At 46.9% G+C, this 117,803-nt stretch overlaps 4 protein-coding genes across 4 annotated transcripts; all 4 read left to right on the top strand.

Moving 5' to 3' along the window:
- Positions 1-7,376: 7,376 nt before the first annotated feature.
- On the top strand, positions 7,377-14,000 carry LOC140106325 (membrane-spanning 4-domains subfamily A member 4A-like). The gene is made up of 6 exons (XM_072130724.1): positions 7,377-7,711; positions 8,529-8,639; positions 10,374-10,430; positions 11,482-11,604; positions 12,367-12,489; positions 13,778-14,000. The coding sequence occupies exons 1-6, from the start codon at positions 7,391-7,393 to the stop codon at positions 13,871-13,873; spliced, it is 831 nt and encodes a 276-aa protein (XP_071986825.1). The 5' UTR covers positions 7,377-7,390; the 3' UTR covers positions 13,874-14,000.
- Positions 14,001-22,226: 8,226 nt separating this feature from the next.
- LOC140106327 (membrane-spanning 4-domains subfamily A member 4D-like) lies at positions 22,227-37,483 on the top strand. Its single transcript, XM_072130725.1, has 6 exons — positions 22,227-22,546; positions 27,271-27,381; positions 29,341-29,397; positions 31,874-31,996; positions 34,641-34,763; positions 35,697-37,483. Exons 1-6 carry the CDS (start codon positions 22,289-22,291, stop codon positions 35,850-35,852), a joined length of 828 nt encoding a protein of 275 aa, XP_071986826.1. The 5' UTR covers positions 22,227-22,288; the 3' UTR covers positions 35,853-37,483.
- Positions 37,484-39,845: 2,362 nt separating this feature from the next.
- Positions 39,846-80,196, top strand: LOC140106336 (membrane-spanning 4-domains subfamily A member 4A-like). The gene is made up of 6 exons (XM_072130736.1): positions 39,846-40,056; positions 43,054-43,167; positions 54,410-54,466; positions 55,059-55,181; positions 57,434-57,556; positions 79,952-80,196. The coding sequence occupies exons 1-6, from the start codon at positions 39,898-39,900 to the stop codon at positions 80,057-80,059; spliced, it is 684 nt and encodes a 227-aa protein (XP_071986837.1). The 5' UTR covers positions 39,846-39,897; the 3' UTR covers positions 80,060-80,196.
- Positions 80,197-85,851: 5,655 nt separating this feature from the next.
- On the top strand, positions 85,852-101,266 carry LOC140106315 (uncharacterized). Its single transcript, XM_072130703.1, has 6 exons — positions 85,852-86,165; positions 88,569-88,682; positions 93,382-93,438; positions 96,567-96,680; positions 98,563-98,685; positions 99,910-101,266. The coding sequence occupies exons 1-6, from the start codon at positions 85,935-85,937 to the stop codon at positions 100,375-100,377; spliced, it is 1,107 nt and encodes a 368-aa protein (XP_071986804.1). The 5' UTR covers positions 85,852-85,934; the 3' UTR covers positions 100,378-101,266.
- Positions 101,267-117,803: the final 16,537 nt, after the last annotated feature.

The raw sequence follows: 117,803 nt of genomic DNA, 5'->3' as shown, positions 1-117,803 counted from the left end.
ACCCGAGGCTCTCAGGAAGGACCCGATGCTCTCAGGAAGGACCCGATGCTCTCAGGAAGGACCCGAGGCTCTCAGGAAGGACCCGAGGCTCTCAGGAAGGACCCGATGCTCTCAGGAAGGACCCGATGCTCTCAGGAAGGACCCGAGGCTCTCAGGAAGGACCCGAGGCTCTCAGGAAGGACCCGAGGCTCTCAGGAAGGACCCGAGGCTCACAGGAAGCACCCGAGGCTCTCAGGAAGGACCCGAGGCTCTCAGGAAGGACCCGAGGCTCTCAGGAAGGACCCGAGGCTCACAGGAAGCACCCGAGGCTCTCAGGAAGGACCCGAGGCTCTCAGGAAGGACCCGAGGCTCTCAGGAAGGACCCGAGGCTCACAGGAAGGACCCGAGGCTCACAGGAAGGACCCGAGGCTCTCAGGAAGGACCCGAGGCTCTCTGGAAGGACCCGAGGCTCACAGGAAGGACCCGAGGCTCTCAGGAAGGACCCGAGGCTCACAGGAAGGACCCGAGGCTCACAGGAAGGACCCGAGGCTCACAGGAAGCACCCGAGGCTCACAGGAAGCACCCGAGGCTCTCAGGAAGGACCCGAGGCTCTCAGGAAGGACCCGAGGCTCACAGGAAGGACCCGAGGCTCACAGGAAGGACCCGAGGCTCTCTGGAAGGACCCGAGGCTCTCTGGAAGGACCCGAGGCTCACAGGAAGGACCCGAGGCTCACAGGAAGGACCCGAGGCTCACAGGAAGCACCCGAGGCTCACAGGAAGCACCCGAGGCTCTCAGGAAGGACCCGAGGCTCTCAGGAAGGACCCGAGGCTCACAGGAAGGACCCGAGGCTCACAGGAAGGACCCGAGGCTCTCTGGAAGGACCCGAGGCTCACAGGAAGGACCCGAGGCTCTCAGGAAGGACCCGAGGCTCTCAGGAAGGACCCGAGGCTCACAGGAAGCACCCGAGGCTCACAGGAAGCACCCGAGGCTCTCAGGAAGGACCCGTCACCATGAACTTTGCTCGTCACACTGCCTGCACTTACAATCTTATCTTATATGTCATGCAGTAAACATATATATTCCATTATGTAAGAAGGAAATCATATACTCAGCATAATGACCATCCCATGGAAAATCCCGAGATTATATTTGGAAACGTCCTGGAAAACAAGGACAATTTTCATATCTGTTAAAAAAAAGTTGCAAAATCTCAAAAAAGTAAAAAAAAAAAAAATCTACCCCAACTCTATAGCATTAAAGGGATTGTACCAAGTGACACCGGCCCCTTCACATGACCCTATTGGGAGCCGTAATCTGGGAAGCATGGGGAGGTGACCCCTTGATAGAACACGTCGCACAGATGCAGGATGGATTCTCAGCTGTGATTGTAAGGGATCACATGGCACGCACCCAAGAAACCCAAAAAATGATTTATGACAGAGGAGCCCCATAACCAGACTGTGGCTGACACTGCCAACCCCCTGGTGCGGCCGACCCCATCATAATTCAGTGACTTTAAGTGTTTCTCCCAAGTATAATTTTTTCTGTCGCTCTCATTAGAATTCCCTTTCCTTTGTCTCTTCCTTTTATATAATTGTTACGGGTGACAGAAAGATGGATACAAATAAAATATCTTTTGTGAACCCAGTCTATTATGTTTTAGAGAAGTTATTCTCTATCCCGGGCCACGCCGGGGGCTACAGCTTGTATCATCTCTATGGGATGTGGACACATGTATATCCATCACTGTGTAATAACAAATCCCTGGTGTCATCACTGCTTCTGAGGTTTCCTATGATATAACTCTGTACGCAGGAGATGATGTCATTACCTGGAGCCGCTATATATATATATATGTACAGTATATTGTTCTGCTCGACAATGATCACAATGCAATGGAAACGTTGCGTTTGGTTGGAATAAAGCGGATTATTGATCCCATCCGTCCCTGTGCGGTGCTGGGGGCTTCTTCGCTATTATTGGATCCATGAGGACCCCGGACTGGGGCTGCTGGAATGCGGCACCTTCTGGACTGTTTTGGACCTTGGGTATGTAACCCACTATTCCTGTATGATAACTTATAGACTCCGTGTTCTGATACTTCCCCGGGTGACAGCCAATCATTATCCTGAGAAGCTGCAGGAAGAGATAATATAATACAGCATGTGTAACCTCTGTGCTGAACTCCTCCTGTGTCCGCAGAATACGACTTTAGGGGTGTATTCTTTGGGGGGTCAGTTTAGGGCTCACTGTCCCCCCTGTGCCCCCCTCACAGTAACATTCAAATATTGCACATGTAATTTCCTATTTCAGCCACTTGGTGGTAGTGTGGTACTAAGAGGCAGTTTAAGGCTGCTGCCGCACTTCTTGGACCGTTCTTATACCATGCGTTCTTAACTGGATGGGGGTCATTTACTAAGGGCCCGATTCGCGTTTTCCCGACGTGTTACCCGAATATTTCCGATTTGCGCCGATTGTACCTGAATTGCCCCGTGATTGTGGCGCACGCAATCGGATTGTGGCGCATCGGCGCCGGCATGCGCGCGACGGAAATCGGGGGGCGTGGCCGAACGAAAACCCGACGTATTCGGAAAAACCGCCGCATTTAAAAACCGAAAAAGTGTCGCTTGGGGAGCGCTTACCTTCACCTGGTCCGAGGTGGTGCATTCCGGCGCGATGAGATGACTTTCAGCGCAGCAGCGCCACCTGGTGGACGGCGGAGGAACTACATTCATAAATCCCGGCCGGACCCGAATCCAGAGCAGAGAACGCGCCGCTGGATCGCGACTGGACCGGGTAAGTAAATGTGCCCCGATGTGTTTTTGTATGTTTACCATGTGTTTGGCTGGTTTTAATCTGTTTCTCAGCTGCCTAAACTAGGAAGATAAACAGGTTCAAAGCAGCCAAACGCACGGTAAACCTTCCAATACGCATGCGTTATTAAACGGACTGAAAACGCAGGCTTTAAAACGGTCCAAGAAGGTGACGTGTGGCAAAACCCTTACCAGGCGATAATGTATGGAATTTATTGTAGAATTAATAGGATCCTGAGTGTGGATGAGGCCCTTAAATAAGTGGCTTTACCTTGAGTTGGAGTCTAATGGGGTGATAAAGAGTCATAATGGCCCCACTCCAGGACCCAAGTCATTGGGGGACATTTACTAAGAATGAAGGAAACTGCAGTAACAGCTCTGGCCGTGTATAACGCTCCGTGCACCAGAGATCATGAATCTGTTGCTTCCCTGCACTGGCCGGACAGAGTTCACCATCTTTGTTGTAGTGCACCCTTAACATAAGGCGTGCAACAGATTTGTATGTTAAATATGGCGCATGGTCCAACTGTGCACCGGAACGCCTCCTAATCTGTGTCACATGGAAGTCACCGCAGCCGCACCACAAGAGGGTCGTGTGTAACACAATCTCAGCGCAGACGCTTCTTATACCTGTGCAAGGGGTTTCCACTAGAAAAAAGGTGCAAAGTCCGACAGAAAACTGGCGCAAGCCCTTAGTAAATGAGCCCCAGTGTTCATTGCTCCACCACGAGAAAGAGATTAAACAGAAATGTCCTGCAGGGAGGAGCGAGATGAAAACTCACATCTTGATGATCTCCAAGACTTTTGGGAGAAGACTCTGTGGACAAACTGCCAAGAACACAGAACTTCACACCCAGGGAGAATCCAAAGTCTCTGCCGCCCAAGCGCAGCTATAGAATGGCGCCCCCTCCATACATACCAAGTATCAGTATATCAAGTTAGGTTTTGTAGTAAGTGGGTTGCTTCATGCGATTCCTTACATGAAGGTGTCAGATCCTGCTTTATAGCAGGTGACTGTGACCCTCATGCTGCCCCCTATCTTGGTGCAGTTGGTGCTGCCTGAGGCAAGAGGCTCAACTTGTCTCCTGGATGGTGAACCCCTGATCATGATGGTTGTGGCGTGATGGTCTGGGGCAGGACCTGTGGACTTGCTGATAAATGAAACCATGAATTCTGCTTTCTACCAACAAATCCTGAAGCAGAATATCCGACCATCTGTTCATGAACTAAAGTTGAAGACAATGATCCTGGAGCCACCAGCAGGTCCACCTATGGGTGGCATAAAAAAATCCAAATAAAGACTTTGTAGTGTCCTAGTCAAAGCCCTGACCTTATACAATGGAGATACTTTGGCCTGGACTTATTGAGGTTTTGAAACCTCCACAATTCTGAAAGATGATTGGGCCAAGAATTCTCGGGTGCACATGAGGGTTTGTCTGGGAAGTTTCTAAAGGGACTTACATGCCATGGGCACTGTCACTGGGTCACTCATATCTTATTCTCCTCCCTTAACTGCTGCCTGCCCCCCCCTTCTCCCATTAAACACATGACACAAAAAATTGGATACATTTGGCCACAGCTGACATTTAGTTTACAAAACAACATATAACAACATTTGCATAACAATATACTTTCCCCCTGTCAATATCCCTCTCTCCCCCCCAGAAGAAGGTCCTTGGCGCTCCAAATAATCCCCAATCTCTCCCCCACTTCTCAATTACCCCCAACCGCTACCCCGAGTTTGAGGACACCCAGCTCCCCAGCAGGCGGCTTCTGAAAACCCCTTCCGATCCCTGGGACACCACCCAGCAGGAGCCCAAAACTGCCAGATGGCAGCAACAAACTTCTATCCCTGCTTTCTCCTCCATCTCTCCAACTCCACCAACTCCAAGGACCTTTCTCCTCTCCCTACTGCAAGTTGCCAAACTAACCCAATAAACCCCTCTTCTAAGGGTGGGCGGGACTCTCAGATTTGTCCACCTAAAATGGCGATTAGGCTACTTCTTCCGAGCCCCCCTGTACCCTCCCCTCAGTAACTCCCGCCACCTAGCCCCCCCCCCCCTTGCTGACCGCTCCCTTATTCCAGGCCCTTTCATGCCGGCCTCCCCCTACTCTACGTGGGTTGTTACCTATATATATATATACTGTATATACACTTATTATCAAGCCGTATCTTCCTAACCAGTCATATGCTCCAGGGAATACAAGTCTCGTGACATTTATTGTGGTCCAAAGGTTGGATCCTGCTCTCTCTCACAGATGGACACTCCTAATATTATCATCATATGAGACGGCTGTAAAACTAGAAATCAAAGATCAAACAGCAGAAGAACCTCGGAGCGAGAAGACATCCAGAAGAAGACTCTCCGGTAAGTAAACCGTGCGGCTGCCCATACACGTCCTCCCTTTCCAGTATTTGTAATTGATGGGGGGGCAGCAATGCCTGGTACTACGTGTAACTATGTCATGGACGCCATTTATGTGGCTGATGGGGTTAATTATTGCCCAGTGATACGGAACGGGAATAAAATCGTCCTGTGCACCTCTCACGGCAGCCACGTATTCCTTTCCACCTGATAAAACACATGCATGCGCTGTTTGGAGCTTCATGTGTTTTCATTTATTCCTATTAAAAGCCATAAATGTTTTAGGTTTTCCATGCACGGCCATTGTGGCTCCAGGTAATAATCAAAAGAATTTAGGCTGGCGGCACACGTGGGATTTTGAACACGTTTTTGGGCTGTTTTTAAGCAGTTAGTTTAAAAACGCATCTATTTTTTGAAAATTCAGCCGTTTTTTGACCGTTTTTGACTGTTTTTCAATCATCCTCATTAAGATAATTGGAAAAAACTGTCAAAAACAGATGCGTTTTTTAACTGACTGTTTAAAAACAGCCCAAAAACTGGGTCAAAACACCACGTGTGCCGCCGGCCTTACTGGGGGAAAAAAAACAGTGCCGTTTTGAAATTTTGTATCTGCTGCTTCATTTTACCTTCATCCCCAGTTGTCCCTTCCCCACGAACCATCAGCAGAGGCCAATGGCCAATAGTCCCCGGAATGTGGAGGGTTCAGCCAATGGTTCTATATCGTTACTTCTATGTCTATCATTTTGATTATTTCACAAAGTCACTTCCCTGTCAAAGGTAAATTCAAGGTGAGGGGTGAAGATCCTGGATTCAGCGCTGGTTCCGACACCATCCAGGAATTTATCATTGGTCTCTTGTCCATGTTATGTGCTATGTGGTTGCTGATATATTGAAGCGTTCCGAAGTTATAACCACTTAAAGTGACACAAGCCGGATTCTTATAATAGGATAATCAGAAAGATGAAAACTGGTGTCGGAGGCAAGGGGTTAATATTTGTTTTTGAGCTTCCCAGTTCATTACATGGAATATAAGAGGAGTTGGCCGGTGTCAGGATCAGGGGCAGTGGATCCTCTTTACCACCACGGATGATGACGGTTCTCACCAGAGACCGGCGCAAAGCGGGTTGGACTTGCTGCGGCTTTGTGCCACCAGGTCGCTCCCCAGGCACGACTTGCTCACGGTGGTGGCCAAGGCGACGTACAGAATCGTAAGGCAAACTCGTGGTCGGGGACAGGGGTGTAGCGGTAGCCCAGGACAGGCAGCAGCAGAGTCAATAACAGAACCGGGGTCACAACAGGAAATCACAGAGGAAACACAGGGCATCAAGGTCAAGCTTTCTCTTACGGCACAAAGATCCGGCGGGGTGCAGGGAGAGGCTGGCTTATGGGGAATCCCTGGAATAGCCAGCAACAATCAATGGTGCGCTGGGCCTTTAAACTCCGGAAGCTGGTGTGCACGTGCCCTAGGAGGCGGGGATGCGCAGCCTGATCGCTGGACCAGGAACGTGGACAGGTGAGTTGGAGCTGCGGGGCACAGGGGGACAGAGAGGGGCATGGGTCGCAGGAGCACCAGTGACAGACACTTTTCAACAATGGCTCTGCATGTATATGTACCTGTGTCTTTGCCTCCTTTGAGAGCTTCAGCCTTTCCCTGTTTTTACCTCGCTGCCCTCTATATATACACAACTTCCTGTTTCTCTCCTCAGTCCGTCCTAATGGCGTCTCCCACTGAGTCTTTCTCTCACAGTCCGTCTCACTGACAGATACAGGAATGGGGAGGGAACAGGATTAGTCATAACTCTCCTCCCACAGCTCCTCCTATTCATCAGAGCTCAGACACGTAAACAAAGATACACGGAGAGTTTGCAGACAGCACTAAAGTAATTATCAGGACTGGTGAATCACTTCATCAACATTCAGGGATTATTATTAAGGCAATGAAGGCACATGGGCAACTTATGTATAAGAGTGGCCAACCCCTTTAAGTGGTGTTACTGGGAAGTAGAATTTGTCATGCAGATAACAAGACCTCACATGGTTTATTAAATGGAAACATATAAATATATGGCTTTTAGAATGCAATAAATGAAAGAACAGACAACAAAAAGTGAAAATGCTGCGGCCCTAGAACAATGTGGATTCCTGGAATACATCTTCTCCACTTAGTTTTGATTGTGATTTCCTTTTGTATTGTGGTTTATACTCTGTTTTTTTTTCAGAACCTTTCTATAATGTCTAAACCAGAGAAGGAACCGCCTCTGCCAGTCAATGTCTTTCCTGCTCCCCCCGCTGCTCCTCCTCCGACGTATATCCCCCCCCAGTATCAGTGGAACGTGGTACCTGGACCCACCGGTGCCAATGTGTTTGCAGCTCCCCCTCCATGGAACGTCACACAAGTTGCTCCCCAGAATTATCCGCCAGCTCCAGGGTCCCCATGGAATATCCAGCCGGCTGTGCCGGGGCAGAATGTCCCCAATGATTTCCTGCCCCACCTGTCAGGCGTCACAGCTTGTCATCAGACGTTTGTGAAAGGGAAACCGAAAGCTCTAGGGGTAAGGATTCATTACTGAAGAAGTAAGATTGTTCTGTAGATTGTCCTACTGTGTATGATCCTGCTGATGCTGGAGCTAATAGTAAGTTTCTGTCTCACCCCAACTGCTTTATGGACATTATGCTCTATATGATCCTGCTGAGTTATATAGCAGGTCTACCACTAGTTCTTCTTATCAGCCCGACTCCAGCCAGGGGCGTAACTACAGTGGTATCAGCCATAGCAGCTGCTACAGGGCCCGCAGTGTCAGAGGGCCCCGGCATCCAAACTGAAGAATGGAGGATGTGCACCATTATATCCATATTATGCTGCACATCTATTATTTATTAGTATGTATACAGTATAACAGCGCACATCTTCCACAACATGAATCGGTAGATCAGATATAAAAAGGTTGGGGATTGGGAGGGGCAGAGGGGCGGCAGGTCTAGGGACCTCTCATCTCATTCCTGCCTTGTACTTTCCCATGTGTTCAGCAAGTACTGGGACAGATCTGTGTAATTGTATAAATGTGTGAGTATACAGATATGTATATAATCTGAGGGGGCCCCATTCAGACGTCTGCTATGGGGCCCGGCCGCTCCTGGTTAGTGATCATCGTGTAGACACAGAGGTGGTAATTTGGGCAGAGATTGCAGCGGGGCAGACATACAAAGTCCAGGACTTGCTTTGTCTGCAGTATTGCCCTGGTGGGATAGTGGAGGCTGAGTTGTACCCCCCATGATCAGACACTGAAGGTAAATGCTTTCCCTCTCCTCCTCCAGCAATATTTGGGGACTATAATATCTGACATAATATTTTCCTCTCCTTTTTTTCAGATAGTGCTGATCGTCTCATCCATCTTGCAGATTCTGTTTGCCATTTCTCTGCCATTTCTTGCCTTCACTGTTACTTTTATCAGTGGGATCCAGATGTGGGGACCAGTTTTCGTAAGTAGGGTCCAATCTACAGGCAGCATGTTATAGAGCAGGAGGAGCAGATTATACATAGTGTCCTATCTGCAGGCAGCATGTTATAGAGCAGGAGGAGCTGAGCAGATTGTACATAGTGTCCTATCTGCAGGCAGCATGATATAGAGCAGGAGGAGTAGATTATACATAGTGTCCTATCTGCAGGCAGCATGTTATAGAGCGGGAGGAGCTGAGCAGATTGTACATAGTGTCCTCTCTGCAGGCAGCATGATATAGAGCAGGAGGAGCAGATTATACATAGTGTCCAATCTACAGGCAGCATGTTATAGAGCAGGAGGAGCTGAGCACATTGTACATAGTGTCCTATCTGCAGGCTGCATGTTATAGAGCAGGAGGAGCTGAGGAGATTGTACATAGTGTCCTATCTGCAGGCAGCATGTTATAGAGCAGGAGGAGCTGAGGAGATTGTACATAGTGTCCTATCTGCAGGCAGCATGTTATAGAGCAGGAGGAGCTGAGCAGTGTGTACATAGTGTCCTATCTGCAGGCAGCATGTTATAGAGCAGGAGGGGCTGGGCACAATGTGCATAGTGTCCTATCTGCAGGCAGCATGTTATAGAGCAGGAGGAGCTGAGCACATTGTACATAGTGTCCTATCTGCAGGCTGCATGTTATAGAGCAGGAGGAGCTGAGCACATTGTACATAGTGTCCTATCTGCAGGCAGCATGTTATAGAGCAGGAGGAGCTGAGCACATTGTACATAGTGTCCTATCTGCAGGCTGCATGTTATAGAGCAGGAGGAGCTGAGCACATTGTACATAGTGTCCTATCTGCAGGCAGCATGTTATAGAGCAGGAGGAGCTGAGGAGATTGTACATAGTGTCCTATCTGCAGGCAGCATGTTATAGAGCAGGAGGAGCTGAGCAGTGTGTACATAGTGTCCTATCTGCAGGCAGCATGTTATAGAGCAGGAGGGGCTGGGCACAATGTGCATAGTGTCCTATCTGCAGGCAGCATGTTATAGAGCAGGAGGAGCTGAGCACATTGTACATAGTGTCCTATCTGCAGGCTGCATGTTATAGAGCAGGAGGAGCTGAGCACATTGTACATAGTGTCCTATCTGCAGGCAGCATGTTATAGAGCAGGCGGAGCTGAGCAGATTATACATTGTGTCCTATCTGCAGGCAGCCTGTTATAGAGCAGGAGGGGCTGAGCAGATTGTACATAGTGTCCTATCTGCAGGCAGCATGTTATAGAGCAGGAGGAGCTGAGCAGATTGTACATAGTGTCCTATCTGCAGGCAGCCTGTTATAGAGCAGGAGGGGCTAAGTGGATTGTACATAGTGTCCTATCTGCAGGCAGCATGTTATAGAGCAGGAGGGGCTGAGCAGATTGTACATAGTGTCCTATCTGCAGGCAGCCTGTTATAGAGCAGGAGGGGCTGAGTGGATTGTACATAGTGTCCTATCTGCAGGCAGCATGTTATAGAGCAGGAGGAGCTTAGAAGATAGAACCAACAGGAAGCATTGTAGGTTATTTATGTGCCATAGATCCTTAGTCTATTGTTACTTTCACATCAGATATTTGCAACCTCTAGTATTAGAATTATGTGCACCGTTACTAAACATCAGCTTTGCCACGCAGTATGACATGTTCTATATTTTTTTTATCAGTTTGAAATAATTTAAACACATTTTGTGCTTCACATTTCCCAATATGGCCAAACATTTTGTGTTTTACCTATATTTTAGTACATTATTGCTGGATCTTTTTCGATCAGAGCCCAGAAAATACAGAGTATCCGTCTGGTAAGTATTTCCTGACTCCTGATTGGTAGTGTGAGAGAGCAGACACAGGCTGCAGCTGCCCCTTCCCTTGGGAGTCAGCACACGCTGCAGGCAGGGAGCCAGGTAATGTGAAAAAAAACTTATATAAAGTACTGAAATGATTCAGAATTCTGACAAAGGTATTTTTTAAATCAGCACAACATAGGCTGCAGGAGAACCTGTCACCAGTTATAAATTTAACATTCCTGGTGACGGGTTCACTTTGTGGTCTCATACATTCCTCATGATTATTTTCATGACACAGCCCCAAACCTTTTAGTAACTCTTTGCCTGAAATGACATTTGTATTCTCTTTGTGATACCTGCCACAGAAACTAGTAATACACAGACCACATTGGAAGCAAACAGTTTTGCAATAAATATTTATGTTAAATATATATTGCAGAATAAATATTTGGAAATTCAGAGCATTACAATAGGCTTCCTGTTCTGTAGAGATCACCTTGTTTTTATCATATGCTGGATTGCAGACTTCTACATAAGCAGATAACGCAGGAATAGATGCTGATCTTTTCTGATCTGATGGGGGACATATAAAGTAAAAAAAAAAAAACATTTATAAATATTTATAAAAGTACAAAGACATTTCCCCATATAATAAAGCATCACTACACTACAAAAAGCATCGCCATAGCCGCCCCGTCTGCCCGAGACGCTACATATTATATATCACAACGACCGAAGCAAAATAAGGAATTCATTAATAATGGTTAATTTGAACATTTTGTACTATAAATCACAAAAAAAGCCTTTTTTCCACTTTTAACCCCAAATAAAAATAAAAGTTTAAAAAAAGTTTAAACTTTTATACCTTTTTTTATCTAGTTCTGTGTGTCCCGAAAAAAAAAACACTGCAAAAAATTTTAAGGCAGCAAAAAAAAAAGTTATGGGCCTTAAACCGGCGCTTGAGAAAATTCGCTAAAAATGCGCAGTCACTAGAGCCTTTTCAGGCCACGTCAGTAAGGGGTTAATAATGCTTCTATTTTATTAATATTTTTATTGTCCGTTTTAGGTGAAATCCTCTTATGGCTTGAGCATCGTGTCCTCCATATTCAGTTTTACCGCAATTATTCTCAATATCGTGGACTTTTCGGTGATAGATTGTGACTATTATTATAATTGTCACGATGAAGGGGTAAGAATCCTTGTGTCTTTGTTATCTGTATATTGTGGACCAGGAACTGATCTGTATACATAATATAAGTGTATATACAGGCCGTCCCCGGTGTACATACAAGAAGGGTTCCGGAGGTTTGTTCTTAAGTTGAATTTGTATGTAAGTCGAAACTGTATATTTTATAATTGTAGATCCAGACAAAAAAATTTTTGTCCCAGTGACAATCGGAGTTTAAAATTTTTTTGCTGTAACGGGACCAAGGATTATCCATGAAGCTTCATTACAGACACCTTACAGCTGATCATTGCAGCCTGGGACTATAGTAACATCCAGAGAGGTCACCAGAGGTCACAAGGGCAGAGGGGGCCGTCTGTAACTGGGGGTCGTCTGTAAGTCAGGTGTCCTTAAGTAGGGGAGTGCCTGTATATATATGTATATTTGCATATGTACAGGCGGTCCCCTACTTCAGAACACCCGACTTACAGACGACCCCTAGTTACAAACGGACCTCTAGATGTTGGTAATTTACAAAGGTGTCTGTAATGAGGCTTTATTGTTAATCCTGGTTCTGATAACAATCCGACAGTTTTAAAATCCAATTGTCACAGAGACCAAAACAAAATTTTGTCTAGGGTTACAATTATAAAGTATACGGTTCTGACTTACATACAGATTCAACTTAAGAACAAACCTCCAGAATCCTGTACGTGACCCGGGGACTGCCTGTATATATGTATGTACATGGAGCGCTGAGTTACGCATGTGCTTCCTCCTCCCCAGTCCGGCGCATACACAATCGTCTCCATCCTCCTGCTCCTGAATTTGCTGGTGTTCTGTGTGACCGTCTCCATCTCTGTATTTGGCGGCCGCGCTCTGGAACATGTCCCATCAATAGTCCCTCCGGTAAGTCCTCCGCATGTCCCCTCTCAGCATCATGCTCTAACCTTTACGGTCCCTCTTCTAACTGGACCCATACAGCAGGGCTGGGATTCGGCTGGTTCTGCCCAAATCTGCTGACCCGGTTGTCATGGGGAGAACATTCCCGATCTTGCTGGACGCTGTTCACCATGTTTCCATATGAGAGAAGAACATTAGAGCATTTCTTTCTCTTCCCGTTATGGGGCTCAGGACCGGGCAGCTGCCAGGAGTATGGTGGAGACAAGGGTGCACCAGCCATGAGGCAAGTTGAGCCTCTCACCTCAGGCAGCATCAGGGGCACAGTCACCTTCTACAGAGCACCTACATAGTCACCTGCTACAGGAAAAAGTAGTCTCTTCCCACCTCATGCCTTTAGATGGGGCAGACGTGGGGTCGTGAGAGTTTAGGTGCAGCCCCCAGTGGAGAGTATTTCGGAGTCTACGCTGGAGTTTCTTCTTTCCTCTCCATCTTATTGTCATTCTGTAAAAAAATTCCCCTTTGCTACTTTTGCTTTATATTTGGTCCATGAAGCAGATATTTAAGAGTTAAATTAATCGCCCCAGACTGTGGTCCACAATGTGCCCCCTGTGGTGCCTTGTCCATAATCTAAGCCAATCATGGCGGCCGGTGTCCTCAGCTCGGATTCATCCATCATGTTGCCATTTTACATTGTTTCTATGTTTTAAGTTAGGAACCTGATGTTAAATTCTTCACTGGGCGCTGTGTAAGTACAGCTACACCCCAGGGCACAAGTGATTTTATAGCATTTCATCTAGTTTTAAAGGAAATCATAATCCATCCTGATAAACCAGGGACATAACTCATAGATCCAGGGACCAGGACTGTGATATCTGCTTATATTTCTTATCCATGGTCTCCGTCCTTCTAAAATCAACTTGTACAATTATGCTAATGATCCAGAAGGGCTCCTGGGAGTGTTTCTAAAGCCCCTTAGTGCTGAAGCTTCACGGGCTGTTACAATGAGTAGAGCAGGTCTCTCCTCCTCCAGGCAGAGGGAGGATAGGGAGCCGGGGGTTGGGTGAGACATGTTCTACTCACTGTAAACCCTGTGAGTCTTCAGCACTGAGGGGCTCTGGTAACATTCCCAGAACCGTTCAGGCTCATTAGCATAATTTTACAAGTTGATATTATTAGGTCACAGTCCCGGTGCCTGGATCTAGGAGTCAGTGTCCCTGGTTTATCATGAGGGATTGTGATGGGAAAGCAGGGTTTTCTTAGGAAATGTTGATGATGATCACTTCTCTTACTACAGGTGTTTGTGATCCAGAACATGGTCCCAATGCCTCCGTCTGGCTACCCTCCAAATCCATTAGAAGCCCCCGCTGTACCTCCTCCCTATAATTCCTAAGATGAAGAATATGTCAAAAACTAAGGACCCTAAGGACTGAGGATAAATAAGATTGTACGAGGAATAAAGAATCATAAGAAGTCAAATCAGAAATGGAATAAAACCATCTGATACACCAAATGGTTTGGGCTCTAATACTGTACCTGTCGGTTTAATAATTATAATGTTTATGTATATAGCGCACACAGATACCGCAGCACTGCACAGAACTTGCCACATCGGTCCCTGTCCCCAATGGGGCTCACAATCTAAGCAACCTAACAGTATGTTTTGGAGTGTGGGAGGAAACCAGAGGACCCGGAGGAAATCCACAGAAACACAGAGAAAACATACAAACTCTTTGCAGATGTTGTCCCTGGGACTTGAACCCTGTGTTGCAAGGCTGTAGTGCTGACCACTGAGCCACCGTGCTGCAAGGCTGTAGTGCTAACCACTGAGCCACCGTGTTGCACGGCTGTAGTGCTGACCACTGAGCCACCGTGTTGCACGGCTGTAGTGCTAACCACTGAGCCACCATGCTGCCCTACTGTTGGTTTGATATGCTGTATTATATGAATATTGCAGCTAAGGGCCGGGACTCATAGTGATCACATTCTTGTAGCTGCTGATGGTGTTTAGAGCTCTAGAAGAATACACTGGACAAGTAGTTATGAGTCTGGTGTATTCATGAGAGAAGTATTTCTCCTACTTTTCCCCAGTCATTGGCTTGGAGTGCATTCACATATACATACACACAACCAGGAGGGGAGGAGGGCACTGATACACTAGACTCATAAATACACTAGACTCATAAATACACTAGACTCATAAATACACTAGACTCATAAATACACTAGACTCATAAATACACTAGACTCATAACCTCTGCGTCTGATTTATGATTTAATTGCTCCTATTGGCCAATAGGCAAGGGAAACTATGAAATGGGTTATCCAGAAAATTAATGCAAAATATGAATGTAAACTCCTCATTACAAGCAAACGACTTCTATATTGTGCAGTTTATTACAGTACACGGTTATGTGATGCAGGGAGCCGCATCATTGGAACCTACACATATCACATCCAGAGATACAAGTGCAATCATATTATGGGGAGCAGAAGCTTTTATTGTCAGGTGGGAGGAGTTACTGCAGCCAGTCAGTATCTGCAGGACCTCTCCTTCTTCTTCAGGACCTCTGCAATTCTCCCTGGCAGCTCTCACTCACCTCCTGCACCAGATCCTGACTGATCGCCGTCCATTCCTGCACAATCACTGCTGCATTCTGTCACAATGGGGGGAATATTTCCGATTTGCGCCGATTTTCCCTGAATTGCCCCGGGATTTTGTCGCACGCGATCGGATTGTGGCGCATCGGTGCTGGCATGCACGCGACGGAAATCAGGGGCGCGGCCGAACGAAAACCCGACGGATTCGGAGAAACCGCCACATTTTAAAAAAAAGTGTTGCGGAACTCGCGCTTACCTTCACCAGGTATAGGCCGGTGAACTTCAGTGCAGCAGCTCCACTTGGACGTCGGAGGAACTACCTTAGTGAATCCCGTCCGGACCCGAATCCACCGCAGAGAACGCGCCGCTGAATCGCGAATGGACCGGGTGAGTAAATCTGCCCCAATGACTTTCCCCCAGTCCTCAGCGTCCACTCCCTGCACCTCCTGCAGAATATCCGTCTGTCCCTGATGGTTTCTGGAGAGAAGCGGCTTCTGTGCTGCCCTCCTGGACACCAGGCCTTGCTCCAGGAGTCTCCGCAGTGTCACAGAGCGTGCAGATGCCTCACACCTGCTGCTGCCATTCCTGAGCTCTGCGATGCTGGGAGCCCCATCCCCAAGCTGAGACACTTGTAAGAGACGCTCCTGGCGCTTGCTGCTCCTTCTTGGACCCCTGGAGCCTTTTTGGTAACACTGGAGCCTCTCTCCTTGGATTCCTTGATGATGCGATAGATCGGTGACTGAGGTGACATCTTACTGGCTGCGATACTCTTCCCTGTTCGGACAGTTTTGTGCAGTGCAATGATGACTGCTCGTGTTTCTTTAGAGATAACCATGGGTAACAGAAGAGAAACAATGATGCCAAGCACCAGCCTCCCTGTAAAGTGTCCAGGGGTGTGATTGCTACTTAATCCTGACACATTGTCCCCCAGCCCTGTCCTCACCAGCCCCCGCACCTGTGTTACTGGAGACATCACTGACACCATGTTACCTGCTCCTATTATACTGCCCAGTGGTGATTGTTACTTACACATGACACATTGTCCCCAGCCCTGTCCCCATCAGCCCCTGCACCTGTGTTACTGGAGACATCACTGACACCATGTTACCTGCTCCTATTATACTGCCCAGTGGTGATTGTTACTTACACATGACACATTGTCCCCAGCCCTGTCCCCATCAGCCCCCGCACCTGTGTTACTGGAGACATCACTGACACCATGTTACCTGCTCCTATTATACTGCCCAGTGGTGATTGTTACTTACACATGACACATTGTCCCCAGCCCTGTCCCCATCAGCCCCTGCACCTGTGTTACTGGGGACATCACTGACACCATGTTACCTGCTCCTATTATACTGCCCAGTGGTGATTGTTACTTACACATGACACATTGTCCCCAGCCCTGTCCCCATCAGCCCCCGCACCTTTGTTACTGGAGACATCACTGACACCATGTTACCTGCTCCTATTATACTGCCCAGTGGTGATTGTTACTTACACATGACACATTGTCCCCAGCCCTGTCCCCATCAGCCCCTGCACCTGTGTTACTGGAGACATCACTGACACCATGTTACCTGCTCCTATTATACTGCCCAGTGGTGATTGTTACTTACACATGACACATTGTCCCCCAGCCCTGTCCCCATCAGCCCCCGCACCTGTGTTACTGGAGACATCACTGACACCATGTTACCTGCTCCTATTATACTGCCCAGTGGTGATTGTTACTTACACATGACACATTGTCCCCAGCCCTGTCCCCATCAGCCCCCGCACCTGTGTTACTGGAGACATCACTGACACCATGTTACCTGCTCCTATTATACTGCCCAGTGGTGATTGTTACTTACACATGACACATTGTCCCCCAGCCCTGTCCCCATCAGCCCCCGCACCTGTGTTACTGGAGACATCACTGACACCATGTTACCTGCTCCTATTATACTGCCCAGTGGTGATTGTTACTTACACATGACACATTGTCCCCGAGCCCTGTCCCCATCAGCCCCCGCACCTGTGTTACTGGGGACATCACTGACACCATGTTACCTGCTCCTATTATACTGCCCAGTGGTGATTGTTACTTACACATGACACATTGTCCCCAGCCCTGTCCCCATCAGCCCCCGCACCTGTGTTACTGGAGACATCACTGACACCATGTTACCTGCTCCTATTATACTGCCCAGTGGTGATTGTTACTTACACATGACACATTGTCCCCAGCCCTGTCCCCATCAGCCCCCGCACCTGTGTTACTGGAGACATCACTGACACCATGTTACCTGCTCCTATTATACTGCCCAGTGGTGATTGTTACTTACACATGACACATTGTCCCCCAGCCCTGTCCCCATCAGCCCCCGCACCTGTGTTACTGGAGACATCACTGACACCATGGCCGCTCCTCCGCCTAAGGCGCCTGCAATGAAGGGGAAATGTGTTTTGGGGGAAAAAAAATAATTTTCTGGGTAACTACTGACTGTGTAATGAATTGCTGATAAGCTGATCCCTCTTTATAACATTCTGGAGAATATGCAAATTACCATTATACCACCTGATGCCGGAGACTTTGTAACAATTACCATTTGTATCATTCTCAGAACTTATGGCCATGACTGTGGTCTCTGTGATTACCCAGTAGTCATATAAGCCAGGTGTCAATGCGACCACATCACAGGTCCTAGGATGGTCGTGTAAATGCCCCCTAAAGCAGAGGTAAAGTATTAAACCTTGTCCATGACTTTCCACATTCACAAGTAATGCAAATAATCTACCAGAGCAGGAAACTCTCAGAAAACACAGGCACCTCCCGGCAAGTTCTGCTCTAGATGATTCTTACATAAGACATTGTCCTCCTCTGCAGGAAACCAGATCCTAGTGATTCCCTGTCAGCAGAAATCAGGGGCCACGGGGGAGCAATTAGCTGCATCACACAGATGGAAGCTCCACTTTCATCCAGCAGGTGGTGCCACTGTGCATTGTGTAGCATAGTATCATCCACGCTAGTGATGGTTTGTTCTCGAATGAGCCAGCACAAAGAGCCCGCTCACTTGCTTGAACAACCTGAGCCGGCTCCCCTCAGTGAGCCAATGGCAAAACCCCGTCTCTAAACGGCTCCCCACACCCCCTTTAACCCGAGAATATTGGGTTAAAAGTGGAGTGGCGGCCTGACTGGCCTGCGGCTCCCTATTATATAATAAGAGCTGGCTTTTCTTAGTGAGTGGAGCCTAATGATCCAGCTCAGTAAGAAGAGCCGGAATTCCCATCACTAATCCACGCACTGAGAATAGTTTCGGCTCAACACAGATATTTATACAAGATGGAGGACATCACGTGACATCACAAACTCCTCCCTCATACAAGTTCAAAGTGCAATAGTGCAATTATCAAAATGATTATATCCTAGTAAAAGTGCAAACATGTAATACATAAGATGCACCAATAGCAGAGCTCTTCTGTATATAGATACCTGTGCGTCAGTACATCCGTCCGTCCATCCGTGATGGTGAAATAATGTCATACATAGAGTTAGTGGGCATATTTATCAGGCCCTGAAATAATCGCAAATGCTAGCTTATTGCTAGCACTTCACTTGCGATTATTAACCCCCGATCCGCCACGGCGTGAACAGGGGGGGGCGGCCGGCCGAGCGGAGGGCATGGCTGGCCGGGAGTTGGCTGGCGTTGGGCATTACTGTCCCCGCGCCGGCGCAATTGCTGCTGCCGGTGACTTTTCATATGTGAAAAGTCATGCCCTGCCTGGCGTAGGATAAACGCTGCACAGCCGGCTGCCCCGATACATCATGAGGTGGAAGCAGCGGCGGGGCTATCATACGCTGGCACACGAGCGCCAGCGTATGATAAATATGCCCCAATGAGTTAATGAACGTTAAAAGCACAAAATGTGCAATGGAAAGAAGTGCAAGGCAAAAAGTAAATTCTGGATGTTCCCCTCTCATATGGTTCTGTGTATTCCGGACCAGACGTGAATGAAACGCACAGACCGGAAGTGCGTCCTCCACTATAGTCTATGGAAAGATAACGTTCCATTAGGAAAATGGAACATTAAATGGAAAATAAGGAACGGAACGCATCACAAGACTAAAGGAATTATAGCATAAATCAGGACGTGGCATCTCATTATATAGAGACCGTGTCGTATCTTATAAGGAACATGGCAAATCACCACAATGTACCCAGAAAAAGGGCAAATGTAGCAGCTAAGGGAGTGATACTAAGTAACATAACCACATGTTCTCATGGCCAGCCCACACCTCACAATGATCACACTGCCCCCCTCCCTCTGTAGCCACACTGCCCCCTCCCTCTGTAGCCACACTGCCCCCTCCCTCTGTAGCCACACTGCCCCCCTCCCTCTGTAGCCACACTGCCCCCCTCCCTCTGTAGCCACACTGCCCCCTCCCTCTATAGCCACACTGCCCCCTCCCTCTGTAGCCACACTGCCCCCCTCCCTCTGTAGCCGGACTGCCCCCCTCCCTCTGTAGCCACACTGCCCCCCTCCCTCTGTAGCCACACTGCCCCCTCCCTCTGTAGCCACACTGCCCCCTCCCTCTGTAGCCACACTGCTCCCCTCCCTCTGTAGCCACACTGCCCCCCTCCCTCTGTAGCCACACTGCCCCCCTCCCTCTGTAGCCACACTGCCCCCTCCCTCTGTAGCCACACTGCCCCCCTCCCTCTGTAGCCACACTGCCCCCCTCCCTCTGTAGCCACACTGCCCCCCTCCCTCTGTAGCCACACTGCCCCCTCCCTCTGTAGCCACACTGCCCCCCTCCCTCTTTAGCCACATTGCCCCCTCCCTCTGTAGACTCATTGCCCCCTCCCACTGTAGCCACACTGCCCACCTCCCCCTGTAGCCACACTGCCCCCCTCCCCCTGTAGCCATACTGCCCCCTCCCTCTGTAGCCACACTGCCCCCTCCCTCTGTAGCCACACTGCCCCCCTCCCCCTGTAGCCACACTGCCCCCTCCCTCTGTAGCCACACTGCCCCCCTCCCTCTGTAGCCACACTGCCCCCCTCCCTCTGTAGCCACACTGCCCCCTCCCTCTGTAGCCACACTGCCCCCTCCCTCTGTAGCCACACTGCTCCCCTCCCTCTGTAGCCACACTGCCCCCCTCCCTCTGTAGCCACACTGCCCCCCTCCCTCTGTAGCCACACTGCCCCCTCCCTCTGTAGCCACACTGCCCCCCTCCCTCTGTAGCCACACTGCCCCCCTCCCTCTGTAGCCACACTGCCCCCCTCCCTCTGTAGCCACACTGCCCCCTCCCTCTGTAGCCACACTGCCCCCCTCCCTCTTTAGCCACATTGCCCCCTCCCTCTGTAGACTCATTGCCCCCTCCCACTGTAGCCACACTGCCCACCTCCCCCTGTAGCCACACTGCCCCCCTCCCCCTGTAGCCATACTGCCCCCTCCCTCTGTAGCCACACTGCCCCCTCCCTCTGTAGCCACACTGCCCCCCTCCCCCTGTAGCCACACTGCCCCCTCCCTCTGTAGCCACACTGCCCCCCTCCCTCTGTAGCCACACTGCCCCCCTCCCTCTGTAGCCACACTGCCCCCTCCCCCTGTAGCCACACTGCCCCCTCCCTCTGTAGCCACACTGCCCCCCTCCCTCTGTAGCCACACTGCCCCCTCCCTCTGTAGCCACACTGCCCCCCTCCCTCTGTAGCCACACTACCCCCCTCCCTCTGTAGCCACACTGCCCCCCTCCCTCTGTAGCCACACTGCCCCCCTCCCTCTGTAGCCACACTGCCCCCCTCCCTCTGTAGCCACACTGCCCCCCTCCCTCTGTAGCCACACTACCCCCCTCCCTCTGTAGCCACACTGCCCCCCTCCCTCTGTAGCCACACTGCCCCCCTCCCTCTGTAGCCACACTACCCCCCTCCCTCTGTAGCCACACTGCCCCCCTCCCTCTGTAGCCACACTGCCCCCCTCCCTCTGTAGCCACACTGCCCCCCTCCCTCTGTAGCCACACTGCCCCCCTCCCTCTGTAGCCACACTACCCCCCTCCCTCTGTAGCCACACTGCCCCCCTCCCTCTGTAGCCACACTGCCCCCCTCCCTCTGTAGCCACACTGCCCCCTCCCTCTGTAGCCACACTGCCCCCCTCCCTCTGTAGCCACACTGCCCCCCTCCCTCTGTAGCCACACTGCCCCCTCCCTCTGTAGCCACACTGCCCCCCTCCCTCTGTAGCCACACTGCCCCCCTCCCTCTGTAGCCACACTGCCCCCCTCCCTCTGTAGCCACACTGCCCCCCTCCCTCTGTAGCCACACTGCCCCCTCCCTCTGTAGCCACACTGCCCCCTCCCTCTGTAGCCACACTGCCCCCCTCCCTCTGTAGCCACACTACCCCCCTCCCTCTGTAGCCACACTGCCCCCCTCCCTCTGTAGCCACACTGCCCCCCTCCCTCTGTAGCCACACTGCCCCCTCCCTCTGTAGCCACACTGCCCCCCTCCCTCTGTAGCCACACTGCCCCCCTCCCTCTGTAGCCACACTGCCCCCCTCCCTCTGTAGCCACACTGCCCCCCTCCCTCTGTAGCCACACATTTAACATGGTTAAATGCCCCTTTCTTCGGCCACCCCCCCCTTTCCATTAACCTGACCTTGTAAGAGCCCGGATCTAACATTGCGCCTAAACTGCTCCTAAAGTAAAGTGATTAATAAGCGGCCGGAGCTCAGCGCATCACAGGTGGTTGTAACTGGTAATAATTCTGGCGCAACTACTACTACAAGCGCAGAACACTGACCCATTATATACTATGGACTGAGCCATATATGATACTATAGACAACAATAACCCCCCCCCCTCTCCCCGTGTCCCCGTTCACCCTGTTCCCATGGCCCTGCACCCCACCCCGCCCCCCACAATCCTGGACATGGTCCTGCCAATAAGCTTCTTTGGATAGATACGAGATAGCGCAGTGCATGTCTCCTCCAGGCCGGATGAGTAGAGCCACCCTGGAGGTGAAGCTAATGAGATCCTTGTGGTTTCGCTGGGACTGTGAGGTGCAGCTGGTGACTGTTATTGTGCCCGATTAATGGGTCCCCTGGGCACTTACATTTCATGTGAATGCGCCTATGATACATCTCTATATGTTTCTGTATTGTGCTGTTGGCCTCAGGACATCGGGCATCTCTTCCACTTCATTATTTTTATTGATATTTGTATTTTTCTTCACTCGTGATGTCATCAGTGAATGGCGCCGGTTCTCACAGCTATGAAGCTCTACCTGACGATACGACCCCGGAGGCTCCACCGTACAGCGACCCCCAGTATCCCGCTCCTCCAGGTCCTCCCGGATACAATGCTCCACTGGATCCCCAGATGTGGAAGGTTCCCACGGTGGCTCCTCAATGGAGCTTTGCCGCAGTCATCCCTCAAATTACCGAGTCGTCAGCATTTTATCAGGTCTTTCTAAAGGGCAAACCCAAGGCTCTTGGGGTGAGTGACTACAAATATACTCATTATACTAACCCATAGCTGTCCATCAGGTGACTCCACACCTCAGGCCACTTCACATCTCCGATAGGATTTCAGTTATTGCCCGGATTTATTGTGAACCCAAATCAGAAGAAGTGGAACACACAGAGAAGGTGGAAGACTTTCCACAGAGATAATATAATGGAAGGCCTTGTACCTGTTCTGTGTGTCCAGAAGTTCTGGGTTGTGGCTCAAAATAATTGAAGGAAATAACTGAAGACGAGATGTGACCTGGGACTTAGGTGTTGGACATATGTTGGAGCCTTCGGTTTCAAAGAACAGAGCAATTTCAAAATTCTGGAGCCACAAAAGAGTTAAAAACTCCACAAAATAGAAGTAGAGCGTCCATTGCTTTAGCAGAAGACAAAGTCCTGCTTGTAGATGTGAACAAAGCCTAAGGCTACATTCACACTGCCGTTGCCCGCCCGTACCGTAGCGGGCAACGGCAGTGCACGGGGAGAGGAGGAGGAGGTGAGCGCCGCTCACCCCCGCCCCTCTCCATAGGAAGTTATGGTGCACTGACAAAATAGGACATGTCCTATTTTTTTCCGGGGTACGGAGCGGTACGGTGCGCCGTGCGCCCATTGCTGTCTATAGAGGACGTATATCGGCCGTATATATGTCCCCCATACGTCAGTGTGAATGTAGCCTTAGAGCAATGTGGAGCAAACTAGGTAACTCGGCAAGACTGGTTCACATGGGGGAATTAAAAGGGAACGTAAAAAATTGTTAAATCCTGCGCGTTGTCTGACGGCCACGCCCCCCTGATTTCTGTCGCATGCAAGCCGGCGCTAATGCACCAAAATCCAATTGCAGCGCCAAAATCCCGGGGCAAAACGGCGCTTCGCTAACCCTTAGTAAATGGGCCCCAATGTGTAGTGACCCTATGTTGCTGCTGGGGGATGTGTGGGGACATTACTTACTGGGGGGCTGGGTGGACACATTACTGGGGGGCTGTGAGGGCACATTACTGGGGGGCTGGGTGGACACATTACTGGGGGGCTTTGTGAGGACATTACTGGGGGGCTGTGTGGGCACATTATTTACTGGGGGGCTGTGAGGGCACATTACTTACTGGGGGGCTGGGTGGACACATTACTGGGGGGCTGTATGGGCACATTACTGGGGGGGCTGTGTGGGCACATTACTTACTGGGGGGCTGTGTGGGCACATTACTTACTGGGGGGCTGTGTGGGCACATTACTGGGGGGGGGCTGTGTGAGGCACATTACTGGGGGGGGGGCTGTGTGAGCACATTACTGGGAGGGCTGTGTGTGAGGCACATTACTTACTGGGGGCTGTGTGTGGGGCACATTACTTACTGGGGGGGCTGTGTGTGAGGCACATTACTTACTGGGGGGCTGTGTGAGGCACATTACTTACTGGGGGGCTGTGTGGGCACATTACTTACTGGGGGGCTGTGTGGGCACATTACTTACTGGGGGGCTGTGTGAGGCACATTACTTACTGGGGGGCTGTGTGAGGCACATTACTTACTGGGGGGCTGTGTGGGCACATTACTTACTGGGGGGCTTTGTGAGGCACATTATTTACTGGGGGGCTGTGTGAGGCACATTACTGGGGGGGGGGTCTGTGTGAGGCACATTACTTACTGGGGGGCTGTGTGGGCACATTACTTACTGGGGGGCTGTGTGGGCACATTACTTACTGGGGGGCTGTGTGAGGCACATTACTTACTGGGGGGACTGTGTGAGCACATTACTGGGAGGGCTGTGTGTGAGGCACATTACTTACTGGGGGCTGTGTGAGGACATTACTGGGGGGCTGTGTGGGCACATTACTGGGGGGGGGCTGTGTGAGGCACATTACTTACTGGGGGCTGTGTGAGGACATTACTGGGGGGCTGTGTGGGCACATTACTGGGGGGGGGCTGTGTGGCACATTACTGGGGGGGCTGTGAGGGCACATTACTGGGGGGCTGTGTGGCACATTACTGGGGGGGCTGTAAGGGGAAAATTACTTTCTCTGTATCCAGCTATTTTTTGTGGGACATTATTCACCTTTCTTATCTTCGACATAGAGACGGACGCCAAGTAAAAGTTCAATGATAAATAGCACTCACACATACCAGAGCAGTGTACAGGGGGGGGTGGGAGCCATCGTGCGGCTTTAGGTGGTAACTTGTTGAACAGTTTGATATCTTTCTCCTTCCCAAACCCTTCCTCTCTGTTACCACTTCTCTCCGTCTTCCCCATAAGATATTCGGGGGACATATTAGAGAATCCGATATTCATTATTTTATACGTTGAGCTGCAGTAAACATGATCTGACTATTCCATGGGAGACGGGGGATGCACACAGCGATGCCGGTGTCATGTAACCAGGTGACGGCACCGTCGTCATGGCACATTATGCCCAGATGGCAGCGTCCTCCTGTGAATGCCCATAATCCACAGCCGCTTATTACATCATTCTACATAGGGTTCCTCTTAAAGGGGTTTTCCTCCCCCGAAGACAAGTTTCTTATATGTCCTCAGAATAACAAAATATCACATTCTCTAATTCACTGTTATTAACAAAAATCCAGCATTTCACAGAAATAATCCCAACCTGTCTCTATCAGTCCTGCTGGACACAAGTTCAGTTGCCCCTGGACACGACCCTGTAACTTCTGACTTGGGGTCGGGGGCGCCATCTTGGATTTCTGTGTGAGATCGTGGAGCTGAGATTTCTGTAGCCCCGCCCTCTGCACTTTAACCACGCCCCCTGCACGGAGCTAAGAGACTCTCACTGATCACAGCCTGTCAGGAGATTGTGAGCAGAGAGAGAGGCTGCAAAATACAAGCTACAAGGAGATAAGTGACCCGGGGGAAGGGGGAGGCAGGCACAGATCTGTGAGATGTAGCAGAGCTCACAGTGTAACAGTGTAATGGTCTATCAGCCTCTGTGTAATCATCTCCTGCATCTCTGATCTGTCTCATCTCTATTTCTATGTGTTATTACAGTAGCCAGATGAAAGTCTATATACACCTTGTACCCTGATAATGTCACCACATTGTCACCCCACAAAACTAGATGGGTCATAATGTGTCTGCTTAGAGAGGCCCCGCCCACACCCTGGGATATTACACTGAGCAGCCTAGGGAGTGATAGGAGCTAAAACAGCAATAACACTGAGTAACATTGTACAGTAAGGGGTTAACATGATCTTTATTGTGTAACATCACCGGGGGATGGAGATGTGAGAACCCTAACCCTTTAACCTTTTCCTCACATGTCACACCTGCTCTATGTACATTATATTCTTGGGCTGGTGCCGCAGTTATCATGGGTATTAGGCAGTGTTTAGACATCTTTATGACTTGTACTACACAAATTATTCCGATGTTTCCTCAATGGGGGAGATTATTCAGGCTACTCTGAACAGAACAGAACAGGCAAAATATTTATTCCCATGTCCGAGTGGCGCATAAAATATAACTTTTATTAGTGTGAAATAAAATTAAAGAAAACTTCCCCAAGTAAATACATTTCTTTAAAAACCCAACGTTTGTGTGGAGCGTGTCTTTGTTATTAATATTTATCATTTAACAGTAATGGTCACAATGGTCGCTGCTAGCAATGGCTCTGTGTGAGCTCGGCCGCTGAGATTATTGTATTCATTGTAACAATATGGGGCACATTTACTTACCCGGTCCAGTCGCGATCCAGCGGCGCGTTCTCTGCACTGGATTCGGGTCCGGCCGGGATTTAATAAGGTAGTTCCTCCGCCGTCCACCAGGTGGCGCTGCTGCGCTGAAAAGCATTTTAACGCGCCGGAATTCACCGAGGCCGTCTGAGTGAAGGTAAGCGGGTCCCGAGCGACACATTTTCGGTTCTTAAATGCGGCGGTTTTTCCGAATCCGTCGGGTTTTCGTTCGGCCACGCCCCCCGATTTCCGTCGCGCACATGCCGGCGCCGATGCGCCACAATCCGATCGCGTGCGCCAAAATCCCGGGGCAATTCAGGTACAATCGGCGCAAATCGGAAATATTCGGGTAACACGTCGGGAAAACGCGAATCGGGCCCTTAGTAAATGACCCCCTATATATTTATCATTGACACTAAATCTCAGTGTCTATTAGATATCCATTCATAGGCATCTGGTGTCAGTGTTACATGTTATTCCTTTGATCTCATTAGTATTCAGCTTTCTAGTCACTCTGTTGGCTGCTGAGATAGTTATGTTAATTGTAACAATGTATCAAAGAGTATCACTAGGTGTCAGTGTTTATTAAGTGTCCATCCAGCACCAGTCAGTTACTCCTTGCACACTACCTACCTATAGTGGTGCGCCCATTCAGGTGCAGGCTATGGGAGTCTATGCTAGGTCTGGCCCAAACCTGATGAATCCAGAGCAGCATGTCAGGGGAGTGTCGGGGGAGTGTCGGGGGGGGGGGGGTCGGGGGATTACATGTTATTCCGGCTATCATGGCACAATGCCTTATATAATAGACCAAATGACCAATGTTATTACAGAATCAATGAATGTATCAATGGGTTTACTACAGTATTCCTTGGGGGTGTCGCCTCCTTAAGAGGGGCGTGGCCTGATTTATGCCAAAAATATTTTTCTGGCGTAAGCTAAGCCAACTAATAGTCGCAAAGTAAGATGATCCACATAAATCTGGGGCAATATTTTCTTCTAACTTCTGTGAATAACTTCCGTATTGTTTTCCTTTTAGATTGTGCAGGTCGTGGCGGCCATCTTGCAAGTTGCTGTTGGGATCGGCCTGTTTTTCACCACATTTTCAGTCTCGTTACCCAGTGGAATTCCATTCTGGGGTCCAATCATTGTAAGTACAGAATCCTGAGTCCCCAGGGGGCAGAGGGTGCATAGTGGGCCCTGATAGCATAGTGGGCCCTGAAGCTCGATGAGGAGATAACAGGGCATTGGGTGATGGGGGCTCTGGTCCAAACTTTGCATTAAGGCCCAGAAGCTTCAAAAAATACAAGGAGTAAAAAATGAAGAAGACAGAATTTTTGTCATAGGGACATAGGGGAGGAGCCTAATTGTCACCACCATATTGTACATTACAGACCTGGGGTGCAGAGGGCAGGAACCCCTCAAAGGAAATCTACCATCAAAATCCATCAGGATATTCAGACTTCAGATTTAATATATGTTCCACATTGCGTGGGCTCCATACCAGCGGCACGTGGGGCCCGCCATATTGGCTTACATCCTCACTCCCCGTGATGTCATCGGGGCGCAGCGATCCGTTACTATAACAGGTCATACAATTCCCCGGCCGTCTGGTTTTAGCCGATCTGTTACAATGTATGATTAGCACAGTGTAATATATGATACTGCAGTATGGCAGTAGATGGTGGGATCAATCAGACAACACAGGGTTAAAGTGCCCCAGGGGGTCTGAAAAATAGTAAAAATAAATAAATATAAAACCCTATGAACCCTAATGTATGAAAACATTATAAAACCTTTATAAATTTGGTATCCCCCGGGATTGTAGAACTGTCATTTGGGGCGCACAGTAAAAGCCGTAAAATCTGAGCTCACAAGAAAATGGCGCAAATACATCCTTAGGATGTAGACGGCCATGTGAATGAGCCCTTACACCAATGTTACGAAGAAAACAAGCCCCCGCACAGCTCTGTACATGGAAAATAAAAAAGTTATAGATTTTTGAAGGTGGGGAGTGACCTTCTTCCCTCTAAAATCAACTTTTTGTAAAAAAAATTATGCTAATTAGCCTGAGGGACTCTAGTGGGTGTTTCCAAAGCCCCTCCAAGCTGCAGCTTCACAAGGATGTTACACTGTTGAACCCTCCTCCCCCTGCTCCCGTTGCACTTCCACCTCCATCAGCTTGATGTAATCTGGCTGCAGCAGAGAAAGTTTCGGCCCACAGTGGGAGGGGGAGGTGCAGCAGCACAGAGGAGCTCCGGTATTCATTCCCCAGGGGCCCGTCAGGATCATTAGCATCATTTTAAGTTGATTAAACATCATTTTAATAGAAGCAAGGAGGACAAGGATAACATATATAAGTGGATCCCCACAGTCACAGTGCCTGGATCTTTATCAAGTTTCTTCTATGTCCTCAGGATAACAAAATATCACATTCTCTGATTCACTGTTATTAACAAAAATCCTGCATCTCACAGATATAATCCAACCCTGTCTCTATCAGCCCTGCTGTACACAATTTCAGTTGCCCTTAGACACGACCCTGTAACTTCTGACTTGGGGTCGGGCCGCCATCTTGGATTCCCGTGTGGCGGCCGTGCAGCTGAGACTTCTGTGTCTTTCTGCTCTGAGCCTGTAGCCCCGCCCCCTGCACGGAGCTCAGAGACTCTCACTGACTCATCACCTCCTGCCAGCACATCGTGAGCCAAATGTATGAGGGCAGCAACACCTGTGCTTTCATGACACCTCTCCTGTAGTGATGTGTCGTTCGCAAACCAGCCGGCTCTCCTTGAGGAAACTCTATTAATGGAGAGGGATTTCATTTTGCAACACTAGACTTAACCCTTGCATTGGCCGGGGTGTTGCACAGTCAGACCACAATAATTATCTAAGTCCCATACAGATTAATACGAGCAGCAGGATGTATGTGGGACCCTGTTACATTCTAAAGGGGGTCACCATCAGCCCCCCAGAGGTCAGTGATCTATCACAAAGCGATGGCCTCATGGGCTCCACAAAATCCTACAATCTCCGTGTCCTTATTATTCTGTCTACTGGACCTTTACTTGGTGATTCTCTATTGTAATTATTAATATGATGTATTTTTCAGTATATCATTGCAGGATCCCTGACGATAGCGGCTCAGGCAAAGCCCAGCATCTGCCTGGTGAGTGACCCCCGGAGAGAGGACGCAACATTATTACTGATAGATTTATGTGTGTGATAATTATTCCTGATTTATTTCTCTCATTATTATTATTTATTGGTTTATTTGATTATTATTACTGCTAGTTTATTCTTGTGATTATTATTAGAGTTTCTTTTCTTTAATTATTTTTATTATTACAGATTTATTGATGTGATTATTATTATTTTTATTATTATTGTTTTATTTATGTGATTATTATTACAGATTTATTGATGTGATTATTATGATTATTGCTTTGTCTCTGTGATCTGTCACTCACTTTTACTGAAGAATTTCAATCACTTTACTGTAGTTAACCACTTTAATAGGAAAACTATAAAACGGAAGCTGGGGAATTGTTGAATTATAGAAATCACACGCTGCCCCCATGGCTTGGATGCAAAATCACTGCATTCAATGTTTACACAGGGCAGGTAAGTGGCAATACCTCTAATAGCAAGGGACTGCTGTGTGATCTCTTGTCCACTAGATGGCAACAGAGCACAGGAGATGAGGCTGGAGAATGGGCCAGACAGGATCAGGAAAAGGAGGGGTTAATGTGGACCAGTGATGGGAAGTCCAACTCTTCTTAGTGATCTGGATTATTAGGCTCCGCTCACTAATAACTCTGTAACGGAAAATAGCACCACTTTTTGCCAGTTTAAAAAAAAAAAATTTGATAAAAAGTCATCAAAAGGTCGCACAGTGCTAAAATGGTAGCATTAAAAAAACATCATCAAAAGTTGCAAAAAAATGACCCCCCCCCCCACACCCCCACAGCTCTGTACACAAAGTATGAACAAGTTATTAGCGTCAGAAGATGGCAAAATGTCATTTGGGGCGCACAGTGAAAGGCGTAAAATTCTAGCGCAGAAGAATCCGGCGCATGGAATATTATTATATAATAATATATATACAAAGCGCTTCATCAGGTCTAATACAAGGAATAAATAATAATAATAATAATAATAATAATAATAATAATACACTTAAAATGATGACAGGTTGAAATAGGGATTGAAATATGGTGAGAGCGATGATGTGTCTGCGGGACGCCAGGCGGTAGCGCCAGCGAGTGGCCGGGTGGCAGTGCCCCGGGTGATCATGTCTGTGGGCGGCTGTGTCTGTGGGCTGCCGGATAGCAGCGCTATCAGGTGGCCGGGTGGCAGTGTGGCTGTGGGGGGCTGGGGAGCTGTGTCTGTGGGGGGCTGTGTCTGTGGGGGGCTGGGTGGCAGTCGTGGCGGGTAACAGGGTGGCTGTGTCTGTGGGGGGTTGGGTGGCTGTGTCTAAAGCCAGCCGAGTGGCAGCACCAGTGGGCAGGTGTGTCGGTGGGCGGGGGATAGCTCAGATAAATTCTGGGGATCTGGAGAGACATCTGCATGGGGCCCCTTTCCCTTAAAAATGTACATATCTTTAAAGACAGATGTTTATACAATCACACTCATATACCTGTATATACACACACAGTTCTACGCTCACAGTTATATAATCTTATCCACTCATATATCCACTCATACATACAGCATATACACATCTTATCCACACATACAGAATACATCACATACACACATATAGAGCATCTACACATCACATACACACATATAGAGCATCTACACATCACATACACACATACAGAATACATCACATACACACACATAGAGCATATACACATCATACACATACAGCATCTAGACACACATACCTCCAGTATATACACACCATACACTATGTACACAGACATACATCATGCACGTTTATACCCTCATACACACATGAATGTACTCACTGTTATCCCAGGAGCTGCTGCACATGGGGGAGTATACAGATGTCAGATCCCTGGTGCTGCCTTCCTTCTGTCCTTACCCCTGACATGTATTATGGGTACTCCGGGCTATATACGTATATAATGCTGCACATCCTCCACTCTTTAGTGTGGCAGGTTTGGCTGGGCCCCTCTACACTGTGGGCCCCTTAGCAGCTGCTACCCTTGTATTTACATTTTTTTTCACTATGTTAACTTTCATTTATGTTATTGTCGAGTTCTGTCCCTGTTTAGGTTGTTAATAGAATCCACTGATTGAGCTCAAAGACATCGCACCGAGACAGAAGTATGGTATAATATCTCCCTCGGTGGAGATCTGATGCCATGCAGGGCTCGGCGTGTGTGAGATTGGATTATACAGTGGGGTAGGACCTGGGCTTGGTTAGGTAAAGATAAAGAAGTAATGTCCATAGGTCATTGGTTAGTAAATACTACAACTTTATCTCAGACGTCACTATTTGTGCTCCTGGAGCCCATGCGGCAGGACCAGGTGAGGAGGATGAGGGTTGTGATCACATGTGAGCGTATGGCCAATCGGATGTTACTCTGAGCTGTTACCATCTATGGATAGAACGTTCAGAATTGGGAATTACATTAAAACATTTTTACTTCCTGTTTTTTCCCCTTGATCAGATTAAGGGCTCCCTGTCCCTGAACATCCTGACCACAGTGTTCAGCGCCATTGGACTGGTTCTGACTAGTGTGGACCTGGGGATCATATGGTGTTATCCCCCCAGACTGTGCCGCAGCCGGATTGTAAGTTATTCCTCCCTATTACGTCTGTGATATTAGATTTTGCTTTGATCTTTATTACACCCTGAATGTCTGTGATTATGACTAGATCCTCGCCTGCCGTCACCAGTCTCTTTATCTGCCGCTGCGGATGAAACGTTGTGTCCGGATTATTATAAGTACATGGTGTGCGGCCAATCGCAGCTTGTGATGATCTGTTATTGTGTTTCTCTCGTTTTTTATGTAAATTGTGTTGTGAAAATATAGAATATAAAAATATGGTTCATAGAAATTCATCATTTAACCCTTAATGAGGCCAGAAAAGGCTTTAATGAACGAGATATTTTTAACCCATTTTCGTACCTAAACGTTTCAGGGCCATAATTACTTCTTTTTTTCCCATTGTTACCAGTGTTTTTTTCATGACACATAAGGATAATTAAAACTTTTTGGATTCCATTTACAAATTGTGGGGGAAAAGCCTTTAAAGTAATTTATAGTACAAATATCATATATATATATATATATATCAGTGATGTCATTGTTATTCTCTTATGATGTCAGCGTGCTTCTATGATGTCATTGTTATTCTCTTATGATGTCAGCATGCTTCTATGATGTCATTGTTATTCTCTTATGATGTCAGCATGCTTCTATGATGTCATTGTTATTCTCTTGTGATGTCAGCGTGCTTCTATGATGTCATTGTTATTCTCTTATGATGTCAGCGTGCTTCTATGATGTCATTGTTATTCTCTTATGATGTCAGCGTGCTTCTATGATGTCATTGTTATACTCTTATGATGTCAGCGTGCTTCTATGATGTCATTGTTATTCTCTTATGATGTCAGCGTGCTTCTATGATGTCATTGTTATTCTCTTATGATGTCAGCATGCTTCTATGATGTCATTGTTATTCTCTTATGATGTCAGCATGCTTCTATGATGTCATTGTTATTCTCTTATGATGTCAGCGTGCTTCTATGATGTCATTGTTATTCTCTTATGATGTCAGCGTGCTTCTATGATGTCATTGTTATTCTCTTATGATGTCAGCGTGCTTCTATGATGTCATTGTTATTTTCTTGTGATGTCGACGTGCTTCTATGATGTCATTGTTATTCTCTTGTGATGTCAGCGTGCTTCTATGATGTCATTGTTATTCTCTTGTTATGTCAGCGTGCTTCTATGATGTCATTATTATTCTCTTATGATGTCAGCGTGCTTCTATGATGTCATTGTTATTCTCTTATGATGTCAGCGTGCTTCTATGATGTCATTGTTATACTCTTATGATGTCAGCGTGCTTCTATGATGTCATTGTTATTCTCTTATGATGTCAGCGTGCTTCTATGATGTCATTGTTATTCTCTTGTGATGTCGACGTGCTTCTATGATGTCATTGTTATTCTCTTGTGATGTCAGCGTGCTTCTATGATGTCATTGTTATTCTCTTGTTATGTCAGCGTGCTTCTATGATGTCATTGTTATTCTCTTATGATATCAGCATGCTTCTATGATGTCATTGTTATTCTCTTATGATGTCAGCGTGCTTCTATGATGTCATTGTTATTCTCTTGTGATGTCAGCGTGCTTCTATGATGTCATTGTTATTCTCTTGTGATGTCAGCGTGCTTCTATGATGTCATTGTTATTCTCTTGTGATGTCAGCGTGCTTCTATGATGTCATTGTTATTCTCTTGTTATGTCAGCGTGCTTCTATGATGTCATTGTTATTCTCTTATGATGTCAGCGTGCTTCTATGATGTCATTGTTATTCTCTTGTGATGTCAGCATGCTTCTATGATGTCATTGTTCTTCTCTTGTGATGTCAGCGTGCTTCTATGATGTCATTGTTATTCTCTTGTGATGTCAGCATGCTTCTATGATGTCATTGTTCTTCTCTTGTGATGTCAGCGTGCTTCTATGATGTCATTGTTATTCTCTTATGATGTCAGCGTGCTTCTATGATGTCATTGTTATTCTCTTATGATGTCAGCGTGCTTCTATGATGTCATTGTTATTCTCTTATGATGTCAGCGTGCTTCTATGATGTCATTGTTATTCTCTTATGATGTCAGCGTGCTTCTATGATGTCATTGTTATTCTCTTGTGATGTCAGCGTGCTTCTATGATGTCATTGTTATTCTCTTATGATGTCAGCATGCTTCTATGATGTCATTGTTATACTCTTATGATGTCAGCGTGCTTCTATGATGTCATTGTTATTCTCTTATGATGTCAGCGTGCTTCTATGATGTCATTGTTATTCTCTTGTGATGTCAGCGTGCTTCTATGATGTCATTGTTATTCTCTTATGATGTCAGCGTGCTTCTATGATGTCATTGTTATTCTCTTATGATGTCAGCATGCTTCTATGATGTCATTGTTATTCTCTTATGATGTCAGCATGCTTCTATGATGTCATTGTTATTCTCTTATGATGTCAGCATGCTTCTATGATGTCATTGTTATTCTCTTATGATGTCAGCATGCTTCTATGATGTCATTGTTATTCTCTTATGATGTCAGCATGCTTCTATGATGTCATTGTTATTCTCTTATGATGTCAGCGTGCTTCTATGATGTCATTGTTATTCTCTTATGATGTCAGCGTGCTTCTATGATGTTAATGCTTTCAATTATTATCATCTTATTGTGTTTAAAGGTTGGAGGATATTTAATCGACTCAATTCTTCTGGTGACAAATCTTTTGCTATTCTGCCTGTCGATTTCCCTGTCGGTCTTTGGATGTCGCTCTTTGAGTCACGCTTCTTCTATTGTTCCTCAGGTGAGAGATCTCACAGAGAGATGAAACCAATTGCATATATTATTACTTTAGCTGCTTGTATTAGGGATTAGGGAAATCCTGCAGATCTCGCACCTCTCCAGTCCATGGGTTGTTGTAGGAACTGCAGTCCAACCACATTTAGGTACAAGACTGAGCCTGGAATTTGGACTTATTTGTACGAGTATCACAAATCCCTAAAATTCCTAAATAGGGTATTTGATGACCATAACATCAAAATCTCAGCATCAGAAGTGGACGAGACGGCTTGGTTTATTGAATCATGTGGAAACACCTGCCCTATGAGACAAAGAAAAACTGAGGATTAGGGTTTTTACGTGTCTTCTGTATAAGCTTGATTCCTGACACACATGACACATGAATGTTCCATAAAGGGGTTGGCCACTTTTTTTACATAAGTTGTCCATGCCCTTTACTGACATAATAATCCCTAAATATTCATCAAGTGATTCAGCAGTCCTGATAATTACTTTAGTGCTGTCTGCAAACTCTCCGTGGATCTTTGTTTACATGTCTGAGCTCTGATGAATGGGAGGAGCTGCAGCAGCAGAGTTATGACTCATCTTGCTTTCCGCCTCCCTATGTCTGTCAGCGAGATGGACCGTGAGAGAAAGAGACACAGTGGGAGACACCATTAGGACGGACTGCAGGAGTGAGAGCCAGGAAATTGTGTATATATACAGAGGGGAGCGAGGTGAGAACAGGGAGAGGTCAAAGCTGAAAAGGTACAAGTACATGTAGAGACATGTCCAATAGAAGAGATTTATTGATGTACCTACCTATCTATTGTCATCTCCATGGGTGAAAACTGTTTCAGCAAAAAACTTATATAAAATGTATATAAAATCGCTTTCTCCATTACATTCCCTTTTTCATAGAAATGCTCAGGTTTTCATGTCTTCTTTTTGTTTTCAGGTGTTTGTGATCCAGAACGATGTGGTGATTTCAATGCCCCCTTCTGTATTCATGGCGACGGCTCCAGCGTTTCCTCAGATACAACCACCACCCCCATTATCCTCAGCTCCTCCTTACACGGAAGAAAGCCAAGAGCAGACAAAACACATTGCATAAGTCACGTGACCTGAATCTGCATATATTAGAGAATGTGAAATATTATATATATATAGGCCCAGCACGGAGGCAGGGGATGTGGTGAGGCAGAGATAGCGCCGACATCAGACTCTGTTCACACTGGCATCATACAGAAACTGCAGCAAATCTCACCCAAATGCAGAATCTGGCACAAGAATTTGGTTCTGTTTTCAACACTTTTCCAGCATTTACACGGCAGGTTTTTATAATCAGGATTCCGGAGTATGAACAACCGGGGGTAAAAATATTCTTCCCACGATCTTATGTCATTGTCTGGAATTAGGGAAAAGCTTTTCATCACTCGCTTCATGGTGGCATTTGTTACTGGTAGATTCTTAGTGGGTCCAGTATTCATGGCAAAGGGTTCTGTCCCGATTCCAGAGACTTGGAGGGGGCGGGGAGGAGTCATTATGCCTTCTCCATCGGTTTTCCGGCTTCTCTTTGGGCGTGTCAGAGGGTGAGCGGAGGGTGAGCAGCTGCGCAAATGTCTGACCCGCCAGGAAACTGACGAAGACTATAGCAAAGGACTCCAGAAGTTTAGCCCTGGTCTACAGGTCCGAACGTTGGCAAATATCTACTGCGAGGTCAGAGCCGTGTAGTGGATACGGGCGCCAGAGCACCAGCGGGGGAACCTTAGAGCTGCCATTCTAAATGCATTCCCCCTTATAGTTTATGGCTTGTGGAGACCTGAGCTTGGTTGATTTGTGGAGGAATTCCAGCAGATCCCACCATTTTGTTGGCATCTGTCTAGGATGAGAGGAGGGAAGGAGAAGAATGTGAAGCCGGAATAGGGAAATAACCAGAGAAGAGCAATGAGGAAACAAGTCAGAGGCAGATGGTTTAGGGCGTCCATTATTTCTGGCTCTACAGGCAGTCCCCGGGTTACATACAAGATGGGTCTGTAGGTTTGTTCTTAAGTAGAATTTGTATGTAAGTCGGAACCATATACTTTATAATAACCCCTGCCAAATTTTTTTGGTCTCTGTAACAATTGGATTTTAAAAGTGTTGGATTATAATCAGAACCAGGAGTAACAATAAAGCTTCATAACAGACGCCTGTACAACTGTTACAGCTGATTATTGTAGCCTAAGGCTAAAGTACAGTAAATGACCAATTACCAGAGGGCTGTTTGTAACTAAGGGTCGTCTGTAAGTCAGGTGTTCTTAAGTAGGGGACCGCCTGTAGTTGTATTTCTTTGGTGCTTACCCTAAACCTACACACATCACCAGGTTATTTCGCTACCAGTCGCTCACAATAGTCGTCACAGAAATCTAAGTTTAAGGATAATAGAAACAATGTAACTGTGTGGTCATGGAGATTTGGTGTTGCAGTAGCGCTTGGTATCACTGCAGAAGACTGAAGATGTCCTGGTGGTCGTCTCCGAGGAGAAGTTGTCATGATGATTTAGGCTAAACGCAATAGAAAAGGAGATAGAAAATGTCTGTGTTACTAGAATTTATAAAGAGCGGTCACAGATCCTTTTTCAGATGTTATCGATGTGTCATAAATCTCCATGAAGAATAACAAAGAAGCAGCACAAGGCAGAGTTCTGTGTGGTGTACATGACCATAGACCAGAGCATTATTTACCAATAAAATATATTTATAGCCTTAGAGCCTGTATGTTGTATCTGTGTCTCCCCACATGCTGCCACATCCCCGCATTCTTAGGAGAAGGAGGTAGATGGATGAGTGGATGTGATGGAGACATTTCATGGTGCTGTGAGCCACTCAACATTTCGAAAAGCTTCCGGAGAATCCAACCTGCTTTGCGGCACGCTCTGGTGAAAACCGCGTTCCACTTGGACTCCAGTCCCATGTGTTGGCTTGCGTCATCATCCGTGGTGATCCCGTGGTCCACTACCTCTGGAGCCTGACTTGTGATCCACATGTCTAATACAGAAGACTGATTCAGTTGGCCTTTACCAGACCCAAATTTCACATCTGCAGCCTATGAGGTCCCTATACATCCATAGCTCCATATTGATCCTAGATTTACAGGATCTGTCTATGGCACTTCCTAATATTGTTGAGTAATGTTCTTGGATATTTTCACCCAAATGAATTATCATAGAGAATAAATATAGAATTAATATAGTAATAATCTTTATTTATATGGCGCCATCAAATTCTGAAGTACTTTACAAATCATAGGGGACATATACAGATATAATATTACATTACACAGAGTATAGCTTAATGGAGACCAAAGCCGGATCTTGGAGAGGTAAGTGCGGGCCTGGGGACAGAGCAGCGCCACAGAAAGGGCACAGGTGTGCCCGCGACCCGAGACATGGATCACGGGGGCACCTGTGACATTGCAAAAGGGATGAAACCAGGACATCAAAAGAGAGGGAAGTCACACGCCAAATTTGTGGATCACCAATGCTGTTTGGTTTACAATCCTTCATCCTGGCGGTAGATGTACTTCAAGCAATTTTCCATAATCTGCAGAAAGTTGATAGGAGAAGCCGATAAAACTAGTGGAATCTGAGGTCACCCAAGAAGGACTGAACTTTACCAGAATATAAGCCAGGGAAGGACAGACAAATGTAAAACCGGCAGAGGAAAGTTCAGGTATTAAAGTCAAAGGTCAGAGAGCCAGGGGAGTAACTACAAGGAGGGTCCATCAGACCAAGGTCAGGTCACATTTACATAGCGCCCTAGAGACACCAGTGGTTATACAGTCAGGAGGTAAGAGGTCACCTTAAAGTCACACCGCCTCCAGCGTGCATGAAATATCCTTTCTAGAATGACCTCTTTACCCATAAAAAAATCTCCTCCAAAGTCATGTGACAATAATCCCATACATTTAGATGGAAACACAGATGTGATTGGCCTGAGCTCCGCCTCTTGTTATTTGTGCACGATTACCCCACCAGGGCCTCACTGCAGTGTGGTAGCTGGATCCCCAGGGGCCTGATTGGCTCTAGTTACTGCCCAGCACCAGAATATATCACAGTGCTTGGTCCATAGTAACAGCCTTGTCCACCCCCTGCCCCCCCCCATCAAGGCCAGTGGGAAGAAGCAAGAAGATAGGGAGGCCACAGCGTAAACAAGGTCCTGGTGCCAGAGGACTGTCAGTAAGAGCCAGATTGGCTCCGCTGCTTGGACAGAAATGTGTGTCAGACAGTATGGCAGACATGTGTCTCTAAACTCTCATGATAGAGACACAGAACTAACTTACAAAAACCTCAGCCAATCACAGCCGAGCTTCCCTGCAGGAAAGGTACATTTAGTATAAACAAAACATTAACCCTTTCATGTCACAAACATACATACACATATTGCACTCAGTAGCCCCACTCAGTAGATGGCAGCAAAGAGCAAATGGCTCAGCGAGACAGCTAGGCAGGTAGATTATTGTTCTTAAAGGGGCACTACACAAATGCGCAAGAACCGACTTGTGGGTTACGACGCACCACGTGTGACTGCGGCCTCAGAACCGGGTTTCTTCTTATATATACACTGTATATACACACATGCTGCATCCTCCGGTTACCGGACCCTGGGGAGACGCAGATGTCCGACCTCCTCTGGATTTCATGATTTTGATGTCTCCCAGTGAGTAGTAACACTTACCAATGACTGCTCCACTAGGGGCGCCATCCACATATTCAGCCGATTGAAGGTGAAAACATCTAAAGAAATGTATATTTTAGGAATTTATGAACCAGCGATAACATTTGTATTGACTTCCAATCCCACATTGTCCCATTATTTCGGGAGCAGGACTATGGTCCTGGATGTCCAGCGCCCAGTTTACAATGAGATGAAAATCTCGTAAACTAATACAAACAAGAAGAAGGAGACTTTACGAGAGGAGCCGGTGCTGTACATGGAGTTCCTATGACTCAGGTCCTGTTTACTGTCTCCACCTTCATCCAATCAGGTGACGGCTATAGAAAGTCTTGTGGGTGAAGAGGCGACACACCCGGAAGCGCCGGGACAATTCGCCGTTACATCCGATACTATAGGGGGATCCGAACTGATTTTTATTTCTTTACACATAAATCTTCCATCATGGTTGTGCCACTTGGGACCAGGGACGGCGTTCCGCCATGTTGTGTGGCTCCAGCAATATGTTATCGGCCGTGGTGCGGCTTCTCCGATGTTACTTCTCAGAGACAATCCAGGGACTTCTATGAAATATTTTTGAGAGGAAAATCTAAATTGATTGGGGTAAGAAAAAGCGAAAGCATTTATGAATTAAGATATTTTATGGAAATATTAAAGGGATGGGCCACTTTACCGCATGTATTTTGTGATGTGTGGGGGGGGGGGATGCAGGATTTTAGGTCATTTACAAATATACATCTATGAATAGTTCTGCTGCGATTTCTTGCGATGTGAAGTGAAGCCTCCTATCGTGTCTTTTACCTCATCAGCCAGAGATATATAACACATTATATATAATGGAGTATATGGACAGATATAAATCCCATGACCCTCCATCTGCGGCCATTTTATGGACAGGAATCTCCGGCTGATGAGGTAAAAGACATGATAGGAGGCTTCACTTTACATATCAAGAAGGAGGTGCAGAACTATTCATATATTTGCAACATCCCCCACTGGGGCCTTTTCTCGGGGCCTGGAGGCAGCCGGGGCCCAGAATACTGGAGTGGCTGGTGGTTGCAGCCTAGGGCCCGCTGTGGTCACGGTGCTTGGTCTGGGGAGAGGAGGACTGTCCTACATCCTGGCAGCTCTCCAGCAGGTGGTGTGTGCAAGAAATATGGAGGGAGAGGCTCATGTACTGGTTCTCCCTAGGGCAACCCCTGAGTGTCTGTAAGATAAGTCCCTGGGTGATGGATGGGGAGCCCGTGGTGGTAACAGTCGTATCCAGGGATCAGACGGAGGCAACGTTGTGTAAATCAACTTTCAGTTTTTTATTCAACTTCAAACGGCCAAACATCAGCAACAGATTCAGCAAGCTAGGAGGTTGTTCACAGCCTGGTAGTAACTTCATGCTGGGCTGGTAAAGATGGAGCTGAGTCGGATGGTGGACCTCTGCTCTGGGGCTTAGTCTCCTTACTTGCCCTGGGGTAGTGGGCCTGGAGGGCAGCTCTGCAGGACCTGCTTCTCTGTCTGCTGACTAGAATCATGTGCTCCCGCCCACCAGAGGATTTTATACTCCCTTGGTCAGGTGGTAGCACTCCTCCAACCAGCTTCCAGCTTGCTTTACAATATTACAAGGAATATCATTGGACAATAACATTTGGCTTGCTTAACTCTTGCCTTACCAGGCAGGGCTGCAGCTGCAATTACTAAGTTTATCTAGTAGTAGCTTTTGGATGAGTTGCACAGACTCCCCTGATAGATCCTGACAAGGAGAGGGCGCTATTCGCAAGAACCCCCTAGCCTATTGGCAGGGGTGTTGCAGATGCATATAGGTAAATCACCCAATATCCTGCCCCTCACACTTACACACACAATACAAAAAACATGAGTTAAAGTGGCCAACCCCTTTAAGAATATGTAAAAACTGTTGAAAGGGCAAGGGATCCAGGTACAGCAAGAATTTCTATGGCTTTCAGTCCTTATTTTTCGGCGACCCAGATTTCCCATTGCATTATGTGATTGGGATTGTTTAATCGCCATCCACTATGTTGAGACTGTAGGACGGGGGATTGTGTCGCACGCAATTGTATTTTGGCACGGCTGTGCTGCTTTCATGGGACAAAAAAACGGGGTGGGGGGGGCATCGGACAATCTGACTTATTCGGACTGAGCGCGGGATTTAAGATTCAAATTGTGTTGCATCCAATGCACTTACATGCACCGGGAAGAAAAAGATGAACTCCGGGGACCTGAGCGGGGAAGCGACACATGCAGGATATCAGGTGCACGATCTTAGTGACTCCCCGCACAGCGCATTATACACGGACAATGCACTTACATGCACCAGGAAGAAGAAGGTGAACTCCAGGGACCTGAGCGGGGAAGCGACACATGCAGGATATCGGGTGCACGATCTTAGTGACTCCCCGCACAGCACATTATACACGGACAATGCACTTACATGCACCAGGAAGAAGAAGGTGAACTCCGGGGACCTGAGCGGGGAAGTGACACATGCAGGATATCAGGTGTAGGATCTTACTGACTCCCCGCACAGCGCATTATACACGGACAATGCACTTACATGCACCAGGAAGAAGAAGGTGAACTCCAGGGACCTGAGCGGGGAAGCGACACATGCAGGATATCGGGCGCAGGATCTTAGTGACTCCCCGCACAGCGCATTATACACGGACAATGCACTTACATGCACCAGGAAGAAGAAGGTGAACTCCAGGGACCTGAGCGGGGAAGCGACACATGCAGGATATCGGGCGCAGGATCTTAGTGACTCCCCGCACAGCGCATTATACACGGACAATGCACTTACATGCACCAGGAAGATGAAGGTGAAGTACGGGGACCTGAGCGGGGAAGTGACACATGCAGGATATCGGACGCAGGATCTTAGTAACTCCCTGCACAGCGCATTATACACGGACAATGCACTTACATGCACCAGGAAGAAGAAGGTGAACTCCAGGGACCTGAGCGGGGAAGTGACACATGCAGGATATCGGGTGCAGGATCTTAGTGACTCCCTGCACAGTGCATTATACACGGACAATGCACTTACATGCACCAGGAAGAAGAAGGTGAACTCCAGGGACCTAAGCGGGGAAGCGACACATGCAGGATATCGGGTGCAGGATCTTAGTGACTCCCAGCACAGTGCATTATACATGGACAATGCACTTACATGCACCAGGAAGAGGAAGGTGAACTCCGGGGACCTGAGTGGGGAAGTGACACATGCAGGATATCGGGTGCAGGATCTTAGTGACTCCCAGCACAGTGCATTATACACGGACAATGCACTTTCGGGAACTCCCAGGGACCGGGTAAGTAAATGTCCCCTAGTATTTTTTGCATGGGTTCAGCATTTTTGTCTTAATCCTATGTCGTAGCTTTAGATTTATTTCCTTAGGGCAGGACTCTGATACTTTCCTGGATGTGTGATCTTGTAGACGTCTTTATGCTGATCCTGCCCTCAGGGTTGATGTAAGACATTACCAGCAGTTGTGGGAACAGCCTCAGGATCGGATACATGATGGGTGTTATATACAATGTTTCTCATATCTGAAATTATTGACACAGTTTTCTTCTTCGTTCTCTAAGATCTTACAGATTGCAGTCGGGATGTTTCAGATCGGCATGGGGGCTTCATCCACCTTGGTGTTTCCCCACAACTTTTCATCTTACACTGGTAACAACATTTGGGGGCCTCTATGTGTACGTACTGATTCTTATATTTCTTAAATAGTGCTGTGAGGATCGGCAACTTTTGTGCTATTTTGGCCGCCCTGACAATAGAGAGTCTAAGAACTGATTGCTGTGGGTGAATGGGGACTAATAATGAACTAATTGCTGGGGGTAAATGGGGACTAATAATGAACTGATTGCTGGGGGTGAATGGGGACTAATAATGAACTGATTGCTGGGGGTGAATGGAGACTAATAATGAACTGATTGCTGGGGGTGAATGGAGACTAATAATGAACTGATTGCTGGGGGGAATGGGGACTAATAATGAACTGATTGCTGGGAGTGAATGGAGACTAATAATGAACTGATTGCTGAGGGTGAATGGGGACTAATAATGAACTGATTGCTGGGGGTGAATGGGGACTAATAATGAACTGATTGCTGGGGGTGAATGGGGACTAATAATGAACTGATTGCTGGGGGTGAATGGGGACTAATAATGAACTGATTGCTGGGGGTGAATGGGGACTAATAATGAACTGATTGCTGGGGGTGAATGGGGGCTAATAATGAGCTGATTGCTGGGGGTGAATGGGGACTAATAATGAGCTGATTGCTGGGGGTGAATGGGGACTAATAATGAACTGATTGCTGGGAGTGAATGGGGACTAATAATGAACTGATTGCTGGGGGTGAATGGGGACTAATAATGAGCTGATTGCTGGGAGTGAATGGGGACTAATAATGAACTAATTGCTGGGGGTAAATGGGGACTAATAATGAACTGATTGCTGGGGGTGAATGGGGAGTAATAATGAACTGATTGCTGGGGGTGAATGGGGACTAATAATAAACTGATTGCTGGGGGTGAATGGGGACTAATAATGAGCTGATTGCTGGGGGTGAATGGGGACTAATAATGAACTGATTGCTGTGGGTGAATGGGGACTAATAATGAACTAATTGCTGGGGGTAAATGGGGACTAATAATGAACTGATTGCTGGGGGTGAATGGGGACTAATAATGAACTGATTGCTGGGGGTGAATGGGGACTAATAATGAACTGATTGCTGGGGGTGAATGGAGACTAATAATGAACTGATTGCTGGGGGGAATGGGGACTAATAATGAACTGATTGCTGAGGGTGAATGGGGACTAATAATGATCTGATTGCTGGGGGTGAATGGGGACTAATAATGAACTGATTGCTGGGGGTGAATGGGGACTAATAATGAACTGATTGCTGGGGGTGAATGGGGACTAATAATGAACTGATTGCTGGGGGTGAATGGGGACTAATAATGAGCTGATTGCTGGGGGTGAATGGGGACTAATAATGAACTGATTGCTGGGAGTGAATGGGGACTAATAATGAACTGATTGCTGGGGGTGATTGGGGACTAATAATGAGCTGATTGCTGGGAGTGAATGGGGACTAATAATGAACTAATTGCTGGGGGTAAATGGGGACTAATAATGAACTGATTGCTGGGGGTGAATGGGGACTAATAATGAACTGATTGCTGGGGGTGAATGGGGACTAATAATGAACTGATTGCTGGGGGTGAATGGGGACTAATAATGAGCTGATTGCTGGGGGTAAATGGGGACTAATAATGAACTGATTGCTGTGGGTGAATGGGGACTAATAATGAACTAATTGCTGGGGGTAAATGGGGACTAATAATGAACTGATTGCTGGGGGTGAATGGGGACTAATAATGAACTGATTGCTGGGGGTGAATGGGGACTAATAATGAACTGATTGCTGGGGGTGAATGGGGACTAATAATGAGCTGATTGCTGGGGGTGAATGGGGACTAATAATGAGCTGATTGCTGGGGGTGAATGGGGACTAATAATGAGCTGATTGCTGGAGGTAAATGGGGACTAATAATGAGCTGATTGCTGGGGGTGAATGGGGACTAATAATGAACTGATTGCTGGGAGTGAATGGGGACTAATAATGAACTGATTGCTGGGGGTGAATGGGGACTAATAATGAACTGATTGCTGGGGGTGAATGGGGACTAATAATGAGCTGATTGCGGGGGGTGAATGGGGACTAATAATGAACTGATTGCTGTGGGTGAATGGGGACTAATAATGAACTGATTGCTGGGGGTGAATGGGGACTAATAATGAACTTATTGCTGGGGGTGAATGGGGACTCATAATGAACTGATTGCTGGGGGTGAATAGGGACTAATAATGAACTGATTGCTGGGGGTGAATGGAGACTAATAATGAACTGATTGATGGGGGTGAATAGGGACTAATAATGAACTGATTGCTGGGGGTGAATGGGGACTAATAATGAACTGATTGCTGGGAGTGAATGGAGACTAATAATGAACTGATTGCTGTGGGTGAATGGGGACTAATAATGAACTGATTGCTGGGGGTGAATGGGGACTAATAATGAACTGATTGCTGGGGGTGAATAGGGACTAATAATGAACTGATTGCTGGGGGTGAATGGGGACTAATAATGAACTGATTGATGGGGGTGAATAGGGACTAATAATGAACTGATTGCTGGGGGTGAATGGGGACTAATAATGAACTGATTGCTGGGGGTGAATGGGGACTAATAATGAACTGATTGCTGGGGGTGAATGGGGACTAATAATGAACTGATTGCTGGAGGTGAATGGGGGCTAATAATGAACTGATTGCTGGGGGTGAATGGGGACTAATAATGAACTGATTGCTGGGGGTGAATCGGGACTAATAATGAACTGATTGCTGGAGGTGAATGGGGGCTAATAATGAGCTGATTGCTGGGGGTGAATAGGGACTAATAATGAACTGATTGCTGGGGGTGAATGGGGACTAATAATGAACTGATTGCTGGGGGTGAATGGGGACTAATAATGAACTGATTGCTGGGGGTGAATGGGGACTAATAATGAACTGATTGCTGGGGGTGAATGGGGACTAATAATGAACTGATTGCTGGGGGTGAATGGGGGCTAATAATGAGCTGATTGCTGGGGGTGAATGGGGACTAATAATGAGCTGATTGCTGGGGGTGAATGGGGACTAATAATGAACTGATTGCTGGGAGTGAATGGGGACTAATAATGAACTGATTGCTGGGGGTGAATGGGGACTAATAATGAGCTGATTGCTGGGAGTGAATGGGGACTAATAATGAACTAATTGCTGGGGGTAAATGGGGACTAATAATGAACTGATTGCTGGGGGTGAATGGGGAGTAATAATGAACTGATTGCTGGGGGTGAATGGGGACTAATAATAAACTGATTGCTGGGGGTGAATGGGGACTAATAATGAGCTGATTGCTGGGGGTGAATGGGGACTAATAATGAACTGATTGCTGTGGGTGAATGGGGACTAATAATGAACTAATTGCTGGGGGTAAATGGGGACTAATAATGAACTGATTGCTGGGGGTGAATGGGGACTAATAATGAACTGATTGCTGGGGGTGAATGGGGACTAATAATGAACTGATTGCTGGGGGTGAATGGAGACTAATAATGAACTGATTGCTGGGGGGAATGGGGACTAATAATGAACTGATTGCTGAGGGTGAATGGGGACTAATAATGATCTGATTGCTGGGGGTGAATGGGGACTAATAATGAACTGATTGCTGGGGGTGAATGGGGACTAATAATGAACTGATTGCTGGGGGTGAATGGGGACTAATAATGAACTGATTGCTGGGGGTGAATGGGGACTAATAATGAGCTGATTGCTGGGGGTGAATGGGGACTAATAATGAACTGATTGCTGGGAGTGAATGGGGACTAATAATGAACTGATTGCTGGGGGTGATTGGGGACTAATAATGAGCTGATTGCTGGGAGTGAATGGGGACTAATAATGAACTAATTGCTGGGGGTAAATGGGGACTAATAATGAACTGATTGCTGGGGGTGAATGGGGACTAATAATGAACTGATTGCTGGGGGTGAATGGGGACTAATAATGAACTGATTGCTGGGGGTGAATGGGGACTAATAATGAGCTGATTGCTGGGGGTAAATGGGGACTAATAATGAACTGATTGCTGTGGGTGAATGGGGACTAATAATGAACTAATTGCTGGGGGTAAATGGGGACTAATAATGAACTGATTGCTGGGGGTGAATGGGGACTAATAATGAACTGATTGCTGGGGGTGAATGGGGACTAATAATGAACTGATTGCTGGGGGTGAATGGGGACTAATAATGAGCTGATTGCTGGGGGTGAATGGGGACTAATAATGAGCTGATTGCTGGGGGTGAATGGGGACTAATAATGAGCTGATTGCTGGAGGTAAATGGGGACTAATAATGAGCTGATTGCTGGGGGTGAATGGGGACTAATAATGAACTGATTGCTGGGAGTGAATGGGGACTAATAATGAACTGATTGCTGGGGGTGAATGGGGACTAATAATGAACTGATTGCTGGGGGTGAATGGGGACTAATAATGAGCTGATTGCGGGGGGTGAATGGGGACTAATAATGAACTGATTGCTGTGGGTGAATGGGGACTAATAATGAACTGATTGCTGGGGGTGAATGGGGACTAATAATGAACTTATTGCTGGGGGTGAATGGGGACTCATAATGAACTGATTGCTGGGGGTGAATAGGGACTAATAATGAACTGATTGCTGGGGGTGAATGGAGACTAATAATGAACTGATTGATGGGGGTGAATAGGGACTAATAATGAACTGATTGCTGGGGGTGAATGGGGACTAATAATGAACTGATTGCTGGGAGTGAATGGAGACTAATAATGAACTGATTGCTGTGGGTGAATGGGGACTAATAATGAACTGATTGCTGGGGGTGAATGGGGACTAATAATGAACTGATTGCTGGGGGTGAATAGGGACTAATAATGAACTGATTGCTGGGGGTGAATGGGGACTAATAATGAACTGATTGATGGGGGTGAATAGGGACTAATAATGAACTGATTGCTGGGGGTGAATGGGGACTAATAATGAACTGATTGCTGGGGGTGAATGGGGACTAATAATGAACTGATTGCTGGGGGTGAATGGGGACTAATAATGAACTGATTGCTGGAGGTGAATGGGGGCTAATAATGAACTGATTGCTGGGGGTGAATGGGGACTAATAATGAACTGATTGCTGGGGGTGAATCGGGACTAATAATGAACTGATTGCTGGAGGTGAATGGGGGCTAATAATGAGCTGATTGCTGGGGGTGATTAGGGACTAATAATGAACTGATTGCTGGGGGTGAATGGGGACTAATAATGAACTGATTGCTGGGGGTGAATGGGGACTAATAATGAACTGATTGCTGGGGGTGAATAGGGACTAATAATGAACTGATTGCTGGGGGTGAATGGAGACTAATAATGAACTGATTGCTGGGGGTGAATAGGGACTAATAATGAACTGATTGCTGGGGGTGAATGGGGACTAATAATGAACTGATTGCTGGGAGTGAATGGAGACTAATAATGAACTGATTGCTGTGGGTGAATGGGGACTAATAATGAACTGATTGCTGGGGGTGAATGGGGACTAATAATGAACTGATTGCTGGAGGTGAAAGGGGGCTAATAATGAGCTGATTGCTGGGGGTGAATGGGGACTAATAATGAACTGATTGCTGGGGGTGAATGGGGACTAATAATGAACTGATTGCTGGGGGTGAATGGGGACTAATAATGAACTGATTGCTGGAGGTGAATGGGGGCTAATAATGAGCTGATTGCTGGGGGTGAATAGGGACTAATAATGAACTGATTGCTGGGAGTGAATGGGGACTAATAATGAACTGATTGCTGGGGGTGAATGGGGACTAATAATGAACTGATTGCTGGGGGTGAATGGGGACTAATAATGAACTGATTGCTGGGGGTGAATGGGGACTAATAATGAACTGATTGCTGGGGGTGAATGGGGACTAATAATGAACTTATTGCTGGGGGTGAATAGGGACTAATAATGAACTGATTGCCGGGGGTGAATGGGGACTAATAATGAACTGATTGCTGGGGGTGAATAGGGACTAATAATGAACTGATTGCTGGGGGTGAATGGGGACTAATAATGAACTGATTGCTGGGGGTGAATAGGGACTCATAATGAACTGATTGCTGGGGGTGAATGGGGACTAATAATGAACTGATTGCTGGGGGTGAATGGGGACTAATAATGAACTGATTGCTGGGGGTGAATGGGGACTAATAATGAACTGATTGCTGGGGGTGAATGGGGGATATAAATTCCCATTTTGCCTGAATCAGTGAAGCGATCTGTTGTGATGAGCTGTTGTTGCTTTAGCAAATATTATAAGTAAATATTGTTATTTGCAAGAAATATACAGCCAGTCCCCGGGTTACATACAAGATAGGGTGCTTAGGTTTGTTCTTAAGTTGAATTTGTATGTAAGTCGAGACTGTATATTTTATCATTGTAGATCTAGACAAAAGAAAAAATTTCCCAAGTGACAATTGGAATTTCAAAATTTTTTGCTGTAATTGGACCAGGGATTATCACTAAAGCTTCATTACAGACACCTTACAGCTGATCATTGCAGCCTGGGACTATAGTAACATCCAGAGAGGTCACCAGAAGTCACAGGGGGCAGAGGGGTCACCAGAGGTCACAGGGGGCAGAGGGGTCACCAGAGGTCACAGGGGGCAGAGGGTCCATCTGTAACTAGGGGTCGTCTGTAAGTCGGGTGACCTTAAGTAGGGGACCACCTGTAATTTTCTACAAATGACATTGTTTTATAATCCTACCTGAAAAATGACTGCAGATAAGGTGAATATCCCAGGTTTTATTTCTACAATTGTGGGGAGCCGACGCTTCTTTGCCATCCAGTTTCCCACCAGCCTTGATTGTCCTCTATATTACCTGGGCCAGGTGTATAACACATTGTCCTCTATATTACCTGGGCCAGGTGTATAACACATTGTCCTCTATATTACCTGGGCCAGGTGTATAACACATTGTCCTCTATATTACCTGGGCCAGGTGTATAACACATTGTCCTCTATATTACCTGGGCCAGGTGTATAACACATTGTCCTCTATATTACCTGGGCCAGGTGTATAACACATCGTCCTCTATATTACCTGGGCCAGGTGTATAACACATCGTACTCTATATTACCTGGGCCAGGTGTATAACACATCGTCCTCTATATTACCTGGGCCAGGTGTATAACACATCGTCCTCTATATTACCTGGGCCAGGTGTATAACACATCGTCCTCTATATTACCTGGGCCAGCTGTATAACACATCGTCCTCTATATTACCTGGGCCAGGTGTATAACACATCGTACTCTATATTACCTGGGCCAGGTGTATAACACATCGTCCTCTATATTACCTGGGCCAGGTGTATAACACATTGTCCTCTATATTACCTGGGCCAGGTGTATAACACATTGTCCTCTATATTACCTGGGCCAGGTGTATAACACATCGTCCTCTATATTACCTGGGCCAGGTGTATAACACATTGTCCTCTATATTACCTGGGCCAGGTGTATAACACATCGTCCTCTATATTACCTGGGCCAGGTGTATAACACATCGTCCTCTATATTACCTGGGCCAGGTGTATAACACATTGTCCTCTATAATACCTGGGCCAGGTGTATAACACATTGTCCTCTATATTACCTGGGCCAGGTGTATAGCACATTGTCCTCTATATTACCTGGGCCAGGTGTATAACACATTGTCCTCTATATTACCTGGGCCAGGTGTATAGCACATTGTCCTCTATATTACCTGGGCCAGGTGTATAACACATCGTCCTCTATATTACCTGGGCCAGGTGTATAACACATTGTCCTCTATATTACCTGGGCCAGGTGTATAACACATTGTCCTCTATATTACCTGGGCCAGGTGTATAACACATCGTCCTCTATATTACCTGGGCCAGGTGTATAACACATCGTCCTCTATATTACCTGGGCCAGGTGTATAACACATCGTCCTCTATATTACCTGGGCCAGGTGTATAACACAGTGTCCTCTATATTACCTGGGCCAGGTGTATAACACATTGTCCTCTATATTACCTGGGCCAGGTGTATAGCACATCGTCCTCTATATTACCTGGGCCAGGTGTATAGCACATTGTCCTCTATATTACCTGGGCCAGGTGTATAACACATCGTCCTCTATATTACCTGGGCCAGGTGTATAACGTATAACACATTGTCCTCTATATTACCTGGGCCAGGTGTATAACACATCGTCCTCTATATTACCTGGGCCAGGTGTATAACACATCGTCCTCTATATTACCTGGGCCAGGTGTATAACACATCGTCCTCTATATTACCTGGGCCAGGTGTATAACACATCGTCCTCTATATTACCTGGGCCAGGTGTATAACACATCGTCCTCTATATTACCTGGGCCAGGTGTATAACACATCGTCCTCTATATTACCTGGGCCAGGTGTATAACACATCGTCCTCTATATTACCTGGGCCAGGTGTATAACACATCGTCCTCTATATTACCTGGGCCAGGTGTATAACACATCGTCCTCTATATTACCTGGGCCAGGTGTATAACACATCGTCCTCTATATTACCTGGGCCAGGTGTATAACACATTGTCCTCTATATTACCTGGGCCAGGTGTATAACACATTGTCCTCTATATTACCTGGGCCAGGTGTATAACACATTGTCCTCTATATTACCTGGGCCAGGTGTATAACACATCGTCCTCTATATTACCTGGGCCAGGTGTATAACACATTGTCCTCTATATTACCTGGGCCAGGTGTATAACACATTGTCCTCTATATTACCTGGGCCAGGTGTATAGCACATTGTCCTCTATATTACCTGGGCCTTTCTATCGTCTGCAAGTGTTTCCTGATGCCTTATTGCTTACCCCTGTGATACATGAAGGGACGGGTCGATGAGAGCAGCCACTATGATTACCATCCATGAATATTACACATTACATAGACCATAGATTATACTACGTGTGAGAAGGACATTGCGACCTCTTCTGAGACCCACAACAGATTCCTTGATAAAAACAAAAAGCTCGCTGCAAGGGTCCTGTATTGCGGTACTCAGGGGAAGATTAAGACTGCTATGGGTCCCCTGCCTCCCCCTAAATTATACACTCATTGCTTGGGAATAGTACAGCCGCAGCACCACACATATGCAGGTTTCTGTTTGTAGTTATTTCTTCTAGTGCAGATACATGCAGAATAATATATGTAATCAAGTACTGAACGTGGATGTCTATGTGACTGGGTCCATACACACAGATTATTTATTTACAAAAAAAGGTCCCTACGGACCTCACTGAGACCCATTGGTCTAAAACTTAACTTTTAATATGTTTGAGCATTAAAACGTATTAATTGGATTGCTGAAACCTATTGAAGACATAATTAAAAATTCTACAAATCCATGGCGTTGGGAAATATTGTTATCTATAACCAAGTCCACGTAGAACGTAGCCCCGGCACCCCTGAGGACGCCATCATTTTGGCGAAACATGTCGGGGGGGGGGTATTATCTACCTTTTTTAGACAGCAATGAAATGGTGTTAGGGATCAGTTCTAGTGTCCGTTAACAGTTAGAAAATGAGGAGGAAATATGTATAAAAATATTTACAGACAGGGAGAGCTCTAGTGGATCCATATACCAGCAAATAGTGGCTTGGACGTCAGCCAACAGTAGTACACTGTAGCATCAGCGAATACAATTGTAGCAACAAAGTTGCAGAGTTAATAGAAACACTATAGATTTAACACACAGGCGAATTAGAACCACATCTCTGGCGACCTCTAGTGCTTCTCCCTGCATTGGATTGATACAACAGTTAACTCCGTTATACGTGGACTTGGTTATAGATAACAATATTTCCCAACGCCATGGATTTGTAGAATTTTTAATTATGTGTTCAATAGGTTTCAGCAATCCAATTAATACTTTTTAATGCTCAAACATATAAAAAGTTACGTTTTTGACCAATGGGTCTCAGTGAGGTCCCTAGGGACCTTTTTTGTAAATAAATCAGCGCTATGTAGTTACCATATTTGCAGGATAGGAGTTATAGTAGTGTGCAGTGCCCATATGTACAGGAGTAATTTTCTGTGTACATATATGCAGAATAAGAGTAGTAATCATTTGCTGTGTGCTTATATGCAGGATAAGAGTAGTAGTCATTTGTTGTGTGCATATATGCAGGATAAGAGTAGTAGTCGTTTGCTGTGTGCATATATGCAGGATAAGAGTAGCAGTCATTTGCTGTGTGCATATATGCAGAAAAGAGTAGTAGTCATTTGCTGTGTGCATATATGCAGGATAAGAGTAGCAGTCATTTGCTGTGTGCATATATGCAGAAAAGAGTAGTAGTCATTTGCTGTGTGCATATAAGCACAATAAGAGTAGTAGTCGTTTGCTGTGTGCATATATGCAGGATAAGAGTAGTAGTCATTTGTTGTGTGCATATATGCAGGATAAGAGTAGTAGTCATTTGTTGTGTGCATATATGCAGAAAAGAGTAGCAGTCATGTGCTGTGTGCATCGATGCAGGATAAGGGTTGTAGTCATTTGTTGTGTGCATATATGCAGGATAAGAGTAGTAGTCATTTGTTGTGTGCATATATGCAGGATAAGAGTAGCAGTCATGTGCTGTGTGCATCGATGCAGGATAAGGGTAGTAGTCATTTGTTGTGTGATTATATGCAGGATAAGAGTAGTAGTCATTTGTTGTGTGCATATAAGCAGGATAAGTGTAGTAGTCATTTGCTGTGTGTAAATATGGAGGGTAAGTGTAGTAGTCATTTGCTGTGCGCTTATATGCAGGATAAGAGTAGCAGTCATGTGCTGTGTGCATATATGCAGGATAAGAGTAGTAGTCATGTGCTGTGTGCATATAAGCAGGATAAGAGTAGTAGTCATTTGCTGTGTACATATAAGCAGGATAAGAGTAGTAGTCATTTGCTGTGTGTAAATATGGAGGGTAAGTGTAGTAGTGATTTGCTGTGCGCTTATATGCAGGATATGAGTAGCAATAAGTTGTTGTGTGTGTATATGCATACGTAATGTATGTAGTTATCTTGGTTTGGTGGCTAAGGGTCCCACGGAAGCCTTGGGCTCTGAGCAGCTGCCCAAAGTCCCCATTTTAAAATCCCCCACAAGTGTTTTCATGGTGGTTACTGTATCCATCTATTTGGTTGCTCCATGTTAAACTTGGATATAGATTTTGTCAATGAGTCTTATTTAAACATATTTTTTGCCTTCTGCAGTTTATTGCCACCGGCTGCCTGTCATTCTACGCCTCTACTTTAAGATCTTTTCAATACGTAAGTAACATGTAATAGATGACAAATAATTACTGACACTGGGTTTATGATGCTGTCTGTCTTGTTATATGACTTTGTACTTATTCATTATTCCAAAGTAAAAATATTGCTGACCTATCCTAGGAAAAGGTCACTAATATCAGACCATTGGGGTCAGACACGCAGTAACCCCCCCAATCAGCTGCTGGGAATGGAACAGGAAGCAGACAGCGCCAATCGTAGTCTAGTGGCTGAACTGAGTCTCTGCATCTTAGATCCTATTAAAGTGAGCTGATCTACAGGACCCACAGCAATCTGATAGTGAGGACCTAATCTATGGAAATGTTATCAATAGTATTAGTCCTGAAAATGATGAGCAGATCTGAGGTTTGCTTTCTGGTTCAGGGTTTGGGATATGTGACACAGACATATTTTGAATCTACAAATTGCCACCTACAACTACTACTCTTGGCTATGATTGGCCAGGGAGACAACTTCATTGTATGGCTATGGAAGTGCCAGACATCTCTCTTAGCCCCATAGACTTTTCCATTGCAGTCTGAAATCAATGTCTATATATTAGAGAAAAATATGATTTCTCTATTCTTTGCAGATAAAACTCGCCTTTGCTATGAACATCAGCAACATTTTCCTGTCTTGTGTTGGAATAACACTGAACAGTCTTGATGGGAAGGATTATAGGTCCTCCGGATACCATTACACGAATGGTAACAAGGTGAGACCATAACTATGAGTCTATAAAAAGTCATGGTGATAACAATACAATGTAACCAGCCGATTGCGGAACAAAGGGAAGACAGGGGGGTCTTTAATCAGTCCATTAATTTCCTCCACGCGGAGCAGACACAGGGCAGAAGATGCCACTGGTCACATGTCCATATCACATGACCACCACCTGGGCAGGTCATGTGATCAGCACTACGTTAGGCTGTAGTCAGTTGGTTGCAGGGCATCCAGTACGGCTGGTGTGTGGTGAGACGTCATCTCAGTGATGTAATGTGCAATGATAGCAGTTACACATCATTAGTATGATAACAGAGCAGGACAGTCTGTCTGTTACATCATCACTGGGAGCAGAGCCTAAGAGGGAGGAGGAGTTACTGAGCACTGAGGGATCATGGGACTTGTAGTTTCCAGTGGCGGCCATCTTGATGATAACTCTACATACTTTAGAGAGACCATAACATTTAGTAAATCATAAAATCAAACTATTTAAGCGACTAAAGAAATTGAGTTTTTTATATTCATTTATTTATAGCATGATGGGCTTTTGTAACAGACGTTCCTATTCCCACAATACCTCTTTAAGGAAAAAAGTCCAGGGCAGCACAGCAATTTATGGCTGCAAATCCATGGGTGGGTGCAAAAATATAAAGATGGCACGTACTACAAACAGGCGAGATCTGAAAGTGGACCAGTACAGGTAAGTGTGATCTGCCAGAGGTCAAGAATCGATAATCTGGTTAACAACCAATGCTCAACTGCCTTTCTCACAAATAAAAGCTACCCAGTCTCAGGGAAGAGAAGAACAGTCAGTTTCATTTGAGAATCAAGGATGTCTCTCCACCTTGTGCCGAAATGGAAGACCCTTGGCAGTCACTCCCAAGCGTCAGCATCAATCCATTCAGTTAGATCCTGCCTATAGATGAAAAAATACCTTAGATCCTACGAAAACGGGAGACAAGACAATCATACAGATCACCAAGGATTAAGAAGAAAAGTATTTATTACTCACAAACATTGTTTTAAAATGTCCATGTGATCCTAAAAGGTTCCAAAGAAGGACAAAGCACCTCGCCTGACCTCAGGTTTCGCTTCTTGCGGCCTTGGTGCTTGACGCAGCTTTAGGCGTTTATACAAATGAGCGATCATCAAAGGAATCGCAAATACAAACAAACAATCACATAGAACAAATGATTAAATTGTTTGCTTACAATACAAAAGTTACATTCAAATTCTTCTTGGTATAAAGGGCATCGCGTTGTAACCCTTCATTCTCCGGCATCACATGTTATTGTTCTATCAGTAAAAAGTACTTAACATGAAACGACACTCCCAGAAATGGAAAATACACAAAAAATTCTCTATATAAACTGGGCTATTCCTATTTACTCACAATGATGTACCTACACAGAAGATTATAGTTCACCCTTCATTCTAAACCTTCCCTTCACTATTCATGTGCTGCAAAAACTTTTTACCGCAAAGACTACATTCTCCGTCCGAAATGGTGCAACAAAAAAATCTATTTCAACTCCTCTTATTTGTTCAAAAAAGCAGCCCCCATATAAAGTAAATATAGGTGCATCCTACTTACCATAAAAAGAAGAGGCCAGGAACAACAAAAGAGGTCAAACAATTGTTTTTTTCAGCAGAACCACTCAGCTCAGGGATTAAACAAGATATGTTTCTGCATCAGTGCAGCTACATCAGTCTCAGGGTATGTTCGCTTCATAATGCATCACATCACATGGTAGGTTTCCTTTAAGGGGTTAATATTCCAAGTAAGAGTCTTAGACTCAGAGGTGGAGATTAATCTGATGCTGGGACTTTGTGTATGATGAAAGCCCCTCCGCCTCTGCTGTATACATCAGGAGGCTTGAACTAGTCAGGCTTGTTTGCTGCAGGCAGGAATCCCCCACTCTGATGCTGGCTGCAGCCCCATCTGGCCCAATTGGCATGGCAGTGGCGTAAATGGGGAAACAATTGCTATTCCTAGTGGTTTGTAAGGAATTCTGATTATTTCAGGACTTGTAGGCAACAGAAGAAAACTTCCCGGATCACCTGATGGTGTTGCAGGGGGAAGTTGCATGTGCCATAAATTACAACTCTTTCAGTGAACGGGCGTACAAGCCGCAATAAACTCCTCCCGGAAGGTAAACCCCAAGGGATGGGATTGCTCCACATAGAAGTCCCTTTTGTATTAATGTGATGCATCTGTAAAACCTCGGCCTCATGTCTTTACAGGAAACAAGCTCCGTCCTCATGGCCTTCCTCATCCTCATGAATGTGCTGCACATCGTTTTATCAATCCCCATCTTAATATCAGGATATCAGTCCTTGAAATGCAATTCTACCGGTAACCCTCAGGTCAGTCTCTGAATGATAGCATCGTCCTGTTATGATGGTTCCCTGGCCTGTTATTACATAGAATAGTAATCACTGCCCTATAATAAGTGTCATTAGAGAGGATGTCTCTCCATATCACTCATGTGGTGATGGACATACCATAAAGAAGGGGCTGCTTCATAGTAGGGATGGGCTGCACCTCAATGGGGAGGGGGCCGCTGTTTTAGGGGAAAAAATGGCTAGAAGGTTGGAGGAGTGTTTAAACTAGAGACCTGGGGGGAGGGCAACTACACTTGTGCAGGGCAAATAGACAGTGTACATAGAGAGCTGGGAAGGGTCATAGTCCATGGGGGAGGAAGGGGGGCTGGAATGAGATTGGGGAATAAGGACAAAAGGAATACGGACAGGGAAAACCATATAAAGTGTATGTACACAAATGCCAGAAGCCTCACAAACACAATGGAGGAACTGGAACTCTTGATGTTGGAGCGGAAATATGATATAGTGGGTATCAGCGAGACATGGCTGGACAGTAGCTATGACTGGGCTGTTACTATAGATGGTTATAGTCTTTTTAGAAAGGATCGTATAAATAGACAAGGGGGAGGGGTTTGTTTATATGTGAATTCTTGCCTCAAGCCCGTCCTGCGAGATGACATCAGTAACGCAAATGTGGAGTCCCTATGGGTGGAGATAAGAGGAGGGAAAAAGAATAATAAAATATTACTAGGGGTTTGTTATAAGGCTCCAAATATAATGGAGGCAGCAGAGGAAATGCTGATAAGTGAAATGGATGCGGCTTCAAAGCCCATGAAGGACTTATCATGGGGGACTTCAATTACCCAGATATTGACTGGGGGGCAGAAACATGCAGGTCCTTCAAAGGTAGCAGGTTCTTGTCAACAACAAAAGACAATTACCTGTCGCAACTAGTCCTGGAGCCAACAAGAGGGGGGGGCACTGCTGGACCTTATCCTGACCAACAGACCTGATAGGATATCAAAACTACAGGTTGGGGGGAACCTGGGGAATAGTGATCATAATATCATTGATTTTGTATTAAGCTTTACTAAGAGCGTTAGTGAAGGGGCAACCAACACTCTAAACTTCAGGAGGGCAAATTTTCATCAACTAAGGGAAGACCTTAAAGGCATAGACTGGGATAATGCTCTCAAGGACAAAAGCCCCCCCCAAAAATGGGACTTTTTCTCATATATTCTGAAAAAGTCCTGTGAGAAACACATACCTTATGGGAAAAAGCATAAGAGGAACAAGAAAAAGCCTATGTGGCTAACTAGTCTTGTAAGGAAAGCAATAAGCGAGAAAGATAAAGCGTTTAAGGTGCTAAAACGTGAAGGTAGCGATGAGGCATTACAGGATTATAGAGAGAAAAATGAATCCTGTAAAAAGCAGATAAAGGCCGCAAAAATAGAGACTGAGAGAAATATTGCCAGGGAGAGCAAAAATAATCCCAAATTATTTTTCAAGTATATAAATGATAAGAAACTAAAAACAGAGAGTGTGGGTCCCCTTAGAAATAACATGGGGGTCATGGTGGAAGGAGATGAGGAAAGGGCCAATCTACTGAATGTCGCCTTCTCAACTGTCTTTACCCAGGAAAATCCCCTGGTGGAAGACACAATGAGGAATAATGTAAATTCTCTTTGGAATGTCAACAGTTTAACCCAGGAAGAGGTACGGCGCCGCCTCGCAACCACTAAGATAGATAAATCACCGGGGCCAGATGGCATACACCCCCGGGTTCTGCATGAATTATGTACGGTGATAGACAGACCGTTATTTTTAATATTTGAAGATTCACTGAGGACTGGTTATGTTCCACAGGACTGGTGCATAGCAAATGTGGTACCAATATACAAAAAAGGATCAAATAGCGATCCTGGAAACTACAGACCCGTAAGTCTAACTGCTGTGGTGGGGAAAATATTTGAGGGGTTTATTAGAGATGCTATCCTGGAGTATCTCACTGTGCACAACCTTATAACCCAGCGTCAGCATCGGGTTTATGAGAGATCGGTCCTGTCAGACTAATCTGATTGGTTTCTACGAGGAGGTAAGTTCAAGACTGGATCTGGGGGACGCTGTGGATGTTGTATATCTGGACTTTTCAAAGGCATTTGACACCGTGCCACATAAAAGGTTGGTATATAAAATGAGACTGCTGGGAATAGGAGAAAATCTGTGTATCTGGGTAAGTAATTGGCTTAGTGATAGAAAACAGAGGGTGGTCATTAATGGCACATTCTCAGATTGGGTTGATGTTACCAGTGGAGTGCCACAGGGGTCAGTATTGGGGCCACTTCTTTTTAATATTTTTATTAATGACCTTGTAGTGGGTTTACACAGTCAAGTTTCAATATTTGCAGATGATACTAAGCTGTGTAAAGTAATAAATACTGAGGTCGATAGTTTAGCATTACAGAGGGATTTGTGGAAGCTTGAGGGATGGGCAGAGAAATGGTTGATGAGGTTTAATGTAGATAAATGTAAAGTTATGCACTTGGGCCATGGAAACAAAAAGTATAATTATGTTCTAAACGGTCAATTACTTAGTAAAACTGAAGCTGAAAAGGACCTGGGCGTATTGGTGGATGGTAAACTTAATTTTAGTGACCAGAGCCAGGCGGCTGCTGCTAAAGCAAATAAAATAATGGGATGTATCAAGAGAGGAATAGATTCTCATGATAAAGACATAGTTTTGCCCTTATACAAATCCCTGGTCAGACCACACATGGAATATTGGGGACAGTTTTGGGCACCAGTGTATAAAAAGGATATAGTAGAGCTGGAACGGGTGCAGAGGAGAGCAACCAGGATTATTAGGGGAATGGGGGGACTAGAATACACTGACAGATTACAAAATTTGGGATTATTCAGTTTAGAAAAAAGACGACTGAGGGGAAACCTCATTACAATGTACAAATACCTGAACGGACAGTACAAGGATCTCTCCAAAGATCTTTTTATACCTAGGCCTGTGACCAGGACAAGGGGGCATCCTCTACGCCTAGAGGAGAGGAGGTTCTACCGTCACCATAGACAGGGGCATCCTCTACGCCTAGAGGAGAGGAGGTTCTACCGTCACCATAGACAGGGGGCATCCTCTACACCTAGAGGAGAGGCGATTCTACCATCACCATAGACAAAGGTTCTTTACTGTAAGAGCAGTGAGACTGTGGAACTCTCTGCCGCAGGAGGTTGTTATGGCGGACTCTATGTACATGTGCAGGAGAGGCCTGGATGACTTTCTGGAGAGAAAAAATATCACGGGTTATGGGGATAAAACATTTATTTAATTCTTGAAGGTTGGACTTGATGGACTTGCGTCTTCTTCCAGCCTTATATACTATGATACTATGATGATGATAGATTAAAGGCCTCCACGGTTGCTGAAATATCAGTTGCAGTAATTGACCATTGTAATCCTCTCTACTGTCCAAGAGGAGGTGCTGGAGCAAAGGAGTAATGGGGCGTGTGTTATTGTCACCTTCTTATTTTCTCAGTGTGAGAGCAAATTAGTAAAACACAGGCCCCTGCTCCAACATCTCCTCTGCTCCAGCACCCCTGCTCCAACATCTCCTCTGCTCCAGCACCCCTGCTCCAACAACTCCTCTGCTCCAGGACCCCTGCTCCAACAACTCCTCTGCTCCAGGACCCCTCCTCCAACAACTCCTCTGCTCCAGGACCCCTCCTCCAACAACTCCTCTGCTCCAGGACCCCTGCTCCAACAACTCCTCTGCTCCAGGACCCCTGCTCCAACAACTCCTCTGCTCCAGCACCCCTGCTCCAACAACTCCTCTGCTCCAGGATCCCTCCTCCAACAACTCCTCTGCTCCAGGACCCCTCCTCCAACAACTCCTCTGCTCCAGCAACTCCTCTGCTCCAGCACCCCTGCTCCAACAACTCCTCTGCTCCATGACCCCTCCTCCAACAACTCCTCTGCTCCAGGACCCCTGCTCCAACAACTCCTCTGCTCCAGGACCCCTGCTCCAACAACTCCTCTGCTCCATGACCCCTCCTCCAACAACTCCTCTGCTCCAGGACCCCTGCTCCAACAACTCCTCTGCTCCAGGACCCCTGCTCCAACAACTCCTCTGCTCCAGGACCCCTGCTCCAACAACTCCTCTGCTCCAGGACCCCTCCTCCAACAACTCCTCTGCTCCAGGACCCCTGCTCCAACAACTCCTCTGCTCCAGGACCCCTGCTCCAACAACTCCTCTGCTCCAGGACCCCTGCTCCAACAACTCCTCTGCTCCAGCACCCCTGCTCCAACAACTCCTCTGCTCCAGGATCCCTCCTCCAACAACTCCTCTGCTGCAGAACCCCTCCTCCAACAACTCCTCTGCTCCAGCAACTCCTCTGCTCCAGCACCCCTGCTCCAACAACTCCTCTGCTCCAGCACCCCTGCTCTGAAAGTAGAGAGGATTATAATGGTCAGATACTGGGACTGATATCTTGGCAGCCATGGAGGCTAGAAATAGATTTCAATGTACCCCTGACTCTGTGAAGCAGCCCTTGCATTTTCATCATCACATATGTGAGGTGAGGGGACCTATTGAATAGGTCTTCTAGAGCTGCAGATAAAGAGGAGAGTAGTGACCATCAAGTGGAGGAAATTCAAAGAAGCAGAGTATAAGCTCAGACCCCTAATTTTAACACAAAAACTAGGAAAACTATTGACTCAAATATAAGCCTAGTATATAGCCTGCCAGCTCATGCCCCCAGTATATAACCAGAAGGCCCTTTCCTTCATGTTCCCTGCTCCTCCATGCAATGGAGGCTGTCACCATATACATCCTGTATGTACTGTACATGTCCCCTGCTCCTCCATGTGATGTCACCATATACATCCTGTATGTACTGTACATGTCCCCTGCTCCTCCAGGTGATGTCACCATATACATCCTGTATGTACTGTACATGTCCCCTGCTCCTCCATGTGATGTCACCATATACATCCTGTATGTACTGTACATGTCTCCTGCTCCTCCATGTGATGGAAGCTGCCAGGCTGTCACCATATACATCATGTATGTACTGTACATGTCCCCTGCTCCTCCATGTGATGTCACCATATACATCCTGTATGTACTGTACATGTCTCCTGCTCCTCCATGTGATGGAAGCTGCCAGGCTGTCACCATATACATCATGTATGTACTGTACATGTCCCCTGCTCCTCCATGTGATGTCACCATATACATCCTGTATGTACTGTACATGCCCCCTGCTCCTCCATGTGATGGAAGCTGTGACCATATACATCCTGTATGTACTGTACATGTCTCCTGCTCCTCCATGTGATGGAAGCTGTGACCATATACATCCTGTATGTACTGTACATGTCTCCTGCTCATCCATGTGATGGAAGCTGTCACCATATACATCCTGTATGTACTGTACATGTCTCCTGCTCCTCCATGTGATGGGAGCTGTCACCATGTACATCCTGTATGTACTGTACATGTACCCTGCTCCTCCATGTGATGTCACCATATACATCCTGTATGTACTGTACATGTCCCTGCTCCTCCATGTGATGGAAGCTGTCACCATATACATCCTGTATGTACTGTACATGTCCCCTGCTCCTCCATGTGATGTCACCATATACATCCTGTATGTACTGTACATATACATCCTGTATGTACTGTACATGTCTCCTGCTCCTCCATGTGATGGAAGCTGTCACCATATACATCCTGTATGTACTGTACATGTCTCCTGCTCCTCCATGTGATGGGAGCTGTCACCATGTACATCCTGTATGTACTGTACATGTACCCTGCTCCTCCATGTGATGTCACCATATACATCCTGTATGTACTGTACATGTCCCTGCTCCTCCATGTGATGGAAGCTGTCACCATATACATCCTGTATGTACTGTACATGTCCCCTGCTCCTCCATGTGATGTCACCATATACATCCTGTATGTACTGTACATATACATCCTGTATGTACTGTACATGTCTCCTGCTCCTCCATGTGATGGAAGCTGTCACCATATACATCCTGTATGTACTGTACATGTCTCCTGCTCCTCCATGTGATGGAAGCTGTCACCATATACATCCTGTATGTACTGTACATGTCTCCTGCTCCTCCATGTGATGGAAGCTGTCACCATATACATCCTGTATGTACTGTACATGTCTCCTGCTCCTCCATGTGATGTCACCATATACATCCTGTATGTACTGTACATGTCTCCTGCTCCTCCATGTGATGTCACCATATACATCCTGTATGTACTGTACATGTCCCCTGCTCCTCCATGTGATGTCACCATATACATCCTGTATGTACTGTACATGTCTCCTGCTCCTCCATGTGATGTCACCATATACATCCTGTATGTACTGTACATGTCTCCTGCTCCTCCATGTGATGTCACCATATACATCCTGTATGTACTGTACATGTCCCCTGCTCCTCCATGTGATGTCACCATATATACCCTGTATGTACTGTACATGTCTCCTGCTCCTCCATGTGATGGCAGCTGTCACCATATACATCCTGTATGTACTGTACATGTCCCCTGCTCCTCCATGTGATGGAAGCTGTCACCATATACATCCTGTATGTACTGTACATGTCCCCTGCTCCTCCATGTGGTGTCACCATATATACCCTGTATGTACTGTACATGTCTCCTGCTCCTCCATGTGATGTCACCATATATACCCTGTATGTACTGTACATGTCTCCTGCTCCTCCATGTGATGTCACCATATATACCCTGTATGTACTGTACATGTCTCCTGCTCCTCCATGTGATGGCAGCTGTCACCATATACATCCTGTATGTACTGTACATGTCTCCTGCTCCTCCATGTGATGGAAGCTGTCACCATATACATCCTGTATGTACTGTACATGTCTCCTGCTCCTCCATGTGATGTCACCATATACATCCTGTATGTACTGTACATGTCTCCTGCTCCTCCATGTGATGGAAGCTGTCACTTAATACATCCTGTATGTACTGTACATGTCTCCTGCTCCTCCATGTGATGGAAGCTGTCACCATATACATCCTGTATGTACTGTACATGTCTCCTGCTCCTCCATGTGATGGAAGCTGCCAGGCTGTCACCATATACATCCTGTATGTACTGTACATGTCTCCTGCTCCTCCATGTGATGTCACCATATACATCCTGTATGTACTGTACATGTCTCCTGCTCCTCCATGTGATGTCACCATATACATCCTGTATGTACTGTACATGTCCCCTGCTCCTCCATGTGATGTCACCATATACATCTTGTATGTACTATACATATCCCCTGCTTCTCCATGTGATGTCACCATATACATCCTGTATGTACTGTACATGTCCCCTGCTCCTCCATGTGATGTCACCATATACATCCTGTATGTACTGTACATGTCTCCTGCTCCTCCATGTGATGTCACCATATACATCCTGTATGTACTGTACATGTCTCCTGCTCCTCCATGTGATGTCACCATATACATCCTGTATGTACTGTACATGTCCCTTGCTCCTCCATGTGATGTCACCATATATATCCTGTATGTACTGTACATGTCTCCTGCTCCTCCATGTGATGTCACCATATACATCTTGTATGTACTGTACATGTCCCCTGCTCCTCCATGTGATGTCACCATATACATCCTGTATGTACTGTACATGCCCCCTTCTCCTCCATGTGATGGGAGCTGTCACCATATACATCCTGTATGTACTGTACATGTCTCCTGCTCCTCCATGTGATGTCACCATATACATCTTGTATGTACTGTACATGTCCCCTGCTCCTCTATGTGATGTCACCATATACATCCTGTATGTACTGTACATGCCCCCTGCTCCTCCATGTGATGGGAGCTGTCACCATATACACCCTGTATGTACTGTACATGTCTCCTGCTTCTCCATGTGATGTCACCATATACATCCTGTATGTACTGTACATGTCCCTTGCTCCTCCATGTGATGTCACCATATACATCCTGTATGTACTGTACATGTCCCCTGCTCCTCCATGTGATGTCACCATATACATCTTGTATGTACTGTACATGTCCCCTGCTTCTCCATGTGATGTCACCATATACATCCTGTATGTACTGTACATGTCCCCTGCTCCTTCATGTGATGTCACCATATACATCTTGTATGTACTGTACATGTCCCCTGCTTCTCCATGTGATGTCACCATATACATCCTGTATGTACTGTACATGTCCCCTGCTCCTTCATGTGATGTCACCATATACATCTTGTATGTACTGTACATGTCCCCTGCTTCTCCATGTGATGTCACCATATACATCCTGTTTGTACTGTACATGTCTCCTGCTCCTCCACGTGATGGAAGCTGCCAGGCTGTCACCATATACATCATGTATGTACTGTACATGTCCCCTGATCCTCCATGTGATGTCACCATATACATCCTGTATGTACTGTACATGTCCCTTGTTCCTCCATGTGATGTCACCATATACATCCTGTATGTACTGTACATGTACCCTGCTCCTCCATGTGATGTCACCATATACATCCTGTATGTACTGTACATGTCCCTTGCTCCTCCATGTGATGTCACCATATACATCATGTATGTACTGTACATGTCCCCTGCTCCTCCATGTGATGTCACCATATACATCCTGTATGTACTGTACATGTCCCCTGCTCCTCCATGTGATGTCACCATATACATCCTGTATGTACTGTACATGTCCCTTGCTCCTCCATGTGATGTCACCATATACATCCTGTATGTACTGTACATGTCCCCTGCTCCTCCATGTGATGTCACCATATACATCCTGTATGTACTGTACATGTCCCCTGCTCCTCCATGTGATGTCACCATATACATCCTGTATGTACTGTACATGTCCCCTGCTCCTCCATGTGATGTCACCATATACATCCTGTATGTACTGTACATGTCCCTTGCTCCTCCATGTGATGTCACCATATACATCCTGTATGTACTGTACATGCCCCCTGCTCCTCCATGTGATGGGAGCTGTCACCATATACATCCTGTATGTACTGTACATGTCTCCTGCTTCTCCATGTGATGTCACCATATACATCCTGTATGTACTGTACATGTCTCCTGCTCCTCCATGTGATGGAAGCTGCCAGGCTGTCACCATATACATCATGTATGTACTGTACATGTCTCCTGCTCCTCCATGTGATGTCACCATATACATCTTGTATGTACTGTACATGTCCCCTGCTCCTCCATGTGATGTCACCATAAACATCCTGTATGTACTGTACATGTCCCTTGCTCCTCCATGTGATGTCACTATATACATCATGTATGTACTGTACATGTCCCCTGCTCCTCCATGTGATGTCACCATATACATCCTGTATGTACTGTACATGTCCCCTGCTCCTCCATGTGATGTCACCATATACATCCTGTATGTACTGTACATGTCCCCTGCTCCTCCATGTGATGTCACCATATACATCCTGTATGTACTGTACATGTCCCTTGCTCCTCCATGTGATGTCACCATATACATCCTGTATGTACTGTACATGCCCCCTGCTCCTCCATGTGATGGGAGCTGTCACCATATACATCCTGTATGTACTGTACATGTCTCCTGCTTCTCCATGTGATGTCACCATATACATCCTATATGTACTGTACATGTCCCTGCTCCTCCATGTGATGGAAGCTGCCAGGCTGTCACCATACACATCCTGTATGTACTGTACATGTCTCCTGCTCCTCCATGTGATGTCACCATATACATCCTGTATGTACTGTACATGTCCCCTGCTCCTCCATGTGATGTCACCATATACATCCTGTATGTACTGTACATGCCCCCTGCTCCTCCATGTGATGGGAGCTGTCACCATATACATCCTGTATGTACTGTACATGTCCCCTGCTCCTCCATGTGATGGGAGCTGTCACCATATACATCCTGTATGTACTGTACATGTCTCCTGCTCCTCCATGTGATGGAAGCTGCCAGACTGTCACCATACACATCCTGTATGTACTGTACATGTCTCCTGCTCCTCCATGTGATGTCACCATATACATCCTGTATGTACTGTACATGTCCCCTGCTCCTCCATGTGATGTCACCATATACATCCTGTATGTACTGTACATGCCCCCTGCTCCTCCATGTGATGGGAGCTGTCACCATATACATCCTGTATGTACTGTACATGTCCCCTGCTCCTCCATGTGATGGGAGCTATCACCATATACATCCTGTATGTACTGTACATGTCTCCTGCTTCTCCATGTGATGTCACCATATACATCTTGTATGTACTGTACATGTCCCCTGCTCCTCCATGTGATGTCACCATATACATCCTGTATGTACTGTACATGTCCCTTGCTCATCCATGTGATGTCACCATATACATCTTGTATGTACTGTACATGTCTCCTGCTCCTCCATGTGATGTCACCATATACATCTTGTATGTACTGTACATGTCCCCTGCTCCTCCATGTGATGTCACCATATACATCCTGTATGTACTGTACATGTCCCTTGCTCATCCATGTGATGTCACCATATACATCCTGTATGTACTGTACATGCCCCCTGCTCCTCCATGTGATGGGAGCTGTCACCATATACATCCTGTATGTACTGTACATGTCCCCTGCTCCTCCATGTGATGGGAGCTGTCACCATATACATCCTGTATGTACTGTACATGTCCCCTGCTCCTCCATGTGATGTCACCATATACATCCTGTATGTACTGTACATGTCCCCTGCTCCTCCATGTGATGTCACCATATACATCCTGTATGTACTGTACATGTCTCCTGCTCCTCCATGTGATGGAAGCTGTCACCATATACATCCTGTATGTACTGTACATGTCCCCTGCTCCTCCATGTGATGTCACCATATACATCCTGTATGTACTGTACATGTCCCTGCTCCTCCATGTGATGGAAGCTGTCACCATATACATCCTGTATGTACTGTACATGTCCCCTGCTCCTCCATGTGATGTCACCATATACATCCTGTATGTACTGTACATGTCTCCTGCTCCTCCATGTGATGTCACCATATACATCCTGTATGTACTGTACATGTCCCCTGCTCCTCCATGTGATGTCACCATATACATCCTGTATGTACTGTACATGTCTCCTGCTCCTCCATGTGATGAGAGATGTCACCATGTACATCCTGTATGTACTGTACATGTCCCCTGCTCCTCCATGTGATGTCACCATATACATCCTGTATGTACTGTACATGTCTCCTGCTCCTCTATGTGATGTCACCATATACATCCTGTATGTACTGTACATGTCTCCTGCTCCTCCATGTGATGTCACCATATACATCCTGTATGTACTGTACATGTCCCCTGCTCCTCCATGTGATGTCACCATATATACCCTGTATGTACTGTACATGTCTCCTGCTCCTCCATGTGATGGAAGCTGTCACCATATACATCCTGTATGTACTGTACATGTCCCCTGCTCCTCCATGTGATGTCACCATATACATCCTGTATGTACTGTACATGTCTTCTGCTCCTCCATGTGATGTCACCATATATACCCTGTATGTACTGTACATGTCTCCTGCTCCTCCATGTGATGTCACCATATACATCCTGTATGTACTGTACATGTCTCCTGCTCCTCCATGTGATGGAAGCTGTCACCATATACATCCTGTATGTACTGTACATGTCTCCTGCTCCTCCATGTGATGGAAGCTGCCAGGCTGTCACCATATACATCCTGTATGTACTGTACATGTCTCCTGCTCCTCCATGTGATGTCACCATATACATCCTGTATGTACTGTACATGTCTCCTGCTCCTCCATGTGATGTCACCATATACATCCTGTATGTACTGTACATGTCCCCTGCTCCTCCATGTGATGTCACCATATACATCTTGTATGTACTGTACATGTCTCCTGCTCCTCCATGTGATGTCACCATATACACCCTGTATGTACTGTACATGTCCCCTGCTCCTCCATGTGATGTCACCATATACATCCTGTATGTACGGTACATGTCCCCTGCTCCTCCACGTGATGTCCCCATATACATCCTGTATGTACTGTACATGTCTCCTGCTCCTCCATGTGATGTCACCATATACATCCTGTATGTACTGTACATGTCCCCTGCTCCTCCACGTGATGTCCCCATATACATCCTGTATGTACTGTACATATCCCCTGCTCCTCCATGTGATGTCACCATGTACATCCTGTATGTACTGTACATATCCCCTGCTTCTCCATGTGATGTCACCATATACATCCTGTATGTACTGTACATGTCCCCTGCTCCTCCATGTGATGTCACCATATACATCCTGTATGTACTGTACATGCCCCCTGCTCCTCCATGTGATGGCAGCTGTCACCATGTACATCCTGTATGTACTGTACATGTCCCCTGCTCCTCCATGTGATGTCACCATATATACCCTGTATGTACTGTACATGTCCCTTGCTCCTCCATGTGATGTCACCATATACATCCTGTATGTACTGTACATGTCCCCTGCTCCTCCATGTGATGTCACCATATACATCCTGTATGTACTGTACATGTCTTCTGCTCCTCCATGTGATGTCACCATATACATCCTGTATGTACTGTACATGTCTCCTGCTCCTCCATGTGATGTCACCATATACATCCTGTATGTACTGTACATGTCTTCTGCTCCTCCATGTGATGTCACCATATACATCCTGTATGTACTGTACATGTCTTCTGCTCCTCCATGTGATGTCACCATATACACCCTGTATGTACTGTACATGTCCCCTGCTCCTCCATGTGATGTCACCATATACATCCTGTATGTACTGTACATGTCTCCTGTTCCTCCATGTGATGTCACCATATACATCCTGTATGTACTGTACATGTCTCCTGCTCCTCCATGTGATGTCACCATATACATCCTGTATGTACTGTACATGTCTCCTGCTCCTCCATGTGATGTCACCATTTACATCCTGTATGTACTGTACATGTCCCCTGCTCCTCCATGTGATGTCACCATATACATCCTGTATGTACTGTACATGTCCCCTGCTCCTCCATTAGATATCACCATATACATCCTGTATGTACTGTACATGTCCCCTGCTCCTCCATGTGATGTCACCATATACATCCTGTATGTACTGTACATGTCTCCTGCTCCTCCATGTGATGTCACCATATACATCCTGTATGTACTGTACATGTCCCCTGCTCCTCCATGTGATGTCACCATATACATCCTGTATGTACTGTACATGTCCCCTGCTCCTCCATTAGATATCACCATATACATCCTGTATGTACTGTACATGTCCCCTGCTCCTCCATGTGATGGAAGCTGTCACCATATACATCCTGTATGTACTGTACATGTCCCCTGCTCCTCCATGTGATGGAAGCTGTCACCATATACATCCTGTATGTACTGTACATGTCCCCTGCTCCTCCATGTGATGTCACCATATACATCCTGTATGTACTGTACATGTCCCCTGCTCCTCCACGTGATGTCCCCATATACATCCTGTATGTACTGTACATGTCCCCTGCTCCTCTATGTGATGTCACCATATACATCCTGTATGTACTGTACATGTCCTCTGCTCCTCCATGTGATGTCACCATATACATCCTGTATGTACTGTACATGTCCCCTGCTCCTCCATGTGATGGAAGCTGTCACCATATACATCCTGTATGTACTGTACATGTCCCCTGCTCCTCCATGTGATGTCACCATATACATCCTGTATGTACTGTACATGTCTCCTGCTCCTCCATGTGATGTCACCATATACATCCTGTATGTACTGTACATGTCCCCTGCTCCTCCATGTGATGTCACCATATACATCCTGTATGTACTGTACATGTCTCCTGCTCCTCCATGTGATGGAAGCTGCCAGGCTGTCACCATATACATCCTGTATGTACTGTACATGTCCCCAGCTCCTCCATTAGATATCACCATATACATCCTGTATGTACTGTACATGTCCCCTGCTCCTCCATGTGATGTCACCATATACATCCTGTATGTACTGTACATGTCCCCTGCTCCTCTATGTGATGTCACCATATATACCCTGTATGTACTGTACATGTCCCTTGCTCCTCCATGTGATGTCACCATATACATCCTGTATGTACTGTACATGTCTCCTGCTACTCCTTGTGATGTCACCATATACATCCTGTATGTACTGTACATGTCCCCTGCTCCTCCATGTGATGTCACCATATACATCCTGTATGTACTGTACATGTCCCTTGCTCCTCCATGTGATGTCACCATATACATCCTGTATGTACTGTACATGTCCCCTACTCCTCCATGTGATGGAAGCTGTCACCATATACATCCTGTATGTACTGTACATGTCCCCTGCTCCTCCATGTGATGTCACCATATACATCCTGTATGTACTGTACATGTCTCCTGCTCCTCCATGTGATGGAAGCTGCCAGGCTGTCACCATATACATCCTGTATGTACTGTACATGTCCCCAGCTCCTCCATTAGATATCACCATATACATCCTGTATGTACTGTACATGTCTCCTGCTCCTCCATGTGATGTCACCATATACATCCTGTATGTACTGTACATTTCCCTGCTCCTCCATGTGATGTCACCATATACATCCTGTATGTACTGTACATGTCTCCTGCTCCTCCATGTGATGTCACCATATACATCCTGTATGTACTGTACATGTCCCCTGCTCCTCCATGTGATGTCACCATATACATCCTGTATGTACTGTACATTTCCCTGCTCCTCCATGTGATGTCACCATATACATCCTGTATGTACTGTACATGTCTCCTGCTCCTCCATGTGATGGAAGCTGCCAGGCTGTCACCATATACATCCTGTATGTACTGTACATGTCCCCTGCTCCTCCATGTGATGTCACCATATACATCCTGTATGTACTGTACATGTCTCCTGCTCCTCCATGTGATGTCACCATATACATCCTGTATGTACTGTACATGTCCCCTGCTCCTCCATGTGATGTCACCATATACATCCTGTATGTACTGTACATGTCCCCTGCTCCTCCATGTGATGTCTCCATATACATCCTGTATGTACTGTACATGTCCCCTGCTCCTCCATGTGATGTCACCATATACATCCTGTATGTACTGTACATGTCCCCTGCTCCTCCATGTGATGTCACCATATACATCCTGTATGTACTGTACATTTCCCTGCTCCTCCATGTGATGTCACCATATACATCCTGTATGTACTGTACATGTCTCCTGCTCCTCCATGTGATGTCACCATATACATCCTGTATGTACTGTACATGTCCCCTGCTCCTCCATGTGATGTCACCATATACATCCTGTATGTACTGTACATTTCCCTGCTCCTCCATGTGATGTCACCATATACATCCTGTATGTACTGTACATGTCTCCTGCTCCTCCATGTGATGGAAGCTGCCAGGCTGTCACCATATACATCCTGTATGTACTGTACATGTCCCCAGCTCCTCCATTAGATATCACCATATACATCCTGTATGTACTGTACATGTCCCCTGCTCCTCCATGTGATGTCACCATATACATCCTGTATGTACTGTACATGTCCCCTGCTCCTCTATGTGATGTCACCATATATACCCTGTATGTACTGTACATGTCCCTTGCTCCTCCATGTGATGTCACCATATACATCCTGTATGTACTGTACATGTCTCCTGCTACTCCTTGTGATGTCACCATATACATCCTGTATGTACTGTACATGTCCCCTGCTCCTCCATGTGATGTCACCATATACATCCTGTATGTACTGTACATGTCCCTTGCTCCTCCATGTGATGTCACCATATACATCATGTATGTACTGTACATGTCCCCTGCTCCTCCTTGTGATGTCACCATATACATCCTGTATGTACTGTACATGTCCCTTGCTCCTCCATGTGATGTCACCATATACATCCTGTATGTACTGTACATGTCTCCTGCTCCTCCATGTGATGTCACCATATACATCCTGTATGTACTGTACATGTCCCCTGCTCCTCCATGTGATGTCACCATATACATCCTGTATGTACTGTACGTGTCCCCTGCTCCTCCATGTGATGTCACCATGTACATCCTGTATGTACTGTACATGTCCCCTGCTCCTCCATGTGATGGGAGCTGTCACCATATACATCCTGTATGTACTGTACATGTCCCCTGCTCCTCCATGTGATGGGAGCTGTCACCATATACATCCTGTATGTACTGTACATGTCCCCTGCTCCTCCATGTGATGTCACCATATACATCCTGTATGTACTGTACATGTCCCCTGCTCCTCCATGTGATGTCACCATATACATCCTGTATGTACTGTACATGTCCCTTGCTCCTCCATGTGATGTCACCATATACACCCTGTATGTACTGTACATGTCCTCTGTTCCTCCATGTGATGTCACCATATACATCTTGTATGTACTGTACATGTCTCCTGCTCCTCCATGTGATGTCACCATATACATCCTGTATGTACTGTACATGTCCCCTGCTCCTCCATGTGATGGAAGCTGTCACCATATACATCCTGTATGTACTGTACATGTCTCCTGTTCCTCCATGTGATGTCACCATATACATCCTGTATGTACTGTACATGTCCCCTGCTCCTCCATGTGATGTCTCCATATACATCCTGTATGTACTGTACATGTCTCCTGCTCCTCCATGTGATGTCACCATATACATCCTGTATGTACTGTACATGTCCCCTGCTCCTCCATGTGATGTCACCATATACATCCTGTATGTACTGTACATGTCCCCTGCTCCTCCATGTGATGTCACCATATACATCCTGTATGTACTGTACATTTCCCTGCTCCTCCATGTGATGTCACCATATACATCCTGTATGTACTGTACATGTCTCCTGCTCCTCCATGTGATGTCACCATATACATCCTGTATGTACTGTACATGTCCCCTGCTCCTCCATGTGATGTCACCATATACATCTTGTATGTACTGTACATGTCCCCTGCTCCTCCATGTGATGTCACCATATACATCCTGTATGTACTGTGCATGTCTCCTGTTCCTCCATGTGATGTCACCATATACATCCTGTATGTACTGTACATGTCTCCTGCTCCTCCATGTGATGTCACCATATACATCCTGTATGTACTGTACATGTCCCCTGCTCCTCCATGTGATGTCACCATATACATCCTGTATGTATTGTACATGTCTCCTGCTCCTCCATGTGATGTCACCATATACATCCTGTATGTATTGTACATGTCTCCTGCTCCTCCATGTGATGTCACCATATACATCCTGTATGTACTGTACATGTCCCCTGCTCCTCCATGTGATGTCACCATATACATCCTGTATGTACTGTACATGTCTCCTGCTCCTCCATGTGATGTCACCATATACATCCTGTATGTACTCTACATGTCCCCTGCTCCTTCATGTGATGTCACCATATACATCCTGTATGTACTGTACATGTCTCCTGCTCCTCCATGTGATGTCACCATATACATCCTGTATGTACTGTACATGTCCCCTGCTCCTCCATGTGATGTCACCATATACATCCTGTATGTACTGTACATGTCCCCTGCTCCTCCATGTGATGGAAGCTGTCACCATATACATCCTGTATGTACTGTACATGTCCCCTGCTCCTCCATGTGATGGAAGCTGTCACCATATACATCCTGTATGTACTGTACATGTCTCCTGCTCCTCCATGTGATGTCACCATATACATCCTGTATATACTGTACATGTCCCCTGCTCCTCCATGTGATGTCACCATATACATCCTGTATGTACTGTACATGTCCCCTGCTCCTCCATGTGATGTCACCATATATACCCTGTATGTACTGTACATGTCCCCTGCTCCTCCATGTGATGTCACCATATACATCCTGTATGTACTGTACATATCTCCTGCTCCTCCATGTGATGGGAGCTGTCACCATATACATCCTGTATGTACTGTACATGTCTCCTGCTCCTCCATGTGATGTCACCATATACATCCTGTATGTACTGTACATGTCCCCTGCTCCTCCATGTGATGTCACCATATACATCCTGTATGTACTGTACATGTCCCCTGCTCCTCCATGTGATGTCACCATATACATCCTGTATGTACTGTACATGTCCCCTGCTCCTCCATGTGATGTCACCATATACATCCTGTATGTACTGTACATGTCTCCTGCTCCTCCTTGTGATGTCACCATATACATCCTGTATGTACTGTACGTGTCCCCTGCTCCTCCATGTGATGTCACCATATACATCCTGTATGTACTGTACATGTCTCCTGCTCCTCCTTGTGATGTCACCATATACATCCTGTATGTACTGTACGTGTCCCCTGCTCCTCCATGTGATGTCACCATATACATCCTGTATGTACTGTACATGTCTCCTGCTCCTCCATGTGATGTCACCATATAAATTTTGTATGTACTGTACATGTCCCCTGCTCCTCCATGTGATGGAAGCTGTCACCATATACATCCTGTATGTACTGTACATGTCCCTGCTCCTCCATGTGATGTCACCATATACATCCTGTATGTACTGTACATGTCCTCTGATCCTCCATGTGATGTCACCATATACATCCTGTATGTACTGTACATGTCCCCTGCTCCTCCATGTGATGGAAGCTGTCACCATATACACCCTGTATGTACTGTACATGTCCCCTGCTCCTCCATGTGATGTCACCATATACATCCTGTATGTACTGTACATGTCCTCTGATCCTCCATGTGATGTCACCATATACATCCTGTATGTACTGTACATGTCCCCTGCTCCTCCATGTGATGGAAGCTGTCACCATATACACCCTGTATGTACTGTACATGTCCCCTGCTCCTCCATGTGATGTCACCATATACATCCTGTATGTACTGTACATGTCCTCTGATCCTCCATGTGATGTCACCATATACATCCTGTATGTACTGTACATGTCCTCTGATCCTCCATGTGATGTCACCATATACATCCTGTATGTACTGTACATATCTCCTGCTCCTCCATGTGATGTCACCATATACATCCTGTATGTACTGTACATGTCCCCTGCTCCTCCATGTGATGTCACCATATATACCCTGTATGTACTGTACATGTCCTCTGATCCTCCATGTGATGTCACCATATACATCCTGTATGTACTGTACATGTCCCCTGCTCCTCCATGTGATGTCACCATATACATCCTGTATGTACTGTACATGTCCCCTGCTCCTCCATGTGATGGGAGCTGTCACCATATACATCCTGTATGTACTGTACATGTCTCCTGCTCCTCCATGTGATGTCACCATATACATCCTGTATGTACTGTACATGTCCCCTGCTCCTCCATGTGATGTCACCATATACATCCTGTATGTACTGTACATGTCCCCTGCTCCTCCATGTGATATCACATACATCCTGTATGTACTGTACATGTCCCCTGCTCCTGCATGTGATGTCACCATATACATCCTGTATGTACTGTACATGTCTCCTGTTCCTCCATGTGATGTCACCATATACATCCTGTATGTACTGTACATGTCCCCTGCTCCTCCATGTGATGTCACCATATACATCCTGTATGTACTGTACATGTCCCCTGCTCCTCCATGTGATGTCACCATATACATCCTGTATGTACTGTACATGTCCCCTGCTCCTCCATGTGATGTCACCATGTACATCCTGTATGTACTGTACATGTCTCCTGCTCCTCCATGTGATGTCACCATATACACCCTGTATGTACTGTACATGTCCCCTGCTCCTCCATGTGATGTCACCATATACATCCTGTATGTACTGTACATGTCCCCTGCTCCTCCATGTGATGTCACCATATACATCCTGTATGTACTGTACATGTCCCCTGCTCCTCCATGTGATGTCACCATATACATCCTGTATGTACTGTACATGTCTCCTGCTCCTCCATGTGATGTCACCATATACACCCTGTATGTACTGTACATGTCCCCTGCTCCTCCATGTGATGTCACCATATACATCCTGTATGTACTGTACATGTCCCCTGCTCCTCCATGTGATGTCACCATATACATCCTGTATGTACTGTACATGTCCCCTGCTCCTCCATGTGATGTCACCATATACATCCTGTATGTACTGTACATGTCCCCTGCTCCTCCATGTGATGTCACCATATACATCCTGTCTGTACTGTACATGTCCCCTGCTCCTCCATGTGATGTCACCATATACATCCTGTATGTACTGTACATGTCCCCTGCTCCTCCATGTGATGTCACCATGTACATCCTGTATGTACTGTACATGTCTTCTGCTCCTCCATGTGATGTCACCATATACACCCTGTATGTACTGTGCATGTCCCCTGCTCCTCCATGTGATGTCACCATATACATACTGTATGTACTGTACATGTCCCCTGCTCCTCCATGTGATGTCACCATATACATACTGTATGTACTGTACATGTCCCCTGCTCCTCCATGTGATGTCACCATATACATCCTGTATGTACTGTACATGTCCCCTGCTCCTCCATGTGATGTCACCATATACATCCTGTATGTACTGTACATGTCCCCTGCTCCTCCATGTGATGTCACCATATACATCCTGTATGTACTGTACATGTCCCCTGCTCCTCCATGTGATGTCACCATATACATCCTGTATGTACTGTACATTTCCCCTGCTCCTCCATGTGATGGGAGCTGTCACCATATACATCCTGTATGTACTGTACATGTCTCCTGCTCCTCCATGTGATGTCACCATATACATCCTGTATGTACTGTACATGTCCCCTGCTCCTCCATGTGATGTCACCATATACATCCTGTATGTACTGTACATTTCCCCTGCTCCTCCATGTGATGGGAGCTGTCACCATATACACCCTGTATGTACTGTACATGTCTTCTGCTCCTCCATGTGATGGCAGCTGTCACCATGTACATCCTGTATGTACTGTACATGTCTCCTGCTCCTCCATGTTATGTCACCATATACATCCTGTATGTACTGTACATGTCCCCTGCTCCTCCATGTGATGTCACCATATACATCCTGTATGTACTGTACATGTCCCCTGCTCCTCCATGTGATGTCACCATATACATCCTGTATGTACTGTACATTTCCCCTGCTCCTCCATGTGATGGGAGCTGTCACCATATACACCCTGTATGTACTGTACATGTCTTCTGCTCCTCCATGTGATGGCAGCTGTCACCATGTACATCCTGTATGTACTGTACATGTCCCCTGCTCCTCCATGTGATGTCACCATGTACATCCTGTATGTACTGTACATGTCTTCTGCTCCTCCATGTGATGTCACCATATACACCCTGTATGTACTGTACATGTCTCCTGCTCCTCCATGTGATGTCACCATATACATCCTGTATGTACTGTACATGTCCCCTGCTCCTCCATGTGATGTCACCATATACATCCTGTATGTACTGTACATGTCCCCTGCTCCTCCATGTGATGTCACCATATACATCCTGTATGTACTGTACATGTCCCCTGCTCCTCCATGTGATGTCACCATATACATCCTGTATGTACTGTACATTTCCCCTGCTCCTCCATGTGATGGGAGCTGTCACCATATACATCCTGTATGTACTGTACATGTCTCCTGCTCCTCCATGTGATGTCACCATATACATCCTGTATGTGCTGTACATGTCCCCTGCTCCTCCATGTGATGTCACCATATACATCCTGTATGTACTGTACATGTCCCCTGCTCCTCCACGTGATGTCACCATATACATCCTGTATGTACTGTACATGTCCCCTGCTCCTCCATGTGATGTCACCATATACACCCTGTATGTACTGTACATGTCCCCTGCTCCTCCATGTGATGGCAGCTGTCACCATGTACATCCTGTATGTACTGTACATGTCCCCTGCTCCTCCATGTGATGGGAGCTGTCACCATGTACATCCTGCAGGCTACGTTAAGGTGTTTTATGTGCCTTATTGTCCAAGTAGCTGCTTAAAGCGCATCATCAATGCAACAGTCAGTGATTTTATCCCATGAATTCTTCCCCCATGTCATTGCCTTTCTGCAGTATGTAAATTCTCTACTAATACTAATGTATGGAGTGGGGGAGATGCCACCAGCTATTATTTTCAGGGGAGGCCTATTATTTAAAATAAATTGCACCAGGTTTTCTTTTCAGAGAAACAATGTATTTACTATTATCTTATATTATGAATTATATTTTAATAATTTTGTTCCTGTTTTTTTCCTGTAGGTTTACTTTATCCCCCACAACGTGGCCTCTCTCCGTCCTCCGCCGTACTCATCAGCTCCTCTGATCTTCATTGAAGATTCTCCAAGCCAATTTGACAATGTCAATTAAACTCTTAAAATAAGGATTTTATTTCAAATATATTAATGTACAAATATAACAAAAGGAAATAACAAAAGGAAAGATGAATTCCCCTTAACATGTCCCCACATTACTGTTTTCACATTATTGTTTTGACCCTTGGCACCCCCAGTATCCTCTACCCCTAAGTATCACTGTTCTCTTTCTTTAAAATTATTTTTTAAAAATATATTAAAACACTTTGCTAAATCCTTTCCTTCCATGTGACACATTCATGTGACTTCACAGCCAATCACCAGTCACAGATGTCACATGATCTCTCCACACTGGAGCCAATGAGTGTCCTCGGTGGTCACATGTTCATGTCGGAAAGTCATCAGTGTAGACAAGACTGAAAGGGGAGCGGATCGTAAGATAATTAGATACAATGTTACATGGATGGGATCCTGTCACCAGGTTTTACCCCAGATTTGATAAGATTTGTTTCTGATGTAATGAAGCAAATATTCCACAACATAAACTAGATTTATAATGCAAGATATAAAATACTGTTGTATTAAGAAACACCAATGCTACAATATCAATTGTGCTGCTTCCTGCATATATCTGCTATAGAAAGTCACCAGGTTTACCCCACAAAGCTACTAGTTCCGTTTTCCGGTCCCATCAGAGCTACAGAACTGGACCTAGAGGCAATTAAAGGAAATCTACCACTGGGTGCCGAGCTTCTAGACCCAGCACACTGACATGGTGGCTTGTGCCTGATGAAACAGGATACGATCTTCTATTAGACTCTAATAGCCTAGTCTTTGAGGAAACTGTCTTCTAAAATTATGCAAATTAGCATAAAGGGCTCCTGGCTATGTCACTCCTCGTGCCGTTTTTAGAGGTGACAGATTCTCTTTAAAGGAGGAGAGTGAAAAGGACGATCTACTGAAGAGAAGGGGATACCCAGTTAGTTTTATCTTTGGAGTAGGAGGCCAGGTCCTTCCAGAGGCCGGTGACTGGTGGGTACAACTCAGGGTTTAGTAAGAAGTGAAGAGAATCAAAGAGCATTTTAGGTTTATTAAAGAGACGGGATATTAGATTGTCACATGTAAGGGCAGCGTTATAGGATCTGAGCGTCGATGTGAAGAGAATAAGGTTGTTTTGTGTGCACATTTTCCCCACAGACGTTCAGCACTCCTAGAGCACTCCCGAGGGAGAAAAGGTTTGGAGCATGTGCACAGGCTGCTGTATAGTATAGGGCTTCTGTCTCATCCAGGGCAATACTGAGAACATGATTATAGTGGTTACTAGCCGGGTTAGGACATTTAAAGGAGAAGAAGGGACAGTGATGACCACAAGGTTTCAGTGAGATGTTGAGTATTAATGGCATGTGGGTTTCGATGGGGCTCCGAATGCTGCACTTTCCCTATGATTTCCGATTTGCGCCGAATTGCCCCGGGAATTTGCAGCACGGAAGCGGATCTTGATGCATTGACGCCGGCTTGTACGCGACAGAAACCGGGGGGCCGTGGCCGTCAGACAACCCGACGGATTCAGACAAGCCGCAGAATTTAAAAAAGGATTTGTGTTACAAGATCAGCACTCACATGCACCAGGAAGAAGAAGGTGAACTCTGGCCGACCAGACCACAGAAGCATCACCTGCAGGAACTCGGGAGCACAATGTTAGTGAATTGCGCTGGACCTGAATCCTCGTCGGACAATGCATCGTGGGATCGCGACGGGACCGTGTAGGTAAATCTGGGTGGATAGATGCTGAGAAGGTTATAAAAAATACTTGCAGTAAAAGAGACAAGGTTATTGTCTAAAAGTGGTAAAGAAAAGTTTGTAAAATTAGATAAAGAAAATAGTTAGTTACAAAACAGATGAATAGAATCAAGGATGTTTCCCTCCTGGAGAGTAGGAGAATCAGAGTTGTGAATGTCCTAAAGAGGAGAGAAGAAGGAAAGATGAGAAAAGTTACATGAGGAAAGCCCTGGATCCACTGAGGTGAGCGGGGTATGCCCAGCCCCCGACCTGCCTATTCTCATGTCTAAATGAGCAACCGAAATGTAAGCCTCCATAGGAAAGAGCAGCAGGAGAGGCCAGAGCATCCGGCTGGATCAACATTTCTATTATTTCCAGAAGGTCCAAAGATTTAGAAAGAAAAAGTTGATAAATAGATTGTAGTTTATTACACACCGGCCGGGCTGCACCTACCATGAGGCCATTGTAGAATTGCTGAGGTGGTTGGCAGGTCAGCTGGTTCCCCTGATTGTTTGTCCCTGCACTTCAAGCAGTAAGTCCATACATTATGACCTGGATATATTACTGTGTCTGCGCCATATTTCTCTTTACGTTTGCATATGATAAAGTGTCTTTGGAGCTTGCACATGTATTGCGGATGTCCGTGTGCTGTCCGTGTGTTGTGGTTACATTTTGTCTGACACTATTTAATACTGTGAACTTAAAGGAGCGTGGAAGTGTGTTCCTGGTTTTCGACACATATATTACTTGTATGTGACACTATTCTGTCACAACAGCATGAAGCTGATAGCACCAAGAAAAAATAGGTGCAACTGTGTGCACGAGGCGAAAACTGACCGGATCAACTAAGAGCGTGGGAAACCATAAAATAATGCGGCACAAAGAGAAATAATGCACAGCGCTCTAGTGTCACTGTATCTGGGCCTATGTGTATAATGGGAATTGTTTGTGTGTGATTTGTATAATGTAATGGAGGGTTCCAGTAAGTAATAGGGAGTAATGGAGAAGAAAAGTTTTTTAGGACATGGGGAATGACGCGCTCCGCACCCAAGACAAAACAAAAGTATTGTGTCAGGAATCGCTTTGGTTTATTAGATATAGGCAGCACCTCCCACTGCCATATTGGGGTTCTCATTCTCGTACAAATGCACATAAAAACAAAAAGAGAAGATATAAAAATATATAAAAACTTCAGGGTAATGAAAAGTCATAATAATAAGATAATAGGAACCGTTTACGTCTCTGTATTAGCACATAATTGTATAGAAATAAATACATGAATATGTGCTATGTCAGGAACCAATGTTATATGAGGTATATAAATACATCAATACACGCTAAGGATGAATCAATAAATAAATAGATAAATAAGTACAAAGCAAATGATATATAAATAAAAAAATATATAAAATATATATATATATATATATCAATGCAAAGCTTCAACAGACAACAGAAATCCTTTCCATGAAGAATATATAGATGTGGATAATACTCTGGTATAAAGTATCTAGCTCATAGGGATGTAGCGGCAATGGAAGCTGATGGGGGAATATAACAGTAAGTGCAGTGACAGAGTCAGAAGCCGCAGGACTGCAGTCAGGAACCGGCACAGAGAGGAGGAAGATAATTCAGTGAAGTAATAGATATAAGGAGAGACCGAGAGATAGGAAGCGGTAATTTACTTTGCCAAAGTGGTGGCGTAGTCTGAGTTGTAGTGCGCAGTAAAACACTGCGGGCATAGATGCACAGACAGAGAATCTGTAAAAACAGAGATAAAGCAGAGCTGACACAGGCATCTCATGCATCTCTGATCTGTCTCATCTATCTCTATGGGGCAGATTTACCTACCCGGCCGACGGAGTTCACCCAAAGTGCATTGTCTGTGTATAATGCGCTGTGCAGGGAGTTACTAAGATCGTGCCCCCGATATCCTGCATGTGTCACTTCCCCGCTCAGGTCCCTGGAGTTCACCTTCTTCTTCCTGGTGCATGTAAGTGCATTGTCCGTGTATAATGTGCTGTGCGGGGAGTCACTAAGATCCTGCACCCGATATCCTACATGTGTCGCTTCCCCGCTCAGGTCCCCGGAGTTCACCTTCTTCTTCCTGGTGCATGTAAGTGCATTGTCCGTGTATAATGCGCTGTGCGGGGAGTCACTAAGATCCTGCATCCGATATCCTGCATGTGTCACTTCCCCGCTCAGGTCCCTGGAGTTCACCTTCTTCTTCCTGGTGCATGTAAGTGCATTGTCCGTGTATAATGTGCTGTGTGGGGAGTCACTAAGATCCTGCACCCGATATCCTACATGTGTCGCTTCCCCGCTCAGGTCCCCGGAGTTCACCTTCTTCTTCCTGGTGCATGTAAGTGCATTGTCCGTGTATAATGCGCTGTGCGGGGAGTCACTAAGATCCTGCATCCGATATCCTGCATGTGTCACTTCCCCGCTCAGGTCCCTGGAGTTCACCTTCTTCTTCCTGGTGCATGTAAGTGCATTGTCCGTGTATAATGTGCTGTGTGGGGAGTCACTAAGATCCTGCACCCGATATCCTACATGTGTCGCTTCCCCGCTCAGGTCCCCGGAGTTCACCTTCTTCTTCCTGGTGCATGTAAGTGCATTGTCCGTGAATAATGCGCTGTGCGGGAGTCACTAAGATCCTGCACCCGATATCCTGCATGTGTCACTTCCCCGCTCAGGTCCCCGGAGTTCACCTTCTTCTTCCTGGTGCATGTAAGTGCATTGTCTGTGTATAATGCGCTGTGCGGAGAGTCACTATGATCGTGCGCCCGATATCCTGCATGTGTCACTTCCCCGCTCAGGTCCCCGGAGTTCACCTTCTTCTTCCTGGTGCATGTAAGTGCATTGTCCGTGTATAATGCGCTGTGCAGGGAGTCACTAAGATCGTGCGCCCGATATCCTGCATGTGTCACTTCCCCGCTCAGGTCCCCGGAGTTCACCTTCTTCTTCCTGGTGCATGTAAGTGCATTGTCAGTGTATAATGCGCTGTGCAGGGAGTCACTAAGATCGTGCGCCCGATATCCTGCATGTGTCACTTCCCCGTTCAGGTCCCAGAAGTTCACCTTCTTCTTCCTGGTGCATGTAAGTGCATTGTCCGTGTATAATGCGCTGTGCGGGGAGTCACTAAGATCCTGCGCCCGATATCCTGCATGTGTCGCTTCCCCGCTCAGGTCCCCGGAGTTCACCTTCTTCTTCCTGGTGCATGTAAGTGCATTGTCCGTGTATAATGTGCTGTGCGGGGAGTCACTAAGATTGTGCCCCCGATATCCTGCATGTGTCGCTTCCCCGTTCAGGTCCCTGGAGTTCACCTTCTTCTTCCTGGTGCATGTAAGTGCATTGTCCGTGTATAATGCGCTGTGCGGGGAGTCACTAAGATCCTGCACCCGATATCCTGCATGTGTCGCTTCCCCGCTCAGGTCCCCGGAGTTCAGGAAGTTCAAGATACAGGACAGGAAGTGACATCTGCTCCTGAGCCCCGGCCTTCTCACTATACACCACCTACTTTCTTCTTATAACAAGGAGACCATCTTACCCCAATACTAGCATAGGTCCCCCTTACCACCATCATGTTCCCCTTTGTCTATGGCTCCAGTGTTGTCACATGTTTTTGTGGGATTAGTCTATGTATTTTTTCAATGAAACAATTTTTAGGGAACAAATTATTTTCCGATTCATTTTTCAATTTTAGCAGATTTTTAAGGAAAAAACTAATTCCATTGCAGTTCAATGTGACAACTTTCCTCTCGGAATATTACAGGAGGACCGGTCACCTGACTGTATGTAATGTATGTAATGTATGTAATGTATGTATTGTGCTATTATGTATGTAACGTATGTAATGTATCTAATGTATGTATTGTGCTATTATGTTACTGTAATATTCCCTGTCTGGAGGAGGGATAGGGAAGGACATTTGTACTTTGACTCTTTTACGCTTTTATGGAGCTGCTGCGGCATTCCTCCTCTCCTGAACACGATCAGGGTAATAAAATGGTTGGAGGTAATCTTGTCTTAGAGCAAGGTTTAGATTTCATAACCCGCTGTAGAGGCTATAGGACAGTATTACAGACATTTTTCATGCAATTTTCCCGGGTGGTAATGAGTTTTTCCCGTATTCCCAGCGCATTGTCTGTATGGCGTCACAGGCAGGTGCTGTACGCGTCCACTTCCACGACACCGTAAATATCAATATTCTGCCTCCATTTCAACAAAATGTAGAGCCTGGGTGTGAGGAGCCCCTGCCGGAGCCCTTCATCAGCATCTCCCACGGATTCTCCAGCCAAAATCCATCTTCTGCATCCGACAACAGGCGGGCAACGGCCTTCCACCAAGTCTTTCTGAGGTCTCAACCCAGATTTCGGGGGGTGAGTTTCTTAATAGTAATTATATCTCAAACACCATGTATATGATAGATAGTTACCTGGAGACTATAGATCGCTATTCCTATAAATAATCCGCGCACTTCATGAGTAGGACCTCAGGGACACGGATCAATGACACATGTACAAAATTATTCTATAAAAACACTAATGCAACAGAGAAATCAGCGCAAGTCTCTGAAAAACTTTCAATAGTTGTCATGTGAATGTGCGCCTAACTCCTACCCTATGACCCTATACACATGCATACCTGGCTCATCCGAGGATACAAGTGCATTCAATACTGAAATAAGCTTTGCAATGGTGTAAATATAGAGATCACAGAGACATTACAGAGGGGGCATTATATATATCAAAAAATTATTAGAGGGGAAAATATCTATAATAATATATAAAATGATCTATTCGGGGGGCAAAATATGTTATATAATAATAATAATTCTTTATTTATATAGCGCACACAGATTACGCTGCTCTGCACATAGCATGACATATTGGTCCCTCTCCCCATGGGGCTCACAATCTAAATATATAATTTGTACTCGAGTATAATGACTCCAGTATAAGCCGAGGGTGGGAAATGCATTGGTCACAGCTTCCCCAGTATATAGCCAGCAAGACCCTATTAGTATATAGCCAGAAAGCCCCCTGTAGTATATATCCAGCCCCCTGTAGTATATAGCCTGCCAGCCCCCTGTAGTATACAGCCAGCCCCCAGTAGTATACAGCCAGCCCCCTGTAGTATATAGCCTGCCAGCCCCCTGTAGTATACAGCCAGCCCCCAGTAGTATACAGCCAGCCCCCTGTAGTATATAGCCTGCCAGCCCCCTGTAGTATACAGCCAGCCAGCCCCCAGTAGTATACAGCCAGCACCCTGTAGTATATAGCCTGCCAGCCCCCTGTAGTATACAGCCAGCTAGCTTCTTGTAGTATACAGCCTGCCAGCCCTTAGTAGTATATAGCCAGCCCTTAGTAGTATACAGCCAGCCCCCTGTAGCATACAGCCAGCCTGCCCCCTATAGTATACAGCCAGCCCCCTGTAGTATACAGCCATCCAGACCACAGCCATCCATCCAGAGTATATATCCAGCCAGCCCCCAGTGGTATATAGCTTGCTCCCAGTAGTATATAATTAGCCCCCTGTAGTATATAGCCAGCCCCTGTAGTATATAGCAAGCCCCCTGTAGTATATAGTTAACCCCCCCCCGAAGTATACATCCAGCCCCCCATAGTATATAGCCAGCCAGCCCCCTGTAGTATCTAGCCTGCTATCCCTCCTCTAGTATACAGCCAGCCAGCCCCAGTAGTATATAGCCAGCCAGCCCCCAGTAATTATAGCCTGCCTGCCCCCTGTAGTATATATTTACCAGCCCCCTGTAGTATATATAGCCAGCCAGTCCCCTGTAGTATATAATCAGTCCCCTGTAGTATAAAGCTTACTGTCCCCACGCCTGAGCACTTGCTGTAGCCGTTGACTTTTCACATGTGAAAATTTGCCGGCTGTGTATATTTCTATGCCAGGCAGGGCAACGCTGCGTAAGATCCCCCCTCCCCCCCGGATACATCTAGGGGCTTCAGCCTCCCTCCCTGCTCACAAGCTGCGGCGTAAGATAAATATCCCCCAACATCTGTTGTCATAAAGATCAGTTTATTTATTCGCTGAGGGGTCTTGACAGAATCTAAAGCTGTCGGGTTAGATATAAATGCCCAGCAGATGAGAATTCAATGTTCTTACATTTTAATGTCCTGAATGTTGGGCCCAGGCGGTATCAGCAATGGGTCACTCTAACTCGCTCACCAATGGTTTGCGGTGTCTCTATGGTGACACATTCCGGGGCGTCTGACATTGTGAACTGAAAAGGCATTTTTACTAGAAAAAAAGGGAAAAAAATGTCATTTTCACATGCACTATCCAGGGATCCGGGTCAGGTTGGGGGTCAAGGTTCTGGATCTGGCAATTAGAGATTACATATTAGCAAAACATAGACAAAAGAACTACAAATCCCAGGAGAAAGTGTAACCGGCCTGTGGATGGGATATTTATGGGCGTTCCTGGACGCCGCCCTTGCAGCTGACTGGCTTGAGAATTGAGAAGAACATCCTGATTTTCTTATTTTTGTGAGAGGTGGGATTCTGCTTCACTACTTTTATTCTTATGAAGTGTGTGGAAGCAGACAATGCAGGAGCAGTAGGATATTCAGATCCCCAGTTCAGCTTTCAAGGTCGCTAAATAACATGAAAGTTGGTGTCCCCAAACACGCCAAAGAGTGCGTGATGCAGCAATCCCCGGGTTACGTGCACAATTTGTATGTAAGTCGGAACTGATATATTTTGTAAGTGTAACTCCAGCCAAATGATTCGGAACAAACTATTGTGTTACATTTCCAGTTTTCGCAGGTCGGGGTGGCAGGCTTTCAGCTGGCACTTGGCATCGTCCTAAACTTTGTTGGTGGAAAAATTTATGCCTGGCACAGTTACATAATCTTTTGGGGACCAACATATGTAAGTATCTTGTGTGTGTCTATTATCTACCTAACTATCTATTATCTACCTAACAATCTATTATCTACCTAACTATCTATTATCTACCTAACTATCTATTATCTACCTAACTATCTATTATCTACCTAACTATCTATTATCTACCTAACTATCTATTATCTACCTAACTATCTATTGCCAAGACACCAGCAGCAGCACTCCTAATGCACAAACATAAGGAATTATATAGCACAAAGCACAAAACAAAGGGGCACATCAACTAAAGGTCCACACACCGCATTTTTATCAGGTTTCTCAACTATTTCTGATTTGCGCCACTTTTAACAGGGGTTTTTGGCGCAATTCAAATTGTGTCGCAAGACATGCGCTCACATGCACCAGGAAGAAGAAGGTGAACTCCGGGGACCTGAGCGGGGAAGCGACAGATGTAGGATATCGGGTGCACGATCTTAGCGACTCCCTGCACAGGGCATTATACACGGACAATGCACTTACATGCACCAGGAAGAAGAAGGTGAACTCCTGGGACCTGAGCGGGGAAGCGACACATGCAGGATATCAGGTGCAGGATCTTAGTGACTCCCCGCACAGCACATTATACATAGACAATACACTTACATGCACCAGGAAGAAGAAGGTGAACTCCGGGGACCTGAGCGGGGAAGCGACACATGCAGGATATCGGGCGCAGGATCTTAGTGACTCCCTGCACAGCGCATTATACACAGACAATGCACTTACATGCACTAGGAAGAAGAAGTTGAACTCCGGGGACCTGAGCGGGGAAGCGACACATGCAGGATATCGGGGGCAGGATCTTAGTGACTCCCTGCACAGCGCATTATACACAGACAATGCGCTCACATGCACCAGGAAGAAGAAGGTGAACTCCGGGGACCTGAGCGGGGAAGCGACAGATGTAGGATATCGGGTGCACGATCTTAGCGACTCCCTGCACAGGGCATTATACACGGACAATGCACTTACATGCACCAGGAAGAAGAAGGTGAACTCCTGGGACCTGAGCGGGGAAGCGACACATGCAGGATATCAGGTGCAGGATCTTAGTGACTCCCCGCACAGCACATTATACATAGACAATACACTTACATGCACCAGGAAGAAGAAGGTGAACTCCGGGGACCTGAGCGGGGAAGCGACACATGCAGGATATCGGGCGCAGGATCTTAGTGACTCCCTGCACAGCGCATTATACACAGACAATGCACTTACATGCACTAGGAAGAAGAAGTTGAACTCCGGGGACCTGAGCGGGGAAGCGACACATGCAGGATATCGGGGGCAGGATCTTAGTGACTCCCTGCACAGCGCATTATACACAGACAATGCACTTACATGCACCAGGAAGAAGAAGGTGAACCCCTGGGACCTGAGCGGGGAAGCGACACATGCAGGATATCGGACTCAGGATCTTAGTGACTCCCCGCACAGCGCATTATACACGGACAATGCACTTACATGCACCAGGAAGAAGGAGGTGAACTCCGGGGACCTGAGCAGGGAAGCGACACATGCAGGATATCGGGCGCAGGATCTTAGTGACTCCCTGCACAGCGCATTATACACAGACAATGCACTTACATGCACTAGGAAGAAGAAGTTGAACTCTGGGGACCTGAGCGGGGAAGCGACACATGCAGGATATCGGGGGCAGGATCTTAGTGACTCCCTGCACAGCGCATTATACACAGACAATGCACTTACATGCACCAGGAAGAAGAAGGTGAACCCCTGGGACCTGAGCGGGGAAGCGACACATGCAGGATATCGGACACAGGATCTTAGTGACTCCCCGCACAGCGCATTATACACGGACAATGCACTTACATGCACCAGGAAGAAGGAGGTGAACTCCGGGGACCTGAGCAGGGAAGCGACACATGCAGGATATCGGGCGCAGGATCTTAGTGACTCCCCGCACAGCGCATTATACACGGACAATGCACTTACATGCACCAGGAAGAAGAAGGTGAACTCCGGGGACCTGAGCGGGGAAGCGACACATGCAGGATATCGGGGGCAGGATCTTAGTGACTCCCCGCACAGCGCATTATACATGGACAATGCACTTACATGCATCAAGAAGAAGAAGGTGAACTCCGGGGACCTGAGCGGGGAAGTGACACATGCAGGATATCAGGTGCAGGATCTTAGTGACTCCCCGCACAGCGCATTATACACAGACAATGCACTTACATGCACCAGGAAGAAGAAGGTGAACTCCGGGGACCTGAGCGGGGAAGCGACACATGCAGGATATCAGGCGCAGGATCTTAGTGACTCCCCGCACAGCACATTATACACGGACAATGCACTTACATGCACCAGGAAGAAGAAGGTGAACTCCGGGGACCTGAGCGGGGAAGCGACACATGCAGAATATCGGACGCACGATCTTAGTGACTCCCCGCACAGCGCATTATACACGGACAATGCACTTACATGCACCAGGAAGAAGGTGAGCCCCGGGGACCTGAGCGGGGAAGCGACAGATGTAGGATATCGGCCGCATGATCTTAGTGACTCGCGGCACAGCGCATTATACACGGACAATGCACTTACATGCACCAGGAAGAAGAAGGTGAACTCCGGGGACCTGAGCGGGGAAGCGACACATGCAGGATATCAGCCGCATGATCTTAGTGACTCGCGGCATAGCGCATTATCATCGCACTTTAGGTGAACTTAGTCGGACGGGTAAGTAAATCTCCCCCTTTGTCTCTCATAGTTCAGGTTCTACCTATTGCAACATCCCCCACCGGGGCCTAGCCTTTTCTTGGGGCCTGAAGGCAGCCGGGGCCCGGAATACCTGAGTGGCTGGCGGTTGTGGCCTAGGCACGCTAGTGTCACGGTGCTTGGTACGGGGGAACCGGAGGGCTGTCTTACAGCCTGGCAGGTCTCCAGCAGGTGGTGTTGGCAAGAAATAATAAGGGAGAGACTGTTATAGTAGTTCTCCCTGGGGCAACCCTTTGGTGTCTGGAGTATGAGTCTCTGTGTGGTGGACAGGGTGCCCGTGATTGTGACAGCCGTAGTAGCAGGGACCAGACGGAGGCAGACGTTGTCTAAAAGCAACTTACAGTTCTTTATTGGAACCAATAGGAACAGTGGATAACGTACTGAACGAATCTTAACAATGGTAGGGTGCTGGGGATGTAGTTGGAGGGAACCACAGGGATTGATCACCAGCCTGGATGCAATGGCAGGCTGGGAGGTAGCTGTGTCCTAGCAGGATGCTTCAGCTTGTCCTGGGTTACTTCAGATATCACCCTTGAAGGTAGGATGATACCCCTTTCCTCTCACTAACTCCTCAGAGCTGCTCAGGCAATGAGCTGGCTCTCCTCTGTCTGACTAGACCGGTCTGATCTGGTGTACTCGCTGCACTGCACTGGTCTCCCTCAGAGACCAACTGAACGAGTCTGTCTGACTGACCAACCTGACTGGATTTACTCCAGTCTTCTCTCCCTGACTGTCTGACACTTGTCAGTCTTCTGATCTTTCCTGACTGACTGATCTCTAGAACTTTCCTGACCAGGAGTTTTATAACTCCCCCTGGTCAGGTGGTGGTTACTCCTCCAATTACATCCCAGCTTACAATACAATAAGATAACAGATGTGATTGGCTGATGGAATGACATCACATTGAACAATTAACTCCTGCCTTCCCCGGCAGGATCTACCGCTGCAGTGTCCCCCATGTTGTGTAGTGACCTGCTGTGGGGTTGATCAGACTCCACACAAGTTGCAAGCTACATGGTGGGACGTATTTGCAACAACCCCTCTGTCTTGTATCGGCAGGGGCGTTGCACTATGATGTCAGTTACACGTCTCTCATATTTTTCAGTGACAGGACTGTACAATTGGTGGCTGACATATTTTCCCCACTGAACTCAGAAATCTTCCCCAAATCTAGATCCGGGTACCGGGACTGTGGTATCTCTTTATATCTGTTATCCATGGCCTCCTGCCTTCTAACATCAACTTTTATAACTATGCTAATGAGCCAGAAGGTCCCCTGGGGAGTGTTACCAAAGCCCCTCCATGCTGTAGCTTTACAGGCTGTTACACTGTGCACGGCACTTCCCCCTTCCTATTGTGTGAGATTACATCAGGCAGAAGGAGGGGGGAAGTGCTGATGGAGCAGGGGCAGGGACGTGTCCATGAAGAGATATGAAGGTATGAGCATAGATGTGTGCTGGAGATAGTAGGTCACATCCATATTATGCAGACACGTCAGATATGAAATATTTTCTATGAAACCAGTGGCATATGGCCGGCATCCTAGGGGTACGGATGTGCAGGTGCAGCTTTGGCTGTGAAACAGACTTTAATATAATGAACAGCCGGCAGCTTCAGGACTCTCTGTATCTTGTGCACTGGGTAATTCTGCACCCACAAGATTTCACCAATGTTCTTATGGTCAGAAAACTTGGTGTTATCTAAACTAATAATGGGGCAGCAATACTTCTGTAAGCAGCTCCTAGAGCATTTTTTAGGGTGAAAGGTCCTTCATTTTTGTAATGGTTGTTATTCCTGCACAACAATACATAGAAAGCTGCTCACTGGTGTCCGCGGTCTCCTCTCTCGTGACGTCTGTTTTCTGAGTTCTCCTTTGTATCTGAATTATATGTCCTTTACTTTTCATTGTGAATTTATGGAGTGTTTTGTGTTTCCTACGTAGTTGATCTTCTCCGGATTTCTGGCGGTTGCTGCCCACAACATTGTATCTGCTAAGCTGGTAAGAATGTATCATCTGTAAGTGCAATGACCTTTCACCGGGACCTGACCTTGTGGTGTGGGGGCATCTGGAGTGTCTGGCTTTATCCTAGAGCTAGACTGCTCATGGTCGCTGGGTCCAGGTGGAACAGGCAAGAAGAGGAGGGAGGCCACATGTGTGCGTGTTATAGGGATAACGGGGGAGATGGTAGAGAGGAGGCCCAAGATGTTAGCAGCAGCCAGCAATCACACATGGAGACAAGATGTAGAACACCAAACGTACAGACTCTTTATTCAAAGACTTAAAGGCAGGAACTGTACCAGGCTGAGGTAGTGTCCTGTCTGCCGGGTGTAGTGTCCTATGTAGTGTCCTGTCTGCCAGGTGTAGTGTCCTGTCTGCCAGGTGTAGTGTCCTATGTAGTGTCCTGTCTGCCAGGTGTAGTGTCCTGTCTGCCAGGTGTAGAGTCCTATGTAGTGTCCTGTCTGCCGGGTGTAGTGTCCTATGTAGTGTCCTGTCTGCCAGGTGTAGTGTCCTGTCTGCCAGGTGTAGAGTCCTATGTAGTGTCCTGTGTGCCGGGTGTAGTGTCCTATGTAGTGTCCTGTCTGCCAGGTGTAGTGTCCTGTCTGCCAGGTGTAGAGTCCTATGTAGTGTCCTGTGTGCCGGGTGTAGTGTCCTATGTAGTGTCCTGTCTGCCAGGTGTAGTGTCCTGTCTGCCAGGTGTAGAGTCCTATGTAGTGTCCTGTGTGCCGGGTGTAGTGTCCGATGTAGTGTCCTGTCTGCCGGGTGTAGTGTCCTATGTAGTGTCCTGTCTGCCAGGTGTAGTGTCCTGTCTGCCAGGTGTAGAGTCCTATGTAGTGTCCTGTGTGCCGGGTGTAGTGTCCTATGTAGTGTCCTGTCTGCCAGGTGTAGTGTCCTGTCTGCCAGGTGTAGAGTCCTATGTAGTGTCCTGTCTGCCGGGTGTAGTGTCCGATGTAGTGTCCTGTCTGCCGGGTGTAGTGTCCTATGTAGTGTCCTGTCTGCCAGGTGTACTGTCCTATGTAGTGTCCTGTCTGCCAGGTGTAGTGTCCTATGTAGTGTCCTGTCTGCCAGGTGTAGTGTCCTATGTAGTGTCCTGTCTGCCAGGTGTAGTGTCCGATGTAGTGTCCTGTCTGCCAGGTGTAGTGTCCGATGTAGTGTCCTGTCTGCCGGGTGTAGTGTCCTATGTAGTGTCCTGTCTGCCAGGTGTAGTGTCCTATGTAGTGTCCTGTCTGCCGGGTGTAGTGTCCTATGTAGTGTCCTGTCTGCCAGGTGTAGTGTCCTATGTAGTGTCCTGTCTGCCAGGTGTAGTGTCCTATGTAGTGTCCTGTCTGCCGGGTGTAGTGTCCTGTCTGCAAGGTGTAGTGTCCTGTCTGCCAGGTGTAGTGTCCGATGTAGTGTCCTGTCTGCCGGGTGTAGTGTCCTATGTAGTGTCCTGTCTGCCAGGTGTAGTGTCCGATGTAGTGTCCTGTCTGCCGGGTGTAGTGTCCGATGTAGTGTCCTGTCTGCCAGGTGTAGAGTCCTATGTAGTGTCCTGTCTGCCAGGTGTAGAGTCCTATGTAGTGTCCTGTCTGCCAGGTGTAGAGTCCTATGTAGTGTCCTGTCTGCCAGGTCCACGGTGGCTGGTATGGAAGCTCACAGCCCAGATTCAGGAACTTGGGGCTGGAGAAGGCAGTGGCTTCTTTGTCAGCAAGGTTAGGGCAGGCTCTGTAAGGGAGACAGAGCTGGATGGAGGGAGATTGCCCACAGATGGAGACGACAGCTGCTGTCTCTGCAGGCCATGCGTCCGGTTACACAGGTCTCCTACACTGTTCTAGAAGACGACTCTGCAACACCAGCCAGAGGGGGAATAAGAATAATAACTTTCACTCTGGGGTTCGAGGCATCTACCAATAAATAAAATTCTGCTTTTAATGAGGTGGTCACACTTGCTGATGATCAATTAATTAAGAATAATTATTCATGGTGCTTGGATATATGAGTAAGGCTGGCGGCACACATGGCTTTTTGAACTCGTTTTTGGGCCATTTTTAAGCAGTTGGTTAAAAAAATGCACATGTTTTTGACCAGTTTTACCAATTGTGTTAATTAAAACGGAGTCAAAAACGGATGCATCTTTTTAACCAACTGCTTAAAAACGGGTTCACAACACCACGCACCGGCCTAAGAATCTGAAGTTTTATTTAATTTCGACCTTCTAAGGAGCAGTATTTTATTTTTCCCATGTCGTCAAACAAAACCATTTGATGTGAGCATGGTGGCCTGTCTGGTGGCCTGTCTGGTGGTCTGTCTTGTGGCCTGTCTGGTGGTCTGTCTGGTGGCCTGTCTGGTGGTCTGTCTGGTGGTCTGTCTAGTGGTCTGTCTGGTGGCCTGTCTGGTGGTCTGTCTGGTGGTCTGTCTGGTGGCCTGTCTGGTGGTCTGTCTGGTGGCCTGTCTGGTGGTCTGTCTGGTGGCCTGTCTGGTGGTCTGTCTGGTGGCCTGTCTGGTGGTCTGTCTGGTGGTCTGTCTCGTTTCTCATGACTCTTCTCAGGAGACCTTGTATAAGTGATCAGGAGCCTAGTGGTCGCCCATAATAAATGGCTGTAAATGGTTGCACTGCACATCTTCATAATGAGGCTCCTTTACTAAGGGTCCTGCAGCCGCGATTGCATCGGGTTTCCCGAATATTTCCGTTTTGCGCCAAATTGCCCCGGGATTTTGGAGCACGCGATCGGATTGTGGCGCATCAGCACCGGCTTTCACAAAACAGAAATCGAGGCCGGACCGTTGGACAACCCCACGGATTTGGAAAAACCGCAGAATTTAAAAATCGATTTGTGTCGCAAGATCAGCACTCACATGCACCGGGAAGAAGAAGGTGAACTCCAGTGGACCTCGGCGCAGCAGCGACACCTGCTGGATATCGGGCGCACGACCTGAGTGAATCCCGGCAGAACCCAAATCCTTGTCGGACAACGCGCCGCAGGATCGCGACTGGACCGGGTAAGTAAATGAGCCCCAATTTGTCCTAACAACGGGAATTTGACAAAAGTTCAAGGTGCACAAACCTGACAACTGAGTCCAAGTCTTGCACCCCCCCCCCATGTTATTTTCTGGTGCCCGGTATGTGATTGTGATTCCTTTCTCCTGCGCAGGTCAGAGCTTGCAACGTCTTCCACACGTTCAGTGTTATAATTATCGTTACTGGGATCGTCATTTCCTGCATTGACGCCTTCAGGATTTTTCCATGTGTGACGGAGTGCGGATCTGTGAGTATTTCCTAGTACAGGCCGTCCCCGGGTTACATACAAGATGGGGTCCATAGGTTTGTTCTTAAGTCGAAACTGTATATTTTATCATTGTAGCTCCAGACAAAAAATTTTTCGGAGTTTAAAATTTTTTGCTGTAATTGGACCAAGGATTATCCATAAATCTTCATTACAGACACCTTACAGCTGATCATTGCAGCCTGGGACTATAGTAACATCCAGAGAGGTCACCAGAGGTCACAGGGGGCAGAGGGGTCACCAGAGGTCACAGGGGGCAGAGGGGTCACCAGAGGTCACAGGGGGCAGAGGGGTCCGTCTGTAACTAGGGGTCGTCTGTAAGTCGGGTGTCCTAATGTAGGGGACCACTTTTTGTCACTATGAAAACTGTATTGTTTTTGAGGCCACTGTACTGTTATCACAGAAGAGTATTTTATGTTTCTCAGTGTCGGCCCCAGGTATCAGGAGGCCCCGGGGCAATAAAGCCCCCATCCCAAACATCCCAGTTATTTTATATACAGCAACCTCATAGTTTAATTATCATATTAAACTAGTTTAACTATATACAACCCATCGTGCCCTTCAACCCCTTACCGACATGTGACTTAATAATACGTCACATGCCAGGTGCATGGAGAGGCTCACAGGCCGAGCCCTCTACATAGCCGGTAAGTCTTTGCTACATATTGCCAGCACCGATCGCGGCTTCAAAGAGATGACGGGGCCCATGCCAAAGATTGTTGCTCCGTGTGACATCATCGGGGAGCGGTGATCTGTCGCCATGACAGCCTCGGGTCTTCTGAAGACCTGAGGCTGCTTCATGTTAACCCAGCACTATGTAATGAATGAGGAGGAAAATCCCAATATACCGCCATACTGTAGTAGGGCAGTATATGGTAGGATCAATCAGACAACCTAGGGTTAAAGTGTCCTAAGGGGTCCGAAAAATAGGAAAAATAAAAATTTTTAAAAAAGTTTTAAAAAAATTCGAAAAAAAAACCATGAAAATTCAAATCACCCCCTTTCCCTAGAACTGATATAAATATAAATAAACAGTAAAAATCATAAACACATTAGGTATCGCCACGTCCGAAAATGCCCGATCTGTCAAAATATAATAACAGTTTTTAACCGGTTTTTAACCCTGTAGCGGAAAATAGCACTCAAAGTCGAAAAAGCCACTTTTTTGCCATTTTAAAAAATATAAAAAATTCTATAAAAAGTGATCAAAAGGTCATACAGTCCTAAAAATAGAAGCATTAAAAATGTCATCAAAAGTTGCAAAAAACAACACCACCCACAGCTCCGTGCACCAAAGTATAAAAAAGTTAGTAGCGCCAGAAGATGGCAAAATTCCCAAAAATGTTTTTGTACAGGAGGTTTTAATTTTTGTAAATGTATGAAAACATTATAAAGCCTGTATAAATACCCAAATACCCAAAGAATAAAGCAGACCTGTCATTTGTGCCGCACAGTAAAATCCGTAAAATCCAAGCCCACAAGAAAACGGCGCAAATGTGTTTTTTCACCATTTTCACTGCATTTGGAATGTTTTTTCCGCTTCCCAGTACACGGCAGGAATATTAAATACCATCACTATGAAGTGCAATGTGTAACGTAGAAAGTAAGCCTCGCACAGCTTTGTACATGGAAAAATAAAAATATTACAGATTTTTGAAGGCGGGGAGTGAAAAATGAAAACGCAAAAATGCAAAAGGGCCTCGATGGGAAACGGTTAATGCCAGAATTTTAGGTATTCGAATGCATTAAAAAATGAATTATTATTTTTCCTTTGGTGGGTGTAGCTTTAGTTTTTGTATTTCAGTTTTAAGCTTAGGGAAGTAATAATCTGCTCTTATTTACCAATATTCTCTCTCCTCTCCAGGTGGGGGCCATGGCTATCGCCTCTTTTTTTCTAATGACAAACCTGGTACAGCTAAATATTTCCGGCTACATTGTTTACTATGGGTTCCACTCCTTGACTTATCTGATGGACTTTCCTTCCCAGGTACTGTATGGATTTTAATCAAGACCATTCGGATAGTTGGCCCAATGACACCGTGGCCCAGATCCATCGTTGTGTCTGCACCGGTTGTTTGTCTAAACAGAAGGTGGTGGGAGCGTGCGCGTGTATTTACAAAGTGTTTGCGTGTCCTGATTGCACTTTGTCCGACCCTTCAGAAATCTGTTCACCTAAGGGGGTCACTCAGAGTTTACAACATAAGAAGCGTCCAAGCCCGGCCGCCCCCGCCCCTAGAGGAAGCCGGGGTGACCCAGCGAAACGTGTTGGGACAATGTCTGTTATGATAGGCAGAGTTTAGGGACTAGTAACTAGAGAGACAGATTATTCATGTTACTTCATATCATTGAAGATCGCAATTTCTGTGGCGTGAAAGCCGACGACAATGCAACACAATCTGATCGCGTGCGCCAAAATCCTTGGCAATTCGTCACAAATCGGAAATATTCGGGAAACCTGATGAAAGTGCGGCGACAGTGTGCATGGGCAAAGCGCACAGACTTGTCTCTGCTGGAGACAGATTCTGGACATCTTATTAATAAGGGGGGTTGCAAGGCAGTATATTAATAAGGGAGGCTGCTGCTGGACACTACATGTAAGGTGCAGGAGTATGGATGGTGCGGTGAGTATAAGTCTGTGGAGCTTATATGGGTATTAATATGTAATATGCAGTGGTGACAGCACGATTTTAGGTGTGTGGGGGCCCCCGATCCAAAGTTTACATGGGGCCCAATGGAGTCTTGTTACACCACTGTGCGTGACAGTAAATGGAAATTTGATGTTAAATTAAAAAATACAAGTTGCATGTTCAGTGTCACAGTGTGAATGGAGCCCTATGGGTGATTTGATGCTACAACATGTGATCATATCATTGAGTTCCTTTATGTGAGTCAAAGAAACTAATGGGGCGGGAAGTAGCCGCACCGTGTAACCTCAGCTCCGGATACTCCACGCCCCAGTAGCCTCTTTATAAAATTTGCATATTACCCCCGATAAAAGACTGAGTGGAGTAAAGGATTAGCCCTAAAAGGTCTATCCTTACAAAGGTTAGATGCACCTACCACTCTGCTCCTGCAGTCCCAAGCAGCCAGGACATGCCACTTCTGAAAATGCCGCCCCCTGTTAACCAGCAGAGGGCGCCGCCCAAGGCAGGAATCTCAACTAAACATCACAAAGGATAAACCAATTTATCAATGTATTTTCTCATTCTAGACTCAAGGAAATGAAAATCATGGTTTTGTTCCATCGGATCCACCTCCATATTCTGAAGGAACTTTCCATGAACTACCAACATTTTTTCAACCTCCAGCATATCCTCAAGATCCATCAATTCCTCCACCTCCAGCATATCCTCAAGATCCATCAATTCCTCCACCTCCAGCATATACTCAAGATCCATCAATTCCTCCACCTCCAGCCTATCCTCAAGATCCATCAATTCCTAGACCTCCAGCATATCCTCAAGATCCATTGATTCCTCCACCTCCAGCATATCCTCAAGATCCATCAATTCCTCCTCCTCCAGCATATCTTCAAGATCCATCAATTCCTCCACCTCCAACATATCCTCAAGATCCATCAATTCCTCCACCTCCAGCATATCCTCAAGATACATCAATTACCAGACCTCCAGCATATCCTCAAGATCCATCAATTCCTTCACCTCCAGCATATCCTTAGGATCCATCAATTCCTCCACCTCCAGCATATCCTTAAGATCCATCAATTCCTCCACCTCCAGCATATCCTTAAGATCCATCAATTCCTTCACCTCCAGCATATCCTTAAGATCCATCAATTCCTCCTCCTCCAGCATATCTTCAAGATCCATGAATGCCTCCACCTCCAGCATATCATCAGGATCCATCAATTCCTCCACCTCCAGGATATCCTCAAGATACATCAATTCCTTCACCTCCAGCATATCCTCAAGATCCATTAATTCCTTCACATCAAGCATATCCTTAGGATCCATCAATTCCTTCACCTCCAGCATATCCTCAAGATCCATTAATTCCTTCACATCAAGCATATCCTTAGGATCCATCAATTCCTCCACCTCCGGCATATCCTCAAAATCCATTGTTTCCTCCACCTCCAGCATTTCTTCAAGATCCATCAATTCCTAGACCTCCAGCATATCCTCAAGATCCATCAATTCCTCCAACTTCAGCATATCCTCAAGATCCATCAATTCCTAGACCTCCAGCATATCTTCAAGATCCATCAATTCCTCCACCTCCAGCATATCCTCAAGATCCATCAATTCCTCCACCTCCAGCATATCCTCAAGATCCATCAATTCCTCCACCTCCAGCATATCCTCAAGATCCATCAATTCCTCCACCTCCAGCATATCCTCAAGATCCATCAATTTCTTCACCTCCATCATATCCTTAGGATCCATCAATTACTCCACCTCCAGGATATCCTCAAGATCCATCAATTCCTAGACCTCCAGCATATCCTCCAGATCCATCAATTCCTCCACCTCCAGCATATCCTCAAGATCCATCAATTCCTCCACCTCCAGCAAATCCTCAAGATCCATCAATTCCTAGACCTCCAGCATATCCTCAAGATCCATCAATTTCTTCACCTCCATCATATCCTTAGGATCCATCAATTCCTCCAATTCCAGCATATTCTCAAGTCTATTAATTCCTCCACCTCCAGCATATCCTCAAGATCCATCAATTCCTTCACCTCCAGCATATCCTCAAGATCCATCAATTCCTTCACCTCCAACATATCCTTAGGATCCATCAATTCCTCCACCTCCAGCATATCTCCAAGATCCATCAATTCCTCCACCTCCAGCATATCTTCAAGATCCATCAATTCCTCCACCTCCAGCATATCCTCAAGCTTCAGCCTTTCCACCACCTCCCGCACATCCCCAATCACCACAAACTTTCTCCCCACCACCATTGATGAAGCAGTAGACTATTTACAGCCACCACCAGACTCAACATGAGGAACTTCAAGATGACTGCTTATCAATATCAGAATGACTGAGACATTAGTGAACCGGAATATGTAATCATTGAAATGATGTGTCCTACTAAAAAAGTGCTGAAATATAAAACACCAGCAATTACAATTCGGGCCTGGCAGCTTCGAAGACTATAATAATTTTATTAGTTTATAACTGAATATTATCAAAACCTGCTTAAACTGTAACATCAATTTCCTTTTGACAGAAAAAGATTTTTACCAAATTGTCACATGTGATTCTCCCGAAGCAAAAAGAACGATGCCCATATTGTGTTTCTCGTCCTTTTCTTTCCATAGTTTTGGCATTTTCTGTCCCTAAGCTGCTAGTCAGAAATCTTCCTCAGCAGCAGTAAAGGGGGCGTAACCTCTTCAAGTTATTGCCCTAAAGAGTCAGTTGTAAGTTGCCCAGAGAAGCCATTGTGGTTTGTTTTGTCTCTGAAGTAACTCAGCAGTAGAAACTTTCCTCAGAGGAGATGAGGTTCTACCATCACCATAGACAGGGGACATCCTCTACACCTAGAGGAGGTTCTATCATCACCATAGACAGGGGGCATCCTCTACACCTAGAGGAGAGGAGGTTCTACCATCACCATAGACAGGAGGCATCCTCTACACCTAGAGGAGAGGAGGTTCTACCATCACCATAGTCAGGGGTCATCCTCTACACCTAGAGGAGAGGAGGTTCTACCATCACCATAGACAGGGGACATCCTCTACACCTAGAGGAGAGGAGGTTCTACCATCACCATAGACAGGGGACATCCTCTACACCTAGAGGAGAGGAGGTTCTACCATCACCATAGACAGGGGGCATCCTCTACACCTAGAGGAGAGGAGGTTCTACCATCACCATAGACAGGGGGCATCCTCTACACCTAGAGGAGAGGAGGTTCTACCATCACCATAGACAGGGGGCATCCTCTACACCTAGAGGAGAGGAGGTTCTACCATCACCATAGACAGGGGCATCCTCTACACCTAGAGGAGAAGAGATTCTACCATCACCATAGACAGGGGACATCCTCTACACCTAGAGGAGAGGAGGTTCTACCATCACCATAGACAGGGGACATCCTCTACACCTAGAGGAGAGGAGGTTCTACCATTACCATAGACAGGGGGCATCCTCTACACCTAGAGGAGAGGAGGTTCTACCATCACCATAGACAGGGGCATCCTCTACACCTAGAGGAGAAGAGATTCTACCATCACCATAGACAGGGGACATCCTCTACACCTAGAGGAGAGGAGGTTCTACCATCACCATAGACAGGGGACATCCTCTACACCTAGAGGAGAGGAGGTTCTACCATTACCATAGACAGGGAGCATCCTCTACACCTAGAGGAGAGGAGGTTCTATCATCACCATAGACAGGGGACATCCTCTACACCTAGAGGAGAGGAGGTTCTACCATCACCATAGACAGGGGACATCCTCTACACCTAGAGGAGAGGAGATTCTACCATCACCATAGACAGGAGGCATCCTCTACACCTAGAGGAGAGGAGGATCTATCATCACCATAGACAGGGGGCATCCTCTACACCTAGAGGAGAGGAGGTTTTACCATCACCATAGACAGGAGGCATCCTCTACACCTAGAGGAGAGGAGGTTCTACCATCACCATAGACAGGGGACATCCTCTACACCTAGAGGAGAGGAGGTTCTACCATCACCATAGACAGGGGGCATCATCTACACCTAGAGGAGAGGAGGTTCTATCATCACTATAGACAGGGGACATCCTCTACACCTAGAGGAGAGGAGGTTCTACCATCACCATAGACAGGAGGCATCCTCTACACCTAGAGGAGAGGAGGTTCTACCATCACTATAGACAGGGGAAATTATCTACACCTAGAAGAGAGGAGGTTCTACCATCACCATAGACAGGGGGCATCCTCTACACCTAGAGGAGAGGAGGTTCTACCATCACCATAGACAGGGGGCATCCTCTACACATAGAGGAGAGGAGGTTCTACCATCACCATAGACAGGAGGCATCCTCTACACCTAGAGGAGAGGAGGTTCTACCATCACCATAGACAGGGGGCATCCTCTACACATAGAGGAGAGGAGGTTCTACCATCACCATAGACAGGAGGCATCAACTACACCTAGAGGAGAGGAGGTTCTACCATCACCATAGACAGGAGGCATCCTCTACACCTAGAGGAGAGGAGGTTCTACCATCACCATAGACAGGGGGCATCCTCTACACATAGAGGAGAGGAGGTTCTACCATCACCATAGAAAGGAGGCATCCTGTACACCAAGAGGAGAGAAGGTTCTACCATCACCATAGACGGGGGCATCCTCTACACCTAGAGGAGAGGAGGTTCTACCATCACCATAGACAGGGGGCATCCTCTACACCTAGAGGAGGTTCTACCATCACCATAGACAGGGGACATCCTCTACACCTAGAGGAGAGGAGGCTCCACCATCACCATAGACAGGGGGCATCCTCTACACCTAGAGGAGAGGAGGTTCTATCATCACCATAGACAGGGGGCATCCTCTACACCTAGAGGAGAGAAGGCTCCACCATCACCATAGAAAGGGGGCATCCACTACACCAAGAGGAGAGGAGGTTCTACTATCACAATAGACGGGGGCATCCTCTACACCTAGAGGAGAGGAGGTTCTACCATCACCATAGACAGGGGGCATCCTCTACACCTAGAGGAGAGGAGGCTCCACCATCACCATAGACAGGGGCATCATCTACACCTAGAGGAGAGGAGGTTCTATCATCACCATAGACAGGGGGCATCCTCTACACCTAGAGGAGAGGAGGTTATACCATCACCATAGACAGGGGGTATCCTCTACACCTAGAGGAGAGGAGGTTCTACCATCACCATATACAGGGGACATCCTCTACACCTAGAGGAGAGGAGATTCTACCATCACCATAGACAGGGGGCATCCTCTACACCTAGAGGAGAGGAGATTCTACCATCACCATAGACAGGGGACATCCTCTACACCTAGAGGAGAGGAGGTTATACCATCACCATAGACAGGGGGCATCCTCTACACCTAGAGGAGAGGAGGTTCTACCATCACCATAGACAGGGGGCATCCTCTACACCTAGAGGAGAGGAGGTTCTACCATCACCATAGACGGGGGGCGTCCTCTACACCTAGAGGAGAGGAGGTTCTACCATCACCATAGACAGGGGGCATCCTCTACACCTAGAGGAGAGGAGGTTCTACCATCACCATAGACAGGGGGCATCCTCTACACCTAGAGGAGAGGAGGTTCTACCATCACCATAGACAGGGGGCATCCTCTACACCTAGAGGAGAGCTGGCTCCACCATCACCATAGACAGGGGCATTATCTACACCTAGAGGAGAGAAGGTTCTATCATCACCATAGACAGGGGACATCCTCTACACCAAGACGAGAGGAGGTTCTACCATCACCATAGACAGGGGCATCCTCTAAACCTAGAGGAGAGGAGGTGCTACCATCACCATAGACAGGGGGCATCCTCTACACCTAGAGGAGAGGAGGTTCTATAATCACCATAGACAGGAGGCATCCTCTACACCTAGAGGAGAGGAGGTTCTATCATCACCATAGACAGGGGCATCCTCTACACCTAGAGGAGAGAAGGCTCCACCATCACCATAGAAAGGGGGCATCCTCTACACCAAGAGGAGAGGAGGTTCTACTATCACAATAGACGGGGGCATCCTCTACACCTAGAGGAGAGGAGGTTCTACCATCACCATAGACAGGGGGCATCCTCTACACCTAGAGGAGAGGAGGCTCCACCATCACCATAGACAGGGGCATCATCTACACCTAGAGGAGAGGAGGTTCTATCATCACCATAGACAGGGGGCATCCTCTACACCTAGAGGAGAGGAGGTTATACCATCACCATAGACAGGGGGTATCCTCTACACCTAGAGGAGAGGAGGTTCTACCATCACCATAGACAGGGGACATCCTCTACACCTAGAGGAGAGGAGATTCTACCATCACCATAGACAGGGGGCATCCTCTACACCTAGAGGAGAGGAGATTCTACCATCACCATAGACAGGGGACATCCTCTACACCTAGAGGAGAGGAGGTTATACCATCACCATAGACAGGGGGCATCCTCTACACCTAGAGGAGAGGAGGTTCTACCATCACCATAGACAGGGGGCATCCTCTACACCTAGAGGAGAGGAGGTTCTACCATCACCATAGACGGGGGGCGTCCTCTACACCTAGAGGAGAGGAGGTTCTACCATCACCATAGACAGGGGGCATCCTCTACACCTAGAGGAGAGGAGGTTCTACCATCACCATAGACAGGGGGCATCCTCTACACCTAGAGGAGAGGAGGTTCTACCATCACCATAGACAGGGGGCATCCTCTACACCTAGAGGAGAGGAGGTTCTACCATCACCATAGACAGGAGGCATCCTCTACACCTAGAGGAGAGGGGGTTCTACCATCACCATAGACAGGGGACATCCTCTACACCTAGAGGAGAGGAGGTTCTACCATCACCATAGACAGGGGCATCATCTACACCTAGAGGAGAGAAGGTTCTATCATCACCATAGACAGGGGACATCCTCTACACCAAGACGAGAGGAGGTTCTACCATCACCATAGACAGGGGCATCCTCTAAACCTAGAGGAGAGGAGGTGCTACCATCACCATAGACAGGGGGCATCCTCTACACCTAGAGGAGAGGAGGTTCTATAATCACCATAGACAGGAGGCATCCTCTACACCTAGAGGAGAGGAGGTTCTATCATCACCATAGACAGGGGCATCCTCTACACCTAGAGGAGAGGAGGTTCTACCATCACCATAGACAGGGGACATCCTCTACACCTAGAGGAGAGGAGGTTAAACCATCACCATAGACAGGGGGCATCCTCTACACCAGTGATTTTCAACCAGTGTGTCGTGGCACACTAGTGTGCCGCGACACATGGTCGGGTGTGCCGCGGGGAAAGTTCCCCAAACTATGGTGCCCCCTGTGTTTTGTTTCCCGGCAATGCGCAGCGATGTAAAATGAGAAATACTATAGTCATGAGGCTGGAGTACTACAAGTACCAGCTCATATGCTGAGTATATGAGCTGGCACTCGTACTCTGGCATCATGGCCATAGTACTTCTCATTGTACCCCTTTATTTTGCAGTATATCAGCCACATAATAATCAGCACCATATACTAAAAACAGCGAGAAACTGAGAACTGTTGTGGAAGAGGTTTCACACTCATTTACTGAGTAAAATAAATTTAGAATCTATATGATTAACTATATGTATAATATGACTGTTTTAGTGTCATTTTGTGCTATTTTGGTTGGTGGTGTGCCCCAGGATTTTCTAAGTATAAAAAGTGTGCCGCGGCTCAAAAAAGGTTGAAAATCACTGCTCTACACCTAGAGGATAGGAGGTTCTACCATCACCATAGACAGGGGACATCCTCTACACCTAGAGGAGAGGAGGTTCTACCATCACCATAGACAGGGGACATCCTGTACACCTAGAGGAGAGGAGGTTCTACCATCACCATAGACAGGGGGCATCCTCCACACCTAGAGGAGAGGAGGTTCTACCATCACCTTAGACAGGGGGCATCCTCTACACCTAGAGGAGAGGAGGTTCTACCATCACCATAGACAGGGGGCATCCTCTACACCTAGAGGAGAGGAGGTTCTACCATCACCATAGACAGGGGACATCCTCTACACCTAGAGGAGAGGAGATTCTACCATCACCATAGACAGGGGGTATCCTCTACACCTAGAGGAGAGGAGGTTATACCATCACCATAGACAGGGGACATCCTCTACACCTAGAGGAGAGGAGGTTCTACCATCAACATAGACAGGGGACATCCTCTACACCTAGAGGAGAGGAGATTCTACCATCACCATAGACAGGGGGTATCCTCTACACCTAGAGGAGAGGAGGTTCTACCATCACCATAGACAGGGGACATCCTCTACACCTAGAGGAGAGGAGATTCTACCATCACCATAGACAGGGGGCATCCTCTACACCTAGAGGAGAGGAGATTCTACCATCACCATAGACAGGGGACATCCTCTACACCTAGAGGAGAGGAGGTTCTACCATCACCATAGACAGGGGGCATCCTCTACACCTAGAGGAGAGGAGGTTATACCATCACCATAGACAGGGGGGATCCTCTACACCTAGAGGAGAGGAGGTTCTACCATCACCATAGACAGGGGACATCCTCTACACCTAGAGGAGAGGAGGTTCTACCATCACCATAGACAGGGGGCATCCTCTACACCTAGAGGAGAGGAGGTTCTACCATCACCATAGACAGGGGGCATCCTCTACACCTAGAGGAGAGGAGGTTCTACCATCACCCTAGACAGGGAGCATCCTCTACACCTAGAGGAGAGGAGGTTCTACCATCACCATAGACAGGGGGCATCCTCTACACCTAGAGGAGAGGAGGATCTATCATCACCATAGACAGGGGGCATCCTCTACACCTAGAGGAGAGGAGGTTCTACCATCACCATAGACAGGGGGCATCCACTACACCTAGAGGAGAGGAGGTTCTACCATCACCATAGACAGGGGGCATCCTCTACACCTAGAGGAGAGGAGGTTCTACCATCACCATATACAGGGGACATCCTCTACACCTAGAGAAGAGATGGTTCTACCATCACCATAGACAGGGGGCATCCTCTACACATAGAGGAGAGGAGGTTCTACCATTGCCATAGACGGGGGACATCTTCTACACGTAGAGGAGAGAGGGTTCTACCATCACCATAGACAGGGGACATCCTCTACACCTAGAGGATAGGAGGTTCTACCATTGCCATAGACGGGGGACATCCTCTACACCTAGAGGAGAGAGGGTTCTACCATCACCATAAAGAGGGGGCATCCTCTACACCAAGAGGAGAGGAGCTTCTACCATCACCATAGACAAGGGGCATCCTCTACACCTAGAGGATAGGAGGTTCTACCATCACCATATACAGGGGGCATCCTCTACACCTAGAGGATAGGAGGTTCTACCATCACCATAGACAGGGGGCATCCTCTACACCTAAGTGAGAAGAGGTTCTTCCATCACCATAGACAGGAGGCATCCACTACACCTAGAGGAGAGGAGGATCTACCATCACCATAGACAGGGGCATCCTCTACACCTAGAGGAGAGGAGGTTCAGCCATCACCATAGACAGGAGGCATCCTCTACACCTAGAGGAGAGGAGGTTCTACCATCACCATAGACAGGGGCATCCTCTACACCTAGAGGAGAGGAGGTTCTATCATCACCATAGACAGGGGGCATCCACTACACCTAGAGGAGAGGAGGTTCTATCATCACCATAGACAGGGGGCATCCACTACACCTAGAGGAGAGGAGGTTCAGCCATCACCATAGACAGGGGAGCATCCACTACACCTAGAGGAGAGGAGGTTCAGCCATCACCATAGACAGGGGAGCATCCACTACACCTAGAGGAGAGGAGGTTCTACCATCACCATAGACAGGGGGCATCCTCTACACCTAGAGGAGAGGAGGTTCTACCATCACCATAGACAGGGGGCATCCTCTACACCTAGAGGAGAGGAGGTTCTACCATATAGACAGGGGGCATCCACTACACCTAGAGGAGAGGAGGTTCTACCATCACCATAGACAGGAGGCATACTCTACACATAGAGGAGAGGAGGTTCTACCATCACCATAGACAGGGGGCATCCTCTACACCTAGAGGAGAAGAGGTTCTTCCATCACCATAGACAGGGGGCATCCTCTACACCTAGAGGATAGGAGGTTCTACCATCACCATAGACAGGGGGCATCCTCTACACCTAGAGGAGAAGAGGTTCTTCCATCACCATAGACAGGAGGCATCCACTACACCTAGAGGAGAGGAGGTTCTACCATCACCATATACAGGGGGCATCCTCTACACCTAGAGGAGAGGAGGTTCTACCATCACCATAGACACGGGGCATCCTCTACACCTAGAGGAGAGGAGGTTCTACCATCACCATAGACAGGAGGCATCCTCTACACCTAGAGGAGAGGAGGTTCTACCATTGCCATAGACGGGGGACATCCTCTACACCTAGAGGAGAGGAGGTTCTACCATCACCATAGACAGGGGGCATCCTCTACACCTAGAGGAGAGGAGGCTCTACCATCACCATAGACAGGGGACATCCTCTACACCTAGAGGAGAGGAGGTTCTACCATCACCATAGACAGGGGACATCCTGTACACCTAGAGGAGATGAGGTTCTACCATCACCATAGACAGGGGGCATCCTCTACACCTAGAAGAGAGGAGGTTCTATCATCACCATCGACAGTAGGCATACTCTACACCTAGAGGAGAGGAGGTTCTACCATCGCCATAGACGGGGGACATCCTCTACACCTAGAGGAGAGGAGGTTCTACCATCACCATATTAAGGGGAAATCCTCTACACCTAGAAGAGAGGAGGTTCTATCATCACCATCGACAGGAGGCATCCTCTACACCTAGAGGAGAGGAGGTTCTACCATCACCATAGACAGGGGACATCCTCTACACCTAGAGGAGAGGAGGTTCTACCATCACCATAGACAGGGATTATCCGCTACACCTAGAGGAGAGGAGGTTCTACCATCACCATAGACAGGAGGCATCCTCTACACCTAGAGGAGAGGAGGATCTACCATCACCATAGACAGGGGGCATCCTCTACACCTAGAGGAGAGGAGGATCTATCATCACCATATACAGGGACATCCTCTACACCTAGAGGAGAGGAGGTTCTACCATCACCATAGACAGAGGGCATCCTCTACACCTAGAGGAGAGGAGGTTCTACCATCACCATAGACAGGGGGCATCCTCTACACCTAGAGGAGAGGAGGATCTATCATCACCATATACAGGGACATCCTCTACACCTAGAGGAGAGGAGGTTCTACCGTCACCATAGACAGAGGGCATCCTGTACACCTAGAGGAGAGGAGGTTCTACCATCACCATAGACAGGGGGCATCCTCTACACCTCGAGGAGAGGAGGCTCTACCATCACCATGGACAGGGGACATCCTCTACACCTAGAGGAGAGGAGGCTCTACCATCACCATAGACAGGGGACATCCTCTACACCTAGAGGAGAGGAGGCTCTACCATCACCATGGAAAGGGGACATCCTCTACACCTAGTACAGACGCAGTTCTACCATCACCATAGACAGGGGACATCCTCTACACCTAGAGGAGAGGAGATTCTACCATCACCATAGACAGGGGGCATCCTCTACACCTAGTACAGACGCAGTTCTACCATCACCATAGACAGGGGGCATCCTCTACACCTAGTACAGACGCAGTTCTACCATCACCATAGACAGGGGGCATCCACTACACCTAGAGGAGAGGAGGTTCTACCATCACCATAGACAGGGGACATCCTCTACACCTAGAGGAGAGGAGGTTCTACCATCACCATAGACAGGGGGCATATTCTACACCTAGAGGAGAGGAGGTTCTACCATCACCATAGACAGGGGGCATCCTCTACACCTAGAGGAGAGGAGGTTCTACCATCACCATAGACAGGGGGCATCCTCTACACCTAGAGGAGAGGAGATTCTACCATCACCATAGACAGGGGGCATCCTCTACACCTAGTACAGACGCAGTTCTACCATCACCATGGATAGGGTGTATCCTCTCAGGTTGTGACTGGAGAACTGTAAAACTTAAAGTTATGCAATTAGCTTGACGGTTACCAGAACCTTTGTACCAGGTTGAGTTGAACGTCTATCACTTTGATGACACATGGGGCACTTAGCTGATCCTTGTGATTTCTGGCTGACATATGTAATACTGACATCTGAAGCAAAGCAGATGAGAGCAGCTTAGTGTTATCTACACAGCACAGTCTCTAACATTACTCTGGGTTGATCCCCCTTACAAAGTTGAATTTGTTTGGAACTGTATATCGTATATACTCGTGTATAAGCTGAGTATACTACTAGAGGCAGGCTGTATACTACTAGGGGCTGAGGCTGTATACTACAGGGGGCTGGCTGTATACTACGTGGGGGCTGGCAGGCTGTATACTACTAGGGGCTGAGGCTGTATACTACAGGGGGCTTGCTGTATACTACGTGGGGTCTGGCCGGCTGTATACTACAGTGGGCTGGCAGGCTGTATACTACAGGGGGCTGGCAGGCTGTATACTACTAGGGGCTGGCTAGCTGTATACTACTGGGGGCTGGCAGGCTGTATTACTGGGGCTGGCAGGCTGTATACTACTGGGGGCTGGCAGGCTGTATACTACTGGGGGCTTGCAGGCTGTATACTACTGGGGGCTAGCAGGCTGTACACTACTGGGGGCTGGCAGGCTGTATGCTACTGGGGGCTAGCTATATACTACAGGGGGCTGGCTGGCTGTATACTACTGGGGTTGGCAGGCTGTATACTACTGGGGGCTGGCAGGCTGTATACTACTGGGGGCTGGCTAGCTGTATACTACTGGGGGCTGGCTAGCTGTATATTACTGGGGCTGGCAGGCTGTATACTACTGGAGGCTGGCAGGCTGTATACTACTGGGGGCTGGCAGGCTGTATGCTACTGGGGGCTGGCAGGCTGTATGCTACTGGGGGCTGGCAGGCTGTATGCTACTGGGGGCTGGCTAGCTGTATACTACTGGGGGCTGACAGGCTGTATACTACTGGGGGCTGGCAGGCTGTATGCTACTGAGCGCTGGCAGGCTGTATGCTACTGAGCGCTGGCAGGCTGTATACTACTGAGCGCTGGCAGGCTGTATACTACTGGGGACTGGCAGGTTGTATACTACTGGGGGCTGGCAGGCTGTATTCTACTGGGGGCTGACAGGCTGTGTATTACTGGGGGCTGGCAGGCTGTATACTACTGGGGGCTGGCAGGCTGTATGCTACAGGGGGCTGGCAGGCTGTATGCTACTGGGGGCTGGCAGGCTGTATGCTACTGGGGGCTGGCAGACTGTATGCTACTGGGGGCTGGCAGGCTATATGTTACATTGGGCTGGCTGGCTGTATGCTACTGGGGGCTGGCAGGCTGTATGCTACTGGGGGCTGGTAGGCTGTATATTACTGGGGGCTGGCAGGCTGTATGCTACTGGGGGCTGGCAGGCTGTATGCTACTGGGGCTGGCAGGCTGTATACTACTGGGGGCTGGCAGGCTGTATAATGCATGTGGGCTGGCAGGCTGTATACTACAGGGGACTGGCCGGCTGTATACTACCTGGGGCTGGCAGGCTGTATACTACTGGGGGATGGCAGGCTGTATGCTACTGGGGGCTGGCAGGCTGTATATTACTGGGGGCTGGCAGGCTGTATGCTACATGGGGACTGGTAGGCTGTATACTACATTGAGCTGGCTGTAAACTACATGGGGGCTGGCAGACTGTATACTACATGGGGGCTGGTAGGCTGTATGCTACTGGGGGCTGGCAGGCTGTGTATTACTGGGGGCTGGCAGGCTGTATACTACTGGGGGCTGGCAGGCTGTATACTACTGGGGGCTGGCAGGCTGTATGCTACAGGGGGCTGGCAGGCTGTATACTACTGGGGGCTGGCAGGCTGTATACTACTGGGGGCTGGCAGGCTGTATGCTATTGGGGGCTGGCAGGCTGTATGCTACTGGGGGCTGGCAGGCTGTATGCTACTGGGGCTGGCAGGCTGTATATTACTGGGGGCTGGCAGGCTGTGTATTACTGGGGGCTGGCTAGCTGTATACTACTGGGGGCTGGCAGGCTATATGCTACAGGGGGCTGGCAGGCTGTATACTACTGGGGGCTGGCAGGCTGTATACTACTGGGGGCTGGCAGGCTGTATGCTATTGGGGGCTGGCAGGCTGTATGCTACTGGGGGCTGGCAGGCTGTATGCTACTGGGGCTGGCAGGCTGTATATTACTGGGGGCTGGCAGGCTGTGTATTACTGGGGGCTGGCTAGCTGTATACTACTGGGGGCTGGCAGGCTATATGCTACAGGGGGCTGGCAGGCTGTATACTACTGGGGGCTGGCAGGCTGTATACTACTGGGGGCTGGCAGGCTGTATGCTATTGGGGGCTGGCAGGCTGTGTGCTACTGGGGGCTGGCAGGCTGTATATTACTGGGGGCTGGCAGAATATATGCTACATTGGTCTGGCTGGCTCTATGCTACTGGAGGCTGGCAGGCTGTATACTACTGGGGGCTGGCTAGCTGTATACTACTGGGAGCTGGCAGGCTGTATACTACTGGGGGCTGGCAGGCTGTATACTACTGGGGGCTGGCAGGCTGTATACTACTGGGGGCTGGCAGGCTGTATGCTACTGCGGGCTGGCAGGCTGTATACTACTTGGGGCTGGCAGGCTGTATGCTACTGGGGGCTGGCAGGCTGTATGCTACTGGGGGCTGGCAGACTGTATGCTACTGGGGGCTGGCAGGCTGTATGCTACTGGGGGCTGGCAGGCTATATGTTACATTGGGCTGGCTGGCTGTATGCTACTGGGGGCTGGCAGGCTGTATGCTACTGGGGGCTGGCAGGCTGTATGCTACTGGGGGCTGGCAGGCTGTATGCTACTGGGGCTGGCAGGCTGTATACTACTGGGGGCTGGCAGGCTGTATACTACTGGGGCTGGCAGGCTGTATATTACTGGGGGCTGGCAGGCTGTATGCTACTGGGGGCTGGCAGGCTGTATGCTATTGGGCTGGCAGGCTGTATACTACTGGGGGCTGGCAGGCTGTATAATGCATGGGGGCTGGCAGGCTGTATACTACAGGGTAATCCAATTGTTGTCTAGGAGTCGTACCGCACACCAGTGGTGTAGTCACTTCAGGTGCTCTGGATAGGGTCCCAATCCCATATAGAAATAAATCATGGAATCCAGTCACACTGGTTTTGGTTGCTTACAGTAGTTTTATTTTACTATTGCAAAAATTGTGTGTAACGTTTCGGTCAGTCCCTGACCTTCATCGGACACTGAAAATATAGTAACATTGTGATACAATAATAAGTATATGTCGCATTGAGAGAGGACATGGACAATTTATAAAGAGGGGTGTTCAACAAACTATATACATATATACAAAAAGTTTATACAAAGTCCTGGGTGGGGGGATACAAAGTCAGATAATACATGGCAATACAATAGTTATATGCATCAGAAGTGGGGTAACCGTTGTGCCAGAGTGTCGCTGAGGAGGTTTCTCTGGTGATTAGGAATGAGTCTGAGTCAGAGTCAAAGGTTAATGCTGGCTAGCGGCAAAAAAAGGTCCTGTGGAAAAAGGATATATAAGAGAAAGTATGAGACTCACCATTTAGAATAGGAAAAAGTGTTTGTTGCTGCTGTGCAGGCTGGTGGCGCTGAGGAAATTGGCGGGCGAACCGCTCTGTATGGAGAAGGCGCTCAGTCTGGTGTGTGTTAGGTGAGTTTTTAAAGGTTGTGGGTGGTACCGCGTGATTACGCGGTCACTTCCGGTTTAGACCGGAAGTGCGTCATCGTGTGCGTTCCACCTGGAGATCGTGGTGGAACGCATGAAATAACTTTGGACATGCGCTGTGGCTGGAGTAACGGAGGTATTTTACTTTCATTTTCATTTTTGTCATTTTCACTTTTTCTATATTGCACTACAATGTTGTTCCATTTCCATACGTTACTCCCCATTTCAAACTGATACATGCCATTCCTAATAGTCATTGAATTTCCATCTATCCCCTTACCAGTTTTTTGACAAGAACTGGTCTCTCACACTATCGATATATACCTCCGTTACTCCAGCCACAGCGCATGTCCAAAGTTATTTCATGCGTTCCACCACGATCTCCAGGTGGAACGCACACGATGACGCACTTCCGGTCTAAACCGGAAGTGACCGCGTAATCACGCGGTACCACCCACAACCTTTAAAAACTCACCTAACACACACCAGACTGAGCGCCTTCTCCATACAGAGCGGTTCGCCCGCCAATTTCCTCAGCGCCACCAGCCTGCACAGCAGCAACAAACACTTTTTCCTATTCTAAATGGTGAGTCTCATACTTTCTCTTATATATCCTTTTTCCACAGGACCTTTTTTTGCCGCTAGCCAGCATTAACCTTTGACTCTGACTCAGACTCATTCCTAATCACCAGAGAAACCTCCTCAGCGACACTCTGGCACAACGGTTACCCCACTTCTGATGCATATAACTATTGTATTGCCATGTATTATCTGACTTTGTATCCCCCCACCCAGGACTTTGTATAAACTTTTTGTATATATGTATATAGTTTGTTGAACACCCCTCTTTATAAATTGTCCATGTCCTCTCTCAATGCGACATATACTTATTATTGTATCACAATGTTACTATATTTTCAGTGTCCGATGAAGGTCAGGGACTGACCGAAACGTTACACACAATTTTTGCAATAGTAAAATAAAACTACTGTAAGCAACCAAAACCAGTGTGACTGGATTCCATGATTTATTTCTATATGGGATTGGGACCCTATCCAGAGCACCTGAAGTGACTACACCACTGGTGTGCGGTACGACTCCTAGACAACAATTGGATTACCCGTACGACTACCAGCACCCGCCTAACATGTCATTACCGATATTTTCTTATAACCAAGAAGAGGTAGCCGGCATATTAGCCCAGACACAACTACCAACAGATTTTCTACAAATTCCGACCAACGACTTCAAATCCAGAGATCTTGAACGATCTTCGAAACAGTTACTCAACTCCCAACTCCATTGCGCTACACTCTCGGAGTACCTACGAGTTCAAAGAATTCCAAGGGGACTACGTGTCCCGCTACGACCTACCTTCTTTAAAGAAAATAAAGAGTACTGTTCCCGTTACGAACAGATTCTTAATAAGTGTTCTTTGGATCTAATAACCCTAACCATCGATTTCCTACACAAGGAAATCATAAATCTAGAAGAGAAAGTTAAAAATATAGAATCACAGCTACAAACCACTCTCCCTTCAGAAGATTTCTCCACCCTGAAAACAAGAGTTAACAACTACTTAGATACCTTCAAAAAAGAAACGGAAAACAAGAAAAGAAGGAAGTTCTTCAGAGACGCAGAAGACTACATCAACGACCGGGTCTACAGATGGCAGGACAACTTTCAAACACACTTCCAGCGAAGAAACTACAGATCCTCAGCCAACTCCTCAGCCTCAAGCATCGAGGGAGAACCTCGAGACCATACCCAACCTTCTTCTTTTTTAGGAACAACACGAGGACGTCACACAAGAGGAAGACGCGGCGGGGCCAACACAAGAGACAACATGGCAACAATGACAACTCGGTCCCAGGTAGGGAAACCCCACTAGTTGTTAACATTTCCTCTAAGATAATTAGTCCAGCCGAAATATCACTACTACAAAAAGGCCTGTCATTTTGTCCTTCATATAAGTTTAGTACTTTTGATTTAGAGATGGATATACAGAGGTTTTACAGAAACATACGCTTGAAAACGCATTTCGAAAATTCCATTCCCCAGGACAGAGAACCTAGATCACCCATTAGCCTATTATCACTAGGACTAAAAAACAAAAGTCAATACATGCCACCAAAAGAATCACACAGTGTCGAAACTTTCATAGACCTAGTTGACAGAGAGATCACACAATTGAGACATAATATTGATTCAGGCCGTCTACATGCACCGAACAACATGACCAGTACAGACAGGTCAGCCCTATCGAACCTTCTTACATCAAAAGACATAATCATAAAACCAGCCGATAAAGGCGGAGCAATAGTAATCCAAAACAAAACAGACTATATCCAAGAGATTATCTCACAACTTAATGACAGCAATATTTACGAAAAACTCACCAGAAATCCTACTACCAGGATTACCCAGAGAATTAAAAACACTCTGGACAAATACCTCTCACTAGGCACCATAGACCTCCAAACCCAAACCTTTCTGACCAAAAAGACACCTATTACCCCAGTGATCTACACCCTGCCAAAAATACATAAAAATCTCAACAAACCACCAGGACGACCCATAGTAGCGTCCACTGACTCTATATTATCACCATTATCCATCTTTCTAGAGAAGATCCTCACCCCATTAGT

This window comes from Engystomops pustulosus, chromosome 11 (genome assembly GCF_040894005.1).
Source record: "Engystomops pustulosus chromosome 11, aEngPut4.maternal, whole genome shotgun sequence".
NCBI lineage: Eukaryota > Metazoa > Chordata > Amphibia > Anura > Leptodactylidae > Engystomops > Engystomops pustulosus.
Note: the sequence above shows the minus strand (reverse complement) of the source record. Positions and strands in the feature narration are given on the sequence as shown.

Coding starts and splice junctions, on each gene's coding strand:
- LOC140106325 (XM_072130724.1), top strand. CDS start 7,391: ATGTCTAAACCAGAGAAGGAACCGCCTCTGCCAGTCAATGTCTTTCCT. Junction 8,640..10,373: donor AGATGTGGGGACCAGTTTTC/GTAAGTAGGGTC, acceptor CCTATATTTTAG/TACATTATTGCTGGATCTTT. Junction 11,605..12,366: donor ATAATTGTCACGATGAAGGG/GTAAGAATCCTT, acceptor CCTCCTCCCCAG/TCCGGCGCATACACAATCGT.
- LOC140106327 (XM_072130725.1), top strand. CDS start 22,289: ATGTCATCAGTGAATGGCGCCGGTTCTCACAGCTATGAAGCTCTACCT. Junction 22,547..27,270: donor GCAAACCCAAGGCTCTTGGG/GTGAGTGACTAC, acceptor TTTTCCTTTTAG/ATTGTGCAGGTCGTGGCGGC. Junction 29,398..31,873: donor CAAAGCCCAGCATCTGCCTG/GTGAGTGACCCC, acceptor CCCCTTGATCAG/ATTAAGGGCTCCCTGTCCCT.
- LOC140106336 (XM_072130736.1), top strand. CDS start 39,898: ATGGTTGTGCCACTTGGGACCAGGGACGGCGTTCCGCCATGTTGTGTG. Junction 40,057..43,053: donor GAAAATCTAAATTGATTGGG/GTAAGAAAAAGC, acceptor TCGTTCTCTAAG/ATCTTACAGATTGCAGTCGG. Junction 55,182..57,433: donor ATTACACGAATGGTAACAAG/GTGAGACCATAA, acceptor ATGTCTTTACAG/GAAACAAGCTCCGTCCTCAT.
- LOC140106315 (XM_072130703.1), top strand. CDS start 85,935: ATGGCGTCACAGGCAGGTGCTGTACGCGTCCACTTCCACGACACCGTA. Junction 88,683..93,381: donor TCTTTTGGGGACCAACATAT/GTAAGTATCTTG, acceptor TTTCCTACGTAG/TTGATCTTCTCCGGATTTCT. Junction 93,439..96,566: donor ACATTGTATCTGCTAAGCTG/GTAAGAATGTAT, acceptor TCTCCTGCGCAG/GTCAGAGCTTGCAACGTCTT.